Source organism: Lissotriton vulgaris, unplaced genomic scaffold (assembly GCF_964263255.1).
Source record: "Lissotriton vulgaris unplaced genomic scaffold, aLisVul1.2 SCAFFOLD_1066, whole genome shotgun sequence".
Classification (NCBI taxonomy): domain Eukaryota; kingdom Metazoa; phylum Chordata; class Amphibia; order Caudata; family Salamandridae; genus Lissotriton; species Lissotriton vulgaris.
Window position 1 is genome coordinate 180,925 of NW_028248228.1, and position 144,179 is coordinate 325,103.

Below are 144,179 nucleotides of genomic sequence, written 5' to 3' on the forward strand. Positions count from 1 at the left end.
TGTTTGCAAGGGAATGGGAGGAATCCGAGAGCTCAGCTAGGGAGGAGTGAGTGCGTAGAGACTTATGTGTTTCCGGCTAACTCTTCCCCTGCCTTTCTTACTGCTAGGGGTACCTACTTCATCTGTCGAGATAGAGCTTATACATGGTTGCCTGCCGACTTTTCAGGATCATGCTATATTGCTCGATTGTTGCCTCCGACATACACTGCTTCATCTGATTACCACAGAACCAGAGTAGCGAGAGGTGTCTTCAGCAAGGAAGATACTGCTGGTCAGGAAGCTGGAGACTTTTTCAAAGGCTTCCTTCCGTTCTGGGGGCCTATGGCCAATAGTAGAAACATACGTCAGCTAACACGGGTAGTTGAATCTACTATTACCGAAACTGCTGGTGCCCTTAGCAATTTGACAGCTGAGCTTCAGGCGGATAGACTCATGACGTTGCAGAACCGTATGGTTCTAGACGTTATACTTGCAGATCGAGGTGGGGTATGCAGAATGATCCAATCGAGCTGCTGTGTCTTTATTCCTAATAATGCTCCAACAGTCTATGAGGCGATCTCTAAGCTACACAAGATTTCCGACTCTATTCATGTAGACAAGGGAAACTGGTCCTTCATGGAGTGGTTTTGGACTCTGATCTCAGCGTGGGGATGGAAGGTTCTAATGGTCATTGGTGTCATCTTAGTATTCCTGTTCTCATGTTGCCTGATTATCCAGTGTGGTCCTGCTCTGTGTAGTCTTTGTGCTGCAACTTGTTTTAGGAAACCACCTGCGTTTGGAGAAAAGGCACGAGAAAGGATGATGATACAACAGCATGTCACTGACCTGATGAGCATAGAATTAGACTCTGACGTAGACTGAGTAATTGCCTATGTAAGGGCAAAAGGAGGGTCTGAGGTTCCGTGACGATTTGAACCCGTGTTTTCAATATTGTCGGAAATACATAATATTGGTATCAGCGAACCGCAAATGATCCATTTAGTATATCCTGGTGTTTTCGCTACGCTACGAGCAAGAGCACTCCTTTTATAAACACATTTCTGATCTACCCACGGCATCCATCTTAGATCATGGCCGCCATTTTGTGTTTCTTGCCCTCACATACGCAATAGCCTCTGATCACTTCATTTCGATTAAGGATACGTAGCCTTAGCCGGAGATTCACCTCTTACGTGACACGTGCACCTTAAACCAGATCACGCTGTAGCTGCATGACTCGACAAAGGCTGCCTCCTCTGCCCGAGGCCAGTCCTGCCAAACTGGTCTTCGTGTCCATTGTCCTGATCACGATTAGGCGGCCGAAGCCGGTAGCCTTGCCCATTTACAACCCACAAACATCCCTTATCCTGCTTTTCTATCTTCTGCACCTGGCTCTGCTCCTTTCCTTCTGGGCCTTTATTAGGGGGAAGTAACGAAATTTACGATGAGGCGGTCCGGCTCTTGAATGAAAAGTTGACATGGGATTATGATGGAAAAGTGGGAACCCCTCGTTCGTAATGTTTTGTCATCAGATATTGTCGATGATTCCTGTGTACGCCAAATATTTATTGTTCATGACACAAAGGTTTGGGAATGTACTAACATGTGAAGAATTCGCCTAAAGGCCAAAATTTAGTATATAAGGAGCAACCCTCTTTGTACAATTCGAACAGGCTCCTAGTTACTGCCCATGTGTAGTTTCTGTGACTTCTGTGTCCCTGCAGTAATAAACCTTTGGTCTTTGACGCCACCATCGAGAAGCCCGTGTTTCTGTTCATTTGTGCACCAAGGCAGGTGGAACTCCGGGGTCTTTGGGTGTTGTTCCCTGACACCTCTGGACGGAACCAAAAAGTCCAGAACTCCAACTCTCTAAGGCGAAACTCTTTAATACCCCCCTGCCTCCCATCTTACCTCGCTAGGTTGAACAGATTAGGCCATCAGGTGTCCTATCTCTAAAAACTCATTCGCCCTCAACAAACCAAGCTGACCGCACCACTTACACAGTTCTGGTCCGAACTGTCTTCTAGACCGATCTCAGAAGCGGATTGGACCAATACCTGGGAATCTTGCATGCAACACAAAATTAGCCCTACTCTATCCCAGACCAAATATTGGTTCCTCCACAAAGCCTATTGGTTTCCGGCGCGTCTCTACGCTCATAACATCAGCTCAGACGCCTTTTGCTGGAACTGTAAAAGGGCGGAAGGCGACTTATCACACATTATCCTACATTGCGACTGTGTACGCCCCTTCTGGGACAAGATATTTGACTTTATTAGTAACATTTTCCCCATTTCCCCGTCCAGAGAATTACCGTACCTGGCCTTTGGTTTCACCCAAGAACCCTCCCTCCACGCCGATGACAGAGCACTACTAGATCTCCTGCTCACAGCAGCTGTTAAAGTAGTCCTTAGGAATTGGAAAGACTCGAGCAAAGCTACCTTTGCATGCTGGCTCAATTGGGTGATTAGCCTCCGGGGAGCAGATAACATGGCTCTGCAACAGTCACCTTGGCGCCCTCCTATAAGAAGGATGTGGTCTACCCTCGACAGTTATTTTACCACCCATAAACCCCCTTAGGTATCCACTCCCCCCTTCGCATTGACCCGATCTGACAACACCACAAACCGGTTGTGTGAGTTTCACTACTAGATCTGTTCACTCAGGAATCCTGCAACCCAACCTCACATCTTTGCTGCTCTTTATTCTGTACCCCTTCAAATTCCATTGCTGAAAACTGTTGCGACTCCACTATAAATCACCATGAACACGGTCTACTGTAATGTATATTATTTTCCACCCCACTGTATGTTGCCTATTACCCCTTGGCTTTATTGTACTGTACTGTTTCTTTCGTAATATTGAATGTTTCCAATTTATGTATCGTTTGCATTTACTTGATACTGAAACACCCAATAAAAATTATTTGAATTAAAAAAAGAACCAAATTGTTAAAAACACAGAAGTGGAATGAGAGGATTGGCGAGTGGTAGAGGGGGCTACCTATTTAGGGGTAAAAATCATAGTTAAGGTAGAAAACAATTATACAGACAAATTTGGATCGATTAATAAAAAAGTACAAGGGTAGAATTTGGCAGAATAAACAACTTGCAAATGTCTTTAATAGGTAGAAGAATCAATTGGATCAAGATCCCTAAAATACTTTTTAGGGCCATCCCTCTTGAAGTAGGGAACCAATGGTTTACCGTTATTGAGGGCTTATACTAGGCCTATAATGGTGCTATTTTATTGGGGATAAAATGAGAGGCTCATCAAAGTTCTAATCCCGTACAAGCTTCTGATAGGGGATGCAGCATGGGGTGTATTTTGGAGGCAGCTTTAGTATGGATACTATAAAAGAGTTCGATTTAAGACCCTCCATTGTTTATTCAAAATATGGGCTGAGGTCCAGAAGAAAGTAGGCCTGGGTTGGCTGAACTTCTACACTGCATTACACATAGATTTTAAACTCCCGGTAATTTTTGGGGACTCTTATATGAATTGTTTGAGACCCTACGGCACAGGTTTAAACTAGAGCATCACAAGTTTTATAAAATATCTTCAGCTCTGTGATTTTTTTTACTGAAAAAGCAGGAGGGGCAAAGGTATTTATACGGTTGAACTGGTGGATAGAGTCGATTAGCAAATCCCCATTGGGAAGCTTTATCAGTTGTTGAATAAGCTCATGCCAGATGATATAGAATAGCAGATAATGTTGTGGGAAGAGAAGGTTTCAAGCAGGAACAGACGTCCTCGCGAATTCCAGAAATCTGCCACAGACAATCTTAAGTTTTGCCTTTCTCAAGTACAGCATTTTAAAACAGATTACAAGTTGTACTACACTCTGGGGGAAATAGCTAAATGGGGTGGAACAAGAAACGAGCATTGTACCCAATGCCATGCGCATTTGATACGCTGTTTGCAACCTCCCCAGCCCTAGGTGGCCTGATTGGGGACATTACTGAGTTCCTGGAGGGAAGCCTGGGACTAAGTATAGTACAGAGCCCGCAACTTATTAGTAATGAATCAATCCCTAGCCAGGCACAGGCATTTGTGTTTATTGTAATGATGGAAGGTCGGCTAAGCTTGGCTACGGCATGGCAAACCTCTCAGCACCATCGATTCAACAATGGCTCGCTCGTCTAATGGCTATTTATCATACGGAAGTGGCAGTGTATGCAAAAAAAGAAGAGGGGGCAAGGAGAAAAGGGTCAAGGGTGTGGGAACCTCTGATGGGTGGGTGGCTATACTAGAAGAGGGATAGTAGAGCACCTTTCTATGCAATATAAGATGTGGGAATGGGGGTCAATTGGATGAATGTTTCCGCAGGTGTCTTCTACGTGGGAAAGATAGCAATATATGTATACATGTTTGATCTGTGTATAAGACGTAACAGGAATTAATCTTAAGAATGGACTGTCCACTTGAAGGGGTGCGTTAAAACATAAGCTATAAAATGTGCAATAAAGATATGTTTAAAAGAAAAAAGGAAAACATCAAGTCATTCTAAAAGCTGTTGCGAAGGTAACCCAAATCTTAGAAGAGGGGCCTGTAAACTGTGCTTGGTAGAACCAAAGATCTATTTGAGGAATTATCAGCGTCAGCTTTTTGAGATTGGAAGTTAACCAGTTTTGCCCTTATTATAGATGGTTCACAACCACTGCAATGGGTGTGATAAGTGCTTCTGCCAAAGGGTATATGTTTAAGGTTTTTCACTCAGTGGGGGTTCTCTCCTTTCGACGGGCGTCCAATTTACAACTCTGAGATTCAGAACAGTGGTAAGCATTTGGCACAGGATGCATTCTTTCATGTTCATTGAAATTAATTTTCTAAATAAAGCTTTTCTGGTGTTCAAAACACTAATAAACACTTTTCCTTTATAACTTTGACCTTCCAACTGAATCTGTAGTGTAGTTCCTATATTCCCAATAGGCTCTGCGCATTGGAATAACAAAAACGGTAGTTTAGACGTGGGACTGAGGTCGACCAGGTCTCTACTGAATATGTTAGCCTTAATTATGAATGCCAGCTAGCTCAGAGATCACTAGAAACTTTCTCGAATAGACAGGAAGAGATTAATCTTCCTGAATAGACAAGAAGGGATTCATTTCTGACAACCGCATTAACATGACAACTTTGCTTCTCCAAGAATGAGGAGGAAAATCTCCAGAGTCGCGGAAACAATAGATGGCTATTTTACTCAGTCATTCGTGCATGCTTAGTTTCACCAGAACGTGCAGAGAAACAGAGAGACGGGCGTTTTCAATAAAAGATGTTATTTATTGAACAGTCCTCTTTCTCAAACATGAGAAGTGAATTGCTACAATCACAATACTTGTCATAAAGTAAAGTGTGTACAGTAAAAAGAGTATTATGAAATAATACTGTAAAAGCATGATATAGTTTCTAAGCCATAAGATGCATTAAAACGGATAAAATATATACAATAATAAAACAATGACTAAACGTACTCAACTGGTGCTTCTAAGTTACGCCTACCTGGGTGTACCTAACCTAAGCCTAGTACAGGGAAGAAGTGACTGAGAAGAAGTTTAAGTTGAAATAGTTTTTGCCAAGAGTCTATCCAAGAATTCTCTAAGGGTCTAATCAGCTCCGTACCTTGTGATAGAATATGGGAGGTCTTGTATCTCTCTCTCAGGACTCGATCTCCCAGTAACCCGCAAGGGTAGCCGGGAAACACTGGAGCTGAATTTCTCAGCAGGAGAAAATACAGCGTCTCTCTCAGTGCGTAAGGGTGGACATAAGACGTCATTAAGAACTCGTAGTTTTTTCAGGACTCTAGGAGTTCTAGGACAAATCAATACAGAAGCAGAGGCGGGGGAAAGTCCGGGCTGCTGGATGTTTTGGTTTCTCTAAGAACGTGTTGTACTTTCTAGGAGTCTGTGGAAGTAGCCTTGCCGTATTTGGACTACATTGGCTATGTCTTAATATGGGTATGATTATTATGCCTACATAAGGATATGGTTTAGTATAACTATATAAGGGCATACATCAGGAATATTAAATTAGGGTCCTAGATACGTTTACAACAAATCTTTACATGCCTTCATAACACTCATACATTATTTTAGCTAGGATGGACTTTTATATGTGGAGTGAGAATTATTATATAACTAAAGCTTCTCTGGAATTCAGAGCACCGAAAAGGTTCTTCCCCCATTGTTTGTTCTCTCATGAACAGTAAGATTACATTTCACACTAAAGGTTTTCTGGCATTCAGTGCACTAATGAGGTTTTTCCCCACAGTGAGTTCTTTGATGTAAAATAAGACTGGTTTGATAACTGAACTTTTTTAGGCATTCAGAGCACTGATAAGGTTTCTCCCCAGTGTGAGTTCTCTCATGGAATTTAAGACCACTTTTAAGCCAATATCTTTTCGGGCATTCAGAGCAGTGATATGGTTTTTCTCCGGTGTGGGTTCTCTCATGTTGAGTGAGAAGGTATTTACGACTAAAGTTTTTTGGGCATTCAGAGCACTGATGGGATTTCTGCCCAGAATGGGTTAACTCATGCCGGGTAAGAATGGTTTTCTGACTGAAGGTTTTCTGGCATTCATAGCACTTATGAGGTTTTTCCCCAGTATGCGTTCTCTCATGTCGAGTGAGATCTGATTTACATTGGTAACCTTTTGGGCATTCAGAGCACGGATACGGTTTCTGTCCAGTGTGAGTGTTCTCATGTTGACGGAGAACGGTTTTACAATTGAAGCTTCTCAGACATTCAGAGCAATGAAAAGGTTTTTCTCCAGTATGTATTCGCTCATGTTGAATACGGCTGAATTTACAACTGAAACCTTTGTGGCATTCAGAGCACTTATGAGGTTTTTCCCCAGTGTGAGTTCTCACATGTTGAGTCAGCTTTTGTTTGTGAGTGAAGCGTTTCTGGCATTCAGAGCACTGATGAGGTTTTTCCCCAGTGTGAATTTTCTCATGCTGACTGAGACTGGATTGACAACTAAAGCTCTTCTCACATTCAGAGCAGGTATGAGACTTCTTTTTGGTGCTAATATCTCCAAGTTCGGTTTTGTTTTGTATACATTCCATTATGAGATAAGATTTCTTTCTGAAGTTAATATCTCCAAGTTGGGATTTTTCTAGCAGACACACAATAAGACAATACTAAATCTTATTCAGCATTTCTTTAGCATCACCCACTCAAATGTGCTGCACTTGTTCAACTTAACAGTTGGACATTTATTTAGCCAAAGATCACTTCTCTGTGGTGTTCACAGTTTATAACCTCTGTAGGCAACCTAATTCACCCTACAACCTTAATATCAGCAGCCTCTGGTACTTATGGGGAAGCCTCACATGGAATGAGTGCCTCTACATTACATCCATGTGGATTCCCTAACCCTTTTCTCATACTTATTTATTTATGAGTTAATGAAACACTGATCAGGTCTTTGGTTGGTGTTCAGTATTTCAAAGCTAGGTACATATTCACATAATGTATTGGCTTGAGCATTCAGAATACTATTGTCATCAGTAGCAGCACATTGTTGCTGGTCATCTTTCTTACGGATGTCTTCTATGTCTGTATATAAGACTACAATGAGGATGTTAGGGATTTTGCAGGTCTTGCCCGGTAACAAGTACCCGAGGTCACATCTAATGGGCAAGAATGATAGTGGACATGTGGACTCGGACTACAAGCAAAAGGTGGTCATTGGTCACAGAGGTGCAATTTTTTCCTCATTCTCCTTCATTTTGTCCCAGATATACCCACATCGCTAGTTTGTAACTAACAGGTATCTTAGTTCTAAGCGGACTACTTGTCTTTTAAGCAGCTTCGTTTACACTGTATAAGTGACAAACAGATATTTGTTTTTGATATCAAGACAATTCACTGGATATGGTGCTCAAGTGTTCCATTGGCTGAGGTCTGTTAAAAACTCTTCAAGTTCCACGTGTCCTGTGTGTATTATCTTCTCTTGGACTGGATAGAACTTTAGACTGATGCTTGTCCTCTCTGGTTCAGACAGATGGTCTTCCTGCCCTGGGTTAGCATCTCCAGGGCATTCTTCATATACCATTAGAGCAGCAGGAAGTCTATTTGGGGAAACTGCTTTCACATTCTTTATTTTACTCTAATCCAAGTTTCTCACCACAACTTTTCATGGATACTTTCCTCTTGTTGGAGCTCTGAAGCAACTTTACTTCTTTAGCATCGGTCCTTTAATAGTTTTCAATTATTTGCTTATTACTGACTACCAAGTTGTCTTCCATGCCCACTCTTCAATCACCTGTGGATTTAAAACCAGAGATTGTTAACAAATGCAAACTGGAACAAAGGAATAACATTTATTAGCTAATACAGACATCCAGAGTCTGTTTCATTTTGAGAGAGGGATGAGAGGGCTCTAGGCATTTTCGAGATAGAAAGCTTGAGAACAATGGAACACTAGGTTGAGGAGGTCTACAGATGGAAATTCTGATGTACAGTTTTGTGAACACCAGTAAGCTATTCAAGTGTCTGATCAAAACTTCCTCCCACTCACTGTGCGGTATACCTCTTCGCACAAGTCCCCATCCAGGCAAGCAATATCTCAAAGAACAAGCATACCCTCATTAGAGTCTCCCCTTCCCAGCACCACAAACAATGCTACTTCTCCCGGGCAAGCAGGTGTTAACAACTTTGAGTCGACACTAGACAAGAATTATGGAATATCATGGCTAACCTTAATCTGGCAGTTGAAATAACTACGGCTCAGGAAATTAGGAGACCGCATAAATCTCCAACAACCAAAAACACACAGTATCAAGCACACCTAGACGGATCTCTATGCCTTTGCCAAACACAACTATACGCCTCAACAGGACAACAAACCAGATGTTAGAGGTGGACATGATGACCTTTGCCAATCTTACATGGAAAAAATAAAGTTCCAAAATATTTTCTTGGAGTACTATTTTTTGTCCTACTTTTGTAAATTCTTGGAAATTCACGAAAGCGGTATAGCTGCAATTAATGCAAGGACATATACCATGGGTGCACTTTTTAGATTTTCTTTAATAATTGGTTCCCTAATTTGGTCTGACGTTGACCATGACATTTATTAAAATGTTATTTCTGTCTCTCTGTATCGGCTGGCTTCACTGTGAGTGACAGCATTCTGCTCTTTCACAAGGAGCATATCGGCACGCAGTAGTTTTTCTCAATGCCAGTAACTACTGTGGCAGAATATGCTATTTGAGACCAAAAACAATTGTTAATTTTGCCAAGGTTTGTTATAATGGTGAGGGCCCGGCAGTTCTCACGCTAAAACAATTCGCACATTGATAAAACTAAAAAGCTGAACCACCAATTTCAGACCTACTGGCTTTGCCGATGCTTGTTTATTTTTGTTCCCCATAATCTTCCTGAAACTGGTTACACTGATTTTCCATAATGAATAGTTTTGGGAAATACAAGCGTGCATCAACACATGTTACTAAATGATGCTGCAGCTGCGAAGAAATGGTATCTGAAATGTTACAGTAATTTAGCAGATTTTTTATTTTTTTTTGCTTTAATTTATTTATGAACATTTTATTTGGAAAACAAAGACTCATCAATCTTGCTTTCGATTTTCTGCAAATATTTGCATCAAATAGGAGAGCATTCTGGGAGCATTATACATAGCCTCAAATTGCTAAACTTTGAAAACGTGTGTACATGTTTCTATAGTGGAACCACGGTCAGTAGTGCAGTCGGAGCTTACAACATTTACTCTCACCCTAATAATAAATTCTTTCAATTAATGAACCATAAATACAAGCTTGAACAGCATTAAAATATAGACAAAAATATTACCTTAACTGCAGACAGTGCCCCTTCCTGTTCCATAATGTGGTACTGTAAACTGGCAGCCAAAGGGTTTGTGCTGCGGGGGGTTGGGCCTACTTGTCCCAACGACAAAATACAAATGAAAACGTGTTGCCCTTGGCCTCAAACAATATATCCTGGGCGTCGGCCTATAGGAATTCCACATTCCTGCTAGACACAACCATCCTACCAGTGACCTGACTAAATAACTCTTCCACAACACTATTAGAAAACTTAGTTCCACGTAACTACAACATCATCGTGCGGGTTACGAGCATTCACTGATCAACTTTACAAATCAAACGATTCCAAATGGAGAAGATATCCTTCTGTGAATATATGGGAGTTGAAGTCCTCATGGGTTAGGGGTATTTATTCCGTGACCAAATGACATATTATCTACCACCCTCCTGGAGACAACCAGACCCTCATGAGCAATTAACAATCACAATACAGACCTTAAGGCACCCGAACATAATCTTTCTGGGTGACTTCAACCTAAATTGCAATTAAATTGAGGACCCACATGTGACTGCACTAAATCTTTCTTCAAAGACCATAATCTGGTGCAATTAGGGGAGAGGAGTTGGCCTAACGGCTACGGCGGTCGACCTTGAATCTGGGGAACTGGGTTCGAGTCTCGGCACGGAAGCTGAACATACTGTGATTCTGGGCAGATCACTTAATCTCTCTGTGCCTAATAAAAATGAAAAATAAAAAAATGTGTCCTCATGTAATGCAACTGGTGCTATGTAAAGCGCTCTGATACCTTATCCGGCTCAAGTTGTGATATATAAAACTCTGTAAAAAAACATGCACAGGTCGAACACACGGCAAAGGGACATCATTAACCCATATCGCCATGGCAGAAGCACTATGCATAGAGTCCATAAGGGCATGTGATTGGTCAGATCATCACAGCATCTCATTCCACATCTCAGCTCCTGAAGCAAAGGCAACGAGATAAGAGGTTAGACTTAGACGGTGGGTCAGGGATACTAAAAATAAGAATAGAGATGACCTGTATGATCTATGCAAAAGAAAATTTCAACCCCAGGAAAGCAATTCCGATGTTCACAAACTCATGGAACACTACAACAGAACTATGAATGACAAAATGGAGACGGTAGCCCCTCTCCCCCCCAACAACAAACAAGCATTTGCAATGCAATAGGTCTCGCATCAATTAAGTTTGAGCTATTGGCATTGCTAAATATTGCAACATGAATTACAACAAAAGTCTATAAATTGTAGGCCAATACATGATTATGTTTAAAAGTAAAGTGTGCCATATTGCGATTGCTACAATAGTTATTTGTGGATGCGTTAACAATTGATGTGTGCACTGGCGGCTGGTGGTGTGTGTGCCTGTAGAAATTGTGCACTGATGGCTGGTGGTGTGTGTGCCTGGTGGAAGTGTGCACTGCCGGCTGGTGGTGTGTGTGCCTGGTGGAAGCATGCACTGACGGCTGGTGGTGTGTGTCTCTGGTGAAAGCGTGCACTGACGGCTGGTGACGTGTGCCTGGTAAAAAAGCGTGCACTGATGGCTGGTGGTGATGGCTGGTGGGGTGTGTGTGCCTGGTGAAAACGTGCACTGACGGATGGTGGTGTTTGTGCCCGGTGACCGCGTGCACTAACAGCTGGTGGTGTTTGTGCCCATTGAAAGCATGCACTGACGACTGCTGGTGTCTGTGTCTGGTGAAAGTGTGCACTGACGGTGTGATTGTGTGTGTGTGGTTGTGTGTGTGGTTGTGTGTGGTTGTGTGTGTGGTTGTGTATGTGTGTGTGGTTGTGTGTGTGGTTGTATGTGTGCATGTGGTTGTGTGTGTGGTTGTGTGTGTGTGTGTGTGTGGTTGAGTGTGTGGTTGAGTGTGTGTGGTTGTGTGTGTGTGGGGTAGTGTGTGTGTGGGGTTGTGTGTGTGGTTGTGTGTTTGGTTGTGTGTGGTTGTGGGTGTGGTTGTGTGGGGTTGTGGTTGTGTGTGTGGTTGCTTGTGTGTGTGTGGTTGTGTATGTGTTTGTGGTTGTGTGTGTGGTGTGTGTGTGTGGTTGTGTGTGTGTGGTTGTGTGTGTGTGGGGTTGTGTGTGGTTGTGTGTGTGTGGTTGTGTGTGTGGTTGTGTGTGGTTGTATGTGTGGTTGTGTGTGTGGTTGTATGTGTGGTTTTGTGTGTGTGTCATTGTGTGTGTGGGAGTGTGTGTTGGTGTGTGTGTGTGTGCATGGTTGTGTGTGTGGTTGTGTGTTTGGTTGTGTGGTTTGGTGTGTGGTTGTGTGTATGTGTGGTTAGGTGTTGTGTGTGTGGTTGTGTGTGTGTGGTTGTGTGTGTGTGTGGTTGTATGTGTGGTTGTGTGTGGTTTTGTGTGTGGGCGTGGTTGTGTGTGTGGTTGTGTGTGTGGTTGTCTGTGGTTGTATGTGTGGTTGTGGTTGTGTGTGTGGTTGTGTGTGTGGTTGTGTTCCCTTCTTCAGCAGTGTTTGAAATGCCCTGTTTATGCCAGTGCCTGGAGGCAGAGGGCATCTAAATACAGCGCACAGGGTCTTTATAAACTGTAGTCTGTGCCATCCAGAGTACGAGGAAGGAAGCCTTCCCAAATATGTGGGAAAGGGTTTTTATGTGGTCATATAGGCACCGGTAGTCAGAGGCTCTACAGAGTTTGCGGGTGGCCTATGTAGCTATAAAAGTAGCTGTAAAGAGTGCAGCAGCACTTTGTCATCAGACCGGCGGACAAAGGAGGGGCAGTGGTCCTGTGGTCCAAAGATCTCTACAAAGCCGAAGGAAGGAAACATGTGTACAACACCAACTGGTATCGTCCTATTACACAAGACCCCACAGATGAGATCACCCATGAAATTTCCCGGATGGTGAAAGACGCTAGAGAAAATGGGATCATTGGCCCTAAAGAAGCATAATTCCTCGTCAAGCGCTTTCCTCGCACTCCTCATTTGTACTTCCTCCCCAAAGTACACAAAGATGTAATGTAATGTAATGTAATGTAAAATTTTATTTATATCGCACAGCAATCGCTCCAATGGAGCATCTAGGCGCTACCTCCGGCAAATTACCAGATGACAAAGTGACTCAGAGTTGGACCAAATACAAAGGCAAGCATCAAACTAGAGTTCTGGCCATGCTATCTTGCAGTTTAAATATCCAAGTTTTTAGTTCTTTACGGAACTCTGTTTCTTTATCTAGAGTTCTCAGGGCAGGAGGCAGAGTATTCCAAGCCTTTGCACCCAATACTGCCAGGGACTTTCCTCCACGGGTTTTTAAACGAAACCTAGGAACCACCAGAGTATTGGAATTTGATGATCGTAGGCTTCTGGTTGGGCAGTATCTCTTGAATTTTTTCTGTAGATATAGTGGTCCTGTTTTGTGCATTGCTCGAAATGTTATAATCAAAACCTTGAACAGGATCCTTTTTACAATAGGAAGCCAATGAAGAGTTTTTAATGCCCCTGAGGCTGACGATCTTTTTGGCCATTTTAGCACCAATCTGGCAGCAGCGCTTTGCACTAGCTGAAGCCTGTAAGTTACTTCTTTATTTGTGCCAGCATACAAACTGTTGCAATAATCTAAGCGCGACATTACCAACGCTACTGCAACAGTTTTCCTCGCCTCCAAAGGGAGTATATCAAAGAATTTCCTCAGGCTTTTGATTAAGCCAAAGCACATTCCTGCCACTTTTATTGCCTGCTGCTTGAAGGCAAGATTGTAATCAAACGTGACCCCCAGGTTCCTAGCAACTATGGTTGTATGAGGCGGTATTTCTGCCCTTTCTGGCCACCATTGCCTGGGAATAAAGTCATTATTTGGGCCTAGCGGAATGATCTCTGTTTTTCCTGTATTACATTTTAGGTGATTGTTCCGCATCCAATCGAAGGTGGCAGTTAAACATTCCTTGAATGTTTCTTCCCATGACTGGTTGTCCCTATCCGTAACCAGTATTAACTGCGTATCATCGGCATATGCTACTACCTCTATGCCAAAGGATGATATTAGTTTAATCAGAGGCGCAGTATAGACATTGAATAATGTCGGGCTAAGGCTGGACCCCTGGGGTACTCCCATCTTCTGATGTTTTTCCGTGGAGGTAAATTCCCCCAGGGTTACCACCTGTCTCCTGTCCCTTAGGTAGTTTTCCAACCACTCTAGAACCGTCCCCTTCACGCCCGATGTTTTTAGCGGATCTAATAGGATGGCATGGGAGACCGTGTCGAAGGCCGCCGACAGGTCTAATAAAATCAGGGCGGCCTTCTTTCCTTGGTCTAGGGCAGTACGAATGGTATCTGTCGTGTACAGTAGAGCCGATTCTGTTGAATGCTGGGCTCTAAACCCCGCCTGATTGGGATGCCATATCTCGTTGACTTCTAAGAACATGGTCAGCTGTTTGTTAACCAGTGATTCAGCGATCTTACATAGTGCTGGGAGAAGTGAGATAGGTCGCAGATTGAAAGAGTCGCAGGGTTAGGAAGGGGTTTTTTCTGTAAGGGTTTCACTGCCGCAAGTTTCCATTCCAGTGGCACATTGGCCGTGGAAAGTGAATGATTTACAATTTCGTTAATCATAGGGTTTACTTCATCTACCATGAGATGCAGGAGTCTTATGGGACAGGGGTCAAATGGGGACCCAGATTTTGTGGTTAAAATTGACTGCCTTGTTTCTTCCAGGCTAATTGGGTGGAAGGTTGCTAACTGGTTCATAATTTCATCAGCACTTCCACCTTCTCTACTGGGTTCCAGAGAGGGAATTTCAAAATCTTTGGTTAGACCCTGTACTTTGTCCTCAAAATAATCAGCTATATTTTCGCAGAGGTCTTTTGAGGGTGGAATTTCCTGTGTTAAAAATGTAGGTTTATTAAAATCATTTACAATGTTAAAAATACATTTTTGTTTGTTTTTTGCGGCGACTATGACAGATTCGTAAAATTTCCTTTTTGTAGATTTAATTCGCGCATGGTAGGTGCTTATAGCCCTTTTATATTTTCCCCGCTCTTCCGTGCTATAGTTTTTTCTCCATCTGCGTTCTGGTCTAAGGAGCTGCCCCTGTGCTATTTTTAATTCTTGATTGTACCATGGAGCTGATTTTTTCTTAGTATTCTGTTTTCGAGTCCTGTTAGGCCGCCCTGTCATATTTTTTAATTCAACCATCCATTCTCTGAAAGTGCTGGGGTCTGAGAATCCTGAGCCTGACCCGGTAGGCTTACAATCCCTAGCCATCTCAATCAGATTTGGATTTGCCATTAAGGCCCTCCATTCTTGTAGGTCAGCCTGGTCGTACTTAACCTTATTATTACATTCCTTAGGGCTCTGAATAGGGAACATGAATGGTACTAGAGCATGGTCTGTCCATGTTTGAGGTATTGGGCAGTTTGTCTTAAGCGATTGCAGATTGGTGGCTATGCAGTCAAGGGCATGACCTGCGTCATGGGTAGCTTGAACTGTCCCAATCTCTAGTCCGAGGACTTCCATTAATTCTTTAAAAGAGACAGCTGCGGTATCGGTGGTAGACTCCAAGTGTATATTCACATCTCCCAATAATGTAAAATTGGAGTATCTGAGCACCAGAGGACTCAGTGCCTCTCCTATATTTTCCAGGAAGTCTTTACATGTACCTGGTGGGCGGTAAATGAGGGCCCCCGCAAATGTCATGGTCTCGCTGATTTTAATGCAAAAACCCATCCCCTCCGCTTCCTTTAATTCAGGGAGTTCAATCACCGAACATATATATGCCTCCTTGTGAATTATAGCTATTCCTCCTCCTCGTTTATCTCCTCCTCTGTCTCTCGTTTGCATGCTAAAACCTGGTGGCAAGGAATGTACCATATCTGGGACACAGCACGGATTTAGCCAGGTCTCCGTAATAAATAAACAGTCCAAGTTGTCCTCAGCCAATAGATCGAAAACATGCTGGGCGTGTCTAGGTAGAGACCTAGCATTAAGAAGACCTCCTTTAAAAGTATCATTTAATGCAGGTCTGGGAATAATCTGTGACCAAAGGAAAGTATGGCCACAGTATAGGCAGGACTCTGGGCCAGTCCCTGAGGCGGGGTCTAACCTGTGACAACCATTGTAAGCTGGCCGTAGGGCGAGTAGTGCCTCTCTGCTATAATTTTCTATCCTGTCCTCACCTGCTGCGGTCCAGCCCGACGGCCCGTCCGAGGCGCGGACGGGCGCAGACGGGCTGGACTCAGGCGTGACTCCGGCGTAGGTCCGGCGCGTCCGCTGCACGCGTCCGCTGCGCGGAGACATGGTTGAACGTTTAAATAGAGCGACTAGAGCGCTCCACCAATGTCAGCCCTACTCAAGATGGCCGCCAAACTGCTACCATCCGGGACCGGTGAGCTTTGCCCTGCAATCGGCCAAGCACCACCTGGGGAGCGGGGAAAGAGTATTAAAGTGCAAGTCTGCAATGTTTTTTTAATTTAGCCCCTGTATTTGTGCAAATTCCAGCTCGGGGGGGTCGGACACAAGGGATGCAAAAACGATCTAAAAGCAATTTTTAAAGCTCTAAAATGAATGACTGCTCGTGATGCAGCCTCTGGAGTCTGTGGGAGGTAATCTCCTGTTTTCCCTGCAAGCCCTCCTTAAATAGAGCGACTAGAGCGCTCCACCAATGTCAGCCCTACTCAAGATGGCCTCAAGATGGAAGAAGATCCTAATGTACCACCGGGTCGCCCGATAGTGTCGGGATGTGATTCAGTGCTCGAGCCAATCTCGAAGTTTGTGGACGTTTTCTTGAAAGAGTTCACCATCAAAGTCCCTTCCTTTCTCCGGGACACCATGGATTTCTTAACCAAGGTAGAGGGAGTAGAATTTGATCCAAGTACCCAGCTTCTAGTGACAATGGACGTGTCGTCCCTTTATACTCAAATTCCGCAGCAAGATGGAGTAGATGTCATCGAAATGTATCTCGACTCCAGACCTCGCCCCCACAGAGTGCCGACTGAGCTGATCGTGAACTTTGCATCTCTCGCCCTCAAGAAGAACTTCTTTGTATTCGAGGATGAAATGTTCTTGCAAATAAAGGGGTCAGCGATGGGGTGTCCCTTCGCCCTGGAGATGGCTATACTTTATATGGCCCAATATGAAGAGAAATTTGTGTATAATAACAACCCGCACAGAGCCCACATAGGGCAGTGGCTCAGGTACATAGATGACGTGTGGTGTATCTGGAATGGTACACCACAGTCTCTTGAAGATTTCCATGAGTGGTTGAGCAACCGCAGTCCAGATATTAAATTCAGTCTGGCATATGACTGCAGAACCATGCCATTCTTAGATGTGGAGATCAAATCGACACCAGAAGGCCTGAAGTCTACACTCTTCCAGAAAAAAACTGACAAGAACAATTCCCTACATTACGCAAGTTTCCACCCCAAAAGCTTAAAGAACAATCTCCCCTATGGTCAATACCTTAGGGTGAGACGGAACTGCTCCAGAACAGAAGACTTCATCACCCACGGAGAAGCACTGTCCAACAAACTGAAGGCGCGAGGCTATCCGGCCAAACCCTTGAAACAGTCGATGAAGAGGGCAAGATGGACACCTCGGGAACATCTATTGCAAAATCGAGAAAAATCACAAGTGGAACGGATGGTCTGTGTATCCACCTTCGGACCCCACACCACCCCGGTACAGAAAATCATCCGGAGTAACTGGCACCTGGTGGAAGAAATTCTACCCGACATTGGCAAACCGTTGTTCGCACTCAAAAAAAAACGGAGCATTGGACAGCAGATTTCATCCACTCAAGGTACCACTAAAAGGGAAGTACAGGGAACCCTTTTCAACATGGGCCCAGTGAAGGGTCACCATAAGTGCGGCACATGTTCCGTGTGCAATCTGACAACGGAAGGAACCCTCTTCGCAGATGGCAAAAAACATTGGCGACATGACGACTTCACAAATTGTAAGACTAAATACGCAGTTTATGCCATCACATGCCCATGCGGAAAAGTCTACATAAGCAAAACAACTCAAGAAGTGGGTCATCGCATTATCCAGCACAGATACAGGATCAATAACAAAGTCTTGACAGCACCTCTGGTGTCCCATTTTTTGAAAAAGGAACACTCTGCCAATGATCTTAAATGGACTATCCTAGCAAGTATCAAGAACATTCCAGGGGCGGGCGGGGACCCCGACGCACGCCTAGCACAGAAAGAGGCCTACCTCATTTTAAGATTTAATACTGCCATGTCTGGACTCAATGATCTAAACGAATTTAGTGACCTGTAGATATCTTGTCCGCGGCGATTGTCTGTCTCCGCTTGCTGCTGCTCTTGTGTCCGCAATGCATTCAATTACTGACATCTCTTTAACGTATGTGTCCTTTTGACATTACAAGGGAACAGGTCTCCAACCGTGAACCCTGTTTTTTGAGCCTCCTGTTGCATTTCAGCAATGGACATTGCGCAATCACGCAATCTTAAACTACATCTCCCAAGATGCACCGAGGACTCGGCCCGTGGTAAATACAATCAGACACGCCCCCCCCAAGCTTCGACTTGTCGTTCAGTATCGCTTGGGTGCCGGTTGCAGCGCTTCACTCCATTGTCTCAGAAGTAAGTCTCTCAAAACAAATGTTGTTTTTGACGAGCGAGCACAATACTATACTCTTTCTAAAACGCCCATTCTCTGTCTCTGCAGTTGTTCAACTTTCGCGGCGGCTGCCTCCAGCGTACGCGCACAACAAAAACACATATGCCTACATATGAAGGTAGGATTCTAAATGTTATTACACCTTCATATAACGCTTAAACACCCAGGGCTGTATTAAGAAGTGCTTTTGCTTCTTTTAGGCGTTCCAAAATCGTATACCATCTACTTAAGGTGCGCCGGCACCCCAACCACTTCCCAGTGTCTACCACATCGAGGTATGTGCTATCCATTAATCCAGCAGGGTGGCTCAAAGGGACCCTCAAATACCGTTTGTAACTTAGGTTTTTTACACTATCTCATTCACAGGGAGTATCCTGACACCCCAAGCATAAGGTACTTGTACGTTTTTTTAAGTGTTTGAGTTTCAGTGAGGAGTAGTTGTCAGCTAGCTCACCATTGATACCATTTTTTAATTAATTCACAGTGACAACGACCCCCCAGTCCATGTCCTGAGGAGAACCCGTTAATCGTTGTTGGGTTCGAAACGCGTCGGCGTCCAGTTCCACCAAGATACCAAACTACTAGGGCGTAATAGGAATAGAATTTACACATCTCTACACTGTTGTATAGTTTGTGTGTTTTCCTATTTTCTGCACCATGTGACAAATTCACTGTGTATTCTGTGGTGGGTGAAACAAGTAGGCTAGTTCTTCATCTTGCCAGTCCACTTGTTCAGATTGCATCCAGGATTGGTGCCTCAATGACATAATTTGTTGAGGCATTGTATAGTTGTCTATATTGATTTTCATCACAATTGTTTATGTGTGTATCATTTGATTGAATGTATTGTTTTTGGTTTATTCAATGTATTTGTGAACCTTTGTAAATATCGTGGTGTATATTTTGATGCTGAAAAACTTGGTTCATAATCTCTTATAAAATATTAAGCGACTCAACACAAATGGTTGTCCAGCCTAGCAATTGATTATACTAGATGTTCATCTGTTTCGCAAAACGTTAACTGTCCGGCTCCTTTTTTTGTTTATTCTATAAGAGTGGTCCAGGCCGGTCAGGGACAGGACCCAAGCCTTTCCCATTTTTCCTGAAATTACCAGATGGCACAACATCAGCTGCATATGCAATCACAACACTTCTGACGGTAGTTAGAAGGATACGATAGCTCGTATCCAAAAGAAGTCAGCTCAGGCAGCTGAGCTAATAGCATTGACAAGAGTGTGTGAACTTAGTACTGACTTGTCTGTGAACATCTATACGGATAGCCGCTATGCTTTTAGAGTGGCTCACGATTTTGGGTTGCTCTGGAAGGAAAGAGGCTTTCTTACATCCCATGGGATGCAAATAATGCATGGAGAATTGGTTCACAATCTTCTGACTGCCTTGACATACATAAAGAAAATAGAGATTGTTAAGTGTAGCGCACACAAGAAAGTGACTGATAAAATCAGACAAGGTAATGCCTTCGCAGATCACACAGCCCGTGAGACTGAAATGCAGCGAAGCACCACATCTATGTACGTAGTGAGGTCACAGGCTGAACGTTGGCATGATGCCAGGCAGAAGGTGCTAGACATTCAGGGATCTGCTTCTGCAGAAGAACTTGAGCAATGGTCTAAGGAGGGAACATTGGATGATGAGGGCTGTCGGAGAAATAAAGACATGACCAAGTGGAAACTGCCCACAGCCTATGATTCATATGGCACATGGGCCGGCACATGTTGGAGCCTCCTCGATAGCAAAGTTGCTTACACAAGTTTGGGAGCATCCAGAAATTGCCGGCACAGCTAAAAAGATAGTGTAGTCCTGCTTGATTTGTCTCCAGTACAATCCTGGAAAAGGGACACAACCTCCTACAGGAGGGTTTGCCACACCAACTGCACCTCTTGAAGTTTTGAAAAGGAATACATCCAGCTTGAACGTTGCAACATTCTAAAATATGTTTTAGTAGTGATGTGTGCGTTCAGTAAGTGGATAGAGAAGTACCCTATGAAAGATAATACAGCTCTTACTACAGCAAAGGTACTTCTAAAGGAATACTTTCCCAGATTTGGTGTTTGCAAAGTTTTGTGGTGTGACAACGGACCCCATTTTATTGGGCAAGTTGTTAAGTATGTCCTGAAAGGATTAGGGATTAAGCAGAAGTTTCATACTGCCTTCCACCCACAATCAGCAGGGCTAGTGGAACGGTACAAAGCTACTCCCAAGCTTAAGCTAGCTAAGATCCAGGCTTCCACACCCTTGAAATGGACTGACGCAATACCCTTGACATTGTTGTCCATTAGATCAGTGCCACATTCACGATCTGGTTTTACACAATATGGAGGTGGTATTTGGAAGGCCTATGAATATTTGGGGGATTCCTAAGCCATGCCCCATACATGATGTACCTTGTGTCTTGATGAGTGACTACCTGTCACAGTTGACTGACAGTTTGATTTCTATTCATCAACAGGTTTGAGAAGCTCGTCCTGCTGACAAGTCGAAAGGTGAAGGCCACAAACTACGGCCCGGCAATCATTTCATAATCCGGTCCTTCCAGAGATAGAGCAGTTTGGAACCTAGGTGGCGCGGCCCAGAGCAAGTCCTCCTGCCGACGAGAACTGCAGTCCGAGTGACCAACAGGAGGAACTGGGTGCATTCTACCCACTGCAAGAAGGTGCCGTCTACCCTGGTGGAACCTGCTGCCCTAATCGACCATCAAGATATCCTGGACACAGAGAGAGGCCAAGCCATATCACCTGAAGACCCTGAGGAAGTCTTCCCGGACCATACGATTCCTGGTGCATCTCAATATCAACTGCGGCCCCGGAAAGAAACTTCATTGTTGAAAACGACTGGTTGAGCAACCATCCTGGATTAGTGAGATACTGAGCTGAAGAGGGGGGGTATCTTTTGCGTAGTGACACCCATCTCAACTCTCAGTGAAGAAAGCAACTGCTGCCCAGGACATTAGAGCTCCAACTGCTTTGTTATTTCAACAACAAGATGAATGTGCCTATGGAGAAGACATCAACCGCTGTGAGGATTTGCAACAAGAGGATTATGTGTATTGTTGGGTTCATTGTCACTGTGATCACTATGGCAGTGATAACTTGGGTTGTAGAGGAAGTGGTTCCTGCTCGACGAATGCTGACTGCCACTACTCCAGCACCCATTGAACACCACTATTTCACTCTCCTTTATAATGAGCAGAAGCATAGACAGTCTTATCTGAACAACACGTTCATCCAGATGTTGCACCACACGCACACTGCTACGAACATTACTAACTGCTTGGTGTATGGAATGATGCCAGCTCATCAGAAAAAGGGAGGACCACCTTTTATTCCTCTTCCATTTTCTCATAACGGTTCTTGTCAAGCCTGGTTTGCACTTTTATTGGCTTCTGAAGTGACTAATATTACTGATGATATGGGTGTAGGGAGATTAAACTATTATCTTAATAAAGGGTGTTCTCCTGATGAATAAGGTGATCCTTAAGCTAAAGGGATTAAATGGGAGCTGGAGGAGTACCGACGAGGAAATGCTTCAACACATTATGTTTACCTAAATACTCGAACTGCTAAGGGTAATGGACCATTTGTTATAGCTGTAACTGGAGCCCGAGCAGATTTATGTGTGAGTAGTGTTGGGAAAATTCCAGTGGGGAAAAGTGAATGTACTTTAGTTCTGAACATTGCTGGTAATGTTAATAGTAGCTTCACATCTTCACATAATAACTATTTTATATGTGGAAATAAGGGATACTACCATCTACCTGCTGTATGGTCTAGAGTTTGCTATGTGTCCTTTTTATTGCCACCTGTATTTTTGGCTCCTGCATCATATCACAAGGACTCAAAACTGTTTCGTGACATTTCCAATAATAGATTTAAGAGGACAGCAAATCACGACGAGGTGGATCAGACTGATACCACACTACATCAATATGTTGATTTTAATTTGAGGCTGTTCTTTGTTGGTGCTGCCTTGAACAGTAGGAAAATCACACGTTTGACGTGGGTCGTAGAGGCTGTGACCAACCAGATAGCTATGGCACTTGGAAACATCACAGAGGAACTACAGATTGTGAGGATTGTGGCGCTCCAAAACCAGATGGTCCTGGACGTAGTCCTGGCTGATCGAGGGGTTGCATGTCGCATCATCGGGAGTAGTTGCTGCGTGTACATTCCAGATCATGCCCCTTCAGTTTTTGATGCGATCTCTAAACTACATAAGATTGCTGCTGAGATTCACTCTGATACTGGAACATGAACTTTAAACGGTTGGCTATGGACATTGTTTGTCACCTGGGGCTGGAAACTGTTAACAGTTCTGTGTATATTGCTTGAAATTCTGCTGACATGCTGCCTATGTATACAATGTGGTCCAATACTTTGCTACATCTGTATCACTGCTTGTACAACTGCCAGACGTGTTGTTAAACAAATGAATGCCAAACGTGTACTAGACAAAGAAGTTGATGAAATGATGCAGATCGATGTACATGATGTATACTTAGACTCTCCTAGATTATAGATGTCTTCAGCTAATGCTAAAAGGGACACCTGTGGAAATTTGGCAGCGATCGCTGTTAGCATTGAGCTGAAGCCATCTTGTTTCCGGCAGCCACCTTGTCTGACCATGTGCTCACTATTATTATTATTATTATTGCATTTATTACGCGCAACAGCTACCCACAAAGGGTTTCCTGGCGTGAAATTTGTAAGGCTCTCTGAAGTCTGATGGTAGAGAAGGTCTAGATGTTAAATATCAGTTTTTTAGGCTTTTGCGGAATCTGCCATAATTGTCTTCCATGCGAACTGCAACAGGCATTGAATTCCACAGCATGGGGCCTTGATAGCGAAAAGATTTGCCTACCATGCGGGATAGCTTAAATTTAGGAATAACGAACTTCCTTTGTGTCTAGGAGCGCAGGGATCGAGATGGATGATAGGGAAGAACCAGTGACAAAAGGTATTTCGGGGCTTTGGCAGAGTTGATTTTATGCATGAAGCAAAGTGTCTTAAATCTGATACGATTTACCACCCTCAACCAGTGCAGGTCACGGAGATATTGGGTGGTGGAAGTATATCTTGGGATACTGCATATTAGCCTGGCCGCCGAGTTTAACTACCTGGAGCTTATGGACTGTTGCTTTATTTGAGCCTAAATACAGGACTTTCCCGTAGTCTATACGTGAGGTGATCAAGGCATTTACCGCGGTTTTCCTTGTTTGCTCCAGCGGCATCCAGCATATCTTTTTCAACCATTTTAAAATGGTAAAGCACGTGCCTGCAGTTTTTTCCACCTGTTTATGCATCTTGAGTGCATCATCTATGATGACCCTTAGATTACGTGCTTGCGATTCTGGAACCGGGAGCCTACCCATCTCAGTTGGGCAATGGTGGGGGCCCCACAGGTTTTTGTTTTTCCCTAGAATGATAACTTCCGTTTTATCCCCATTAAGTTGGAGAAAATTGTCCTGCATCCAACCTGCTATTTTCTATAAGCCATTTTTAAGGATAGACTCGTCATTCCTAGTCTCAGATGTCAAAGAAAAAATAAATTGAGAATCATCTGCGTATGAATACATTACTAGTCCTGTTTCTTCAACAATCTTAACCAAAGGGCTCATGTATAAATTAAATAGTAGGGGACTTAGGATAGAACCTTGGGGTACGCCATGTTCAAAAAAGACATGAACGTCGGAGCATGCTGTCTGGGAGAAAACCTGAAACGTCCTTCCCCTCAGGAAGGACGTAAGCCACTCCAATGCTGAACCACAGATGCCAAGCGATCGCAATGTGGAAATTAAAACTGTGTGATACAGAATCTAAGATGGCGCTTAGATCTAATAATACGAGAGCCACTGTCTCTCCCTTGTCCAAAAGGCCCCGGATATTTTCTGTGACTCCTAGTAGCGTGGTTTCCGTCAAGAAACCTTCTCTAAACCCAGATTGACAAAGGGGTAGTACATCATGAGCGGTGACAAATTCTGTAAGATTATGATTCACATGTTTTTCTAGAATCTTATAAAAAATGGGTAACAGGGAGATAGGCCGAATATTAAAGGGCTGATTTGGATCTGTTCCTGCCTTCTTCAATAAAGGGTGGATCATAGCATGCTTCCACTCTTGCAGGGAGGTATTAAGTAAATCTGTAACAGTGTCAAGTGAAAGTGAGGTGAGCTTTTTAAGTATTTTACACGGTAAAAGATCCTTTGGTGATCCCGATTTGATGGAGCTGAGCAGTTTGATTAAAGTTTGCGTGCTCAGTTTAGGCCAATTATCCAAGCTGTTTCCCTGATTCTGCGATGTCGCCACGTCCGATCTGCCCACTTGATCAGACAGACATGGATGCGTTCCCTCCGAATGTACCTCACCATTCTGGGCTACCGCTATTCCTTGATGGATTTTGTCCTCCTTCTGTATAAAGAAAGACGCTAAGGCTTCTCATTGCGATTTACTTAGTTCGGGAGGTGTGGCTGTAGTTTTTGACCCTGCAAGTTATTTCACCAACTTAAATAACATTTGGGAGCGGTTTAAGGCCTCTGATATCGTGGAGCAGACATAATCTGCTCGTGCTTTATCACAAAGGATCTGATATCTTTTAAACTTATTTTTGTATTCTTTTTTCACCTCTGAGAGGTAGTGCTTTCTCCATCTACGCTCCAGGGTTTTACATTCCGATTTTTCCTTTTTTAATGTCTCAATAAACAAGGGGGCAGGCGATCGAATACCCTTGCATTTCGCCCTGGATAATGGGAGACACGTATCTATAGTCGTCCGAAGCCAATTCTGGACTTCAGCCGACATTGACTGTACAGACCGTATGGAGCAAGGACGATGGGAGTCTAAGAAGGTGTTCAGAGTTTCCAGATCCAATTTTTTCCAGTTTCTAATCTGCCTTGGTTGACCCAAGGGGACGTTATATTCCTGTGAGACGACCTGCACTGAGAATCTAATCACATATTGATCTGACCAATTAAGTGGTAATGCCGGTAGAACATTAACTGCCTTGAGGTTGGAAATAATGGGGTCCAGTAAATGACCTGCGGCGTGGGTTGCTCCTGAATTTAATAACGTCCGATTCAGGGCAGCTAAGTCGGATATAAATTCAGATATAGTAGTACAAGCTGAATTCTCCAGATGTATATTAAAGTCTCCAATGAGAGAGAAATTAGCAGCTGTCAGAACTAAGGGGCTTATGATTTCTGGTAAGGCCGTCATCCAAGCCGTGGCTGAGCCCGGTAGACGATAGGCCAGCAAACCAGAGAACGTGAAGTTAGGGGTAATAGCCAGTTTAAAGACTGCTGCTTCCCCATTAATATTGGGAAGTCTCGTGAATTCACAGCTGTATTCTTTTTTAAAGAGAACCGCTATGTCGCCTCCTGTTTTATTAGGGCGATTGAGCCTTTCAATTGCATAATTATCCGGCACAGCCGCTGCAACGTCCGGTCCTGAACTCTCATGGAGCCATGTTTCGGTCAGAAACAGGGCATCCGGTTTTTCATCTAATAACAGGTTGAAAATTTTGTACTTATGTTTAGGTAGTGACCTGCAATTAAGGCTCAGAAAAGAAAACGTTTTATACTTAGATTGTGAATGATCTATCTATGTGCTCTTTCTTTCTTCGCTGTTGCTTGCCCTTGTACTTTGCTCAAGAAATGACTATACTTAGCCCTTGCTACTCTGCACATGCTCAGAAGAGTCTGTAGCTGCCCATGCACCTGCTTTAGTCTGTTACTGTCAGACTGTTTTAACCGAGATCAGCAACTTATCTCCCCTCCTTGTTTATTGACTGTGCATTCTCTGTATGACCACCTATGTATGAAACTCTTCCTATGTGAACTTGTACCGCCTCCTTTTGAGCTCCTGTGTGGGTATAAAAGGCCCATGGCTCTTCTACTCCTTGTGCTACTTCATACACTGCCGAAGGGTGTTGTATGAATGTAGTTCCACCTCATGAGGTTTAATAAATTGTTTTCTTGACATTTCAGTTTCTGTGCTAACTTCTAATTGCTGGTTTGAGGACTTGTGTGCAGAGAAGGGCAAACCCCTAGCACTGGTAGGCCTTGCTGAGGTCTACTTCTACAACCGCTTGTTTTAGGTCTTCGTATGGAAGGTAGTGTTTAAGTTTCTGCTGAATGCTCAGCTTCTAATTGGATCCTTTGGTGACTGCGCTAAAGTGATCCTGCATATTCAGATGTTTTTCTAATACCCAAGGATCTAGCAGAGTGTATGATGTGAGGAGAGCAGTTGAGGGCTACGAGAGGTTTTAACCAAAGATCGATCTTGGGAATGTTATTCAGCTGTGAGATGAGAAGGAATTCCGTTTTGGTAGAAGTGAGTTTGAGATGGTTATCCGTGAGCCAGTGATATGTATTTTGCAAGGTGGAATTGAGGAATATAATGTCCTCTGGGAAGGTGATTTTGAGATACAGCAGAGTGTCATCAGTGTACATATTATAGTGGATGGTAGCGGATTGTAAGGGATTTGCCAGTGGTTCCAGGAATAGATTGAAGGGAATGGGTGAGCGAGTAGATCCCTGTGGAAAGCCAAGAGTGATCGCATGGGGCTTGGACAGAGATAGATTCATTTGGATGCTCTGAGATCTGTTTTAGTGGAATGAGGAAAACCATTGCAAAACGACCCCTAATAAGCCCATCCTTTGTTCCAATAGTTTCAGTAGTCAATCAATGAATCAATCAAGAACATTTATAGAGCACGCTACTCACCCGTGAGGGTCTCAAGGTGCTAGTGGCGGGGGGCGCTGCTACTGCTCGAAGAGCCATGTCTTGAGGTGCTTCCTGAAGCTGAGATGGTCCTGGGTAAGTCGTAGGTGAGTGGGGAGGGAGTTCCAAGTCTTCGCTGCCAGGTAGGACAATGATCTTCCTCCGGAGGTGGTTCTGCGAATTTGTGGGATGATGGCGAGGGCGAAGCTGGTGGAGCGAAGCTGGCGGGTGGGGGTGTAGAACGAGAGTCTGCTGTTGAGGTAGTCGGGCCCATGTTGTGGAGTGCTTTGTGTGCGTGGGTGAGCAGTCTGAACGTGATCCTTTTGTTGACGGGGAGCCAGTGGAGGTGGGTGGATATGTGGCTGTGGCGAGGGATGTTGAGGATAAGTTGTGCGGCGGCGTTTTGTATGAGCTGGAGCCGAGCCTGAAGTTTGGCGGTGGTTCCTGCATATAGGGTGCTCCCGTAGTCCAGTCAGCTGGTGACGAGGGCCTGGGTGACTGTTCTACTGGTTTCTGTGGGGATCCATCGGAAGATCTTTCGGAGCATTTGCAGGGTGTTGAAGCATGAGTATGAGACAACGTTGACTTGTTTGGTCATCGTGATGGAGGAGTCCAGGATGAAACCCAGGTTGCGTGCGTGGTTCGTGGGTGTTGGTGCAGTGCCCAGCGCCGAGGGCCACCATGAGTCGTCCCAGGCAGATGGGGATTGTCCGAGGATGAGGACTTCCATCTTGTCTGAGTTGAGCTTGGGACGGCTGCGCTTCATCCAGTCTTCTACCTCATTCATTCCTTCCTGGAAGTTAGGTTTGGCGGTGGATGGGTCCTTGGTGAGGGAGAGTATCAACTGGGTGTTGTCAGCGTAGGAAATGATGTTGATGTTGTGTTTTCGTGCGAGGGTGGCGTGGGGGCTCATGTAGATATTGAAGAGTGTTGGACTGAGTGAAGATCCTTGAGGTATGCCGCAGATGATCTTGGTGGCTGCGGACCGGAAGGGGGGGAGGCGGAGTCTCTGGGTTCTCCCGAAGAGGAACAAGGTGATCCATTCCAGGGCCTTTCCTTGGATTCCAGTGTTGCTGAGGCGGTGTATTAGGGTGCAGCGGTATATGGTGTCAAAGGCTGCTAAGAGGTCCAGGAGGATGAGGGTGGTTGTTTCCCCGTTGTCTATCAGGGTTCTGATGTCGTCTGTGGCTGCGATGAGGGCGGTCTCGGTGCTATGGTTGGCTCGGAATCCGGACTGGGAAGGGTCGAGAGAGTTGTTGTCCTCAAGGAAAGCAGTCAGCTGTTTGTTGACGGTCTTCTCGATGACTTTAGCCGGGAAGGGGAGAAGAGAGATGGGTCGGAAGTTCTTGAGGTCCTTGGGGTCTGCTGTGGGTTTCTTCAGGAGGGCGTTGATCTATGCGTGTTTCCAGCTCCCAGGGAAGGTCGCTGACGTGAAGGAGCTGTTTATGACGTTCTGCAGGTGGGGTGCGATAGTGGTGAAGATGTGATGGGGGCATGGGTCGGAGGGGGAGCCGGAGTGGATGGTGCTCATGACATGGATGGTGTCTTCACTGCTGATGGTATCTTCACTGCTGATGGGGGTCCAGGAGTTGATGGTGATGCTGGGGGTCGCTAGTTTGGTGTCCTGAAGTGGAGTTTGGGTTCTGAAGCTGTAGTGTATGTCTGCAATTATGCGGTGGAAGAACGCGGCGAGGGAGTTGAAGAGGTCTTGCGAAGGGGTGATGTCGTTCTTGCTGGCGTTGGGGTTGGAGAGCTCTTTGACGATGCTGAAGAGTTCCTTGCTGTTACGGGTGTTGCTGTCCAGTCGCTCTTTGAACGATGTCCTCTTGGTGGTTCGGATGGTATTCGTGGGTGGCGGCTTTGAGGGCTGTCATGTTTTCAGTCGTCCGTTCTTGGCGCCAGGTCTTTTCGAGTGTTCGCAGGATCTCTTTGTGGCTTTGAAGGCGTCAGTGAACCATGAGGGTTTTCTGGTGGTGGTCTTGCTGTGGGGGGTTTTCAGTAGAGCGAGGTCGTCGGCGCAGTTGGTGATTCACTGTGCAAAGTTGAGGGCTGCGTTGTTGGTGTCGGGTATGTTTGTGTCAGCAGGTGGGTTCCGGCTCAGTGACGTGGTAAAGTTGGTCAGTGGTGACTTTGCTCCAGCATCTTCGGTGGATCCGATGCGTGTGGTGGTGAGATGTAGTCTTCTTAAATGTGAAATGTATGCAGCTGTGGTCGGTCCAGTGTAGTCCTGTGGAGTGGCTGAAGGCGACGTGGTTACTGGCAGAGAAGATGGCGTCGAGGGTGTGGCCAGCGAGGTGAGTGGGGGTATCCACCAGTTGCTTGAGTCCGAGGTTGTCGAGGAGGGTGGTGATGGTGTTGTCGTTGTTATTCTCCAGGTGAAAGTTCAGGTCTCCTAGGAGGATGTATTCTGGTGAGGCTAGGGCGTGCGGGCTGATGAGGTCAGCGATGGTTTCGCTGAATTGTGTGCGTGGGCCCGGGGGGGTCTGTAGACGAGTGTTCCTCTGAGGGGGGTGTGGAGGTCGGTGTAGATCTGGAAGTGTAGGTGTTCGGCGGAGGAGATGGTGTCTTCGGAGTTGGTCGTGACGCTAATGGTGTTCCTGTAGATGAAGGCGAACCCTCCTCCTGTTTTGTTGATGCGGTCCTTCCGGGTGATTTTGTAGCTGTCTGGGCTGGCTATGGCGATGTCGGGGGCTGAGGAGGCGTTCATCCAGGTTTCCGTGAGGAAGGCGCTGTCAGGTGCTGTTGTGTCAAGGAGGTTTCAGAGTTCGATGGCGTGCTTGTGAACGGAGCGGGAGTTGATGCACTTGGTAGTTGTTGTTGCTGTTTGCTTTGGCGGGCGGGGTACGGGGTCTGAGGCAGGTGAATTTGCAGGCTTGACAGGTGAAGGGTCCGTGGGTGCGTCTAGGGGTGGCTTGATAACAGGCGGGCGGTTGTTCGGTGTTGAGTGCGTTGAGGGCGACGCTGTTGTATATATCAGTTGGTTGGTCTGGGTCCGGCGAGGTCCAGGTGTTCTGGCGCTGGGCGCGGTCCAGGCGCGGAAGGGCGTAGACGGGCTTGCCTTTGGCGGGCCTTCGGTCGATAGTAGTCTATCGTGATTAACTGTCAAAGGCAGCCCTAAAGGTGAGCAGTATCATGGGGGATGATTCATTAAGATCCAGCATTAATATGTCATCCACAAAATGAGTAAGTGCAGATTCAGTGCTGTGACCTTGACGGAAAACTGATTGGTGTTGGTCAAGGAGCTAAAAGTTGTCTATGTGGTTGCAGAGTTGGATCTAGACACATTTTTCTAAGAGATTCGCAAGAGTAGGGATCTTGGAGATGGGCTGAAAGTTATTAGAATCAGAGCAGTCTGCGTTGTTTTTTTTTTAAAGTGGGGGTGTCCTGCTTTTAGGCAATGAGGGTTAGTGCCTTGATGTAGCGAGGCATTTACTATCTTAGACCATAGGGGAGAATGAAGGTTTTGATCTCTTTGAATATAGATGGAGGTAGAGGGTCAGTGAAGTGATTAGATGGGTTTAATGATGAAAGGATTTTGTAAATGTCACTTAAGTTGATTGAGGAGAAGGTGTGGCAAGAGGCATTGTTTTGGAAGGGTACCTAGATGGATCATTACCTTCAGTATACTGGGTGGTGAGTGAAAAACTGAGTGAGGGAGCCGGTAGTAGTTCATTTCACTAGTTGTAGCTCATTCTCCATCTTTTTGTTTTTTTCCATGAAGTAGGCAGCCAGTTCTTGACTATTTCAAATATTTTTTGGGTGCATTTCTGGCTTGGTCAAGCTGTGCTCTAAAGAAATTAGCATTCACTTGCCTTACTCTTCTGTTGTATGTGTTCCTCGTTGATCTTAAGCATTTTTGAAGTTCTAAGGATGGAGAGGATCTCCAGGCTCTTTCTGCTAATCTTAGATTACCTCTTTCGCTGTTCAAGTTGTGGATGAAATACAAAAACTGAATAGACAAAGAAATCCCCAGCACACCATCATAGGTGTAGCAACAATTTGTTAAGTGCGCAATGTAAGCACAAATTATACACGTTATTTAAAAAAAAAAGTATTCTTTTGGTCTTACTTCAGACAGCCAACACGTATTTCATTGCTTAGAAAGGGAAATCGTCCCGCGACTTTCTCAAGCATATGTCCTTTTTGATAAAGACCTTTCTTTTGTGGTGATCTATCCAACCCAAAAAGGGATTCAGTATCTTGCGCGATGTCAATAAGGCAGACCATGCATCTGAGGGATCCTATTTTGTCCCCAAATCTTGAGCTTGCGAGTCGGACGGTCTCGTCCCAAACATCGCTCTCTGTGTAGCTCGAGGACGAATTCCCATTGGAACGGTGGCTGCAGATTGAGCAGTTGCACATTCTTGACCCTGCTGGAGCATGGAACAGTTGTCGTTGAACCCCTGTGGCCCCCTGGACTGTGAGCGGAGAGGTGGGGCCTTGATTGCTGCTGAGCAAGGCCAAGGGGGAAATTTCCTGGAGTGCTGGGGCCCGAACATCTCCTTGAAGGTGCTATGCAGCGCATGGGATGCTGCACAATATCGGTATACACCTGTTACAACGCAACTTTTACAACTACCTACCATTACAACGCAACTTTTACAACGCATACCATTACAACGCATTGCGCTGGGGGGCGCTCTAGGATAGGGAATAAGTTTAATTTACTATCCAACACCTTCCCTAGTGTCCTTGGGGACTGGAGTTGGAATAGTAAATTATACTTACCACTATCCAGCCCCTCTAAGCGCTATGCGTTGTAATGGTATGCGTTGTAATGGTCACGTTGTAATGGTAGGTAGTTGTAATGGTATGCGTTGTAACGTCATACATCCCACAATATCACAGGCAATTACAACAAATTTTACACAAAGGGTTTTCTGTCGAGCTGCACGTGGCCTCCCCCACCACATTCCAGAGAGGATAATATAGTGACTACAGTGCCCAGATTGACGAAGACGCAGAAGCCTGTGGTGGCTGATGAACCGAGGTGGTTGATGCAACCCGGGTCTAGAGCACGGGGGCAACTGGTGTGCACACGATGGACAAGGACAAAACGGCCTGCTTTGCTAGGGCCAACACAATCACACAGTATACTTCCCCTCAACACCCCCCGCAAAGAATAACAAGACAAATCGGCACTGGTAATGAGGGGGAAGATGACGCAACTTGCAAACCATCATGGGCGGAGCTTCTGGTGGCCATCCAGGGTTCCAGGAAGCTCTGTGAAAGACAAATTTAGACTATGTCTATTGATGTGAACATATTGAGAGCCGATTTACGTAAAGTAGCAGATAAAGTATCAACGGCGGGGGGAACGGAGGTGCCTGGAGTGGCAAGAGGGGAAACGACAATCCAAATGTAACATGGAGAGTACTGCAACCTTTTTGGGGACCCCGCTGGACTACACTTCCCTTGACGGGCATTTTGTAGGTATAATGATGGGCGGGCTAGGTCGTGAGGCTGGTTAATTTGGGAAGTTCAGTGGCCCCTGTTGGGCTGCGAGGGAAGCAGCGCACATCCTGGAAAAAGCATGGGGAGGGCATTGTTGATAGGGCTGTTGCACGTTACCGGTCCTTGGGGGGTGCAGGGAGCATGGCACAGTTTGCTTTGTTTGTTAGTAGTTGTTATATGCAGCACATATGGACTGTGGGTGGAGTGCACAGTTGGGGACTGGGACAACACCAAGCTAGATATCGCTATGGCAATGGAGGTTAAGTTCCTTAGTTGAGATGTAAGGGGATTGGGTACAAAACGTAACAGAGTACTTGCGTTTTTTAAGCGACACCACGTCTGAGTGGCCTGCTTGCAAGAAACTCACCTGGATGACATGGGAGCCAATAGGTTGACAAAAAAAATAAATTAGGAGGCCTGATATTTCACTCATCCTATTTTACTTATGCAAGGGGTTTATTGATATGGGTGGCTCCTGGGACGCCGTTTGTCTTGCCGTACATGAAAGCCGACGTGAACAGCCGCTATGTCCTACTCAGGGTGATATTTGACATACTGGATATCACTATCCTAAACATCTATGCCCCAAACATAGGCGATCCGCGCTTTTATCAGTCCATACAAGACATAATGGCCCCGGACCTGCCTGGACACTCCGCTTCTCTGGATGGGGGATTTTATTGAGTGTTGAATCTAAACTTGGACAGGCACCCTTCTAGACAGGGAAATGAGCTGCAGATGACCAAGAGGCATCGGGAGGTAATGCAGGACTTGGGAATAAGGGACATTTGGAGAGATAGGCACCAAACGCAGAAATTGTATACCTGCTCATAACACACACAGCAGGTTGGACAGGGTCTTAGTGTCAGGGATGAAGGCCTTCCTAACGTGGAGGTGACCCATCTGGCTCGATTGCTATCTGATCATGCCTTGATCAGCTGTGTGGCACGCTGGGTCACCCCCACTCACCTACCCAGAACATGACAAATGCCGGCAGATATTCTAGGAGACCTGGTTGGGGAGGGGTACCACATCCCATGTGTTGACGTACTAAATGACAATCTACTGGGAGGGTGCGACCACCACTAGGGCAACGGAATGGGGGGCACTGTAAGTGGTAGTACGGGAGTACTGTATGAGACTGACATGCAGCGTTCACAGGCAGCTGCAACGAGTCCTCAGAGCAGAGGAGATGCCATTAGCGGAAGCACGTGCTGTCGATCTGACCAAACCAGCTGCTGCTGCTGCTCTAAAGTGGGTCGTACGTACACGCATCAGTGACATATGGGAAAGAGTAGATTAAATATACAATCCGTCAGTATCAGCAGCAGCTGCATGGAGAGGGGGACAGGTCCGGACGCCTTCTAGCTTGGATTCTCCAGAGGGAGCTGGCCCCTACCCTGACCACTGCTCATCGATAGGTGAGACCGTATACACCAAGGCCTCAATCCTGGAGGTGTTCCAACGACACCGACAGACAGTCTATGCAGCAGACCCGGCGGTCAGGGAGAACCGATACACACCATTCCTGCAACCACTGACCCTGATGCACCTCCCCTCATTGGCCTCTAAAGAGCTGGACGCACAGCTGTTCCTTGAGGAAGTACAGGAGGCACTACTGATGGATGTATGACGGAACAACAAGGGCCATTTCAACGCGGTCTGTTAGATTGCGGTTTTCACAACACAAGTTGTTACATCGACCCTAACCCCACTTCCATATCCCCTCTGCTGCCAGCTGCACGCTCCCAGCGGTTTGCCCCAGCTCTTACCTTCTCTTCAGTGTCTTCATAACAGGGTTGGCCTGACTCCGGTCCTGGCAACCTGATCGGCACCCCAGTTGTGTCCACGTCTTCACGGCGTCAGGCGTACCGCAACGAACTCTCGCACTGCAGTCTTCATTGGGTCTGCCTCACGGACCATTCCTCCTGTCAGGCTGCGTCATCTCCAGCGGCATCCTCCTCTTCACCGTGCTACAGAGGCTCCTCAATGGCGTCTGGCTCATGCACGGCCACTCAGGGCGGGAAACGCCGGGCTCCTCAGCGTCGCGCCAGGACAGTGAAGAGCGCGTCGGAGCCTGCGCAGTCGAACTCTTCCGCGCCGCCGCGTCTCTCGCGATATTTCGGGGGAAGCCTCCGGCGCCCCAGCCTCTTCTGGACCGCTTGCAGCCGCCTCCAGAGTTGTTCTTCGGAGATGCGCACTCCACAAGTGTGTCCATAACAGTGGCACGCACACCTACCTTACAATCACCACTATAATTGGGTATTCTGGAGATGCGCACTCCAAACGCGTGTCAGTAGCGGTGACGCGCACATCTGCCTTCCCATCCAATTAAAACAAACATATTGTGGGAAGAAGCGCTTCGAAGACGCGCCCTAACAAGCTTTTCTCGTATAAATGTAATTACATTACTAGCCCTGTCATTCCTTATGAAACACACACTTAATTTAAGGTGTTAATACAAAAGCATTTTCACGGAGACGCGCACTCCTATATACGAGCACTGCACCCCTTGGTTCGGCCCCCCACTCCCCACGGGGGGGAGGGGGGCAGAGGCTGGACCGGGGGTCTCAGTGGAGGCCTCCCCTGGGAAGCGGAGCCTGAGCACAGAGGATTGGCGGGAGATCAGGGAAGCAAAGGCAGGGAAAGAGAAAGAGCGCGAGGCGGGGGGGGTGAGGGTCTGGGGCGCTTTGCAGTGTAGTGGATACGAGAGGGAATGGGTGGTGGAGGGGCATGGGGCAGCAGAGGGGGGGTGGGGTCGCTGAGGCCAAGAGGACAGAGAGTGAGGGGTGAAGTGGGGGTGGGAGGGGGAGGGTCTGGGATGCTTTGCAGAGGGAATGGGTGGTGGAGGGGCATGGGGCAGCAGAGGGGGTGGGGTCGCGGAGGCCAAGAGGACAGAGAGTGAGGTGGGGTTGGGGGTGGGAGGGGGAGGGTCCGGGGTGCTTTGCAGAGGGAATGGGTGTTGGAAGGGCATGGGGCAGCAGAGGGGGTGGGGTCGCTGAGGCCAAGAGGACAGAGAGTGAGGGGTGAGGTGGGGGTGAGGGCGAGGGTCTGCGGTGCTTTGCAGAGGGAATGGGTGGTAGAGGGGCATGGGGCAGCAGAGGGGGTGGGGTCGCTGAGGCCAAGAGGACAGAGAGTGAGGGGTGAGGTGGGGGTGGGGAGGGGGGTGAGGGGTCTGGGGTGCTTTGCAGAGGGAATGGGTGTTGGAAGGGCATGGGGCAGCAGAGGGGGTGGGGTCGCTGAGGCCAAGAGGACAGAGAGTGAAGGGTGAGGTGGGGGTGGGGGGGAGAGGGTCTGGGGTGCTTTGCAGAGGGAATGGGTGGTGGAGGGGCATGGGGCAGTAGAGGGGGGTGGGGTCGCTGAGGCCAAGAGGACAGAGAGTGAAGGGTGAGGTGGGGGTGGGGGGGGGGAGGGTCTGGGTGCTTTGCAGAGGGAATGGGTGGTGGAGGGGCATGGGGCAGCAGAGGGGGGGTGGGGTCGCTGAGGCCAAGAGGACAGAGAGTGAGGGGTGAGGTGGGGGTGGGAGGGGGTGAGGGTCTGGGGTGCTTTGCAGAGGGAATGGGTGGTGGAGGAGCATGGGGCAGCAGAGGGGGGGTCTGGGGTGCTTTGCAGAGGGAATGGGTGGTAGAGGGGCATGGGGCAGCAGAGGGGGTGGGGTCGCTGAGGCCAAGAGAACAGAGAGTGAGGTGGGGGTGGGGGGTGAGGGTCTGGGGTGCTTTGCAGAGGGAATGGGTGGTGGAGGGGCATGGGGCAGCAGAGGTGGTGGGGTCGCTGAGGCCAAGAGGACAGAGAGTGAGGGGTGAGGTGGCGGTGGGGGGGTGAAGGTCTGCGGTGCTTTGCAGAGGGAATGGGTGGTGGAGGGGCATGGGGCAGCAGAGGGGGTGGGGTCGCTGAGGCCAAGAGGACAGAGAGTGAGGGGTGAGGTGGGGGTGGGAGGGTGAGGGCCTGGGGTGCTTTGCAGAGGGAATGGGTGGTGGAGGGGCATGGGGCAGTAGAGGGGGGTGGGGTCGCTGAGGCCAAGAGGACAGAGAGTGAGGGGTGAGGTGGGGGTGGGGAGGGGGGTGAGGGGTCTGGGGTGCTTTGCAGAGGGAATGGGTGGTGGAGGAGCATGGGGCAGCAGAGGGGGTGGGGTCGCTGAGGCCAAGAGGACGGAGAGTAAGGGGTGAGGTGGGGGTGGGAGGGGGAGGGTCTGGGGTGCTTTGCAGAGGGAATGGGTGGTGGAGGAGCATGGGGCAGCAGGGGGGGTGGGGTCGCTGAGGCCAAGAGGACAGAGAGTGAGGGGTGAGGTGGGGGTGGGGGGGTGAGGGTCTGGGGTGCTTTGCAGAGGGAATGGGTGGTAGAGGGGCATGGGGCAGCAGAGGGGGTGGGGTCGCTGAGGCCAAGAGGACAGAGAGTGAGGGGTGAGGTGGGGGTGGGGGGGGTGAGGGTCTGGGGTGCTTTGCAGAGGAGGAGGACTCGCCATCATTTTTAAAATTGAACTTAACATCTCGCTCATCTGCAAGAACATTCATCCTTTGAATACCTTTGCGCTGATCTCATTATGCCTGACTCCCCCACCACCCGGTTGCACACTATCTACCATCCCCCTGGAAATAACATCCCTTTTACTGAAGAGTTGACTGATCTTATTACACCGTCATCGCTCTAACATTCTAAAAATCTCTTCCTCGGTGAGTACAACATCCATTGGAACAAAAGTGTTGGACTTGGCCCTTCTGGCAGGTCCCTGGGGATGGTGATCCCCCCTCTGAGTGCGTGTGAAGAGAGAGCGACCTACCCTTCCATAGGAATACATGGGGAATGGATGAGTCCTCGGTAGTTCCTCGGGGGTCCCATTTCTTACACTGGTGGCTAGCGGTGGGATCCGGACTTGTGTTTGCGCAGTACCACAACGATAACTGGCCTCCCTACAAAACTCTGCATTGTAAATGGTCACAAAGAAAGGAGATTATTGTTTTTAAGAGGTTACTTAAATGTCCGTTCTGTGAAAAAATGTGTTCTGGTACACTATGAGTTAGGTGGCCCTAGCTCGGGAGGGTATATCAACTCCCTAGTGCAATGTGTTTTTCTGGATTCACCAGAAGGGTGGGATCCAGTGGTGGCAGCGTTATTGTGTTCAATGTGTATGGTCCCTGTCCCTTCCCTGGAGTAATGATACCTGTGCCACATGGGGTCAGGTCAGGTTGCTAAAGATGTCTGTTCTGTGGAAATGTTTAAAGATGAAGAGAAATACCTGTTCTGTGGAAAGTTTTAAAGGTTACTTAAATGTCTGTTCTGTGGGAAAAGTGTGCGTGTACACTGTGAGTTAGGTGTCCCTAGCTTGGGAGGGTAAATCATCTCCCTAGTACAATATGGTTTTCTGGATTCACCAGAAGGGTGGGATCCAGTGGTGACTGCGTAATTGTGTTCAAATGTGTATGGTCCTTGTCCCTTCCCTAGAGTAATGGTACCTGTGCCACAAGGGTCAGGTTGAGGAATCAGGGGTGGTAGAAAACTGTCTTACCAGTCATGGGGATGGTGTGTGGATGAATGTTGAGGTGTGCTGAGTAATAGAGTGTAAGTTCTCTGGGATGGGGAGCTTGCTGAATCAACGATAATCCTGTCCTTCCTTACCCCGCTGAATGTGTTTGATGCATCGTGTGTTCCGTACACCGCTGAATGTGTTTTATGCGTCAGGTGTCCCCCCTTTCCCCGCTAAATGTGTTTGACGCATCATGTGTTCCGTACACAGCTGAATGTGTTTTAGGCGTCAGGTGTCGCCCTGGCTGAATTTATGTTAAGTTGTATCCCGGACAAGGAAGACCTGCTGGCGCTGCCGCGGCTTGCCTTGGGGAGAGCTGAACACTGAGACCTGTTGGTGCTGCCGCGGCTCATCTTGTTGAATTTATGTTAAGTTGTATCCCGGACAAGGAAGACCTGCTGGCGCTGCCGCGGCTTGCCTTGGGGAGGCCTTGGGAAGAGCTGAACACTGAGACCTGCTGGCGCTGCCGCGGCTCATCTTGTTGAATTTATGTTAAGTTGTATCCCGGACAAGGAAGACCTGCTGGCGCTGCCGCGGCTTGCCATAGGGAGAGAGCTGAACACTGAGACCTGCTGGCGCTGCCGCGGCTCATCTTGTTGAATTTATGTTAAGTTGTATCCCGGACAAGGAAGACCTGCTGGCGCTGCCGCGGCTTGCCTTGGGGAGAGCTGAACACTGAGACCTGCTGGCGCTGCTGCGGCTCATCTTGTTGAATGTATGTTAAATTGTATCCCGGTCAAGGAAGACCTACTGGCTCAGCCGCGGCTTGCCTTAGGGGAGAGCTGAACACTTAGTTCCCAGGTGGAAGACCAGTGGAGGGAGGAAGTTCCAAGACTGGTAGGAGAGTGTGTTCTGAGGGTGTTTCTCCTGGGAGAGCGCGGAACCTCAGAAGTCGAGGTAGGGTGGGGCATTCTTGCCCGTGACCTCTGGCAAGCCTGAGGGTGCGGACCCTCGGTGGAAGGAACAGTGGTAGTCGTGGCTACACTGAGAAAGGGAGTGGAAAATGGCTATTGTGGGCCAGGGGTTACCACCCCCCACTTCGGATTAGCAGGGACCAGTGGTATCTGGGTGGATAGGGCCTGGTCCTAGTCATGGACAACTAAGGAGTACCAGGTGGGTAGCTTGGTTGGGCCTATGTCTTCATGATTTGTTTTAATTATTTTTAGTCTGTGTATGTCTATCGGTCCATGTGGCGTAGAACTGGAGCGTGTCCCGGCAGTGCGGGCCGCGTCCCTGTTTTATCGCCCTACAGCAGGGAAGTCCATCACGGTAGTGATTGGTCTACCCTGCGTTTGGGCTGGGAGGGGCATGTGTTGGACTTGGCCCTTCTGGCAGGTCTGCCCCTGAAGTTTTTATGGTATATGTAACCTGGGGATGGTGATTCCCCCTCTGAGTGCGTGTGAAGAGAGAGCGACCTACCCTTCCATAGGAATACATGGGGAATGGATGAGTCCTCGGTAGTTCCCGATGCGTAGGGTGTGCAGGGTCAAATCTGGTATGTATGAACTCGTGAGATTGAATGCTGCGCAACGGTATATGTGGCATGAGTGTGTCTAGTGTAGAAGTCCCCCTTTTAGAAGTTGGCATATTTGTGGAATGTGTGCCTGGCGTATGATTGGCTGAGGCTGGCTGGTGAACCTGGCTCCCAGGATCTGGGAGGGTCTGCCCCGGTGGTGAATGGAGTGTTTAGCATGCTGATGTGAGGGGAGGAGTGAGCCTGGGTCTGCTTGTGGATTGACTGTCTGGTTTGAGTGTCATGAATGAGGCTGGGTTTTCCCCCCACAATGCTGGCTCCACCCCCTGGGGTGCGGCTGATGTTCCTAGCCTGGCCAGTGTAAAGAATCCCCCCATAACCAGTTCCAGCTGGTTCTCTCCCTGCCTGCCCCTTCAGACCAAGAATGTGTGTATAAAAAGGGTGCTAATGAGGTAATATGAATTTTTATGGTCAATTGTGTCCCCTAACGTAGACCCCAACGGCTCCATGTACATGCTTCAAGTACATGTATGTTCCCTCCACAACCAGCTATGAAGACGCAAATACATTTGCGTCCAACGTTAACATGTCCTCTTTCAGATCCACCATGAATGGGTCGAATATTCAGTTCCTAAGTATGCCGTGCCACCGTCTTTACATGGTGCACTTTCACGTTTTTTTCTGGCTCTGGCGAGTTAGGCCCTGATTCCTGCCATCGAGCCCTTTCTGCCTTCTGCCTTTGAAAGTTGCAGCCTGGATCCGCATCCATGACCCTTACCCTACTCCCTGTGCGGCGAGCGGTGCCCGGCTCGGCCTGCTTGCCTGCCAAGACTGTATTTTACCTTCAAGTTATCTGCTCCGCTCCTCGAAAATACATTCCTGTCTAGTGATTTAGGAAAACATCTCCCCAGCTGCAGAGCAAAGGGCCCGGCCTTTCTGTCTCCGTGCAAGTAATTCATTGCTCCTGTTACCATGGTAGGCCCATGGCCCCCTCGCATTAACACGTAGACACGTAGTCACATATGCATGCACTAGCAGTCAGTATAGAATAGCCTCTGCCCGAGAGACCTTTTCCTTCTAGATAATACAGTTCCGCAAACACAAGATATTAGATATGATTTGGGTTTAGGTTGTTCTGACACGCCAGACTTCTGTCTCCACGTATGGTGCTAAATGTCAAGTCCCCTTCACCCTCCAGTTCCACGTCAATCACACGTCATGCTGCTGCGCGCGCATCTCTGCCATATATTTCTGCTGACACTGCAGGATTCGTCTATGGATCCACCCACCTGTGACACTTTCATGTGACGTTGTCTAGCACACACCTCTGTGTACGCCCTCGTGCACGCCTTCTGTTACGTACATGTGTTCTTATCTCTCTTCTCTCAGCTGTTACGCCTTCTGTATCCATCACCATTAAATGCATTTACTATATATATTGTACTCTGTTAATAAAGTATTGTCTATCCCTTCCTGAACCTTCGTGGTGATGGAACATGATACCTGGTTCGAACCAATTCCATTTTATGGAATAAAACCCTTATAAACTCAGATGCCACGGACTCTGCCTCTCATTTATTGATTGAGTTATTCTTTTTGAACTTTACCGCATAGAAATTCCGCATAGGTACATTTTATTTACCACACTGTGACACTCTGGACTTGTTCTTGTTCTCAACTTGAATCTACCAGGAACTGTTGCTGCTTGGGCTCAGGGTTGGCTTGCCCTTTCAGTGAGAGGGGGCGTCGGGACACATTGCCTGTGTCCGCCCCCTCCTGCCATACCTCATTGCTCCTCGAGCCCTGAGAGGCTCCGCCTGCACCCCCCCTTTCTCGAGCCCTGAGAGACTCCGCCTGCACTTTGCCCCCTGAGCCCGAGAGGCTCCATCTATATTTTAGCCCCCGAGCCCCGAGGAGGCTCCACCGTGTCCTTGCTTCATGAGCCCCGAGAGGCTCCACCATGTGTGTCCCTGGTCCTTCCGAGCCTGCGAGGCTCCGCCCCCCCCCCCTGTTCTCGAGCCCGAGTGGCTACACCGGTTGGCGCCTTTTTCCCCAGAGCCTGCGAGGCTCCCACGATGCCCCTCAGCTGCCCAGCACTTCGTGGGCAGCTGCCACGTTTAGGTTAGCCCCTGGCTACTTGCAGCCTGCCCTGAACATCGAGACTCTTGGGGCGCCTTTGCCCCAGGAAGGCCAGCTGGACTGTGGGATGCTACTGACTAATATCAATGTGATGCTGAGAATTATTATGTGTTGCCCTGCTGATGGGGGCCTCTGTTGTGTTATGTACCTTGTTCCTTCCCTCCTGAATACCCGAAGTCCCCTGTATGTGATTCCTGGTCAGAGTGAGTTCTACTGCTAGTTCTAGGAAGCTCCCAGTTGATATGTGTTCTAATGCCAGATCCATCATGTGCATGCCCCTGACAGGGGCCCCTTGGCCCTGTCCGGTACCCTTTTCCCTTGTAACCTCTGCCGTGCCCCTGGCACATTGTAAAGTGTATGTTCCTATGTGTCCTTCTTAATACAAAGACTATTTTCATATATACTTGGTGTGGAGTTCCTTTTGTGGGAGGCCCTGGACGTTGTTGTTGGTGGGTGCGTGCGCAAATGCTTCACACATGTCCTCCGAGATAGGCCTGACTGCTCGCGCCGCGTCACCTAGAGGGTGAGCAGGGGTTGACTTTACATAGGAGTGGCGGTCTCTGACTGGCTGTGGCGCAAGCCCTGGCCGGCCGGGGGTCCCATTTCTTACAAAAAGTGATGATCCTGCTGTCATCCTATTTAATGATACATTGGACATCACCAATATGACCCAACTCCGCCATTCTCCCACCCATAACAAAGGTGCCACCCTTGATGCTATTATGACCAACAACAACCTGGCCTCCCTCTCAAATATACTTCCAGTAGACTGGTCTGACCACTACCTTATCCTCTTCACCATGAATAGATCCACGACTCACCAGGCCCCCAACAGCTCTTTACCTAAGAAATCCACACGCAACCTTCACCTTATTCCTCCTGGCGAATTGGAAGCCACAATTAAGGCCCACTTACTTCTCCCCCCTCTCTCTGACAGCACCACCGACCTAACTAACCATTATAACGATTCTATTCTTGATGCACTCGACCAAATTGCTCCAATCAAACGCAAACACCAAAAAAGCAACCCTCCTAAGTCTTGGTTGAATTGTGAACTTAATAACGAAAGACGGACCCTTAGACATTCTGAATGGATTTGGAGGAATCATCCAACCCTTGACAATATGGCTCTCCTTAGAACTGCTAGAGCCCAGTACAAAAAACATATCTTTAATGAGAAAGCCTCCTTTCTACGATCACAAATTGATCAGGCCAGAAACCGCCCTAGAGAACTCTTTAACATTGTTAAGAAGCAAACCTCCACTGGCCCTCCTAAAATATTAGCCTCTATTGACAGATGCGAAGAAATTGCCAGTTTCTTTACGAACAAAATCATCAAGATCAAACTATCCTTCTCTTCCCTCCCACTCTCACTACAACCTACTCCCATCCTATACACCCTCCCCAACACGCCTAACTCTCCTCCGTCCACTTTTTCCACCCATCTCGATCCCTCTCATCCCCTCCCTGCTCTCCCCCAACAAGATACCTTTCCGAAAATAAGACCCCCTGCTAAAACAATGCCTCCTGGAGTGATTTTAGTCCAGTCTCAGAATCTAAGATCACTAATATCATTGCCAAACTAAAACCCCCCTCCCACTCCAAAGATCCTCTTTCCGCCCTTTTGGTTCAAGAACTTAAATTTATCATTGCCCCTATATGGACCAAAATCATCAACTCCTCTCTTTCCACTGGCTGTGTCCCAACCTCCCTTCAACTTGGTCAAATCTCACCCATTCTCAAAAACACCACTGCTGACCCCAATGACCTTAACAACCTTCACCCTATCTCTAACCTTCCATTCCTCTCTAAAGCCCTCGAAAAATGTGTCCTTTTGCAATTAGAGAAACATATCGCCTCCTTCAACCTCCTTGATGTTTTTCAATCCGGCTTTAGAAAGGGATGCAGTACACAAACTGCTATGCTAAATATCACTGACGACATTCATCGCTCCTCAGACAAAGGAGAATCCTCATTACTAATTCTCCTCGACCTATCAGCTGCATTTGATACCGTCCACCACCCCACCCTTCTCAACACTCTCAAAGACCGGTTCGGGTTAGATGGCAACGTATTCAAATGGTTCTCCTCATTCCTTTAAAACAGATCACAGCAAATCAGGCTCAGCCACTTTCTCTCTAAACCTTAACCTGTCTCACTCGGCGTCCCTCAAGGATTTATCCTCTCCCCAACCCTATTCAATCTGTTCATGGAACCACTCATCCTCATCCTCAAAGAAGCTAATATCAGTTACCACCTCTATGCTGATGACACCCAATTCTATTACAAGATCAATTCCCACAAAGATATTCTCCATCTCAATAAGACCTTGACCAGAATTCAAACCTGGTTCCATCTGAACCATCTCAAACTGAACCCAAATAAAACTGAAATCATACTTTTCTCCCTCAAAAACAACTCCCTTCCCATTCAACTCTGGATAAAGGACATCAAAGCTCTTAACTGCCCACTCTCCACCTCTAATTCTGTCAAATCCCTAGGCATCAGTATTGATCAGAATCTAAATCTCATCCCCCCACATTAAAATTGCATCCAAAAGTGCGCTTTTCACCCTTCTCCACCTCAAGAAACTTAAACCATTTATTCCAGCACACGATTTCAAACTTGTTGTCCAATCGCTTGTCCTTTCCAGGATTGACTAGGGCAACGCCACTTTGGCTGGCACTCCTAAAATCCATCTTGCACCGATTAAATCTGTCCTCAATCTAGCTGCGAGACTCATCTCTGATTGTAAAAAATGTGATCACATCTCCCCCGTCCTCAAAAATCTCAACTGGCTCCCAATAGAAGGAAGATCCACCTACAAGATTGCCTGCATCACTCACAAAGCTCTTCACCAAAACACCCTTTCATACCTTACAACGAAACTACACAAAGCTGGTTGCGCCAGGTCCCTGAGGAGCACAAACTCCCTTGTCTTGATCCCACCCAGACTCAAATGTCAAAAGACCCAATCCTGTGCGTTCTCTGGTAACGCTCCAACAATCTGGAACTCTCTCCCTAAGGATATTCGCTGCAACCCCTCTTACCCTCTCTTCAAAAAGGAACTCAAAGTACTTCTTCTCAACAAATACTGGGGTATCTAATGTTACTGACTCTGAAAACGTCCACTCCTTTCTCTACCCTTTCCACTCCTCTTCCCACCCCCTCTCAATCCCTTCATTCTCCCACTCCCCCTCTCTTCACCCCCTCTCTCTCCTAACTTTTAATATTCACTTTCCACTTAATTTGATCTCTCTGTTTATTTGCCCCCTTAGCCCTGTTGATTGCATTATCATACTGTAACTTTTTTTTTCTTTTTTTTCCCGCTTAATTGTTAATTTGATCTCATTATGTTCACCATCCTTGTAAAGCGCTCTGATACTCTTGGGTCCAGTAGCGGTATATAAAACCTTTGAAATAAATAAATAAATAAATTGTATCTGCCCAGGCCACAGTTTTTCAAAAAGGCAGCCCCGATTTTGATAGCAGCACTAACTGTCTTGAACCTGGTCCTTTTGTAGTATTCGAAGTCAGTACAATTTAGAAAACAGTTTTCTACCTTTACGCCAAAGACCGCTGCATAGACCTCTGTGGAATTACTAGTAGTCCTTTGGTCTAAGTCACCCCCTCCGATCAATCCCTGCATATATTGTAAGGACGCCTTGTTTCTGAAAATAACACTTCTGTGTGTCAATATTCAATTGACTACAAGATGCAGGAAACTATCTCACTCTGTGTGAAGAAGTAACTAAAAAGCTTGACAATACTGTACCCCTGAAAGTAATCAGGAAAAGAGGAAGACCCTCCGCGCCCTGGTACACGGATAACCTGAAGGCACTGAAAAGAGCCTGTAAAAATGCCGAAAGGATGTGGAGAAAAAATTACTCGGAGCCGGAGAAACTGATATGGAGACAAACTATTGTACGGTATAAAAAAGATATCATTGCAGCCAAAGCAAACTATTTCGCCGACTTAATACTCCTCAGCTCTAATAAGTCCCGCGACACTTTCAGGATAATCAGAGAGTTATCCAATCCGGATTGTGCGAACAGTCAAATTAAGCCCTCACAAGAACTATGCGATGACTTAGCATCCTTCTTTCAGGAAAAAATTACTAAAATCATTGAGGGAATGAAGGGTGTTTCCATCCCCTCTAAGCAGGATAATAGTAACCCCGAGAATAGGGAGAAGAGCGAAGGCAATGTAGGTCGACCTAACCCAAAGGCTACCTTAGAAAATGTTATAGTCCTTACAGAACAAGACTTCACAAAAACTGCTCTTAATACAACCTCAGGATCCCCTCTGGACCCTTTGCCTCACAAAATAGTAAAGGAGTTCAGGGATGACCTTTTCCCAGTATTGCAACAGCTTTGCAATCAATCCCTCATCTCTGGCACAGTACCAAAAGATTGGAAACTGGCGGTTGTTACCCCCCTACTAAAGAAACCCAATCTAGACCCGAACTGCAAAAAAAACTACAGTCCTATATCGCTCCTGCCAGACCCTGTAAAGATCATAGAGCGGTGGGTCAGCAGATCCTTTGCCCTCTTCCTAGAGACCAACAACATCCTGGAAGAGGAGCAATTCGGTTTCAGACCAGCTCACGGAACCGAGTCAGCTCTGCTGACAGTTCTGGATAACCTGCGTATGAGGGCGGACAGGGGGGAATCAGCAATCCTAATTCTGCTGGTCCTGTCCGCCGCATTCAATACGGTGAGCCACGACATCCTGCTGACAAGATTAAAAAACATTGGAATCGGCGGAGTGGCGCTCGATTGGTTTCACTCCTACCTAAAAGACAGATGGCAGGCAGTAGTCATCCCCCCATATCAGTCGGAATTTGTTAAAGTCCCACATGGAGTCCCACAAGGGTCCGCAATCAGTCCGATACTTTTTAATATATATATGCAACCCCTGTTGGGCATTATCAAGGCCCACGGTATTAGCGTGATCAACTATGCGGACGACACGCAGCTGATGATTTCCCTTGATGGTGCCCAGGCCAACTCACTCGAGACTTTCCATACCTGCATGGCAGAAATGACACTCTGGCTAAACCAGAATTCACTACAATTCAATAGTGATAAAACGGAAATAATGCACTGCGCAGTTGACAGAATCACCAGAAGTCTACCTACAGATTTCTGGCCCTTGGACTCAGGGGAGTCATTAACCCCAGTGAAATCAGTTAAGAATCTCGGAGTCAGCTTTAACGACTGTCTGAGTCTAGAGACCAATGTAAATAAGCAGGTGAGTAGCTGCTTTGCTTTAATGAGAGGACTGCGAAAGCTGCTACCCCTCTTACCAGCGCAGGTCAGAACCACCATAGTTAGGAGCACCATTCTTAGCCGCCTGGACTACTGTAATGCTCTGCTTCTGGAATCCCCGGCCTATTTGATCTCCAGACTGCAAAGCATCCAGGCGCCAGCAGCGAAGCTGGCACTCTCCCGAGAGCGAAGATCCTCTACCACCCTCGCTCTGGCCGACCTTCACTGGCTACCTGTACATCAAAGGATCTGCTTTAAATCCCTCTCCCGAGAGCGAAGATCCTCTACCACCCTCGCTCTGGCCGACCTTCACTGGTTACCTGTACATCAAAGGATCTTCTTTAAATCCCTCTGCATTGTCTTTAGGGCAGTACACGGAATGGGCCCCGACCACTTCAAAAGAAATTCAAATGGTATATACCCACATGGTCCCTCCGATCCTCATCCTCCAATCTCATAAGCATACCCAGGATCAAGAAAGCCACTTATGCTGGCAGAGCCTTCAGCATAGCCGCAGCCCATCTGTGGAATAAATTGCCTATCGACATCAGGAAAACAGACGAATTGATGGCCTTCCGAAAAAAGGTGAAAACATGGCTCTTCCCCAAAGCTTACTCTCACCAGAACTTTAATACTATCCTCCCCTCCTCTGATGCACAGTATTTACTCAGCAATATGTACACAGCGCCAGGATGCCCGTAGGGTTGCAGAAGCGCTTTACAAATGCTATAAATAAATAAAATAAAATAAAGTGTGCAGATGGACATCACTAAATAAAATGGTTCTGGGCCCTAATAGAATCATGTAACTTTTCAGGCATATTAAGGCGAACAGTCACATCAAATTAATATAAGAATATTGTAATTTGGTAATGTAATATATTAATGTACGTTGTAGCATTCATGTGTAACCAATTATCGGTATTAACTAAAGCAATTCCCGCTTGGTGCTGAACTCTTCAGATTTCCATTGTTCATGACGAGCTCAGCTCGTCATAAGCACACGACCAGTGTACTGCATGACGAGCTGAGCTCGTCATGAGCAGGGAAGGGGTTAAATGATGTGTAAACAATTATCGGTGTTAAAGAAACCAGTATGTCCAGTTATGCTTTCTCAATTCCTTCTTCCTAGTGGCCACCACTGCCAACTTGAGTCATTAGTAGCACCTTGGGAATTCTGCAGCTTGTCTGTGTATCTTTGATCTGCACCTCACAGACTCCTCACATTCCTCTCGAGAGAAGATCCTGCCTCCTACTCATTAGTGTTGTTTCAGTAACTGTTTCTATCACGTGTTCATGTTTCATTGACTTGTATTAGGAGAAAAGTGTATAAAAATACATTGTGTAGCATTAGCATTATAAACTCCAACTTGCTTTAGGGTGGATGCTCTCGTCCATTTTTTTTTTTTTTTAAGACGTTTATTAATGTTCAAAAGTGCAGTACATATAGCAAAGCCTACAACCCTGCGGGCCGGCTGCAAAAGAACTGTAAATCGTGAGTGTGCTGGTCTGCACAGGAGGGCGTGTTGTTGCGCTCCTCTTGTCTCTGGCATGTTAGAGCACAGGCAGTATGGTCACATTACCTTTAATCAGTAAAAGAATAGTTCCATAACTGACGTCTTGTTTTTCAGTTTTTCTAGAACTAAACCATGAATTCAGCAAACTAAACAGTACAGTTCGTATCAGCATATCCCAATGTTCCTTTCGCGGCTGCGCCGCGTCAAGGCTGTCCTGTTTGCACAGTGCTGGTAGGGGACCCCTCTGGTCAGTGTGGCGTATGTTGACGATGCTCCAGTACATTAGGAGGCCAGTGTTGTGCATGCGCGAGTGGTCTCGGACTTAAAGTGGGACAGCTCCTGAGGGCCGTGGTGCTTCGCCGGCCGCCGGCCTGGTTAGTGGCGCGTGTAGCAGTCAGGTGGATTAGCCTAGCTGTTGGTGTATCAGGCGACGTCTGCGCCTGTGTTCGCTGCCTGGGGCGCCTTTGGCGGCGTCCGTCCACTGTGTCGTGGGGGTTGGAGAGGCCACCGCCGGTGAACAGGGGGTCCGATACTACAAACGTGTGAACAGATATGGGGAAGGGGGGGGGGGTGGAGTGTACTTGCGGGAGCGGTGTTAACGACTCTGTGCTGGGGGCGTGTCGCTGGGCGATGACTGCTGGTGAGCGCCTGTGTGGGCAGCCGGCCGTGTCTGAGGTCTGCGCACTGGGTTATCTATGTCTGGGTTGGGGGGGGTGGGTGGCACGGTGTGTGGTGGTTCCGTCAACGGAGCTGTAGCCTCTGTGGCCTGCTCCCGGTGGCGCTTACTCTATGTGAGCCCTCTGACAGCGCCCTCCCCCTGCAGGGACCCCAGGATGCCATCCCAGAGTTGCGCGATCGGGAACTGCCTCAAACCTGCTATTTCTTCCCGGTGAAGTGCCGTGCCTTCTGCCCTGGCCCAGTTTGTGAAGGATGTGAACCAATGTGCCGGGGTGGGTGGTTCCCGCCGCTTCCAATGCCTAGTGAGCAGCCGTTTGGCCGTGATGAGGCCCAGATCCCAGAACCGTGCCTGCGTTTTGTTTAGTTTGGTTCTTTTATATAACCCGAGAATGCACGCCTCCCACGTGTCAGGCAGTCCCGGGCCCGTGCTGTGAATCAGGAGTGATATCACCTCCCCCCAATACGTGGCCAGGGTTGGGCAGTGCCAAAGCATGTGCAGGATGTCTGCACCCAGCAGGTCACATCTGGGACAAACGGCAGTGTCTATCGCAAAGTATCTATTAATTCTATCCGGTGTTAGGTACGCCGGGTGCAATATGTACAGCTGGATGATACGGAAGCGGGAGTTGCGGGAGACGTTCACAGGGATCAGGTTCCACTCCTTATCTGTCCAATCCCTCCCTCGGTGTGCTGCCCATTTAGCCCTGATCTGCTGCGTGGGCTGTTGCGTGTGGATGAGAAGCGCCTGCCCTAACCAATGCATGATGTGTGAGCCTCTGCCCATTACATGTAGATATTGGATCAGGTGGTGCATCGGTGGCTCGTCCTGGATGTCTCCCCATGAATCAGTGTATGCCCGCAGTACCGACGCGTGGAGTAGGAATTGCCCAGCCGGCAGTCCCGTGCTTGCCGATAGTTCCGCAAACGGGAGCAGGGCCCCGTCAGCATATAGGTCGCCCATGGTTTCTACTCCGGCTGTGGTCCAGTGCTTCAGGTTGCGCGACGTCACCATCCCGTTCCTCCTGGGGGTGCCTAACAGGGGGAGGGCAGGAGCATATGGTCTGACATTGTGTGTCAGTTTCAGGCTACGGATAAAGCATTTGCGGGCCACGGCCATATGCAAGGGTAGAGGACGGGGTCCCTTGGTCAACGGGTGAAACAGGGCACAAACCTGGGGGTGGGTCCATTGGTGGTCTGCGGAGGCCGTATCGTCTAGATGCGTACCGCTGAGCCAGTACGTTACCCATTGGAGCTGTGCAGCTAGGTAATACAGCTCCATGTTGGGGACAGCCAATCCTCCCTCCGCAGTCGGGGAGTACAGCTTTGCCAGCGCCACCCGTGGGCGACCCGCGTTCCAGATCAAGCCGCGAAGCATTGATTCCAGGTCGCGGAATATCCGTGTGGGGACATACGTAGGGATATTCGCGAAGTAATAGAGTAGCCTGGGGAGCGCTATCATTTTGGAAAGAGCTATCCAGCTGGGCACGTTCAGTGGCAGAGTTTTCCAGAAGGACACCTGGGCTCGCAAGGAGGAAATGGCACGCACCAGGTTGCCCTCCAGTATGTCCTGTGGGTCTCTGTAGATGTGTAGCCCAAGGTATTTAAACGTGGTTGGGTCCCAAGCGAGCCGGGCCCCTCCAAGGTGCACTTCGCACTCCTCCTGGTCCCGGCTGAACAAGTATATTCCGGACTTGGCCCAGTTGACCCTGAGTCCCGAGACCTCCGCGAAGGTCTGGAAGATGTCCGACAGCTCGGCTGGTACCGTGGTGAGGTCCCGCACATAAAGCAGCAGGTCGTCTGCATAGAGTGAGACTGCGTGCGTTCCATCGGCCAGCGGGATCCCCCATTCCGCTCCTCTGACTCGCAGTAGAGCCGCCAGGGGTTCAGTGGCTAAAGAGAAGAGGAGGGGCGACAGAGGGCAGCCTTGTCTGGTGCCTCTGCGTACCCTGACCCTCTCTGACAGCAGTCCGCCCGTCCTCACTCGGACACTGGGTCTCTGGTAGAGTAGTCCGACCATGTCAGCGAAGGCATCGCCCACCTCGAATCTGTCTAACACTGCCCCCAGGTACGGCCATTCTACAGAATCGAAGGCCTTCTCCAAGTCTAAGACCTTACACCCCGATCTAGGCCAATGTGTCAAGGCCGCTTCCTGAATCCGGAAGAGGCGGTGCAGGTTACGAGAGGTGCTCCGCGCCGGCATGAAGCCGTTTTGATCCTCATGCACCAGGGTTGGGACCTCTAGGGCCAGGCGGCGGGCCAGGAGGGAGGTGAAGACTTTATAGTCGGTATTCAGCATGGCTAACGGTCTATAGGATCCCATGTGTGTACCATCCCTGCCCGGCTTCAGTAGTGAGACTAGGTTCGCCTCATTGAGCGAGTCTGGGAGCGCTGATTCCTCCATAGCAGTATGGTACAATTTGAGCATTTCCGGGACCAGCGTGTCCGAACAGGCCTTAAAGAATTCGGCGGGTAGTCCATCTGGACCAGGGGACTTGCCGTTGGACAGTGCGAAAATGGCTTCGCGCATTTCTTCCGGGGAGAATGGTGCTCCTAGAGCGTCCTGCTGCGAGCCTGTGAGGGAGGGCAACGGGATGTCTACCAGGTAGTCTGCTATGTAGGCCGCGGAGACCCTCAGTTGTGATTTGTATAGGGCCTGGTAGTGTCCCACAAACGCTTGGTGTATCTTGCTTTGGGTGTACACTAGCTCTCCCTCAGCCGTGCGAATGGCGGATACTGGCTCCGTACGGTTCTCCTGCCTGACTAACCAGGCCAATAGCCTACCGGGCTTGTCACTGTACTGGTGCACCCGCGCCGAGTGGGCCGCGAAGTTAACATGCCGCAGCCGTTCCAATAATGTTTCATGCTCCGCTCGGGCCGCCTGCAGCCGGTCTCCTGTGCCACCCACCGCCTCCTGTTCCCTGCAGAGTAAGTCCGCTTCCACCCTGCGCAAGTCCGCCTCCAACTTCCTCTGTATGCTTCCCTGAGTGCTCATGCAGTGCCCCCTTACCACCACCTTGAATGCGTCCCATTCTATTCTCGGGGAGGACGCTGTGTCTGAGTTGTCAGCGAAGTATTGTGCTATGCAGGCCTGCAGGGAGTCCCTAAAGAGGGCGTCTAGCAGTAGAGCAGGTTGCAGTCGCCATGTGGAGATTGGTGGGTGCGGGCGTTCCCAAGCCATGTGTAGGGTGTGGGGGTTGTGGTCGGAGTGTGTCCGGCCCAGGTATTGGGAGTCAGTGATGTGTGGCAACATTTCCGTTGATACCATGTACCTGTCAAGGCGGACGTGCAACATGTGTGCCCCTGAGAAATAAGAGTACACCCTAGCGTCGGGATTGTGCGCGCGCCATGCATCTTTCAGGTCCCACTGTGTCGCCCACTGTGTGAGTGCCCTCGTAGCCCCCTGGGATGTTGCCTCTGGCCTTGGCGGGACCGAACGGTCCATCCCTGGGTCTAGTACCGTGTTGTAGTCACCTCCCAGTATCCATGGGACGCCGTGCCAGGGCGCCAATTTCTCTGATATGCGCGCCAGGAAGGTGCCCTGGTCCGTGTTTGGAGCGTAAATGGACGCCAGGACCACTGGTTGCCCGTCCATGCGACCCTTTACCAGGACATACCTCCCCTCCGTGTCTGTATGAACTTCTGACATTACGAAGGGAGTACCCGGCTTTACCCACAACAGTGCCCCGCGGGCATATGAGGAGTAATCAGTGGCATACAGTTGCCCCCTCCATCTTCGCCTCAGCGCTGTCACCTCCGCCCCACACAGATGTGTTTCCTGCAGTAGTGCGACCTGCACATTTTGCCTTTTCAAGTAGGAGTATATTTGATACCTGCGCGCGGGTGTGTGCATGTTCCAGGTACATAGCTTTATCGCAGACATTTCGGCAATACACAATCCCCCCCGACATTCCTAACAACAGCAGCTCCACCAAGAGCTCTTGCAGTGGTCCTCCCAGCTCTCCCGTCTCCACCCCCCGTAGTACACTCAGCAATGTTCGGGAAGACATTAGGGCAGGGAAAAACAATGAATAACAACAACCAACAGCGGGCTATCCCCACTAAAATACCAAAAGGGCAGTGGCGGAACAGGCCACCGTCCATTCTCTCAAGTGAGAGGAACATTCTTACTTGTCTAAGGGGCAGTGTGTGCTAAGCACAATCTCGGCAAGAAGGGTATACAGTCAGTTAGGGGAAGCAGGTCACTTCCCTGAGCCACTTGATACAGGGTGCTAGTGGCCACCAACTATGGTCCAGTGCTCCAAGTTACTCGTCTTACGTGTGGCCTCGCTTGCGTGAGTGTCTGCAGGTGAGGGGCAGAGTGCCATGTGGTGTGGGCTGCGCGCCCCCACCGGGAGGAGCCCCCTCATGCCCTGGCTCGCACATATAGACGGCTAGGTTCGGGTGTATGTTGAAAGACAACCCCGTCATTGCCCACCCCGCTGACCACCAGTGCCACAAGGGCATTACTCACTGTTCCAGGATTCCACTGTTCAATCAGCTGGCAGGGGGGGGGGAGGAGGAGAAGCCCCCAGCAGTGGCGGGCGCCGGTCGCGCACCATTGTCCAGTCGACCACTGCCAGCCCCCCCTCGTTACGGCAGGACCAATGCAAATATCGCCTATAGAATCAGTGGATCATGTCAGAGGTTTGTGGCATGACGATAGGCAGTTCCACCGAGATCTGTGAGTTCGGGATCCCATATATGGCCTCGTCGTCGTCGCTCGGTACCGGCTGTTGGCCGTCCTCCGGGGCTGTCTCTTGGGAGGGTGAGTTGCTCATTTGAGAAACCTTCCGTAGTGCGTCGCGTTGTTCTTGGAGCATCTGGTCCAGTGGGGGGGAGTGGCGTGCCCCCTCCTCCGCGTGTTGGGACTGCTGGGTTCTGTGTCTGCGGCGGCGTCGCGGTCCTCGCGGCCTGGTCCTCGGCTCGCCCCCTCGAGAGTGCTTGGGTGCAGTGTCCGTGCCCCCGTCCAGCCACTCACTGGCCTCCACAGGTGTGCTGAAGAAGTAGGTGTTGTCTCCCGCCACCACTCTCAGCTTGGCAGGGAATAGCAGGGAGTATTTGAGGCCCGCGGTGCGTAGCCTCCGCTTCACTTTCATGAAGTCGTGCCTCTGGCGTTGTACCTGGATGGTATAGTCAGGGAAGAACATGATCGACGCATTGTCTATGCGTATCTCGCCCAGTCGCCTTGTCTCCCGCAGCACCGTGTCCCTGTCTCTATAGTTCAGTATTCTGAAGAGCAGTGGCCTCGGGTTGGCGCCGGTGGTATAGGGCCTCGTCGGCACCCGGTGTGCGCGCTCCACAACGAAGTGGGGTGACAGCGAGCCCTCGGGCAACAGTGTCCGTAGCCATTCTTCCACATGTTGGGCCGGGCGGTTCCCCTCCCACTTTTCAGGAACCCCCACCAGTCTGATGTTATTGCGTCTTGCCCTCCCTTCCGCGTCCTCAGCCCTATCTTCCAGGAACTCCACTCTGTTCAGGAGGTCCTGCACCTGCCTGTCCGTCTGGGTGACCTTGGGCTCGATCTCCTTTACTGCGCCTTCCAGGGTCTTGGTTCGGTCGGATAATTTCCTGTGGTCGTCGCGCAGGAGGGTCAGGTCCACAGCGACTCCATCTATTTTGGACTCCAGGGAGGTTCTAGTTTGCTGAAGGGACTGTTCCATTCGTTCCACCGCTGCTAGCACGCTGTCAAGCCTCGAGGCCAGTTGTTCGGCGGCCATTTTGTGTAGCGATTTGCCTGTCTTCCCCTTCGGCGGGGCCCCACCAGTCCCGGTGCGGGTCCGCACTCCCCCGGACATGTGCGGGTGCCGTCTGTCCGGCAGGGTCGTCGCCAGTGGTGTCCCGGTGATAGTGTCCCCGGATGCGCTGCACTCCTGGGTGGGGAACTCAGCGGATGCCAGCGATCCCCTCAGTCGAGGTCGTCGTTGTTGCCCCCGGGGGGGGGAGGGGGTCTGCCAGGGGGTACCTCGCCCTATCGCCCCATGGCTGCGCCTCACCGGTCCGGGCGTTGCAGTGGCCGAGGAGGCGTGTGTTGTGCGTGTGCCCGTGTGGTCTGGGCAGGCCAGTCTGGGCCAGGTCCTCTCTTTGCACGTGCCCCACTGTCTCTCAGGCAGCCTTCACCTCTATGGGGGGGGGCCCGCAGGTGCGCCTCTCTGTACCTCTTCAGTGCAGGGGGGGGGATGGCCGTTCTATCCCCGGTAGCTGCGCAACTCCCCGGTCAGGGTTCCAGGCCCTTAGCGTCGGGCTTGGGGGCTGCTACCTCCTGCCGGCCTCACAGTGTCTGTTGTGGCATAGTGGGCTCCCCGGGCGGCGCCGGTTGCTGTGTGGTTCCTCGGGGGAGGGCTGTCTGCCGTTGGGCGTCCGCTGTCTCCCGCGTCCCCCCCGGGTCGATCTCTGCCTCGCCGTGCCTCACCTCAGTCCGGGGCGGCGAGTGCGTGGGGGCTGTGACGCAGGCGGGGGACGCCAGCTCTCCTCGTCGTCCGGGCCCGTCCTTGGTGTCCCGCAGCCGTTTGGGGCGTCCTCCGGACCACTGGTGGGCCCACCCGGCAAGGCAGTGGGCAGTTCGTGAGGCCCGGGCAGCCTGGTGCGGGTGGTCCGTCGGACCTGTCTTCTAGGCCCAGGCCGCGGTCTCTCCTGGATGCTCCGCCGGCCAGGGGGTGCCCGGTCCCGCCAGAGGGCTGTAGGCGAGGTCGGGGTCGGCCCCGTCGGTGCCCGGGAGTGAAAAGTTGCCTGGTGTGCCGTGGCGGGTTCCGGGGGGGTCCGCTCGAAGTTTCGGGCGGCCACGGTGAAAATTGCCGGATAATTGGCTCAGGGAAGGGGAGCCGGTAGCGGAGCTCTACCCAAGAGCGTCTGTCGCCATTGCGTGCTTAGCCACGCCCCCCGTGGATGCTCTCGTCCATTGCAAAGACAATTGTCACTTGTTAGTTTGCTTGGCCTTTTGCTATTTTTGCATTAAATGTATGATAGTTTTGTTGGCCTCCAGGTGTGTTGTGTATTATTTTACATAGCACAAGAGATGCTGAGGAAAATGACAGTCCAGTATACACATTCTTCATATAAATCAACTCACAGTATACTGTTCTGGAGGTTCAGTCCCACAGACATTATCTCTAACTGAACGCAGGCGCTCTAGGAAGCATGTGCTTTTCAAACCAGATGCCCTCTGATGCGGCGTCCTCGTTATTGGATGAGTCAATATATCCTGAATTTTAGGAGGGTTACCGAATCTAGTGCACTCTGTTAGACAGCGCTCACCTGTGGTAATAAGATGGTACTAGGCACCTTATCACCTATGCACAGTGCAGGGCTTTGAGTTACAGAGCTCCTCACGCTGTGGAGAAGATTAGGTCACATTTACCCATTTTCCCATATTGGGTCCTGATGAAATGCCAACAGATTGCTCCATGACTACACAAGGCATGAAAAACGTTGACCTGAAGTATAGACCCCAGCTTACCAGCAGGTCCATAGGTGATCGACACTTTCACACAGTGATAGGGGCCATTAGTTTCTCAATTTCTCTGCCACCGTTTTTAATCTCAACATGGACCAGGAAGATCACATTAACTATATTGTGGCAACTGGTCGATAGTTGATCTTATATTCAGACTTCACCAATCTCACATCTTATAACACAGCATCCTCTGTCCTACTATGCTCATCCGGCGTACTTAATAAAACATCAGGCATTGTAGCGCCGGCCTGGTGAGGAGTATAGCCCAATGATGAAGCATGTCACCTTCAGGTGAGTGAACGCAACTTGACTTAAAAGCACATGCTTCCTAGGGTGTCTGCTTTCAGCTACGGATAATGACTCTGGGACTGAACCTCCGGAACAGTATACTGTGATTTGACTGTTTTATTTTAACAAATATGCATAGCAGATATTGGCCCTTCCTTGTTTCACAAAAATGATCGGATACCTGCCTCAGAGCGCACTTCTTTCAGACGAGTATGGGGTTATCATGTTGCTGCTACAAGCTCCTTACCTGTGCGAGTTATCAGGAACGATGCAGGGGCAGACCCAAACCAGCCACACATGGAGATCAATGACAACTACTGAAGAATTAACAGAGCTTCCAATCTGGTGACCATTACTTAATTGACCTTGAAAATAAAAGACACGTTCTTAGTATTCTGGTGACTCATGACCATACAAAACAAAGGTTATAAATTCAATATTGTGTCAAATACTGCAAAAATTGAACTGGATGTGCTGAATCGGATGTTGTCTCAGGTCATGTGTGACACCTTCCACCACTATTGCTTTGGGGACTTGTAGTTTTGGTTTTCTCATTGAAAGGATGGGCTCTAAAGTCCCAGTGTTATAAGCGATGTAGGTCAAAATCAGAGGCCTGAGTGAGGATGATTCAGAAAAGGGGGTGGTGATGAACAGAGTGTCTGAATTAAGCAGACCACTCTTACCCAGTCCAAAGATCAGGGCTTGATCCATCACCGTTTTTTAGCTCACTGCACCATCCCAGCTCAGAATCTGGCTACATGCAAATTAGTCTGTTCCTGTCCCAGTGCATGATGGGAACAGGGCAAACCAAACTACCAAGCCAATTCTTATACTGGGAAGGAAACAAGCTTCCGGGGACCGGTTTGTGGCATTTCACCCGTCGTCTGCCCGGCTTGCTTGAATCCTGATGGTGCAATGAGCAAGGGACTCACATCTGAGTATACCCTTCCACACTTATGGTGGACAAAATGATTCAGAAAAGGGGGTGGTGATGAACAGAGTGTCTGAATTAAGCAGACCACTCTTACCCAGTCCAAAGATCAGGGCTTGATCCATCACCGTTTTTTAGCTCACTTCACCATCCCAGCTCAGAACCTGGCTACATGCAAATTAGTCTGTTCCTGTCCCAGTGCATGATGGGAACAGGGCAAACCAAACTACCAAGCCAATTCTTATACTGGGAAGGAAACAAGCTTCCGGGGACCGGTTTCTGGCATTTCAGCCGTCGTCGGCCCGGCTTGCTTGAATCCTGATGGTGCAATGAGCAAGGGACTCACATCTGAGTATACCCTTCCACGCTTATGGTGGACAAAATGATTCAGAAAAGGGGGTGGTGATGAACAGAGTGTCTGAATTAAGCAGACCACTCTTACCCAGTCCAAAGATCAGGGCTTGATCCATCACCGTTTTTTAGCTCACTGCACCATAACAAATGTACATAGCAAATATTGGCGCTTGCTTGTTTCACAAAAATGATCCGATGCCTGCCTCAGAGAGCACTTCTTACAGACAAAAATAGGGTTATCATGTTGCTGCTACAAGCTCCTTACCTGTGCGAGTTATCAGGAATGATGCAGGGGCAGACCAAAATCAGCCACACATGGAGATCAATGACAAATACTGAAGAATTAACGGAGCTTCCAAGCTGGTGACCATTACTTAATTGACCTTGAAAATAAAAGACACATTTTTAGTATTCTGGTGACTCATGACCATAAAAAACAAAGATTATAAATTCAGTATTGTGTCAAATACTTAAAAAATGGAACTGGATATGCTGAATCGGATGTTGTCCCAGGTCATGCGTCACACCTTCCACCACTATTGCTTATGGGACTTGTAGTTTTGTTTTTCTCATTAAAAGGATGGTCTCTAAAGTCCCAGTGTTCTACGCAATGTTGGTCAAAATCAGAGGCCTGGGTGAGGATGAAGCATGACACTGCTCTGCTTAGCAGTGAGATGACTGACAGTTCCCCAGCCCTTCCATTCTTTGACCTACAGAGGCTCGTCGGCCATTCATATTTTTTTGAAACGACAAACTTATATCGCAGCTTGTTTCAACTGAAGAGATAAAACCCCTGAGCGTGTTTCATTAACTACTGACAAACGTGAACAATCAAGAACATGAGTTTCTGGAAAACTATCAAGCACCCAATCAGAATCAGCCGACCTTCACACCCAGGAATTCTTGAGGCTTTGGAGAGGGTGAATTGCACGTGATATAAGAGGAACACTACATCGACTCAAAGCTCACTTCTCAGGGATGTACTGAACTGCCAGCCTCATGGCACACTTAGCCAGCTCTTCACCTCCTCCTCAAACTGTTGACCAGCTAACAGGGCAAATGAGCCTGCAGCAAAGCATCGCTGGCTTGGTTCCACTCCGGACCAGGCAAGGTGGTCAACTCCATACTCCTCCAAGTCAGCAAGCACTCTGGGCGAGCCAGTCCTAACCCCACATGAATGTTCCCCATCACAACTATGTTAATGGTACAAAGTTATGTTTCTGCCAAATGTATGAGTCAAAAAATGAAAGGTTTTACTATGAAGTGCTGAAAGAGAAATCATGAAGTTTTTCAATATTTCTGAGTCTGCCACAGTACACAGGAGCATTATTCCTCGACACCAACAAATCATGTATGTGCCCTGTAGAAAGCATGTTTGAATGAAACATGGAATGCATTGCAGCCAAAAGTCAATGCAACAACATAGAGTGCAAGATAACTTGTGTTATTATTCCAGCAGAACAAAATGCCATTCCTAATGTGTACGTCATTTTAAAGACAAACCCAGAAAAATGTATGGTCAGTGTTGTTCTTCTGCCAGTTAAAAGACAATCTCCGTTAATGTGCCAGGAAATAAAACACTATGAGAAATCCTACTCTATGGCAGGGTGCTGCCAGCCACTATATTGCAGGTTACTTCCAACATAATCTGATTTTTACATACATACTCCAGGGTGCTACCAGCTATCGGGTCTGCACACGGCAGTATGGAGCCACTCAGGAAGGAGGTAGTCTCTTCATTTCATCTTAAGTTCTTAGGTTATATTCATAGCCTGATGGGCCCGGAGAACTTTATCCGCGCTGTAACTACACCGAGCAGATAGACGTAGCCCATCATAGGCTGTGTTGTGTGCTGGGTGATGCCTGGCATCTTATTATCGTTGGCAGGAGGATGAAGCTCTGATAGGAGCTACTACAAGAAGAGCAGAGAAACAGGTCCACAGATCGCCACAGAGCAACAACTGCCCAGAAGCTGAAAAAAGAACTCTTGAACAGCAAACCTCCTACACCCTGGAGCTTCGCGGGAGCCGCTCGCGGAGGAGCCCTTGGATCCTTTGTTCTGCTGTTGCTGCCAGGAGCCCCGTAGGGCATTGCATAAGTGTGCCAGGAGCCCCGCTGGGCATTGGAGTTAACGAGGGGAGCTGCTTTCTAAGAGGACGGGACTGTGAGGGCCAGCAGGCTGTGCGTGTTCCAGCCAGCACACCTGCCGCCTCTTCCCGTGACTCCGCCCCCTCTATCCTCAGTCGGCTTAAGACGTGAAGACAATACGCGTCAGCGGGACGCGTGTGCGGGACATCACCCGGGACAAAGCCCGGACTAAGGGCGGACCCTCTGAGACCCTCCGAGAACCGAGGAGACCGGACTGGACCCAAATCCCTGGTATTTATTCTGTGACTCATTGTTATTATAACTGACACATTGCGTGCCTTTATAAACCATCGCTGTGGAACTTTACTTTTATTTACTATGGCCGAAAAACAGGGTGCACTGTTGAACAAAACCCTTAATGACTATTTTACTAAAGCTTCTCCGGACATGCCATTAGATATCGTTCTAGCAGAGCGCCGTGCTGAGCGCCGCCGCTCTGTTGAAAGCCTATCACGCCATTACCATCAAAAATAGTGCGTAGTAGAGTAAAGAAATCTACACTAGTTCCAAGGGTACATGGACCTCCGCCATGTAAAAAACGACAAAAAGGGGGGGTTCTATCGCAATCAAAATTAAGCCACTCTGATTTTGGAAAAAAGGTCAAGACCCCTGTAGCTAGCATTGTTACTACTCCTGCTGCTACTGAAGGGCCTATTATTATTACATGTCCGTCACCCCCTATTTTACCTATAGTCACGGAGGACATCATGGAAGTTTCCGAGCTGCCTAAAGCGCTCCCCACTGTTCGCGTTTCTGCTACTTTAGATTCTATAGAAAACCTAATCAACACCCACTCTGCATCAATCCTGGAGAGGCTGATTGAAATAGAGTCAAGATTAAGCTTACTTGAGCGTGCATTGGGAAACAAGGGCGAGGCGAATTCCAAATCATTGAATCTAGTAACACATAAAGCACCTTGCGTGACCAAGCCTAATCCAGCCGCTCTAGCCACAACAGCCAACTCCACCCTGTTGCCGATCCCTACTACCTCGGTGCCTAAAGGGAACACTATAATTACTTCTAAACCAATTCCACCCCCAACAAACTTACCAAATAAATTGGCTTCCAAGTCAGCTACTGTCAAAACTAAACCATCTAATGACGTAGCTAGCACCCCAAATGAAGACCAATCAATTGAAGTAAGGGGACAAAAACCAAGATGGGGAAGGCCTAAATCGGTCCCAAACCCAGAATTACCACCAGAGGCAGTGCCCTTTGTGGTAGTTCTAACAGGGGTTCCGGCGTTACCTACTAGCAAGAGGGAGGGCTTTGCACAATTAAAAAACAAGATCATGCATTGGTTAAGTTTATACAGACCAATAGCACCCCATATAAACGGTGAAATTGTCCATGTCCCACGCCTCCAATGGCTGGGAAGCAGACCAAAAAGCATTGAGGGAGACGTGGTGGTTGTAAATTTCAGGGATCCCAATGCAGTCCAATTTGTATTGAACTGGCCCCCGGGCACTACAAGCAACTGCATAATACCTAGACCATTGACCTTTTTCTATCCAAGGTCTGTGGTTTTTCCCTTTCAACAACAACCAGCCTCTAATATAACATCCCAAACTATGCCCTGCTCTTATCCACCAGTTATGCAGAGGGCTGGCAATATACACCAAATGATACCACCACTTACTAGACCTAATCTTATGGAGCCTTTCTTTCCCCCAAATCACGCACCTGCATCAGATGTTTTTGGTTGGAATTGTGTCCCATATAGGCAAATTAACCCTAACAATAGAAGAATGGACCACCTAAAACCCTTCACCCCTTTAGAAACTACTAATAGATTCGACATCTTCAGTGGTCTAGATGACTGTGATTGATGCCAAACGTCTAGGGGGGTTGATGGAAATGATCTGTTGGATGCCAACTTGTTGGGGGGAGGGAGCGAATCCTGTTTACAGACAGTTGGTGCTAATACTTATGAAACTAAAATTGAGGGGAATGTAAGCTTATTGCCCGTGTTAGTTCCAATAACTGGGGATAGTTCAATACCAATGGGAAGTGTTGTACCCCAAAATGAGTTAATGTCTTTAGAGCCTGATGCAACTAGTCCAGAATGCCATATTTCAGTGTCTGTAGAGGGGGGAAATGTTTTGACGCAAAAAATTTTGGAATCACGGCAATCCTTGAAGCTGGTCTCTTGGAATATAGCCGGGTTATCAAAAAATCTAATTGACCCGGAATGGGCAAGTTTCATTGACACTTTTGACTTTTGTATGTTGCAAGAGACCTGGTCGGTCGAAACTATACACAGGCTAGGATACAAATCTTATGGTGTCAGTGCGATTCCCTCTAGGAGTGGAAGACCCTCGGGAGGGTTGTTGACCTGGGTAAAGGTAGATCTAAAAGTGAACATAGAAGTGATGGACACCAACTCCCCTGATATTTTGATCCTGAAAATTAATGCTTGCAAAGGGAAAAAACTGTATCTAGTTAACGTTTACAACAGACCAACTCCCATCACTAGGGAATCTTCCACACTAACACTACTTGACCTTTTATTGGGTAACCTAGATACCAGAGCGAACTATGTCATTATATCAGGTGATTTTAATTGCAACTATGAGCCTATTGTGGGGCTTAGTGACATCTTCCTAGAAGAAGATGAGGCTAATGGGATCCCTGCTTTAGAAATTACAAAACCAGCTAAATGTTCTCCCCTGGCCCTTCAATTGACGAGATTATGTGCTGAATACTGCACTAGAGCGTGCAATGGACGGCTACCATCAGATATCATGAGGAAGCCCACGTTCTATAGAGGGAACTATAAAAGCAATATAGATTTCATTATCGCCTCAGTATCATCATGGGAATTCCTTCCTGACATGGAGGTAATAGAAAGATTAGAGAGTGACCATTTCCCTCTAGCCCTTCAGATCGAGGACTCCATATTTGGAGATACAGTGTCCCCATTGACTGGAGACGTAAATAATGGTGACCAAACTGAGATACACATCAGTAACAACAGACGTTCTCTCAAATGGCCACTAATATTGGGCAATGGTGAAATTATATTAGAAATCTATAAGCTCTTTGCTAGTATCTTTGGAGCATCCCCAAATGATACCTCAAAGGAAGGGTATGGCAGTCACTTTATGGAATTACACCATAAATTTTTCGATGCTTTAAAGCCCCTAGTCACTAAGATGCCGAAGAAAAGGCAGCAGAAGACACACAATTTGTCCCACAGCAAACCCTGGTACAACAAGGACTGCAGGGAGTCCAAGAGGGCACTCTTAACAGCAATTAAAGCGAAGATCCAAACGAATATTATGTTAGCCAGGAACAATTATAAAAAGGTCCAAAAGGCATGCAAGGTCGCATGGGAAGAAGCAAAATGGGCTGACCTGTTACAAGCAGCAAAAACACGAGATAATGTAGCCTTCTGGAGGTTGATAGCAAATGGGAATCACCAAGGTAGAGTGGTCAAGGACGTCTATTTAGATGAACGGACATGGGTAAATCATTTTTCTGAACTTTATAAGGAATATGAGGAACCCATTACTGATAGAACTCCAAGCCATGTCATTCCGGGGGAAACCCTGGATTTTACTCTAGGTGAGACAGAATTGGCAATAAACCAGATTAAATCTGGCAAAGCCCCTGGGTTAGACAAGATTCCGGGAGACTTGTACAAACACGAATTAAAAATTTGGGTTCCATATATCAATCATTTGTGTAACGAGTTATCCCGAAATCTAGACTTCCCAGAAAGTTGGAAGGGGGCTGAAAATGTTTTAATTTACAAGAAAGGTGACAGGATGGACCCCTCAAATTATCATCCGATAAGCCTTATGGATATATTACAAAAAATCTACACAAGACATATTTTATTCTGTGTCAATGACTGGCTGGACGATAAGGCAATTTTGTCTAAATACCAAGCGGGATTCAGATCCAAAGTTAGTACAATTGATCAAATTTTCCGCTTCTGTTGCCTTTATTGGAAATATATTAAGATCAAAAAGGGACAACTACATGTTGCGTTCGTCGACCTAAGGGCGGCGTTTGATTTAGTTCCACGCAATCTATTGTGGGAAACACTAAGTTCAGCAGGGATGCCACCCACCCTGATAGCGCAAATAAAAGAGCTACATAGAGGGAACTTTGCCAGAGTACGGTGGGGCCCAAAAGGCGAGTTAACCCCCAAAATACCAATCGAACGAGGTGTGCGCCAGGGGTGCGTACTGGCCCCTACACTGTTTTCGCTATTCGTGAATGACATTCCGTCATACTTGGAAGGATGTAACAACGACTCTCCCAAGTTGAATGGTGAAAAAGTTACTTCCCTGTTGTTTGCGGATGACACCATCCTAATTTCCCAGACAAAAAAAGGTCTCCAGTCTCTCTTAAATTCCTTTTATGATTATTGTAACAAGAAAGGACTGGAGATAAATGGGAAAAAGACAAAGTGTATGGTCCTAAATCCAATTAAAAGTGACAAGGGCTGTATAACTTTAAATGGAACAAAACTGGAATCAGTCCCGCATTTTGGATATTTGGGGGTAATATTAGACTCCAATTTTACATGGAAAGCCCAATTGGAAAAATGTAGGATGCTGTTTAGCCAGAACACTAAACCCATTCTCAGAGAGCAAGGTCTAAGCACTAGTAAGGCCGTGTCTCCAGCAGTTGAACTTTTTAAATACAAGGTTCAATCTGCTGTATTATACGGTTCGGAAATTTGGGGCCCAGGATCCAAAGATGCTTTTAGGGTCTTGGACAACAACTTCCTGAGAAGTCTGGTTAGAGTTCCTAGGAGTACTCCTCTGGTTCCACTCCAGCTTGATCTAAACTTTCGTAGAACGGACCATCACATTATTCTACGTCCTTTATTGTTATGGATTAGGCGGTGGCGTGTACCGGAGTTGCAAGCATATAAAAATGGGCTAACAGAAATCATGGAGCTTGACAGCTTCAATGTGATACCCTGGTTTAAACATGTTAAATTCTGGTTTACCTTAATAGGACTGTCACATTACTGGGAACAACCAGATCTAGTTCCACCACATTCAAAAACCGTGGTAAAAAAGTGCTTTTGGTCGTATATTACGGGTATGATCAAAAACGCTCCATCTAATGGGTCGCTTGCAACAAGATTCCTTAACTTTAAAGATGATCCATTCTTCGAGTTATTTCTGGACGAAATAGAACCACCGTTAGCAAAGACCTTATTTCTGAAATTCAGATATGGTAACCTTCAAATCGGTTCTACACTGGTTCGTTGGTCTGGTGGTGTAAACTCGGTGAATCATGCAGAGGGTGAATTATGTACCATGTGTGGAGGTAACCAACAAGAAAACGAGTTACATATCCTCTTCTTCTGCCCAACATATGCCCAGGCTAGAAGAAGATGGATTAAGCCCATATGTTTAACATTAGGTGTAAGATCATGCTCCCAGGCCCTAAGGATTCTCTTGACCAATACTAGCCAACCTATCGTATTTAGTGTCAGTAGATTCTTGCACAGTATCTTTTTTCAAAGAAAAAAATTGGGTCTTAAACTGTAAAATGTAATATACCAAAAGTGTTGTAGACATGCAAAAATTACTTTTTGTAACAATTGAGGGACAACTGATGAAATTCTATTCCTGTCGCCTGTACTTTGATGAAATGTATTCCTGTCACCCATAATTGTTCCTATTGAGTTAGAATAACTATTATGAATTTTAAGACATCCTACTTCTTGACTTTAGAATCGACATGAAAACTGAATGAATTTTATAGTATGCTATGCATTTTAAAAGAATGTTTTATTGTTGTAATGTATTGTTCTTTTATGGTATTCATGCCGAAATAAAGATAAATTGAAATGCAAACTACAGCATTAAGGTCACACACTACAACATCTTTCCCTTTAAACCAAAGGTAACAGCCTACAATAAAAAACTAACCAAAAAGCAACAAAACTAGAAAATGCATTTCCAAATACTGCAAAAGAGAAACAGTTAATACAAATGAACAATATTAAACTTTGTTGGTACCTTAGTAATGTGCTCACTTCTTGGCTTCACTCCATCTGCAGCGATAACGCTCTGAAAGGAGAAAATACTGCTGTGAGTCTCAGAGTCTTCAGTGTTACTGGTCTCAGTCACGAAGACTGTGGTATCGGAAGATAACTTTCTCTTATTTGGCTTTATAGTTCCACCAGTCACGCCATCGCTTTTAGCAGACACGCTACTGTCAGCGGCATCACAACTTCAGGCAGATCAGCAAAGCGGATATCACCACCACATTGGGTGAACAGACTCATCTCTGCTACATACATCCACTCTGTTCTCAAATTTGCTTGGAGCTGTCAAAATACAAAGAGCTGTAATATATTCTTCACACTTTCCTGACTACCTTGTTTTAAAAGGGTGTGACATTCATGCGTGATTCTTGGTTCATCTGCAAGCTGAATATTTTGTAGAGGTTCTATTGCCACACAATACTAGTCCCACATTCCAGTTTGTCCACAGGGTGTTTCAACCCTGGTAGGTTATCAACTGCCTGTTTTGCAGATAATTTCAGATAGTTTCTGTAAGAAACTGAATTATTATTTGTCGTAGATGAGGAACAACAATCACAACCGTTGTCAGAGTAAACTTTCAAAGCCATTCAATTGACCTAGGATCAACCCCGGGTACCTAAGCACTGAACAGGCAGGCTTAACTTAAGGTAATATGTAAAATATTTATACAGAAACCAAACAAGTAAAAGTAAAAATGCATAAAAAAAATAAAGAAAAACTGAAATAGAAAAATGTAAGTAAAATGTATTGAACAAAATGACACTAAAATGACAAAATCCATTAAGGGGAATGAGATATGAACTGTAACGCTGTAAGAATCACAAGGTGCCAATGGATGAGGGGCCCGGGCATGGATTAGTCACTCTGGAGCTGACTGCCAAGTCAGAGGAAACCGGAGGCCATGGCCTGCAAGCACATAGTGCAGGAATTAGACGCAGTGGTCCAAGAAGACATCTAGTGCTCCAGGCTCAGATAGGGCTGCTGGCCTACAGAGGGATTCACGTCAGGTTCCGGAGCAAAGTGCTTAGAGTATTGAGAACAAGCAGCAGATGCCCAGCAGGGCAATAGCAGACAGTCGAAGGCAGCAAGGCCCGGGCGAGACTGAAAGGGAGTGACACCTCTGGCCCTCACCATCATGCAACAGTGTAGCGGAGCTCAGCGGGAGGACAACCCGATGACAGCCACCCACTGGGGCTGGGACCCCCACGACAAGGCAGGCCGGTCTGATGGTGTGGTAAGAGATATAGCAGCCATGTCCTCAGCGAGAAGCAAGAAGGATCAGAATCTAAAAAAGATGCTGACCAAGCTCCTGATGACCGGCAGAGGAGAAGGGAGGCTCTCCCCAATGACACAAATCGCCAAGATGCAGACACCTCTGAAGCCCAGTTACCCACGCCTTTTTAGAGTCGCTATTTGGTGCATTACGAGGCGACTTCCATACGCTGAAAAGGGAAATAGTGGGGGAGATGAAGGAGATAACCGATGGAGGCCACACGTTCCCAAGCGGCATCAACGTCCCGCCTTATGATAAGGCGGGAAGTCGATGCCATTGGGGACCTTGTGGCCTCCATCGAGGATCAGGAGCAAGCCCGGGAAGAGGAGGTGGAGCATCTACAGCAAGAGGTACTCATAGCGATCTCAGGCACACACAGAAGTCCTGGAGAAACAGTCTTGGCGAAACAACATCCGCATTAAGGGAGTTCCCCCTAAAGAAGAAGGGCCAGACATCACAAAATACCTGCAGGGTCTCTTCATGAGCATACTGGGCGCCCGCCCGGGTATGTTGGCTTACATTCCAGACTTTCAACTAAAAGAGTGTATACTGCGTGCTGCCAGGGACAAGCAACCACTAAGATATTAGGCAGACTCCATAGCTTTGTACCAGGACCTGGCTCTAATACCCCTTCAAAAGTGTTGGGTGTTCCAAATGGCAACCACGTGTCTTCGGGATCAAGGAATACCGTATTCTCTGGGTCACCCTTTCCAGCTGATTTTCATATGGCAGGGCAAACTCCTCCAGCTCAGATCCATGGAGGACACTTGACAGGTGCTGGGCATGGAGAATCCAATCCAGGTGGAGAAAGAGGGCCCACACACCAAAACTCCTCGAGAAAGATGGCATAACCTCTGCAGGAGGCGTAGCACAGAGCGTGCGACGAGACCGTGCCCCAAGACCAAGGCACAAGAAAGACTGGCAGTGCTGGAGACATTGTTGAAGGAGACATTCCCCCATGATGACACCGTGAACGACAGAGGGACAGATAAGTGACATTTGGAAGGTTGGGTGGGTGGCGAAGAAGTCTGCGGGGAGCGTAGAGACACGGGTAGTGTGGAGACACGGGTAACTGGCCACACACATTCCAAACTATTCCGACTTCCAAGGACGCGCACGCATGAATGGCGGGCCCTGGACAATTTGAGGTTAATGGGTTTCTAAGTTGGGGTTAGGGAGAGAAGGGTGGAGAACGGGTATGCAGGTTAAAGGCATTGAAGAGAGGATCAAAGGGCAATGGAGGCTGGGCAGACGTTGGGAGCTCAGGGGGAAGAGGGATCACAGGGACCCAAATACAGGCCAAAGCTGGTGCACTCACTATGGCACGCTATTTCCCAGCCCACACTGAAAATTCTCACTCTCAATGCGAGAGGTCTCAACAATCCCAATAAAAGGAGGTCCATCCTTTCCTACCTGGATAACATGGAGGCAGATGTGTGCCTCCTCCAGGAGACACAGCTCCTCTCCAAAGATTGGCATAGAATGAGGTCACGACTCTTTCCCCAGCAGTTCTTTTCATCTACCCTGGATAAGAAGACAGGTGGCTATTTTAGTAGCCAAACGTTTTAAGGGGACAATGGGAGAAAAGGTGGCTGAAATTAAAGAGGTTGATGGGAGCAGGGCCATCGATAGCGTAGGTGTTGGTATGAGTATTTTAGATGCTGAAATTGTGTGGCAAACCGCCAGAGTTACTGCTGCCGGAATCACCCTTCACCCGATATACAATCAATCCAGGGGCTGCGTCAATTGCCTATAGATAGAAACGGGTCCCCCCCCCCTCACCCACCTATACCAATAACCATTTCAAATACCAACCCCACCAGGGATGGTGCTAATAGGTTAAACAGGCCCAGGGGCTCGAATCAGAACAGTTTGTCTAGTACCTCGTGCATTAATGTTCCTGTCGCCTCAAGTATCAATGGCTAATCAGGATGTCCTGAGTCTGCCGCCCGCTGCTTGCCCTTATGCGTTGGTACTGGCAGGAGTACCTACTTTTAAGAGGGATCAGCATGAGCCATGGGACCAGCTACACAATAAATGTGCGGACTGGCTATCAAGGCATAGAAGCTCCCATGTATCCGAAATAAAGGAAAATATTGATTCTGCTATTAGGTTACCTCTTGCCTGCCAGTAACTGAGTGTACTATTCCCAAAACCCACGTATCCCCCCTATGCAAACGAAGGCCTCAGCAAGTTCATACCTCCGTATCTTAAGCTGGAATGTTGCAAGGTTGTACTCTAAACTTCACCAGCCAGACTGGGTACAACTTATTAAAGACCAAGATATGCTTTTATTTCAGTTAACATGGGCCACAAAAGAATTGCATATTGAGTGGTTTGAATCATGACATAATATCCTAGCAACAACCCCCAAGCAGGGACGACCATTTGGGGGGTTTATCAATCAGGGTAAATATTAAGACAGAGGGATGCATAAAAACGGTACATACAGATAACAATAATGTTCAAGGCCTATTATTTATTAGGGGAATTTCCTTTTGGATAATTAATTTTTATAACAATGATTTTTATTCTGTTCCAAATATGCATTTTAGAAATTTGTGTAATTGTATCCCATCTATTGGAAAATCCAAAGACTCTTTCAAGTCAGTAGGAATCTGTCTGGGGGCGATTTTAATGCTAAGCTATCTTACTCATGGTCAAGTGAATATTCATACAGCAGCAGACAAACATGCAACAGGGTAGAGAGCTAATGGACCATTTGAACACCCTTAACTTAATTAACGTTATGGAAATTGATGCAACTACAAAAGATAATGCCCCCCCACCCCCGAACCGACATTCAGAGGGAGGGGTTGTTCATCTAAGATTGATAATGTTTTTTATCTCCCCCGCTTTAGAAGCAAGCTTGCTTAAAGCCAAAATTATGGCCACAATCTTTGGGGACCATAACCCAATACAAGTAACGTTACGGATGTCTGCAGTTCCAACGCCTCAGACTGAAGGTGATGCTAGGGATCTGTCACCATCCACAGATAACCTCAGACTGAGCTGGCGAGGCATTACTAACGCAGACCGATTCAGTTCTATGGTTGGTGATGCTGGAGATCTATCATTCATTCATTTAGTCTTTATTTCGACAATGTTGTCATAAAAGAGATCACATAGATTATGCAGTTAAAAATAATACAATACATTTAAATAAACAATAAAAGGAGAATTAAAACGTTTTCTAGCAATGTGTCATTACCTCACAGTGAGTGACAAAGAGCATTATAAATACATACATTCGGCCATTCCAACTTTCCCATCCATTCTATTAAAAAAATTAATTCTATTATTATTATTCTATTAAAATTATTTATTACGCGCACTATCACCAGCGGTTTCTTGGCGCTCAATTAAAAGTCAGCTTCCAGGATGTCTACAAGGGGGAAGTTGCTGGATCCTAGTTCAAACAATGTTCACATACTTCCTCCTCGTATTCCACATTGATGTCAAAAATGTCGTTACAACGAAGACAATTAGAGGGGAGACATCCGTTTTAAGTATTCTATAAATTTCCGAACATTGCTTAATCCCCATATTTTTACATAGGGGGATAATCCACCTCCTTCTACATTTTCGGTAGCCCGGGCAGAAGAAAACAACATGTATTTCATTTTCCAGCTCCGAGATACACCCTGGACAATTTTTGGGGGAGGATGGATACCACTTGCTCGTAAGAGCCCTAATGGGTAAAGAGCCATGTCTCCATTGGAGGTACAACTTCCTAGAAACAACAGGACTAACATCGTCGAGGACAGACTCGAATTGATAAAAATCTTTGCTCATTAAAAACCTACTAGACAGGGTGCCTAATTGAGACTTCGATATAAGGGCAGTTAATTTGCTGTCATGGTACAATTTGGCCAAATGCTTGCGTGAAATTTTAGAGCACGAATGTTCCGGGTCAGACCATAGTGGCGCCAAGCCTATTTTCTCTAGCTCGTCTCTTACATACTTGAGCCAGGGTAGTTTGCCCGCATTCGGCAGCCTTAGAACCTCAGCAAGCTCTTGCTTATAGTTCCTGAGCTCTGCCGTGACCCAGAGTCTCTGCCAGAAGGTTAGCGGTTTGAGACCCAGCTCCTCATCTATAGGTCTAAGTCCCAAATCCATCCTTAGCGGCAAAAGTGGTGTGCTAGGGGGCAGCGCTGCCAACTGTCTTAAAAATGTATTTTCTGTGGCAGCTATTGCAGATCCACATTTATAACCCCACAATTCACCTCCATAAATTAAAGCACCCCGGGCCTGCAGTATGTAAATTTCCAGGGGTGGGCCAATTGGTTTGACAGGGGATTTACTTAGGAGCTTTAGGATACCCCCCGTTTTCTGGGACAACTTGAGTTGTGATTTTATTTGATGTTGCACCCAAGTCATGCTTTCATTTAAGGTAAGACCCAGATACTCGAATGTCTGAACCCTTTCTAAGCGGACTCCATCTATCACCGGATTTGGACGTGTTATTACTGGGGGATTGAAAATCATGAATTTTGTTTTCATGGTGTTTATTTCCAATCCCCGGTCTCGGCAAAAAGACACAAAACCGTCCAGAACTTGCTGGATGCCCATAGAAGTCTTTGATAGAAGTAGCGTATCATCCGCAAACATAATCGCAGAAATCCAGCATCCATGAAGTTTTGGAACATCACCATCAGATACTCCGTTCAGGTGTGTGATTACCCCGTTGACATAAAGGCAAAAGAGGGTGGGCGCCAGACACCCCCTGTCTTACCCCCCTGCCAACGGGGAATCTAGCTGACAAGGATCCATTCTTCCCACACCTGACCTGGGCAAAGTTCTTAGTGTGGAGTCGGATTATCATGTTCAGAAGAGGAGGGGGAACACCCAATTCCGAAAGCACCGTCCAGAGTTTCTGGCGTGGAACTAAGTCGATCTATCACCATCCACAGATAACCGTAGACTGGTATGGCGGGGTATTAATAACGCGGTCTAATTCAGTTCTATGGTTAGGGGAAACATGAATCTTATTGACATCTGTTTAGAGGCCCTGTTCCACACCCAGGGGCTATCAGCGCCTTTACCGAACTCAGTGAAGCCATTAAATCCTTGCTGTCCAAACCCATTTCTACAGTACAGCGCGAACCCAGATGGTTCAATCAGGAGTGCTCAATTGCCAACAGGAAGCTCCACAAGGCCCTATCTCAAAACCCTAGGTGTAATGATTTCGTCAAGTCCTTAAGGTTGAAACATAAGCAGGCTATTGCTAATAGGAAGGAACAGTTATTAGGTGAGCACTGGGATGCGCTCATTAATGCTGCCAGCTTAAATAATGGGAATATATTTTGGACTACCCTTAAAGAGTTAAGATCCATGGGACAAACGTTCACTTCTATCAGATCCAACATAATGAGCACTACCTGGGAAAGTCACTTTCCCACTATTTACCAAGAGCCTGCTTTTGAATCCGACCCTTTTATGAAAAGGGTGGCACCTGGAGTCTCATTATCAATAAACGAGGTTGAGGAGGCTATATGTCAGAGTGCGGGCAATAAAACTCCAGGCCCTGATGGGTTGCCCATCGATCTTATTAAATTTAAACCAGATTTTTGGGCCCCACTGTTGTTAAATATTTTTAATAATCTAACCAATGCCCCACTGCCTAAGACATGGTGTACTAGCACGATCAATCCCATTTTTAAAAAGGGCGATTGCACACAACCTTGTTGCTGTAGACCGATCTCCCTCATAGATAACACCCTTAACATTTTAGGCAGAGTTTTATACACAAAAATGTTAACCTGGACAGAGGACAATCCGATTTTAGAACAATGCCAACTAGGTTTCAGGAGTAAAGTTGGCATGAACAAGCAATGTTTTAATCTTAATTTGATGATAGGGAAGTACACTTTTGCACAGCACTCGCCACTTTACTTAGCTTTTATAGACCAGTCCTCAGCTTTCGATTTTGTCAATAGGTCCCGTCTATGGTCCATCCTTTTAGAATATGGACTGGAAGGGACCCTTGTTCATTTTTTGGCCTATCTCCATACGGACCTGAAAGCGCGGGTCAGGATTGGTGGTGGGGGAGAAGTTTCGAATGACATCAGTGTAGACAGAGTGGTCACACAGGGGTGTGTTCTGGCCCCTTTTCTATTTATCATATATAAAAACAATTTACATAAATCACTGATCACACTAACTAATGATGTTCCCAGAATTCAAGGCAAACCTCTCCCCGTGCTTTTATATGCAGATGATGCAGTTTTAATTGGTCACACACCAAATGCACTATGCACTTTACTTTCAGGTTTCACAGATTTTATGTCCAGCTTAGATTTATGCACACATTTTAAGAAATCTTTTATAATACCTTGTGGGCCAAGGAAATGTCCTTTAAATTTTATCTATTTGGGCGACCAAAAATTAGCTTGCACTGCTACTTCCCCTTATCTGGGAATGGTCTTCGCTGCGAACGGCACCTGGTGGGAATACTTGGCATATTGTGAAAGTAAGTTCTCGAGGGCTTTTAACTCAATCCTCAGTCTCCCCGCCCTAAAAGATCGGGAACAATTGCAGCCATTTTAAAGATTTTTAAGAACCAGTGTGTACCAATAGCGAGCTAAGGGGCAGAGGTATGGGGTGTTGCCAAATGCTCTTGCGTCCAATCAAAGGAAAATAGATTTTGTAGAAAACTCTTGGGCGCTCCAATCTCCACCCCTCTTTACATATGTCATGGCAAACTGAAATTAGGATACATTGAAGACATCATAAGGGCCCGCCCTGCACTATTTTGGCTAGCCATAATAAAGAATCCCGAGGCTTCTCTAACAAAGGGACATAATAGATGATAGTCTTCGCTGTGAGAAAGGGATGGATATTCCATGGCTTCCTGGGGTAGTGAAGAGTCTGGAAAGCGTTAACCTTGGTAGATTCGTTGCCAACTCAAACACGGCTGTAACAATGGACAGAAACATTTTAAAGACAGCACTGTACGCACTTTATAGCGCAGAAAGACTAGAAAGGGAATTGAATAAAAAAACTGTTGCATATTTATATCCATTGAGTACCCTGAGCATTGCCTACCAAGTGATATCGCACTACCGATGTCCCAATGGGAGAGAGGCCTCCTATTCCGTCTAAGAGCTGGGACAGTAAGATATTTGCTTTGTTTTCCCTATAACTATAACGCAAAACTTGACTCCCTGCCATGTCCATGTGATGTTCACAGCGGTCAAACGCTTTTACACTTTTTAGTCTTTAGTAAATAATATATGAAATATGCACAATGGTTGTTAATTATGTATTTTAAAAAATTGTCATCTGATAATTTAACAGACGCTCTTGACTGCAAATTTAAATTGGACAATGTTGCATTGATCTTGCGCATTGGCACCATTTTGAGAGTAGCTACGGCTGCACGGAAATCTATGTGCGATCTATGAAGTCATTCGTATTGTACTATTCACAATATGCACCTTACCTAGGTTTACTGTATTTTGCTACATTATGGATTGGACATTGCTATCTTAGTTTAGTTTTCTAATGGTTTTTATCCTGTACATGTGTTACTTTTATGGATACGTTCCTATCCGAATAAAGTCTTTTGGATCGGGATTGGATTGGCTACTTTCAGTCCTCTCATTCCTGAATGGGATTAGAAGGGTTTCTTTAAGTTAGCTGCTGCTTATGGCTTTCCCTGACAGTGGTCTGTGGATAACTCATGTTCCTGCAGCTAGTAGATAATAAATTTCCAAGTTCGGGAGCTCTCTGAGAGGCACAGAGACAAGAGCTGACTCACAAAGTTTTGTGTATTACGCTTCTGTGCAGGTCAGTGGTGTAACAAAACTTGAGCCCTCCCCCCACTCCCACCTGCAAAAAACATGGACGCCCTCCTTCCCCTAGACTGTCAGGACCTCTCGGGCCAGAATTAATTAAATGAACGATGTCAAGAATTCATATTGTAACCTCAAACTGCATATTGTTTTGTATTATCATGTTTCACACTCTAATCATGGCAAAGTGTAATATTGTTTTAAACCTTCTTTGTCTAATCAATATAGCAATGTAACTTGCTTTTTATGCGCAGACTTTCATTCACTGCTCTGGGTAAAAGCAGCTTGTTCTGCTAATCCTTCCCTAACTTTCCAGAAGTGTCGGAGGCAGACAGGCTCGCTGAGTCATTCTTGGTTACTGAGTGAAATGGTTACATTTTTGCAACATTTCTTCCGTGAGTCTGTTTATTCCTAAATGCATTGTGACAAGAGGCTCGGATAAGATGTGTATGTATTTGTAAAGTGCATAGCTGCCCTTAGTTTTCCCAGCGCTAAGAGAAACATAACTACGGTGGACTAAGTCAAGTTGCCTGAGATCGGGAGTTTTTAGGGAAAGAGCAATGTTTTGAGTCTTTTCCTGAATGCTAATTCGTTGGTTATCATGCGCATGTCCCTGGGTAGTGTGTTCCACATTTTAGGAACCAAGTGCTTGAAGGGCCTTCCTCCCCATCGTGCTCTTTTTATTCTGCCCTGTTGCATAAGAAGATCCTCTGATGACCTTAGGGTCCTACTCGGAGTATAGTGTGTAACCAATTTTGGGATTAAGGCCGGTCCTCTGTCATTCATGGCTCTGTGGGCGATACCCAGTGCCTTGAACTTGATCCTAGCCTGGACTGGAAGCCAGTGAAGTGTCCTCAGGGCTGCCCTGGCTGACTGCTGTTTCGGGATTTGTAGCAGGGTTCTTGCTGCGGCATTCTGCACTACCTGCAACCGGTTAATTACGTATTTTGGTGCCCCCAGATACAGCGAGTTCCCGTAGGCCAGCTGTGACACGATTAATGCTTGGATGACAATTCTACGAGATTGTTCAGGTAGGATGGGGAGAATTTTATGAAGCATATGGAGTAAGCCAAAACAATTGCCTGAAAGTTTCTTTGCTTGGATCTCCATGCTTAAAAGTTTGTCTAGCCAGATTCCCAGGATTTTGATGGCAGTCTTGGGGGTTGGTCGTTCTTCACACTGAGTAGGCCAGCTTATAAGATTCCTGGGGACTGTTTTGTTTCCCAGGAACATAAGTTCAGTTTTATCCCCATTCAGTTTAAGGGACTATTTACACATCCATTCAGCTATTCGTGTCATGCACGGCCTAGGTTGTTGTGTAGGGAGTGGGGGCCGTTCGTCACTGATAATACAAGTTGCGTATCGTCCGCGTACAACACTAGATAGACCAAATTCTTGTGCAATCCCTGTAAGAGGATGCATGTAGATATTAAAAAGTGTGGTGCTCAGTGCAGAGCCCTGTAGGAGCAATCTTTGAGGAGATTTGTTAAAGCAAGTGCCATTTGAAGATGCAAGTAGTGCCTGCATGCACTTGTGGCACGTTAGAATGTCAGCGTGCGTGCGCTCGCAGTCAGCTCTTTTTGGAAGCACACACTCATGCTTGTGGCGTGCCCCTCCTTGCTCCCGCAAGGCGGATGCCGCCACAAGCACGAGTATGTGCCTACAAAAAAGAGCAGAACAACGGCTAAAGGTCCTCCTATGCAGCACATGTGCGCTGCTTATGCGAGACCTAAAAATGGCATCTTGTATGGTACCCTTTACATGGGTGCTTATGTTTATCAGTTGTTTCAGTTGCATGGCCTCCATGTCATGAATTAATCTAACTGCTGTGGTATTAGCTGGTTCATCCAGATGGAAGTTAAAGTTCCCCGATAATGTAATGGAGCTCTTGCTGGCCACCATGTCTGCTATTAGGCTGGGAAATTCCTCTAGGAATGTAGTGGGGGGTCCTGGGGGTCTATAGAGCAATATGCCTGAAAACGAGTTAGTAGCCGATGTTTTAGGCTGAATTGTACAGTTTCACTGTTGGAGGCGGTAATGGACGATATCATGCTTTCATAGTCGTTTTTGTAAATGATTGCTACCCCGCCTCCCGTTTTTCCCATCCTATCTCGTCTTTGGATAAGGAAATCTGGGGTTAGTCCTTGGATTATGTCAGGGGCGGACCAGTCTTTTAACCACGTTTCAGTAACGAAGAGAATGTCAAGTTCTTCATTCTCTATTAGCATTATGATTTCTGTGGTGTGTGCTGGCAAGGATCTACTGTTAATAAGTCCCATTTCCCATTGCTCATTCCTTGTGCGCCTATCTAGTTGTAGTGGCCCTTCAATCCTGCCTGAGTTAAACTTAGTCCGGCAGAGAGGGCATGACTTCTTCTTCCCTATCAAGCTTGTTGGCGCTAGAATCATCTCACAATGGGCTCTACCCGAGTATCTCAACGAGAGTAATACTGCTCCATCACATGTGATGAGCATACCGTTTTCTGGGACGAATCCGCATGGTTCCTTGCCCTTGATCATGTCCGGACACAGACGGGCTTGCCTAAGGTACGCCCGCAGCGTACCGCTGCGCGTCGGTGCTGCGGGCACCATAAGTAGGCTTTTGCTTAACTACTAGAGTGCTGACCTGTCCCTCGCTCCCCACGAGGGCGAGTCCTCTCAGCTGTGCTCACTGGTCCTGCCCCGCCTAACTCCCGTTCTACTGTTCGACGTAAGTAAGTCAGGCTTCGCCACAGTGAGTGAGCATTCAATTCAATTTCAGTTTAAAAAAAACATTTGTTTCAAAGAGCTTTACATTTAAAATGCGATTGTATTAGAAGCGCTCAGAGTAACTTTAAAAGCGTTACATTCAATCATTCAAAATACTCTGGCTTAAAAAGACTGTGCAAACAAGCAAGTTCTCAGTTAGTACTCTCTGGTACCCTGTGTCTGATCTGTGTCAGTTTCTCTGATTCTTCCTGTTTCTCTTGTTAAGCCATGGCAGCTTCTTGAGCCGTGCAGGGTGGGAGCCCCAGCTCTACCACTCCCACTCCCCCCAATGGACGCGCTATGGCTTAGCAAGGGAAACAGGAAGAATCTGATCTGAGCATCTTGTCACCATACATTAGGAATAAACAGACTCGCTGAAGAAATGTTGCAAAAATGTAACAGACTCACTCAGTAACCAAGAATGACTCAGCGAGCCTGTCTGCTCTGACACTTCTGGAAAGTTAGGGAAGGATTAGCAGAATGAGCAGCTTTTACTCCCATGGGACCACCGAGAGCAAAGGAGATACAGAGACCCCCGCTCAACGCCAACCCCTTTTTGAAGAACATGGAAAAACACATGTAGCTGGGACGGTCGCCGGGAGGATCTAGATCAGTGATACTCAAAGCACGGCCCGGGGGCCGCATAAGGCCCTCCAGGTCTTTACATGCGGACCCCTGGGCAGCAGCAGCACTGGGCTGCCGTTTACTTGACTCAGAACTAACATGAAAAAAAACGTACATATACAGCAAACACTTATTTAAAGGTTAATTGCAGTTAGGAAAAGGAAGTAACTAGGCCCTTAACTTTAGGAACACCTTCATTCTTGAAGGCAGCCACTAGATATACATGCTTTGTTTCCCTACCCCAGCTTTACACCCCTGCTGGCATCAGTGCGGCCCTCGGTCACACATTAGACCAAACTTTGTGGCCTCCGGGAAAATGTTTGTGAGTACCTGTGACCTAGATCAACAAAAGGCAAAAGTAGTTAGACTCGAGGACGAAACAGAAGCATGCATCTCTAAAAGGCACAAACAGGAACCAATGAAAACAAGCATTGGCATAGCCAATAGGCCTTGCCTTTGGGACCTTATAAGCGTTTAGCCATGCAACAGTTGATGCTGTTGCACCAAGGATATTGTGCTGCATAACTAAATACTTGTAAGGTCCCAAAAGCGAGACCTACTGGCTATGCCAATGCTTGTTGTTCATGTTTAGCTATATAATAATTAGGTATTCAATCTTTCTATCTCATGACCTCACCTGGGGTTTAATATGGGTGCTGTGGTCCCTGTTGTGGGTCTGGCATCCTTGGCTGGCCCTGCTGAGCTTTCAAAGGTCTTTTCGTAACACCAGGACGGAACTAAAGAGGGCCTGTGGATGACAACTGCGCATGCGCTGAGGACAGACACAGCCTACCAGGGCGGAGCGCGGGTTAAAGAGGGCCTGTGGATGAACAACTGTGCATGCGCTGAGGACCGACACAGCCTCCTGCCGCCGAGCGATGGTTCAGGAAGGTCTTGAATTAACACAGCCTACCGCGGATTAAAGAGGGCCTGTGGATCACAACTGCGGCGGAGCACGGGTTACAGAGGCCTTGGGTGAACAACTGCACATGCGCGGAGGACAGACACTACCTCCCGTCGCCGAGCGTTGATTCAGGAAGGTCTTGAATTAAGAATCTGGAACTCACTTCCTCCAAACATTAGAAAAATTCCAAACACGGCAACATTCAAGAGGGAAGCGAAGATCTTCCTAATGAACAAGTTCCTCCCTTAGGCAAGACTTTCCATCAGTACTACTCTGGAATCCTGATGTAGAACTTAATGGCAATACACATCGGGATCATTCGGAGAGGATTAGAAGTACACCTTTGTACACTAAACAGATCCTAAATGTGTTATTGTTGAAACTGCTAAGAAAGACATATACCGGACTCTAATATATATTAACACTACTATACCGTTGTACTCTAACTGTAACACATGCAACTGTGAAATGCTCTGATACCCTTGGGTCACGTTCGCGCTATACAAAACTCTATAAATAAAAATAAATGAATAAAATATGTTGTGTGTTTTGTTTCATTAATTTTCCAGACCATATATTGATCTGCATACCTTGGTGATGTATTCTAGAACTGTCTTTTCATTCAAGCAATTGCGACACCTAACTGAACAAATTGTAGCCAATATCATTAGATACCCAGGTTCTGATGGACATGGGGCAACCCCATTAATTTTTATCGCAACATTCTAAAAGTGTCATTTTCAGAATTGTAATTTAAAATTCAACTTCAACATGAGTTAGGATTTCAAATTAGGATTCCAGAGACACCAAACTTGAACCAAACATCTCGTCCCATTGGGAAATTACACTTCTAAAATGTAACACAGCAACTCCAATGTTATCCTAGGAGAGAGAGATAGGCTGCGCTGTAGTAAAAAACAAACGTAAGAGCTTTTCACTGCCAGGACATGTAAAACGTAAAATCACATGCCCAACTTTTTAAATACTGCACCCTGCTCTTAGGGCTACCCAGGGCCTACCATAGGGGTAACTTACATGTATTAACAAGCAATGGCATAGCCAATAGGTCTCACCTTTGGGACCTTATAAGTGTTTAATCAGAGCTTTTGATTTTGGCAATGTTTTTAAGCTATGTTACCCAAGTAGACAGATATGCCTAAGTAGAAAAGAGAGAGTTTGACATACCCAACAATTGAAGATCTTGTTAATGTGGATTAAAACGATACACAACCCCTAATGCACAAGCAGATGTTAAAAGAGCTTGTGCCTGAAGCAGAGGGACCGTGAAGTTTGCAAACTTAGTTTGGTGTGGGTGCAAATCCTGCATTGTCTATTTCTGACGAGTTGCCCTACCACTGCTGAAACAAGGCTAATGGAGGCACCAATGGGTGAGGTGGACTGGCCTCAAGGGTTATGTGACCTCAGTGCCAAAGTCACTGTCGCTATAGGGTGTGCTGCTTCATAGGCCTGCCTGCAAGACTGGAGGTGAACTTCGGTATGGATTGTGGTAACCTTTAAGGTTAACCCATACCTGCCACTGCTAGGGTCCACCTGCTGGTGCTAAGACAATAGGGCTTCTAAGGTCCAGTGGGGCCTTCTAAGGTCTAGCATGGGAATATGCTCCCTAAGGAGAATGGTCTGGTAATGAATGCTGAACCTGGTTCACCAGTTCCAAATTCGGCATCTCTGGCCATAGAGCCAAATTCTCACCCCCACTGAACACCATACTGCCCCACTGAGAAAAAGGAGTCCCATCACGTAGAATTTTGTGAATAAAGTAAAGCACCACCTGAATATCTTTTGAGGTGTTATTCCTATGGCGCAGTAGGGACTACTTTATAGTGTATTGCTCTGATTTAAGAGTATACAAGCTGTTTGTTTTGTTCTCAGTAGGGGAACCAATCATTGATTTATTGTTTTTTTTATTTTTGATATATGTATGTGTTTGATATATTTTGTATATGTTGTATATATTGTATATATGTAGTGTATCATATATATGAGTGTGATTTAATTGTTTGTGTAAAGATGTGTGTTGGACTTGGCCCAAAATTTTTCGCTTTCGACCCCCTTGTCTAGGATGTCTCCCCCATGGTAATAAACCTGTATAGGCCATGTGTGGTAGGAGTTGCCCTGTATTAAAATGTAATGTCATGTAATGGTGTGAGCCCTTGTAAATTTCCCCGATTTTAGAAATGCGCCTGAATGAAATGTTCTGTGTTTAAAATGGATGCCATGGCCATGGGTTTTGCTACTGGACTGTCATAGGTCAGCGGTCTAGATAATATTACCCAGCCACCCCTAGCTTTTGGAGGGAAAGCCTGGCACCCAGGGTGCTCAACCCCTGACCTTGAGCCTAATTAGGCCAGCTTTGCCAACATTCTAGAAGGTTCTGGCACTGCCTGGGAGGAGGGTATAAGTAAGGGGGATGTGCCACCAGAGAGTCACACAGAGCTGGGACAGGAAAGAGAGGGGACCTGTTGCGAGGTGTTACCGCCACATGGGCCTGTGAGCTGGGCCCTGCACCCCTAAACCCCCCCCCCCTGCTGTCCCCCGGGCCCCTGACGAAGAAGGGCCCCTACCCAGGTCCCTGACACTGTGGGGACAGTGAATTATGCCAGCGCTGCGTGGAAGAAGCGCCCAGGAGGTGAGTAGTGGGACTGTCTACCCCCTCTGTTGAAGCTGTGGCCCCCTTTGGAAGTGCTGGGCCTTTAAGAGCCGCCTGGGGAGGATTGTGCCCCCGAGGAACTTTGGCGTGCTAAAGCACTGTGTCCTGTGACTGGTGTGGCCCCCGGGGTGCTGGTGGCCCAGAGAGCTGTGTGGGCCGAGGGAGGAGCGGTGTGCTGTGAATAGCGCCGTTTGCTGAGGAGACTGTGAGGGGAATCGAGCTGGAGGAGCCTACCCTCGTTTTGGCGCGCTGTTCGCCATATAAATAATTAAATAAAGGGAGCCTACCCCTTGTGCCCCCGATCTCACCGCCGCGGCGCCGCCATGGAGGGACCCCCCCCCCACTGTGGTGGGTATCGTTGCGGCGGCCCCCAGTGCCAGGAGAGGGCCGCTGGAGTTGAGTGAGGGCCGCGATAGGCCTGAGGCCGGCCTGGCCAGCATCACGTGGCTGGGGCGCCGGTAACGTCACCTGCCACGCCCCCAGCCCGCCGCGTACGGATTGGCCTGCGCGGCCATGCCCCTGGAAGGTCACGCAGGGATTGCCAGAGAAGAGGAGCCGACCCGAAGCCCTGGGTCCCCGTGAGGTAGGAGGGGGACCCAGGTGAAGCGCCAGAGCGGGGACCCCGTGGTCGAGGGGGAGCCCCGATTGTGGCCGTGAACCGGAGCGGATGCCCACCCCGCCGGTGAGTGCCCCCGCAGGAGGAGGCCGACGAAAGCCCCGGGTCCCCGTGTGAAAGGGGAGGGACCCGGGTGAAGCTGAGGAGGCACCGGTGCGGGGCCCCATGTGCTCTGGAGAGAGTCCCGTTTGTGCCTGAAGCCTCACGGAGGCTGCCTTAAAGTCCCGGGCCCCCGTGAGGAAGGAGGGGCCCGGCTGTCGTTAGGGAGGAGGGGGCATCGCGTCACGTGGTCGGTGCCTGCCCCCCCCCCCTTCCACGGAAGAGAGCTCCGCATGCCCAAGCCGGCCACAAGACTGCCCTGCCTGTCTGTGCTACCGCGAGGAGGAGCAGCACCGGAGGAGAGCCTCGGCAGAGGGAAAGCCAGAGCCCCTAACGTCGGCAGAGCCTAGGAGCCCGGTGAGTGGGGCGGACGTGGGGAATCGCCAGAGGCCTTGGGAGAAGCTGCGGGTGGGAAGCATCGGGGCACGTATCGGTGCCCGCCCCCCCCGGACCAATCCTGCGGGAGCACGCTCGGCGGCATCGCAGTTGTAGGAGCTGCATCGTGGTCATTCAGGAGACTACCACTGGGCCACCTCAACCCCAATTAACCCCGTGAGGCCTACTGGCCCCCCTGAACTGGGTCAGGGCGAACGGGTCTTCAGGGTTTAAGTCCCAAGTGCCTAGACCATGGGCGAGGACCGCTAAAGGCTGCTGGGCCATGGAAGTTAGCCCCTGACTAGGGGTCTGTTACTGCCTGGTGATTCTTGCCCATAGAAGAGGGTTAATAAGTAAGGAATTGACTGTGGAGTACTCGGATGAGCTGTTTACCCTCCGATGGCAGGCTGTTCTTGCCGCCCTACTGAAATGTCGCCTAGATTCTTACAGGGATATACTTCTAGGGTTGCTTTACATAAAGAGAGGCTCATCCCTGCCTGGTGAAATGGCTAGTCATGCCCAACTGAAATGTTTATTCCTGCACAAGTGACCGGGTTAGAGGAAATGCTTGATTATCCCTGCCCATGAATGGTTGTGACCTGTTACTAATGTATATTGATGTTTCACGCCTGTTAGGTGATCCTACGCGGACTCCAGGCTGTTATACAAATAAGGTTGTGGGCCCCTGTGGATGTTATATACCTGCCTAAGTGAGCCTAATGCACGCACTGGTGAGGTGCGCAATGTGTTGGATGCCCAGGGTATTGCTCAGGAATAATGCGCCAGTGTTGAAATGCTTATGGTTAAATGCCTAATGTCACAGCGTACTACCCTGATGAGATGGTCATCTCCCTAGCCTAAGGTGATGAGACCGATATCTAATGTTGATGTGCCCTTTTACTGCAGGTGTCCTGCCCCGGTGCTGGCCTGACGTGTCATTCCAGGCCCCTGGTTCTATCCCATGTTAATAAGCAAGCATTGCTGATTTATTACAGGTGTTCCTGTCTGTTGGGATTTGCTGTGATGCCATGAAGTTTTCCTTTACAGGGGTCGGGTTGGAGTTATACTGTATGGGGTGTCCTGATGCTAAAGTTGTACTTTGTAGTTACAGACTACTGCTAAGGATGAGAGCCTGAGTTGGCCCCGCCATAGTGACCCCAGGTTTAATGACAATTTAAACATTCTTCTTTATTTCAGCCATGGACTTACCAATTCAGCCCTTACCTGCCATGTAAATAATCCCCCCTGATACACTTGGCTCTGGTGCCAGTTGGCGCCGTGTTGTGATACCACTGTTTATGCATTTATGCCTTGCAGGTTGGAGAGATACTAAACTACTTCTTTTTCCAACTCAAGCTGGTGTCCTGCCTCTTTTGTGGTGCGCCTGGTGTGTCGTCTGTGTGTACTGCGTGAGTGCTTCACATGTCCTCCGTAGTTTGGCCTGCTCGCTTGGTTCCATGCTACCCCCTTGGAGATTTGGTAACCCGTTTCTTACAATGTGTATATTGTGTATATATGAAAACTGTATATGTACGAGTTTGTTGTGACTATACTGTGTTTCTTTTCCCGTCACTTGAAACGTACACAAGCTGTAATAGCAGAAATTAATTTGTCCTTAATAAGAATAGAGATTAGCAAGGTAATTAATTGTACTCTACTGGAAATAAGTGTTTTTGCTTGATCCCTCCATACCATTCTTTTGTGATTTTACATCATTGATGTTATTGCCCTGGTATTTGAGAGTAATTTGGGCATGACCCCTATCATGTATATACTTGTCCACTGAGAAAAACTTGCACTACCTTTAGCTACAACCCAATTGTGCCCCGCAATAAACACCTGGATGCGACTCATTTCAAATTATGCACTCGACAAGAGCAATATGCTGCCTGAAAAAAAAAAGTAATAACCTCCTGGAAAAGAAAACACTTATTGGGGATTGCAAGATTAAGTAAAGCATGGGACGCCCTTGGGTAGCTACGCGCTTTATAAATCCGAATCCATCCAAATCCAAATCCCTGTGTAATATTAACTGGAACAACATGGTTACCTTAACACTTTTACACTCAATATTTAGAAATCAAAGAGTGTTTTTGCCTGAAAAGTAAAGGACATGACTACAGGAATAGGAAGGGACCCGTTTCAATTCCCATTGCTTATATCCTTACAAAACGTAAGCAGTATGATTTAAAAAGACCACATCCTTGAACACTGAGCCGTGGCACACATTTTATAAACTATAATAAGGAAAACAGCCGATAAGGATTGCATTAAACGTTTTCCACTCCACGCACCAACAGAAAGACGAGGAAACGAAAGTACTGTTTCACTGGCAAACTCCGTGAAGTGGCACTAATGTGTTTAGGTGTGAATAAAACCAATCTGGCCACTTTGCGACCCCTCTGTTTTGCTTTACTTTGTATTTTTCTTATTTTTAACCTTTTTTTCTCTTCATCCCTAGACTGCACTTTGGAATAGAAAAATTTGAGAAAAAGACGACATTTCCAGCAAAAGTGTTTCTTTCTCTTTTGGATCCATTTCACAGGGGAACAAATGAAGGAAACGAGAGGAAAGATAGGGTAATAGCCGTTTCTTGAAGTCACGCTTTCATTCAGCAAGTGAGGAAGAGCGAGACAGAGAGAGGGAAGAAGAGGAAGAAAGGAGGGGGCTGCTGACCGCGGCAGAGCAGGAGAAGTGGACACCCTCCTAGTCAGAGTAGAAGGCGGAAGTGCCTCTTTCTGGCCAGACACACCCAGGTGCAGCCTGCGCGTCGATGGGCGCGTGAGTCCAATCTCAGCAACAATGAGAATGTAAATTTCCCTCAAATGTGCAGGTAAAGAAGTGTGGTGGCAAAGATTTCTCACAGTGCAGTATAAAGTGGTGCAGCGATAATGCATCTCTCCTAGTGTAGTAAACATCAGTGCAGGGTACACATTTTCACTGTGCATGCCCCCCTGTAGTGCAGTACAAAGCAGTCCATTGTGAACATAGTCCTCATAGTGTAGTAAAAAGTAGTACAGGGTGCAAAGATTTCTCATAGTGTGGTAAAAAGCAGTACATTGCACAGAGATGTCTTATAGTGTGGTAAAAAGCAGTACATTGCACAGAGATGTCTTATAGTGTGGTAAAAGCAGTGCACTGTGCACAGATTACCTCTTTAAGCTGTAAATATCCTTTACAGTGCCATGAAAAGCAATGCAGTGTGCACAGAGTTCTTATAGTTAAGTAATAAACACGTACAATGTGCACAGATTTCACACAGTATTGTCAAAAGCAGTCCAGTGTGCAAAGATGTCTCATACAGTATTAAAAGTAATCCAGTGTGCACAAATGTAAAGATTAAGCTGTAAATACCTCCGTGTGCAGTGAAATCCAAAGCAACATGCAGGATTTCCCAGAGAGCAGTAAAAAGCAGCACAGTATGCACGGATTTTTATATAGAAGACTCTCTCCACCTCCTGGAGGGGAGGGGCTGGTTTGGAGTCTGAGGGGGTGGGGGGCAGATCTGGGGGCGTCGGTGAGGGTCTGAAGATAGCTGCACAGACACCCGGAGAGGGGGTCCTTCCGCCTCCGCAGTCAGCTGAACAGAAAAAGAAGCCGGAAGGTATCAGCATCTAATGCTTGTGCTGACTCTGTGGCCCCTGACCCGGAACACAAGTTTCCCCATGATTGGGCCGTACTCATCAATTGGCAGGAAGTGAAGTCGGGATCTGCTCCTGCTGACTCTGCCGTTGATGACCCTGAGTCCTTCTTCTCACACTGTAACTTGACTTAGCGCGGTCAGACACTGCTCCTCCGCACATGCGCAGACTGCCAAGACACCAGAAGTGGCTGGACACCGCTCCTTCTCACATGCGCAGACTGCCGAGACAGAGGCCGTGACTGGACACCGCTTCTGCGCACACGCGCAGACTGCCGAGACACCGGAAGTGGCTGGACACCACTCCTCCGCACATGCGCAGACTGCCACAGTCACCGGACAATAACACTGAGTATTTTCACATAAATGAGCCTAAAACACTCAAAAGGTAAATAGACTTTCTCAATTAGGAATGTTGTTATTCACCAGAAATCCACATCCTGCACTTCACGTGTGAGAGACACAAACCCAAAACGATGTGGCGTAGCGGCCAGAGCTGCAGTCTTTGGGTCGAATCCCGGCGTCGGCTCACAGACCTGTGATTCTGGGCAAATCACTCCATCGCCCGGGTCTGGAACAAGTGAAGGTGACCGTGTGTAAAGTGAGTGGGCCTCATGTAAAGCGCCCCAATACCTCCTGCTCGACTTTGACCACAAAATTACAACAACCGCCACCCCCAACCCAGGAAACGAGGCAGAGCACGGATCCAAACAGAAACAAACAAAGCAACAACCTCGAGTTTAATACTCCCTGCACTGTCACTCATTCCCTGCACTATCACTCCCTCCCTGCACTGACACTAACTCCCTGCACTGTCACTCACTCCCTGCACTGACACTCACTCCCTTCCTGCACTGACACTCACTCCCTGCACTGTCAGTCACTCCCTGCACTGACACTCACTCCCTGCACTGATACTCACCCCCTGCAAGGTGGTAGATTCAGGGTTCACTGACATCTGAGCCAACAGTGATTGAGCAGAGTCTCTCCAGCAAAGCAAAAATGCACAGAAGAGGTGAAGAAAGTTTAGGAGTAAGCCTCCAACAACTATAGCACTGATGTCAGTAGGAGCAGGGGAAACACAAGGTTTGGCTGGGGGAAGAAGTGTGGGACAGGGACATCACAGCAAGAGGCGAGGTGCATGGGCTGACATGGCAGTGTCACACACAGTAAGGTCATAGACAGCAGGGTTAGAGTTTTCATGATCAGAGGTTGCAGAGGCTGGAGGAAAACAGGGTTGAGACACACTGTCACTCTCTCACTCCTCTCCTTTACTGCCAGTCACTCACTTTTGGCACTTCACACACTCCCTTCCTGCACTTTCACTCACTCCCTGCACTGTCACTCACTCCCTGCACTGTCACTCACTCCCTGCACTGTCAGTCACTCCCTGCACTGACACTCACTCCCTGCACTGACACTCCCCCTTCCTGCACTGTCTATCACTGCCTTTGTGTGCTGTTAACACTGGACCTTTTGAACACCCTGATAAGCCATGAGTATTCAGTGATCACAGATTTAACCTCTGAAGATTGCCCGAGGTCCCTGCAAGGGACCCCCATGGGAGGGCAAACCCCGTAGTAGGGCGCAGGGAACCGAGGCCAGCCCTTGGGTTGGAGGGGGCGGGGAGGCGGGTCCACGCTAGGTCAGGCCACCCCCCCCCTTTCCTGGGAGGTTATAGGTGAGCTCCTCCCTCCCGGCGTCCTCTTTGCTGCTACCCCTCTACCTCTGCGGTCGCAAGGCTGTCCCTCGCCAGCCTTAGGCCCTCAGAACAGCATGGGCACAAGGACGGAGGGATCGAAAGTGAAAACAAGCATGAATTTGCGACGCTGTATGTCTGGAGTTAATGTTACAAGGGCTGGAGCTCAAATGCTGTTTGCCATATTAAGGTCTGCTCCATTGGCTTTGCCGGGCGGGGGAAAAGTAGCAACATCGATAGCTTTCGGGGTAGAATGCATATGCGATTTAAATGAACGAATTTGACAATCCGAGTGATGAGTGAACGCACTTTACTGATGTAAATAGTTCTCATGCAATAGAACGAAAGTACCTTTGGGAAGGTGGAATGATACACATGGTAGCCAATGACACGAGGTGAGTGTTTTACTGCCCTGGGTTCAGCCAAACCCGCAGGAAAGAATTGATAATACCGTGGAGTCAGAATAATAGAAGACTCGTCAACATTCTTAAAGAGTGTATTTCTAAAAGGCAATGTTTCCGCTTAGTACATCATATTATTTAACTGCATTGAGACACTAAAGGTGGCAGTTTTTAACGTGAACTTCAACATATGCAGGACCCTCACCCCACCATGACCGCAATCCGGTTTATGAATTAAAAGGCAAGCATTTGTCGTGTGCACCCTGCATGTGGCCTAGATTCTTATATGGGACAAAACATCCATAAGAGTCGTGCTGGGAATGCGCACACCCAGCACTCACGTACTTCAAAGTGCTCTCAAATACAACATTGAAAAGGAAAGGATAGTGACGTATCACACAGCTGGCCGATCAGGGAAAATGCAGAGTTTTTCTGAAGTTCGTAGTACCATTCAGCCACTAGGCACTAGAAGGGGATCCTTTCCCCTTCTCTGTTTACATTAAAGGTTACCGGGTCTGCTTTAATTCTTGGCCCATTAGGTTAGGCTAAATAGTTCCAATCGCATACTAGTCCTTATGCTGGGAATATCCACACAATCCCGTTCAATGGTGGACCCATAATTTATACTCCATACTCACATATTTTGGGGCTTTGCTTTCGGAGTCAATATTTCGTGATTCCTTTTGTCATAGTACGGAAACATGGCTCAGTCCTCTCTAGTCTCTCGATGTCTAATTAATTCCAACGGTTCTGTTTTACTTTGACATTCCCTGAAGTGGCAGGCAACAAGAGAGGTAGAGTTCTGCTTTATGACACCCATCTTCAATAGCAACAGCACTGCCAACATAATATTGTTCTCAAGGGCACACTAAACATAAACAACAGGGTCAGTGTCCACAAGTTAGGCAACTTATGAGGAATACCCTCTCCAGGGAATGTCACGTTGGGCCACCAGTGTGGCCACGCAATGAATGTACATGCGGCCCTTGGGCCACCAAGATCGTCCAGGAGGCTCGGTAGAGTGCCCTGGGAGTGATACACAGGGAATTGGTGAGAACCCGGGAGAGTTCTCCAGCAATGTTCCACCAGCAGCAGGCTATAACTGGACAGTCCCACAACATGGGGTATAAAGCAGCGGGTGGCTCTGGGCTCCAGACGCAGGTGTCCTAAGAACTACCTCCTCATTGTTTGAGATGCTGAGGGTTAAATGTGGGTGGTTTAGGGAGTGCACTGAATCAGCAGGAAGGGATTTGAGATTTGCTACTCCCAGCCTTTCGAGCATCTCTTCCCTCTGCATCCAATTATGTCTCAGCATATAAAAGTAGTTAGGTCATTGAGGATTAAGGCTCAGTACTACATTTGAGAGATGGAACTTGAGGTCAGCTTACCCATGAGTAGTTATATCTTCTGGTAGAAAACCCCCTCTCAGTTCAGGCCTCTGGACACCTGGTCCTGTCATCTTGATAAAGGTAGTGGCATTGTTGAACATTCTCTGTACATGAAGGGCCAGATGTTTGAATTACTTGCCACAATATCCAGCGGGAATGGGTGAACAGGACTTTGCTGCAAGTATAGATTTGAATAAATGATCCAAGGTACCAAAAGGGCAGTGTAAAAAGTGAGTACAGCCCCATACATATACGATGCCAGTGCAAGGGATTTCTTCCTGTATGCCAGAGAACAAAATGCCCACGCCGGGGAGGGCAGATAGGATGGCATGTGCTGTCTCCACAGCTGGCATTCATTCCAATGACCAGTAGTCCTCTCAATTTTAACGCTCACACATGCTAAACATATTCAGAACTTCAGGCATGATACCACCCCTAAGCTGGTAACCCATAGTTAAGGAACCTGGTACAGCAGGTCCCTCTTATCCAACAAGACAGACAGGCACATGGGGAATTTATATGCTGCAAAAAGAAAATTGGTCGGTATAAAATAAAAGCATTAAACCCTTCAAGTACGTTGACAACTCTTTGGATTATATCAAAACATGTCTCCACCTGGTGTATTTAGTGTATTTACACCCACCTTATCAATATGGTGACACCAGCGGGAAACTGTACAGAAGAAGTAGTTTTAGATTAGATAGGATTAATTTATTAATTTCTGGTCCACAATGGTTGTCCGGAGGCAGTATATTAGTGAGGGTTAGTCTGGTTAGTCTGTCTCTAGTAGGAGAGCCTAGACCACATTGTCAGGCAGTTAAGGACGCAGGAAAAACAGCAGTGTCCCACAGCAGCCCAACTTGGTACAGGCTCGTTGAGGTCGCTGCGTGGATTATTGTAGGAACACAGGCAAAAGCCAAACATCCTGGTGATGCACCTTGGGGGGAACGACCTGGTGGCGTTAAGCAAGAGGCGTTTATTAAACACAATGAGGAGGGATTTGAGCAGCTTGAGCGGCTGATTAGGACAGTGCAACAGATACTGGTCAGAAATTTCCCCTGAACCATCTGGCATGGAGCAATATCACAGGAGGCATTAGAAGCACTCGCAGGCGCGTCAACGCAGCGATGCGCAAAATCAGCGAACAAAGAGGGGTAGGTTTCATCAGGCATGGCTTGCTGCACGCCAAATCCATTGGTTGCTGGGAATCTGATGGAGTACATTTGTCCAGAGTGGGCATGGCGAATTTCTTATTAGACCTGGGGGAAGCGCTAGAAACAGCGGGGTGTAAATAAAGTAGGACTAAGGCTAGGTAGTGGGGGCCCTGGGCGCAGCGGGTGCCACGCCCAAGGCTGTGGAAAAAGTGGCAAGGCGACCCCCATGCAGGACAGGCGCAGGAACAGGACCTGAAGCCCCAGTGCAAATGCACAGCGCTGAGTCATATATAAGCCGAGGGGCCCTTCTCGGGGACTTGGTTCAACGGCACCCCGTTAGTCCTTAGGGCGGTTGTAAGCCTGAACAACTGGGGGTTTGCTAATAACGCCCCGCCTGGATGGGCAAGGTGTGAGTTGACTCTCCCTTGTCTGGAGGGTGGGGCAGGTGGACGATAGGTCCACCGGTGGGAGGCTGGTGCCTCCCAGGATCGACACCTGGCCAGGGCCATTGTGTCCGCATCATTGGCTCAACTTCAGGCGCCCTGCCACGAGGGGTGGCGGGGCTTAAGGGGGGTCGCCTGTCAGTTAACCCGCTCTGTTATTTGTATCACAAATAAACCTGCAACTTCTTATTCCCAACTTACTTGTCTGTGTGTCATTTGGGCGGTGAAGGTTGTGGGGGGCGAGGTGTACCGATGCAACTACTATGAAGATTGCCCGAGGTCCCTGCAAGGGACCCCCATGGGAGGGCAAACCCCGTAGTAGGGCGCAGGGAACCGAGGCCAGCCCTTGGGTTGGAGGGGGCGGGGAGGCGGGTCCACGCTAGGTCAGGCCACCCCCCCCCTTTCCTGGGAGGTTATAGGTGAGCTCCTCCCTCCCGGCGTCCTCTTTGCTGCTGCCCCTCTACCACTGCGGTCGCAAGGCTGTCCCTCGCCAGCCTTAGGCCCGTTAGCCCCTCCTAGGCCCTCTCCCTCACCCCACGACCCCGGACGCGAGGCCCGCAATTTCAGCTCCCCTCCCTACCGCTCACCCGCTGAAAGGGGGGGAAGTGGTGAGGGGGGTTTATTAATGATGTTTATGTTTCTTTTAGGTTGCAGGAGGTGTTACAGGGCGATCCCCCATGCAGGACAGGCGCAGGAACAGGACCTGAAGCCCCAGTGCAAATGCACAGCGCTGAGTCATATATAAGCCGAGGGGCCCTTCTCGGGGACTTGGTTCAACGGCACCCCGTTAGTCCTTAGGGCGGTTGTAAGCCTGAACAACCGGGGGTTTGCTAATAACGCCCCGCCTGGATGGGCAAGGTGTGAGTTGACTCTCCCTTGTCTGGAGGGTGGGGCAGGTGGACGATAGGTCCACCGGTGGGAGGCTGGTGCCTCCCAGGATCGACACCTGGCCAGGGCCATTGTGTCCGCATCATTGGCTCAACTTCAGGCGCCCTGCCACGAGGGGTGGCGGGGCTTAAGGGGGGTCGCCTGTCAGTTAACCCGCTCTGTTATTTGTATCACAAATAAACCTGCAACTTCTTATTCCCAACTTACTTGTCTGTGTGTCATTTGGGCGGTGAAGGTTGTGGGGGGCGAGGTGTACCGATGCAACTACTATTTATTTGCAGGCAAGAAGGGAAAATAGCTGCAGCACAAATGATGGACGGAATGCTGAATGAATCAAACATTCACCCCCAGTCAAGAGATCTATTCTGTTGCTCACCATGCCAGCCCATGTTGAACCCAGCCATATGCAAATCAGTCTTGACCCTGTGCCTCATGGGAACAGTGCAGCCCGAAATGCCAAGCCAGGTTCCTCCCTGGACTTAGAACAATCATCTTGGGATCAGTTTCGGAGTAACACCCCTTATCAGCCAGGCTAGCTTGAGTCCAGTGGCACAGCGAGCAAGAGACCCCCGTCTGGGCATACCCATCCCACTTAGGATGAAAAGTGCTGCAGCAACAAATGATGGACGGAATGCTGAATGAATCAAACATTCACCCCCAGTCAAGAGATTTGGGTTAAATCCATTGTTGTTTTGCTCACTTCACCACCCCAGTTTGGACTCAGCCATATGCAAATCAGTCTTGACCCTGTGCCTCATGGGAACAGTCCAGCCCGAACTGCAAAGCCACGTCCTCCCTGGACCGGAAACAAGCATCCTGGGGCCGGTTTCAGGGTAATACAATCATCAAGGAGCTGTCTAAACTCCAATGGACAATCGACATGCGGTCCTCAAGAGATTGTATAGAGTTTCATATATCCCGTTCAATATCAAAATTACATGCAACTCCTCAGTCCACTCTTCCCAAGAAACTCCTTGACTGACTCTGTGAATTCAGCTTAAGAATCTCCCTTGAAACCTGCAACTTGAAAGAAAGCTTCTCCAATAGTGCTCTTCTTGAATCGTGTGCGGCAAGAACTAAAACTAAAGTCCTGGTGGTGGTGACGAGATGGAAAAAAAGGGCCCTGGATTTTTCTCCATGCTGTCACCAGAGACACAGTACCACAGTCCGTCATTGCGTCAGCAGCCCATATAAGATCCACAGAACCACGTCACTCGTATCCCTGCACCTCCTAATAGGGATGGGCGATGTTTCAATGACCTGGGCAGAAGGACCAGTTCTGCGGGAGCCACTTCTGTAAAGGCAGGAAATGCTCTGCTAGTCCAGTGTGTAAAGATAGTTCACCTATTACCGACCTCATCCACAAGCGCAGGCGCTGTGACAGGAAGGCAATAATAATGGGAGGAGCCAGCCTCAGCATCCATAGTCTGCACTCGAACGATGGTTTCTAATGCTGGTTTGGCTCCCATTACCAGGAAGACTTAGCTAACTGGATACCACTGATCTTCACCTCCTACTGTCCAAGATCCAGCCTCTTGCGGTCTGGTAAAGATGACAGTGCTGTCCTTTTGGGTGACTCTGTCTCCCAGCTCTTTGCATCACCCCTGGGGAGGGAACAGGAAGTGCCCAGGCATCCGCAGGTCTCATCTGATCCTGCAGGATGGGAATTCAAGGACAACGCTACCACTTCCAGGTCCCTGCCAGGAGGTACCCTGCTGCAGCCAAAACCAGCTCTTGCCCTGAGCCTTGGTAAGTTGCCTCAGGTCATGCAGAACTTTAAAATTCAACCACTGGAGTTTAAAATCCATAGATAAGAGCCCATTATGCTTGACACATTGTTCTGTAAATAAGAAAATAAACCTTGTTGTAGTTCAACTTCATGTAGTGCAGAAAATATCCTGGAACGCCTTGAAGCAGGTTATTTCCCATCGTTGCATGTTTGCAGGATGAAAGTCCATCTGCTAAGCACCAGCTTAGAGGAAGAGCATGTTACAAAGACTCCCCTGATGCCTGGAGCTCCGCCCTCTCACTAGGGATCTTCAACTTTTAAGTGGAAACACTGTGGGTACCAACAGCCAAACACGACATCTCCATACACAGATAGGCCGATGAGGCACAACTCCATCACAGGGTCGGTGGCAGCATTCAACAGCTGAGGGCATGCTGCCTCAACATCCTCCTGTGAGATTCTCTGACAATCCCTGAAACATTCAACCCACTGAGGAGCCCTGTGTCTGCCTTGGACATGGGTATCATTTAAGTTTCAGACATAAATGAATCCACCCATTCCTTCTCTGATGCTGCTTGCCCATAATTTAAAAACTGTGCTACACAACAAATGACCAGCACTTGAACACAATTTGTGCCTGCTGCCTGCGTGATCGCCACTGAGCTAACTTGCATTTAATTAATTATTTATTTATTTGACTGACTCGGGCCTGTTTGCGCGTTGTGCCGCTTTGCTCCCACAACTGCATAATATTGGTGCCTGCTGCCTGCCTGATCGCCGCTGAGCTTACCTGCATTTCATTTAACTATTTGAAGTTTATTTTCACTCGGTTTGCGCGTTGGCTGTGCTCCCCCCTCCACCTCCATTTTGTTTGTTGTTGTGCTCATCTTTAGCCCACCCCGCCTCCCAGCTGAGACGCCCTCCCACTTACTAGAACAGCGCTTCTCCACCTGAAGTCGCCGTGACTCGCTCCTCTCCCTAGAGCTGAGTGGTCGCTCCCCAGTGTCCCTCTGAGATATCTGGTATCGTTTTGGCGCTTTATTTCACATAACTGCAACTTTATTTGTGCCTGCTGCCTGCGTGATCGCCACTGAGCTAACTTGCATTTAATTATTTATTTATTTATTTGACTGACTCGAGCCTGTTTGCGCGTTGTGCCGCTTTGCTCCCACAACTGCACAATATTGGTGCCTGCTGCTTGCCTGATCGCCGCTGAGCTTACCTGCATTTCATTTAACTATTTGAAGTTTATTTTCACTCGGTTTGCGCGTTGGCTGCGCTCCCCCCTCCGCCTCCATTTTGTTTGTTGTTGTGCTCATCTTTAGCCCGCCCCGCCTCCCAGCTGAGACGCCCTCGCCCCTCCCCCTCCACTATCCATAAATGACAGCTCCTCCCGCGCGCAGCGTTCACGCGCAGCGACCGCGCCCAATTCGCGCCGAAGGTGCGCCAAAGGTAAGCCCGTCTACGCCCGTCCACGCCTGGACCGCGCCCAGCGCCAGACCCCCTGCCCCTCGCGCTGCCCAGCCCCCCGCATTACCTACGATGCCACCACCCTCCTAGCCCTCAACCCCGGTCGCGCCCCCAACTGCGTCCAAGCCGCTCCTGGACACACCCATGGACCTTTCTCTTGCTACTCCTGCAAATTCATCGGCACTGACAACATCCCCGCTACGACCACACCACAGACTCCCGACCCCAATCACCTACAATGCATCCTTCTCAACACCCGATCGGTCAACAGACACGCCATTGACCTATGGAATCTACTAGACACCATCTCTCCAGACGTCGCTTTCCTAACAGAAACATGGATGAACGCTTCCTCCGCCCCAGACATCACCATTGCCATCCCTGAAGATTATAAGGTCACACGCAAGGACCGTACCGGACACACAGGAGGAGGAATCGCTATCGTCCATAAGAAATCAATCCGCATCTCAACAAGCTCTGACGCCAACCTCGCCAACTCCGAACACCTTCACTTCCAGATACACATCGACCCCAAGACCACACTCAGAGGCACCCTCCTCTACAGACCACCAGGACCCCGCGCAAAATTCAGTGAAGACATCACGGACTTCATCACTCCACACGCGCTCCCCTCCAAAGAATACATCCTTCTGGGAGACCTCAACTTTCACCTTGAAAAGATCAACGACCGCAACACCACCACCCTCTTGGACAACCTCGCCAACCTCGGACTTAAACAACTGGTCACTTCCCCCACCCACATCGCAGGTCACACACTCAACCCCATCTTCACCTCCAGCAATCATGTCTCCTTCAGCCACACTACGGATCTCCTCTGGAGTGACCACAGCTGCGTTCACTTCACCTACAACAAGCCAAAACCCAACAACCACCCCCAACCAACTCTGCAAAGAAACTGGAACAAAATCACCATCGACCAGATCTCCTCATCGCTCCTTCTTAACACCCCAGCCCACTCCTCTAACCCAGACCAAGCCGCCGCTAACTTCACCCTATGGTTATCCAACACCGCCGACACCTTAGCACCACTGAAAAAACGCCAAAGCAAACCTGGCAACAAGAAGGCCTCATGGTTCAACGATGATCTTAAGAAGTCCAAGAAACTCTGCCGCTCCCTTGAAAAGGCCTGGAAAAAAGACCCAACCACCAGCACCAAGGACGCCTTCAAAAACGCCACTCGCACTCACCACCAACTACTCCGAAAGGCCAAGAAAACAGCATTCAAGGATCGACTTGACAACAACGCCCACAACAGCAAGGAACTTTTCAACATCGTCAAGGAATTTTCCAATCCCTCGGCCAACTCCAACGACATCACCCCCTCTCAAGCCCTCTGCGACTCCCTAGCCTCATTCTTCCACAACAAGATTGCAGACATCCACAACAGCTTCGACAACCAACCCGGAGACCAACCCTCCCAACCATATGCTGAACACTCTCCCCCCGCGAACACCCTTAACGACTGGAAGCCAATCTCCACTGAGGATACCATCCGCCTGATGAACTCCATCCACTCAGGATCCCCCACAGACCCATGTCCTCACCACATCTTCAACAAAGCAGACTCCGTCATAGCACCCCACCTCCGAGACGTCATCAACTGCTCCTTCAACTCCGCCACCTTCCTGGAAAACTAGAAACACGCTGAACTCACGGCCCTTCTGAAAAAACCCACAGCGGACCCCACCGAACTCAAAAATTACCGCCCCATTTCACTCCTTCCATTCCCGGCCAAAGTAATCGAGAAAGCTGTCAACAACCAGCTCGCCGCTTTCCTCGAAGCCAACAAATCCCTCGACTCCTCACAATCTGGCTTCCGAGCAAAACACAGCACCGAAACCGCCCTCATCGCAGCAACAGACGACATTCGAACTCTACTGGACAATGGAGACACAGTCGCCCTCATCCTCCTCGACCTCTCTGCAGCATTCGACACAGTCCGCCACAGCACCCTTTTACAACGCCTCAGTAACATCGGAATACAAGGAAAAGCACTTGAATGGATCACCTCGTTCCTCACCGGAAGAACCCAGAGAGTCCGCCTCCCACCATTCAAGTCCGAGGCTACTGAAGTCATCTGCGGCGTACCACAAGGATCTTCACTCAGCCCCACCCTCTTCAACGTATACATGAGCCCCCTCGCGGCCATCGCCCGCCAACACAACCTCAACATTATCTCTTACGCGGATGACACTCAACTAATCCTTTCTCTCACCAAGGACCCCAACACCGCCAAAACTAACCTACACGAAGGAATGAAAGAAGTTGCTGAATGGATGAAACACAGCCGTCTGAAACTGAACTCAGATAAAACAGAAGTCCTCATCCTAGGTACATCCCCCTCTGCATGGGACGACTCTTGGTGGCCGGAAGCCCTTGGAAAAGCACCCATCCCGACAGACCACGCACGGAACCTAGGCGTTATCCTGGATTCCTCACTTTCAATAAACAGACAAGTCAGCGCCGTATCCTCATCCTGCTTCAACATTCTTCGCATGCTCAAAAAAACATTTCGCTGGATCCCCACCGAAACCAGGAAAACAGTCACCCATGCCCTGGTCACGAGCCGACTGGACTACGGAAACACCCTCTACGCAGGTACTACCGCTAAACTCCAGAAGAAACTCCAACGAATCCAAAACGCCTCAGCCAGGATCATATTAGACATCCCGCGCAACGAACACATCTCTGGTCACCTGAAAGACCTCCACTGGCTACCCGTCAATAAGAGAATCACTTTCCGTCTGCTAACCCACGCACACAAATCACTCTACGACATCGGACCAGAATGCCTCAACTCAAGACTGTCCTTCTACACCCCCTCCCGCCAACTACGTTCTTCCAGCCAAGCCCTCGCCACTGTACCTCGCATCAACAAGACCACCATGGGAGGCAGATCCTTCTCATACCTGGCTGCTAAAACATGGAACTCACTCCCCACTTACCTTCGCCTTACCCAGAACCACCTAGCATTCAGAAAGCAACTTAAAACGTGGATATTTGACAAGTAATCCTCCTCCCCTTCCTAAGCGCCCTGAGACCCTCTGGGTATGTGGTGCGCTATATAAATTTTCTGACTTGACTTGACTTGACCAGAAATCCACATCCTGCACTTCACGTGTGAGAGACACAAACCCAAAACGATGTGGCGTAGCGGCCAGAGCTGCAGTCTTTGGGTCGAATCCCGGCGTCGGCTCACAGACCTGTGATTCTGGGCAAATCACTCCATCGCCCGGGTCTGGAACAAGTGAAGGTGACCGTGTGTAAAGTGAGTGGGCCTCATGTAAAGCGCCCCAATACCTCCTGCTCGACTTTGACCACAAAATTACAACAACCGCCCCCCACCCCCACCCCCAACTCAGGAAACGAGGCAGAGCACGGATCCAAACAGAAACAAACAAAGCAACAACCTCGAGTTTAATACTCCCTGCACTGTCACTCATTCCCTGCACTATCACTCCCTCCCTGCACTGACACTAACTCCCTGCACTGTCACTCACTCCCTGCACTGACACTCACTCCCTTCCTGCACTGACACTCACTCCCTGCACTGTCAATCACTCCCTGCACTGACACTTACTCCCTGCACTGATACTCACTCCCTGCACTGATACTCACCCCCTGCAATGTGGTAGATTCAGGGTTCACTGACATCTGAGCCAACAGTGATTGAGCAGAGTCTCTCCAGCAAAGCAAAAATGCACAGAAGAGGTGAAGAAAGTTTAGGAGTAAGCCCCCAACAACTATAGCACTGATGTCAGTAGGAGCAGGGGAAACACAAGGTTTGGCTGGGGGAAGAAGTGTGGGACAGGGACATCACAGCAAGAGGCGAGGTGCATGGGCAGACATGGCAGTGTCACACGCAGTAAGGTCATAGACAGCAGGGTTAGAGTTTTCATGATCAGAGGTTGTAGAGGCTGGAGGAAAACAGGGTTGAGACACACTGTCACTCTCTCACTCCTCTCCTTTACTGCCAGTCACTCACTTTTGGCACTTCACACACTCCCTTCCTGCACTTTCACTCACTCCCTGCACTGTCACTCACTCCCTGCACTGTCACTCACTCCCTGCACTGTCAGTCACTCCGTGCACTGACACTCACTCCCTGCACTGACACTCCCCCTTCCTGCACTGTCTCTCACTGCCTTTGTGTGCTGTTAACACTGGATCTTTTGAACACCCTGATAAGCCATGAGTATTCAGTGATCACAGATTTAACCTCTTTATTTGCAGGCAAGAAGGGAAAATAGCTGCAGCACAAATGATGGACGGAATGCTGAATGAATCAAACATTCACCCCCAGTCAAGAGATCTATTCTGTTGCTCACCATGCCACCCCATGTTGAACCCAGCCATATGTAAATCAGTCTTGACCCTGTGCCTCCTGGGAACAGTCCAGCCCGAACTGCAAAGCCAGGTTCCTCCCTGGACTTAGAACAATCATCTTGGGATCAGTTTCGGAGTAACACCCCTTATCAGCCAGGCTAGCTTGAGTCCAGTGGCACAGCGAGCAAGAGACCCCCGTCTGGGCATACCCATCCCACTTAGGATGAAAAGTGCTGCAGCAACAAATGATGGACGGAATGCTGAATGAATCAAACATTCACCCCCAGTCAAGAGATTTGGGTTAAATCCATTGTTGTTTTGCTCACTTCACCACCCCAGTTTGGACCCAGCCATATGCAAATCAGTCTTGACCCCGTGCCTCATGGGAACAGTCCAGCCCGAACTGCAAAGCCACGTCCTCCCTGGACCGGAAACAAGCATCCTGGGGCCGGTTTCAGGGTAATACAATCATCAAGGAGCTGTCTAAACTCCAATGGACACTCGACATGCGGTCCTCAAGAGATTGTATAGAGTTTCATATATCCTGTTCAATATCAAAATTACATGCAACTCCTCAGTCCACTCTTCCCAAGAAACTCCTTGACTGACTCTGTGAATTCAGCTTAAGAATCTCCCTTGAAACCTGCAACTTGAAAGAAAGCTTCTCCAATAGTGCTCTTCTTGAATCGTGTGCGGCAAGAACTAAAGCTAAAGTCCTGGTGGTGGTGACGAGATGGAAAAAAAGGGCCCTGGATTTTGCTCCATGCTGTCACCAGCGACCACAGTGCGTCATTGCATCAGCAGCCCATATAAGATCCACAGAACCACGTCACTCGTATCCCTGCACCTCCTGATAGGGATGGGCGATGTTTCAATGACCTGGGCAGAAGGACCAGTTCTGCGGTAGCCACTTTTGTAAAGGCAGGAAATGCTCTGCTAGTGCAGTGTGTAAAGATAGTTCACCTATTACCGACCTCATCCACAAGCGCAGGCGCTGTGACAGGAAGGCAATAATAATGGGAGGAGCCAGCCTCAGCATCCATAGTCTGCACTCGAACGATGGTTTCTAATGCTGGTTTGGCTCCCATTACCAGGAAGACTTAGCTAACTGGATACCACTGATCTTCACCTCCTACTGTCCAAGATCCAGCCTCTTGCGGTCTGGTAAAGATGACAGTGCTGTCCTTCTGGGTGACTCTGTCTCCCAGCTCTCTGCGTCACCCCTGGGGAAGGAACAGGAAGTGCCCAGGCATCCGCAGGTCTCATCTGATCCTGCAGGATGGGAATTCAAGGACAACGCTACCACTTCCGGGTCCCTGCCAGGAGGTACCCTGCTGCAGCCAAAACCAGCTCTTGCCCTGAGCCTTGGTAAGTTGCCTCAGGTCATGCAGAACTTTAAAATTCAACCACTGGAGTTTAAAATCCATAGATAAGAGCCCATTATGCTTGACACATTGTTCTGTAAATAAGAAAATAAACCTTGTTGTAGTTTAACTTCATGTAGTGCAGAAAATATCCTGGAACGCCTTGAAGCAGGTTATTTCCCATCGTTGCATGTTTGCAGGATGAAAGTCCATCTGCTAAGCACCAGCTTAGAGGAAGAGCATGTTACAAAGACTCCCCTGATGCCTGGAGCTCCGCCCTCCCACTAGGGATCCTCAACCTTTAAGTGGAAACACTGTGGGTACCAACAGCCAAACACGACATCTCCATGCACAGATAGGCCGATGAGGCACAACTCCATCACAGGGTCGGTGGCAGCATTCAACAGCTGAGGGCATGCTGCCTCAACATCCTCCTGTGAGATTCACTGACAATCCCTGAAACATTCAACCCACTGAGGAGCCCTGTGTCTGCCTTGGACATGGGTATCATTTAAGCTTCAGACATAAATGAATCCACCCATTCCTTCTCTGATGCTGCTTGCCCATAATTTAAAAACTGTGCTACACAACAAATGACCAGCACTTGAACCCAATGACTCTAGCCTTCACCAGTGCAGGAACACTGACAATATGAAAAAGAGTAATGTGGATGTATACAAAGATAACGACAAGCCAAGCCTAACTACTTCAGGCCTACCTGCTTCATTCATCATAGCGGCAGAAGCGTTCTCCGAAATGGATTCATGACAGACAGTCCAGCAATAAGTGGAGATAATAGAGGGGACAAAAGCAGCAAAACTGAATGCAAACAAATTCAAGAAGCTGGGCCACGAACCAAAGTGCAAGGGCAGAGTGCAAAACTATCATGGAAAATACACAGGACTTTGAGAAAGTCAATGTTTACCAAGAGTGAAGATGAAGGGTGAGCTCCCTCTACGGCTCCACTGTCAGCAGTAGAATGCTGTGGTTACTGTTGTGCCATTCTCCATTGTCAGTGACGGAACACTGCACGAGGCAGGATCAGTGGTTACCAACCTTCCCTGCTGCTCTGTCAGTGATGGAACACTGCGCGAGGCAGGATCAGTGGTTACCGCCCTCCCCTGCTGCTCTGTCAGTGACTGAACACTGCACGAGGCGGGATCAGTGGTTATCGCCCTCCACTGCTGCTATGTCAGTGACTGAACACTGCACGAGGCGGGATCAGCGGTTACCACCCTCCCCTGCTGCCCCATCAGTGATGGACTCCTGCACGAGGCAGGATCAGTGGTTACCACCCTCCCCTGCTGCTCCGTCAGTGACTGAACACTGCACGAGGTGGGATCAGTGGTTACCACCCTCCCCTGCTGCTCCGTCAGTGACTGAACAGTGCACGAGGCGGGATCAGTGGTTACCTCCCTCCCCTGCTGTTCCGTCAGTGATGGACTCCTGCACGAGCGGGATCAGTGGTTACCTCCCTCCCCTGCTGCTCCGTCAGTGATGGACTCCTGCACGAGCGAGATCAGTGGTTACCACCCTCCCCTGCTGCTCCGTCAGTGACTGAACACTGCACGAGGCGGGATCAGTGGTTACCACCCTCCCCTGCTTCTCTGTCAGTGATGGAACACTGCACGAGGTAGGATCAGTGGTTACCGCCCTCCCCTGCTTCTCTGTCAGTGATGGACTCCTGCAAAAGGCAGGGTCAGTGGTTACGACCCTCCCTTGCTGCTCTGTCAGCAATGGACTCCTGCATGAGGCAGGATCAGTGGTTACCGCCCTCCCCTGCTGCTCCGTCAGTGATGGAACACTGCACGCGGCGGGATCAGTGGTTACCGCCCTCCCCTGCTGCTCCGTCAGTGATGGAACACTGCACGAGGTGGGATCAGTGGTTACCGCCCTTCCCTGCTGCTCTGTCAGTGATGGACTCCTGCATGAGGCAGGATTAGTGGTTACCACCCTACCCTGCTGCTCTGTCAGTGATGGCTCCTGCATGAGACAGGATCAGTGGTTACCGCCCTCCCCTGCTGCTCTGTCAGTGATGGACTCCTGCATGAGGTAGGGTCAGTGGTTACCGCCCTCCCCTGCTGCTCTGTCAGTGATGGAACACTGCACGAGGCGGGATCAGTGGTTACCGCCCTCCCCTGCTGCTCTGTCAGTGATGGAACACTGCACGAGGCAGGATCAGTGGTTACCGCCCTCCCTTGCTGCTCTGTCGTTGATGGACTCCTGCATGAGACAGGATCGGTGGCTACGACCCTACCCTGCTGCTCCGTCCGTGATGGACTGGAGCAAGAGGAGGGGTCAGTGGTTACCGCCCTCTCCTGGTGCTCTGTCAGTGACTGAACACTGCACGAGGCAGGGTCAGTGGTTACCACCCTCCCCTGCTGCTCTGTCAGTGACTGAACACTGCACAAGGCAGGGTCAGTGGTTACCACCCTGCCCTGCTTCTCTATCAGTGATGGACTCCTGCATGAGACAGGATCAGTGGTACCACCCTCCCCTGCTGCTCTGTCAGTGATGGACTCCTGCATAAGGCAGGATCAGGGGTTACCACCCCTCCCTGCTTCTCTATCAGTGAAGGACTCCTGCATAAGGCAGGATCGGGGGTTACCACCCTCCCCTGCTGCTCTGTCAGTGACTGAACACTGCGCGGGACAGGGTCAGTGGTTACCACCCTCCCCTGCTGCTCCGTCAGTGATGGACTCCTGCATGAGGCAGGATCAGTGGTTACCGCCCTCCCCTGCTGCTCCGTCAGTGATGGAACACTGCACACGGCGGGATCAGTGGTTACCGCCCTCCCCTGCTGCTCCGTCAGTGATCGACTCCTGCATGAGGCAGGATCAGTGGCTACCGCCCTCCCATGCTGCTCTGTCAGTGATCGACTCCTGCATGAGGCAGGGTCAGTGGTTACCACCCTCCCCTGCTGCTCCGTCAGTGATAAACTCCTGCATGAGGCGGGATCAGTGGTTACCGCCCTCCCATGCTGCTCTGTCAGTGATCGACTCCTGCATGAGGCAGGATCAGTGGTTACCACCCTCCCCTGCTTCTCCATCAGTGATGGACTCCTGCACGAGGCTGGCGTCAGTGGTTACGACCTTCTCCGGCTGCTCTGTCAGTGATAAACTCCTGCACGAGGCAGGGTCAATGGTTACGACACTCCCCTGCTGCTCCGTCAGTGATGGACTCCTGCTTGAGACAGGATCAGTGGTTAAGGCCCTCCCCTGCTGCTCCGCCAGCGATGGACTTCTACATGAGACAGGGTCAGTGGTTAATGCCCTCCTCTGCTGCTCCGTCAGCGATGGACTCCTGCATGAGACAGGGTCAGTGGTTACCGCCCTCCCCTGCTGCTCTGTCAGCGATGGATTCCTGCATGAGACAGGGTCAGTGGTTACCACCCTCCCCTGCTGCTCTGTCAGTGATGGACTTCTGCACGAGGCAGGATCAGTGATTACCACCCTCCCCTGCTGCTCCGTCAGTGATGGACTCCTGCACGAGGCAGGGTCAGTGGTAACCACCCTCCCCTGCTTCTCTGTCTGTGATGGACTTCTGCACGAGGCAGGATCAGTGATTACCACCCTCCCCTGTTGCTCTGTCAGTGATGGACTCCTGCATGAGGCAGGATCAGTGGTTACCACCCTCCCCTGCTGCTCTGTCAGTGATGGACTCCTGCATGAGACAGGATCAGTGGTTACCACCCTCCCCTGCTGCTCTGTCAGTGATGGCTCCTGCATGAGGCGGGATCAGTGGTTACCGCCCTCCCATGCTGCTCTGTCAGTGATCGACTCCTGCATGAGGCAGGATCAGTGGTTACCACCCTCCCCTGCTTCTCCATCAGTGATGGACTCCTGCACGAGGCTGGCGTCAGTGGTTACGACCTTCTCCGGCTGCTCTGTCAGTGATAAACTCCTGCACGAGGCAGGGTCAATGGTTATGACACTCCCCTGCTGCTCCGCCAGTGATGGACTCCTGCATGAGACAGGATCAGTGGTTACCGCCCTCCCCTGCTGCTCTGTCAGCGATGGACTTCTACATGAGACAGGGTCAGTGGTTAATGCCCTCCCCTGCTGCTCTGTCAGCGATGGATTCCTGCATGAGACAGGGTCAGTGGTTACCGCCCTCCCCTGCTGCTCTGTCAGCGATGGATTCCTGCATGAGACAGGGTCAGTGGTTACCACCCTCCCCTGCTGCTCTGTCAGTGATGGACTTCTGCACGAGGCAGGATCAGTGGTTACCGCCCTCCCCTGCTGCTCTGTCAGCGATGGACTTCAACATGAGACAGGGTCAGTGGTTACCGCCCTCCCCTGCTGCTCTGTCAGCGATGGATTCCTGCACGAGGCAGGATCAGTGATTACCACCCTCCCCTGCTGCTCTGTCAGTGATGGACTCCTGCAGGAGGCAGGATCAGTGGTTACCACCCTCCCCTGCTGCTCTGTCAGTGATGGACTCCTGCATGAGACAGGATCAGTGGTTACCACCCTCCCCTGCTGCTCTGTCAGTGATGGACTCCTGCAGGAGGTAGGATCAGAGGTTACCACCCTCCCCTGCTGCTCTGTCAGTGATGGACTCCTGCATAAGGCAGGATCAGGGGTTACCACCCCTCCCTGCTTCTCTGTCAGTGATGTACTCCTGCACGAGGCAGGGTCAGTGGTTACCAACCTCCCCTGCTGCTCTGTCAGTGATGGACTCCTGCATGAGACAGGGTCAGTGGTTACCACCCCTCCCTGCTTCTCTGTCAGCGATGTACTCCTGCACGAGGCATGGTCAGTGGTTACCACCCTCCCTGCTGCTCTGTCAGTGATGAAATCCTGCATAAGGCACGATCAGTGGTTACCGTCCTCCCCTGCTGCTCCCTCAGTGATGGACTCCTGCACGAGGCAGAATCAGTGTTTACCACCTTCCCCTGCTGCTCTGTCAGTGATCGACTCTTGCATGAGGCAGGATCAGTGGTTACCACCCTCCCCTGCTTCTCTGTCAGTGATGGACTCCTGCACGAGGCAGGGTCAGTGGTTACCACCCTCCCCTGCTTCTCTGTCAGTGATGGACTCCTGCACAAGGCAGGGTCAGTGGTTACCACCCTCCCCTGCTTCTCTGTCAGTGATGGACTCCTGCATGATGCAGGATCAGTGGTTACCACCCTCCCCTGCTTCTCTGTCAGTGATGGACTCCTGCACGAGGCAGGGTCATTGGTTACCACCCTCCCCTGCTGCTCTGTCAGCAATGGATTCCTGCACGAGGCAGGGTCAGTGGTTACCACCCTCCCCTGCTTCTCTGTCAGAGATGGACTCCTGCACGAGACAGGGTCAGTGGTTACCACCATCCCCTGCTTCTCTGTCAGTGATGGACTCCTGCACGAGGCACGATCAGTGGTTACCACCCTCTCCCGCTGATCTGTCAGTGATGGACTCCTGCATGAGGCAGGGTCAGTGGTTACCACCCTCCCCTGCTTCTCTGTCTGTGATGGACTCCTGCACGTGCCACGATCAGTGGTTACCACCCTCTCCCGCTGATCTGTCAGTGATGGACTCCTGCATGAGACACGATCAGTGCTTATCATCCTCCCCTGCTGCTCCTTCAGTGATGGACTCCTGCATGAGGCGGGATCAGTGGTTACCGCCCTCCCCTGCTGCTCTGTCAGTAATGGACTCCTGCACGAGGCAGGGTCAGTGGTTAACGCCCTCCCCTGCTGCTCCATCAGTGATAGACTCCTGCACGAGACAGGGTCAGTGGTTACCGCCCTCCCCTGCTGCTCTGTCAGTAATGGACTCCTGCACGAGGCAGGGTCAGTGGTTAACGCCCTCCCCTGCTGCTCTGTCAGTGATGGACTTCTGCATAGGGCAGGGTCAGTGGTTACCACCCTGCTCTGCTTCTCTGTCAGTGATGGACTCCTGCACGTGGTAGGATCAGTGGTTACCGCCCTCCCCTGCTGCTCTGTTAGTGATGGACTCCTGCACGAGGCAGGGTCAGTGGTTACCGCCCTCCCCTGCTGCTCTGCCAGTGATGGACTTCTGCATAAGGCAGGGTCAGTGGTTACCACCCTCCCCTGCTGCTCCGTCAGTGACTGAACAGTGCACGAGGCGGGATCAGTGGTTACCACCCTCCCCTGCTGCTCCATCAGTGATGGACTCCTGCACGAGGCAGGGTCAGTGGTTACCGCCCTCCCCTGCTGCTCCGTCAGTGATAAACTCCTGCATGAGGCAGGGTCAGTGGTTACGACCCTCCCCTGCTGCTCCGTCAGTGATAAACTCCTGCATGAGGCAGGATCAGTGGTTACCGCCCTCCCCTGCTTCTCCATCAGTGATGGACTCCTGCACAAGGAAGGCGTCAGTGGTTATGACCTTCCCCGGCTGCTCTGTCAGTGATAAACTCCTGCACGAAGCAGGGTCGGTGGTTATGACCCTCCCCTGCTGCTCCCCCAGCGATGGACTCCTGCACGAGGCAGGATCAGTGGTTACCGCCCTCCCCTGCTGCTCCGTCAGTGATGGACTCCTGCACGAGGTAGGATCAGTGGTTACCACCCTCCCCTGCTCCTCCGTAAGTGGTGGACTCCTACATGAGGCAGGGTCAGCGGTTACCACCCTCCCCTGCTGCTCCACCAGCGATGGACTCCTGCAGGGGGCAGGGTCAGTGGTTACCACCCTCCCCTGCTGCTCCGTCAGTGATGGACTCCTGCAGGAGGCAGGGTCAGTGATTACCACCCTCCCTGCTGCTCCGTCAGTGATGGACTCCTGCATGAGGCAGGATCAGTGGTTACCGCCCTCCCCTGCTGATCCGTCAGCGATGGACTCCTGCACACGGCAGGGTCAGTGGTTACCACCCTCCCCTGCTGCTCCGTCAGTGATGGACTCCTGCATGAGGCAGGATCAGTGGTTACCGCCCTCCCCTGCTGATCCGTCAGCGATGGACTCCTGCACACGGCAGGATCAGTGGTTACCACCCTCCCCTGCTGCTCCGTCAGTGATGGACTCCTGCACGAGGCAGGGTCAGTGGTAACCACCCTCCCCTGCTGCTCTGTCAGCGATGGACTCCTGCACGAGGCAGGATCAGTGATTACCACCCCTCCCTACTGCTCTGTCTGTGATGGACTCCTGCACAAGGCAGGATCAGTGGTTACCACCCTCCCCTGCTGCTCTGTGATGGACTCCTGCATGAGGCAGGATCAGTGGTTACCACCCTACCCTGCTGATTCGTCAGCGATGGACTCCTGCACGAGGCACGGTCAGTGGTTTCCACCCTCCCCTGCTGCTCTGTGATGGACTCCTGCATGAGGCAGGATCAGTGGTTACCACCCTACCCTGCTGATCCGTCAGCGATGGACTCCTGCACGAGGCACGGTCAGTGGTTACCACCCTCCCCTGCTGCTCTGTGATGGACTCCTGCATGCGGCATGATCAGTGGTTACCACCCCTCCCTGCTGCTCTGTCAGCGATGGACTCCTGTACGAGGCGGGATAAGTGGTTACCACCCCTCCCTGCTGCTCCGTTAGTGATGGACTCCTGCATAAGGCACGATCAGTGGTTACCACCCCTCCCTGCTGCTCTGTCTGTGATGGACTCCTGCATGAGACAGGGTCAGTGGTTATGACCCTCCCCTGCTGCTCCGTCAGTGATGGACTCCGGCACGAGGCAGGGTCAGTGGTTACCACCCTCCCCTGCTGCTTTGTCAGTGATGGACTCCTGCATAAGGCAGGATCAGGGGTTACCACCCCTCCCTGCTTCTCCATCAGCGATGGACTCCTGCACGAGGCAGGATCAGTGGGCACAACCCTCCCCTGCTGCTCTCTGATGGACTCCTGCATGAGACAGGGTCAGTGGTTACCACCCTCCCCTGCTGCTCTGTCAGTGATGGACTCTGGCACGAGGCAGGGTCAGTGGTTACCGCCCTCCCCTGCTGCTCTGTCAGTGATGGACTCCTGCATGAGACAGGGTCAGTGGTTACTGCCCTCCCCTGATGCTCCGTCAGTGATGGACTCCTGCAGGAGGCAGGATCAGTGGTTACCACCCTCCCCTGCTGCTCTGTCAGTGACTGAACACTGCACGAGGCGGGATCAGTGGTTACCACCCTCCCCTGCTGCTCTGTCAGTGATGGACTCCGGCACGAGGCACGGTCAGTGGTTACCACCCCTCCCTGCTGCTCAGTCAGTGATGGACTCCTGCATAAGGCACGATCAGTGGTTACCAACCTCCCCTGCTGCTCTGTCAGTGATGGACTTCTGCATAAGGCAGGGTCAGTGGTTACCACCCTGCCCTGCTTCTCTGTCAGTGATGGACTCCTGCACGAGGCAGGACCAGTGGTTACCGCCCTCCCCTGCTGCTCCGTCAGTGAAGGACTCCTGCACGAGGCAGGGTCAGTGGTTACCACCCTTCCCTGCTGCTCCGTCAGTGATGGACTCCTGCACGAGGCAGGATCAGTGGTTACCACCCTCCCCTGCTGCTCCGTCAGCGATGGACTCCTGCACGAGGCAGGATCAGTGGTTACCACCCTCCCCTGCTTCTCTGTCAGTGATGGACTCCTGCACGAGGCAGGGTCATTGGTTACCACCCTCCCCTGCTGCTCTGTCAGCGATGGATTCCTGCACGAGGCAGGGTCAGTGGTTACCACCCTCCCCTGCTTCTCTGTCAGAGATGGACTCCTGCACGAGGCAGGGTCAGTGGTTACCACCCTCCCCTGCTTCTCTGTCAGTGATGGACTCCTGCACGAGGCACGATCAGTGGTTACCACCCTCTCCCGCTGATCTGTCAGTGATGGACTCCTGCACGAGGCAGGGTCAGTGGTTACCACCCTTCCCTGCTTCTCTGTCAGTGATGGACTCCTGCATGAGGCAGGATCAGTGGTTAACACCCTCCCCTGCTTCTCTGTCAGTGATGGACTCCTGCACGAGGCAGGGTCATTGGTTACCACCCTCCCCTGCTGCTCTGTCAGCGATGGATTCCTGCACGAGGCAGGGTCAGTGGTTACCACCCTCCCCTGCTTCTCTGTCAGAGATGGACTCCTGCACGAGGCAGGGTCAGTGGTTACCACCCTCCCCTGCTTCTCTGTCAGTGATGGACTCCTGCACGAGGCACGATCAGTGGTTACCACCCTCTCCCGCTGATCTGTCAGTGATGGACTCCTGCATGAGGCAGGGTCAGTGGTTACCACCCTCCCCTGCTTCTCTGTCTGTGATGGACTCCTGCACGTGGCACGATCAGTGGTTACCACCCTCTCCCGCTGATCTGTCAGTGATGGACTCCTGCATGAGACACGATCAGTGGTTATCATCCTCCCCTGCTGCTCCGTCAGTGATGGACTCCTGCATGAGGCGGGATCAGTGGTTACCGCCCTACCCTGCTGCTCTGTCAGTAATGGACTCCTGCACGAGGCAGGGTCAGTGGTTAACGCCCTCCCCTGCTGCTCCGTCAGTGATGGACTCCTGCACGAGGCAGGGTCAGTGGTTAACGCCCTCCCCTGCTGCTCTGTCAGTAATGGACTCCTGCACGAGGCAGGGTCAGTGGTTAACGCCCTCCCCTGCTGCTCCATCAGTGATGGACTCCTGCACAAGGCAGGGTCAGTGGTTACCGCCCTCCCCTGCTGCTCCGTCAGTGATAAACTCCTGCATGAGGTAGGGTCAGTGGTTACGACCCTCCCCTGCTGCTCCGTCAGTGATAAACTCCTGCATGAGGCAGGATCAGTGGTTACCGCCCTCCCCTGCTTCTCCATCAGTGATGGACTCCTGCACAAGGAAGGCGTCAGTGGTTATGATCTTCCCCGGCTGCTCTGTCAGTGATAAACTCCTGCACGAGGCAGGGTCGGTGGTTATGACCCTCCCCTGCTGCTCCCCCAGCGATGGACTCCTGCACGAGGCAGGATCAGTGGTTACCGCCCTCCCCTGCTGCTCCATCAGTGATGGACTCCTGCACGAGGTAGGATCAGTGGTTACCACCCTCCCCTGCTCCTCCGTCAGTGGTGGACTCCTACATGAGGCAGGGTCAGCGGTTACCACCCTCCCCTGCTGCTCCACCAGCGATGGACTCCTGCAGGAGGCAGGGTCAGTGGTTACCACCCTCCCCTGCTGCTCCGTCAGTGATGGACTCCTGCAGGAGGCAGGGTCAGTGATTACCACCCTCCCTGCTGCTCCGTCAGTGATGGACTCCTGCATGAGGCAGGATCAGTGGTTACCGCCCTCCCCTGCTGATCCGTCAGCGATGGACTCCTGCACACGGCAGGGTCAGTGGTTACCACCCTCCCCTGCTGCTCCGTCAGTGATGGACTCCTGCATGAGGCAGGATCAGTGGTTACCGCCCTCCCCTGCTGATCCGTCAGCGATGGACTCCTGCACACGGCAGGATCAGTGGTTACCACCCTCCCCTGCTGCTCCGTCAGTGATGGACTCCTGCACGAGGCAGGGTCAGTGGTAACCACCCTCCCCTGCTGCTCTGTCAGCGATGGACTCCTGCACGAGGCAGGATCAGTGATTACCACCCCTCCCTACTGCTCTGTCTGTGATGGACTCCTGCACAAGGCAGGATCAGTGGTTACCACCCTCCCCTGCTGCTCTGTGATGGACTCCTGCATGAGGCAGGATCAGTGGTTACCACCCTACCCTGCTGATCCGTCAGCGATGGACTCCTGATTGAGGCACGGTCAGTGGTTTCCACCCTCCCCTGCTGCTCTGTGATGGACTCCTGCATGAGGCAGGATCAGTGGTTACCACCCTACCCTGCTGATCCGTCAGCGATGGACTCCTGCACGAGGCACGGTCAGTGGTTACCACCCTCCCCTGCTGCTCTGTGATGGACTCCTGCATGAGGCATGATCAGTGGTTACCACCCCTCCCTGCTGCTCTGTCAGCGATGAACTCCTGCACGAGGCAGGATCAGTGGTTACCACCCCTCCCTGCTGCTCCGTCAGTGATGGACTCCTGCATAAGGCACGATCAGTGGTTACCACCCCTCCCTGCTGCTCTGTCTGTGATGGACTCCTGCATGAGACAGGGTCAGTGGTTATGACCCTCCCCTGCTGCTCCGTCAGTGATGGACTCCGGCACGAGGCAGGGTCAGTGGTTACCACCCTCCCCTGCTGCTTTGTCAGTGATGGACTCCTGCATAAGGCAGGATCAGGGGTTACCACCCCTCCCTGCTTCTCCATCAGCGATGGACTCCTGCACGAGGCAGGATCAGTGGGCACAACCCTCCCCTGCTGCTCTCTGATGGACTCCTGCATGAGACAGGGTCAGTGGTTACCACCCTCCCCTGCTGCTCTGTCAGTGATGGACTCTGGCACGAGGCAGGGTCAGTGGTTACCGCCCTCCCCTGCTGCTCTGTCAGTGATGGACTCCTGCATGAGACAGGGTCAGTGGTTACTGCCCTCCCCTGATGCTCCGTCAGTGATGGACTCCTGCAGGAGGCAGGATCAGTGGTTACCACCCTCCCCTGCTGCTCTGTCAGTGACTGAACACTGCACGAGGCGGGATCAGTGGTTACCACCCTCCCCTGCTGCTCTGTCAGTGATGGACTCCGGCACGAGGCAGGGTCAGTGGTGACCACCCCTCCCTGCTGCTCCGTCAGTGATGGACTCCTGCATAAGGCACGATCAGTGGTTACCAACCTCCCCTGCTGCTCTGTCAGTGATGGACTTCTGCATAAGGCAGGGTCAGTGGTTACCACCCTGCCCTGCTTCTCTGTCAGTGATGGACTCCTGCACGAGGCAGGACCAGTGGTTACCGCCCTCCCCTGCTGCTCCGTCAGTGAAGGACTCCTGCACGAGGCAGGGTCAGTGGTTACCACCCTTCCCTGCTGCTCCGTCAGTGATGGACTCCTGCACGAGGCAGGATCAGTGGTTACCACCCTCCCCTGCTGCTCCGTCAGCGATGGACTCCTGCACGAGGCAGGATCAGTGGTTACCACCCTCCCCTGCTTCTCTGTCAGTGATGGACTCCTGCATAAAGCAGGATCAGGGGTTACCATCCCTCCCTGCTAGTCTGTCAGTGATGGACTCTGGCACGAGGCAGGGTCAGTGGTTACCGCCCTCCCCTGATGCTCTGTCAGTGGTGGACTGGAGCAAGAGGAGGGGTCAGTGGTTACCACCCTCCCCTGCTGCTCTGTCAGTGATGGACTCCTGCATAAGGCAGGATCAGGGGTTACCACCCCTCCCTGCTTTTCTATCAGTGATGGACTCCTGCTTGAGGCAGGATCAGTGGTCACCCCCCTCCCTGCTGCTCCGTCAGTGATGAACTCCTGCATAAGGCACGATCAGTGGTTACCGCCCTCCCCTGCTGCTCCGTCAGTGACTGAACACTGCACGAGGCAGGATCAGTGGTTACCGCCCTCCCCTGCTGCTCTGTGAGAGATGGACTCCTGCACGAGGCAGGATCAGTGGTTACCACCCTCCCCTGGTGCTCTGTCAGTGACGGACTCCTGCACGAGACAGGTTCAGTGATTACCACCCCTCCCTGCTGCTCTGTCAGTGATGGACTCCTGCACGAGGCAGGATCAGTGGTTACCGCCCTCCCCTGCTACTCTGTCAGTGATGGACTCCTGCACGAGGTAGGATCAGTGGTTACCGCCCTCCCCTGCTGCTCTGTCAGTGATGGACTCCTGCAGGAGGCAGGATCAGTGGTTACCTCCCTCCCCTGCTGCCCTGTCAATTATGGACTCCTGCACGAGACAGGTTCAGTGATTACCACCCCTCCCTGCTGCTCTGTCAGTGATGGACTCCTGCACGAGGCAGGATCAGTGGTTACCGCCCTCCCCTGCTACTCTGTCAGTGATGGACTCCTGCACGAGGTAGGATCAGTGGTTACCACCCTCCCCTGCTGCTCTGTCAGTGATGGACTTCTGCATAAGGCAGGGTCAGTGGTTACCACCCTGCTCTGCTTCTCTGTCAGTGACTGAACACTGCACGAGGCAGGACCAGTGGTTACCGCCCTCCCCTGCTGCTCCGTCAGTGAAGGACACCTGCATGAGACAGGATCAGTGGTTACCACCCTCCCTGCTGCTCCGTCAGTGATGGACTCCTGCACGAGGCAGGATCAGTGGTTACCACCCTCCCCTGGTGCTCTGTCAGTGATGGACTCCTGCACGAGACAGGTTCAGTGATTACCACCCCTCCCTGCTGCTCTGTCAGTGATGGACTCCTGCACGAGGCAGGATCAGTGGTTACCACCCTCCCCTGGTGCTCTGTCAGTGATGGACTCCTGCACGAGGCAGGATCAGTGGTTACCGCCCTCCCCTGCTGCTCCGTCAGTGATGGACTCCTGCACGAGGCAGGATCAGTGGTTACCACCCTCCCCTGGTGCTCTGTCAGTGATGGACTCCTGCACGAGACAGGTTCAGTGATTACCACCCCTCCCTGCTGCTCTGTCAGTGATGGACTCCTGCACGAGGCAGGATCAGTGGTTACCGCCCTCCCCTGCTGCTCTGTCAGTGATGGACTCCTGCATGAGGCAGGATCAGTGGTTACCGCCCTCCCCTGCTGCTCTGTCAGTGATGGACTCCTGCACGAGGTAGGATCAGTTGTTACCGCCCTCCCCTGCTGCTCTGTCAGTGATGGACTTCTGCATAGGGCAGGGTCAGTGGTTACCACCCTCCCCTGCTGCTCTGTCAGTGATGGACTTCTGCATAAGGCAGGGTCAGTGGTTACCACCCTGCTCTGCTTCTCTGTCAGTGATGGACTCCTGCATGAGGTAGGATCAGTTGTTACCGCCCTCCCCTGCTGCTCTGTCAGTGATGGACGTCTGCATAAGGCAGGGTCAGTGGTTACCACCCTCCCCTGCTTCTCTGTCAGTGATGGACTCCTGCACGAGGCAGGGTCATTGGTTACCACCCTCCCCTGCTGCTCCGTCAGTGGTGGACTCCTGCACGAGGCAGGGTCAGTGGTTCCCGCCCTCTCCTGCTGCTCTGTCAGTGATGGACTCCTGCACGAGGCAGGGTCAGTGGTTACCGCCCTCCCCTGCTGCTCTGTCAGTGATGGACTCCTGCACAAGGCAGGATCAGTGGTTACCACCCTCTCCTGCTGCTCTGTCAGTGACTGAACACTGCATGAGGCAGGATCAGTGGTTACCACCCTCCCCTGCTGCTCTGTCAGTGATGGACTCCTGCAAGAGGCAGGATCAGTGGTTACCACCCTCCCCTGCTGCTCTGTCAGTGATGGACTCCTGCACAAGGCAGGATCAGTGGTTACCTCCCTCCCCTGCTGCTCTGTCAGTGATGGACTCCTGCATGAGGCAGGGTCAGTGGTTACCACCCTCCCCTGCTGCTCCGTCAGTGATAAACTCCTGCACGAGGCAGGATCAGTGGTTACCACCCTCCCCTGCTGCTCCGTCAGTGATAAACTCCTGCACGAGGCAGGATCAGTGGTTACCACCCTCCCCTGCTGCTCCGTCAGTGATGGACTCCTGCACAAGGCAGGATCAGTGGTTACCTCCCTCCCCTGCTGCTCCGTCAGGGATAAACTCCTGCATGAGACAGGATCAGTGGAGCAAAGGAAGGGACTCAAGCAATGCTAGGGGTCCAGGCATTGTCAGGGGGAAGGAGGTGTCGATAGAATGGAAGGCTGAGTAAATATTTGCCACCTTTGTGGCGAAGAAATTGGCCAGTTCATCACAGCCTTTCTGGGGGTCCAAGAAATCATTCGAAGGACAGGGGGGAAGCACATATAAGTCACACCTATGGTAGTCCTCGACAATCCTGGGGGCAGAGTGCTTGGTTTTATGTGAGAGGGTGCCCTGGCATGAGGGATGATATTGCCATACCATATGCTCCAAAGTGCATTATAATCCTCGCGGTTAATGCTAACTTTTGTTTGGCTTTATCAAAACATGTCGTGTAAGGTGTCAAACACTTTGAAATTAATACAACCCCCCCCCCCCCCCCAGTTCTGGTGGCGGGGGTAGCATTCCACCTTTCTGGAGGGAGAAGACATTTTGGTTACTGCTTTACCCGGTTACAGTTAAACAGAGCCTCAGCATCACAAAATGGATGCTGCTGCCACAGATACGAGTCTGACCTCCTGCTGCTAGATGAAACTCCGGCAGAGGAGGCCTGGACAATAGGTTTACTGCCTTGGAAGGTGCTAGCACCTCCCCAGACAGGCTTTTCGTGTATTGGGGCAGGGAGGGCTGCAAAACGAGACACTGTCTGGGGCACACAAGGTGCTCCATGCATAGCCCTGTTCAAACCAGTTGCTGGGGACCTCCAGCCCCGCTCTGGCATGAAACTGGACAAAGGGAAAGGGGTGTAACCACCACCTTCCCAGGTCCACCCATAGGAGGGACCTAGTAGGTAATCCAGCCCCTTAGATTAGTATAAAGGTAGGAGCTGTGTAATGGGACTTTAGATTATCCGGGAAAGAAAGTCTGAAATGAACTCTTGGACCTTCGACGTTCTATACCGACTAGAAGACTGAAGACATCTCCCTTGTGGTTAAGGAATGACCACCCTGTGCAAACAGGCACCACCAGTAACTTGCCAGTCTGCTTTGTCAACGCTCCTGATGGATCCCGAAGACTCAGTGACGCAGGACCTGGACTTACAGACTTCTCTGACTCCGATCCACATCCACAGCAAAGCTGAGACCCGTGGCAGACACGAGAGACGTGGGACCGGACTCCCTGGACATCCTGCATTTTGCTAACATCTCAACTACCGAGGTACCCTCCCAGTTGTGCATTGGGGTATGAGAAGTCCAACACCCGAGCACCATTTGCACTGAAGCTCAGCCCCCCTCACTCCACGAGTGCTGCGTGGGGCCCGCTCTTACATTTCAGCTCAACGCATCTTCCCAGTTGCTAGCCCATTGGCTAGTGAGCCCCCTGAAGATGAACCTTTGAAATCATATTGCTTTCCTGGTTGCTCAAGGATTGCTACAGCTTCCCTGCAAAGGAAAAGCTCCCCAGACCTTGCTGATCTGACCTGAAGCCCATCTTCACTTCCTGCGTGGATTGCTTTTGCCAAGGCTTGTTGGGTCCAGTCCGGATACCAACACCGCAGTCAACTAGATCCTTTGTGGAACAGCTCGAATCCAGCTCCTGGTCATCGTCGACACCTCCTGGTCCTCGTGGCTGCAGATACAAGCTTCACCTCTTCACCTGAGATGATTGCGACATCGCCTAGTTCCTTCCTGGTTGCTTCCTGGTCACTGGCTAGTGACTCAGACTCTGTCCCCTCTGCTTTCAGGTTCTTCAGTTCTTCGAATCACCCTTGGATCCACCCGGACACTCTTCCTCTGGCCGCCTGCAGCACTTCTTTGCAGATCTAAATTGAAAGCATAGACGAAACCTGACACCAAAAGGCACCTATGCATCCGGCTTCCCTGGGTGAGGTAACACGAGTACTCCAATGTTTCCATGGGCTTGACTCTTGAAGTGTCCTAGTCTAAAGGGGTTTTGTCGAAGTCCATCTGGAAGTACCCATAAACAGTAACTTTGTAACTTCTTCGTACTCCATTATAAGTCAAAGGGGAACCCGCGCCTGTGTTTAGACACTGCAGGCATCTAATTGAGCAACTTGTGATGTACTTCAATCTCTGACCTCATAAAGAGTGCAGAGGGGTTGTGTTAGCAATAAATACATATATATTTTATATATACTTTTGTGGTGTCCTTTCATTTGGTGTTCAAGGGATTATTATTGGTAAAACAGCTTGCTTTACATGCTCTCTGAAGTTTTAGCCTAAGACTGCTGGTCCATGCTCCCACTAGGATAGCTTGTCTATAAGGTTGACTTTACAACCATCATCAATAAGGGTCGTTTAGACTGGTTCAAGGTGCCCACTAGAATAGTGGACATCATATGCCAGGATAACTTCTCACAACCACCCTCCCCTGCTGCTCTGTCAGTGAATGAACACTGCACGAGGCAGGGTCAGTGGTCACCACCCTTCCCTGCTGCTCTGTCAGTGACTGAACACTGCACGAGGCAGGGTCAGTGGTTACCACCCTCCCCTGCTGCTCTGTCAGTGATGGACTGGTGCGAGAAGAGGGATCAGTGGTTACCACCCTCCCCTGCTGCTCTGTCAGTGATGGACTCCTGCACGAGGCAGGGTCAGTGGTAACCACCCCCCGTTCTGCTCTGTCAATGATTGACTCCTGCATGAGGCCGTATCAGTGGTTACCGCCCTCCCTGCTGCTCCATCAGTGATGGACTCCTGCACGAGGCAGGGTCCGTGGTTACCACCCTCCCCTGCTGCTCCATCAGTGATGGACTCCTGCACGAGGCAGGGTCAGTGGTTAACATCCTTCCCTGCTGCTCTGTCAGTGATGGACTCCTGCATGAGACAGGATCAGTGGTTACCACCCTCCCCTGCTGCTCTGTCAGTGATGGACTCCTGCATAAGGCATGATCAGTGGTTACCACCCCCCCCTGCTGCTCTGTTATGTTATGTTATGTTAGGGATTACTTGTATAGCGCCTATCACCGCCGGTCTCTAAGCGCTTACCAGAAAGAACATAACACACTAATGACCCTAGAACCTCAGTTGTTTCACCTCCTATGATGTCATAAAGGCCTTTCTGAAAAGATAAGTTTTTAGTTTCTTTCTGAAAGGTAGAAGCTGCGATTCCTCTTTCAAGGTAGGTGGAAGCTCGTTCCACAGTTGTGGAAGGAGCACAGACAGTGATGGACTCCTGCTTGAGGCAGGATCAGTGATTACCACCCTCCCCTGCTGCTCTGTCAGTAACTGAACACTGCACAGAGAAAGACATATCAAAATTTTTTTACAAAAAAGTGTAATTCAGGGCAGTGAGCTGCATTCTATGTAAATCTGGTATTGCTGCTCTAGTCGACGCAGGCATTGAGCCTACAGCAACCTTTAATATCCAATGTATTGAGGTGCACGCATCCGGGTAACACAACAAGGTCTTATTGTTCTTTTGAAGTCTTTGCACTGTGTAACTTTCTTAAATGATCCCTCACTATTCCGGTGCTCAGCCTGGCTATCAGTGTTCAAAGATGCATGAAGGATGTGGCCACCTGGATGAGCAACAACTGTGTCAAACTCCACACAGACAAGACAGAAGCTCTCATCTTTAACCCCTTCGGTGCTCATGACGAGCTCAGCTCGTAATGGCATATACCTCTCAGGTGCTCATGACGAGCTGAGCTCGTCATGACCACACCCGTTTTTATTATGGCCCAGCACTGCAGGGGAATCGCTCCAGCAGTCATGAGGTTAAGAATGACAAGGATACCCTCTGGAACAACGGATGGTAGCCAGCTGAGCTGAGTCCTAACCCCTAACCCACCGAACACACATGCAACCTCGGCCTCATCCTCGAGAGGCAGCTATCCATGAAGCAGCAGGTCAGGTCAGTCTCTTCCATTTGATTCCTCACCCTCCCAATGCTCAGGAAGGTCTTCAGATGGCTCCCATCTAATACCAGGCGAACTGTCACACACGCCCTCGTCAACAGCAGACTCGAGTACAGCAACTCCCTCTGCTTTGGAACCACCACCCAACACTTGAGGAAACTCTAGCCCATCCAGAACACAGCAGCCAGACTCATCCTTGACCTCCTCAGACAGATGCACATCACCCCTCACCTCGGGAAACTCCATTGGCTATCAGTCTAGAAGAGATGCAAGCTCAAGCGGCTCACACACTGAAGAACCTGAATAACCCACTTACTGGGTCTCGGTAGCGGGGGAACCGCCGAAGCCTTCCATACCCTTCATACGTAGAAAGAGGAGACACAGGAGCCTTCATCTGCAGGAGGAAAACAGATTTATTCAAATAGCCCGGACTATGGAACAGAGTCCCAAGCTCGTCAGAAACAAGACAGAGGAGGCTGCTGCTTTACTCCGCAGCTTACAAGCCTTTTATACTGTTTCATTCCAGTCTTTTGGCTGTTAGTTCATTGTTCAATCAGGGCAGTGTTTGCAGTTGATAACCAGATCCGGACGATGTTTGTAGATGGTGACCTGGTCAAGGCTTGGTACACAAATCATTGTTCACTCGGCTTGATCAAGGCTCAGTTTTTCAGGTAATTGTTCAATCACCCTGATCAAGGCCCAGCAGTCAGACCATTGTCCAGATAACCTGATCACGGTGTCCAGGATGTTTACCAGGCTGGGAGCAGGAGATGGAAAACAAATCATTTATACAGGGTGTGAGTGTCTCGTGGCTTTCTGGTGAACTGTAAAGAACAGGGGGGGTTGGGTGTGCAACAGTTCCTGGGCAGAAATGCAGGCTGCAAGATGGTTTTTGTAGTGTCAGTTAGCATTTCCTCAGGCATCAGCAGAACTGACCAGGTGGGTCGTGTGGAAGTGTTTGACACGAGATGGCAATGAAAAAGCAATGAATGGGTCCTCAGACCCTCCTTTTGCCATTGAGTGGCAAATACTTTAAGAAATGTCAATGTTCATAAGGCCATCGGTTTCTTGTAGGAGCATCATCATCATATTGGTGTTGTGGATGTTAGAGGGTGGAGACTTGATGGTCTGGACACACATTGTACAGAGCACTGGCAGACACTGAAAGCACAAACAGCAGGAGACCAGGACAGTTACTCCCAAGGCAAGTAAGATGAGGATCTTCCCCCCCCACCCTGGGAAAGGAGGCCCCAGATCCAGCCTGTGAGGGACCAGTTGCCTTCATCCAGATGAATTTCGGAAGAAAGGTGATGCAGACGTTGGATGGCATCGTACACTGTAGGTGCTTTGTCTAGGATGTACACGCAGCAGCTGGAGCCGATCAATTTACACACACCACCATGATCAGCAAGGATGATATCTAAGACCATTCTGTTCTGAAGCGTTATGAGGCGGTTCGCCTGTAGCTCTGCAGTGATGTTGGAGAGGGCACCAGCTGTTACTGTGATGGTGGCTTCAAGGACCCTGGTCAGTTCTAGTACAGCCTGACTGTTGGCCATGGGGCCCCAGAAAGGAAGGAAACCTTTAAAGAAGTCGCCGGTTTCCTGGCCTGCTGTATCCTCGGCAGATAAGAAGCCCCTACGTGAGCGGCGCAGAGCGCCCTTCATTGACAGGTGGTAACCTCCTTGAGTGGAATGCGTTGGTGGAAGGAGGAAGGCCAGAAAGCAGGTACCATACCAGTTACGGGGGAGCCAAGTGTAGGCGGCAGTGCCACAGATGAAATAGGTGTTGGGGGATTCCACCAGCTTCGGTGGAGATGTAGAGTTTAACGTTTTTGTGATATCATACGTACTGGTACCAACTTTCTTAGTACCTAGGCCATGTAGGCAGACACAGCCTTGCACATTTATGACATTAACAGTGTCTCGTTCATCAGGCAGTATCCTTCTTGTGCGTAATCTGGAAAATGTTTGTCGATTCGTTGAGTTGAATACTACCATCTCACCAAGTTCATCTGGTGATGGTAGCATTGTGGATGAGCTGGTTGGGCAAAAAGGAGCATTGGAATGGCCGGATCTGTTCTGCCCGAAGTTATCCCGAAATGTTCCAAGGGCAGAATTGGCAGTACCATTGACAGTGTAGGCCTCCTGCATCAACATCCACCATGCAAGAAAGACCCAGATATGGAAAAGGGGTAGGGGAAGAATGGGACAGGATGTATCATGGAATGCGGCATCAGTCCACACACCCAGCAGTTGGAAGTGTTCATGATCAGCTGGTGATGATGCAACATTTAGATGAAGGTGTTGTTGAAGAATTCTGCACGGCGGGGTAATTCGTGGGCTGGTAACGTGTAATACTGGTGTTCTGCAGGAGTCGGGTTGGAGTTGGTGAGGTAACAGGATGGTAGATTAGTAACAGCCAACCAAGGATAGATAGGATGAGGGAGACAAACAGCGTCACAACGGTGACCATGAAGCATTTACTATGTTGGAGGCTGACATCTTGTTTCTGGATTTGGGTGTTTTGGACGGCGGCCATTGTGCTAAGCCAGGGACCTCTAGTGGCTGTCTGTGATTGGTGGTTGCTTCACTGGGCGCAGATGCCAAGGGCCCTTATGACTTACCTTAGTCTGACACACTAGCACCACTCTCAGCCTGGGAGGATCACAGCATTACAGGCTATAGGTACTTGGCGAAGTCAAGGGCAAGCCTTCCCTCGGGGGAGCAAGTTGTATCGGTCGGAAGTAGGGACAGTATGGTCGGGAAACAATTGTTCTTGGTGTTGAGCAGAGTTAAGGCAGGGTTCCGCCCTTCCTTTCAGTATGCTGTCACTTTCTGCTTCCGGAGATATAAATGCAGTCTGGCATCGCTGAATGGGACAAACGCTGGGACTGTTTCTGTTTCTGACTTTCCTAGTCCTTTCCTCACCCACTGATCATAGGGGAGGGGCAGAGGCACATGCCGGCAATGAGACGAATGCACCCAATTCTTCCGACCTTCTACTTTAACAGCGGTGCGGGTGGCCAGTAATACCTAAAGGGGTTGTGTCCAGCGGGGCTTGAGGCTCTTAGTCCATTGAAAATTTTTCACCAAGACCCATTACCCAGGTTGGATGACTTGTCCTGGGCCCTTGCTTTTGTCAGGTATGGCCTCATGCACCTGGTGATAAAAAGTACGAAAGGTATTAGTCAGACTGTGCAGATAATCATTTAATACAGGGTATTCAACGTCAGACAGTTTCTCAGGCCGCAGGATGCCCCATATATTGGCAGGCCTCCCGAACACAATCTTTGGGGAGATAGCCCTAACCTGGTGTGGGCCGTTGTTCTTGTGGACGGTAGGGCTAAGGGAAGAGCATCAACACAACTAACACCTGTCTCGGCTACTATTTTGGCCATTTTAGTTTTTAGGATGCCATTGTACACCTCCACTAGACCTGCTGACTGGGGGTGGTTAGCTGCATGAAATTTCTGTTTTATAACCAATGCTGTACAGACATATTCCCTAATTTGGCCGTAAAGTGTGTCCCATTGTCACTTCAGACCAAGCGGGGCAAACCGAATCGTGGGAGGTACTCTTTTAATAGTACTTTGGCGGTAGTGATAGCGGTGCAGTCGTTGACGGGGTAGGCCTCCACCCATCGGCTGCATGTACAGACCACCACTAGGACATATTTCAAATTGTTACATCGGTCCATCTGTATGTAATCCATTTGGAGGACTTCAAAAGGGAAGGTGGGAGGAGGGAATCCTTCCTTAGGAGTAACCGTGCCTTTTCCTGGGTTATACATTAGGCAAATCATGCATGTTTTAACCAGTTTGTCAGCATATGATGGTTTCTTAAAGTTTTACCATGTAGGTTCCAACAGTTTTACATATCCCTTTTGCACTGACGTGAGCAGGAGCATGGGCCATCGTAACTACTGGTAGAATGTGACTGTCAGGTAACATCCATTGTCTTTCCATAGTCATACGGACCCAGCAACCATCAATTCCCTCCTTTGCTACTTGCTCCTTCCACACCCATAGTTCCTCAGGAGTAGTATGGGACTGACTATCAATCACACTCTGTACTGTGTTTTCAACCATGCCCTCGTCTGCCACCCACCTAGCGGGACCTCCTACATACATTCCTCCCCTTTTTCTAAGAGCTGTTTTTCTGGCCGTCTGGTCAGCCAGGGCATTGCCTTTCCCAACATCATCTGTCACTTTCTTATGGGACTTACATTTTATAATGGCCACCTTTCTGGGGAGTGTCAAGGAGTCTAACAGTAGGTGAATTAGGGGGCCATGTTGAATTTTGGTCCCATGGGAAGTAAGGAAATTCCTTTCTTTCCACAACCTCCCCAAGTTGTGGGCCACCCCGAAGTAATATTGGCTGTCAGTATAAATATTTACCGTCATCCCTTTGCCTAACTCACAAGCTCTAGTGAGGGCCACTAATTCTGCTGCTTGAGCAGAGCACTGCGGAATCTGAGCTGTTTCTACTACTCGCCCTATTGTCGTAAGGGCGTAGGCGGCTGAGGTGTTACCATCTGACCCTCTGAGACATGATCCGTCCACATGCAGCGTACCTTCTGGTTCTGCTATCGGGGTATCCTATAAATCAACCCATCCCTTTGTCTCCCCCTCTGTCCTTAATATGCAGTCATGTGGGTCTAAGCGGGCATCCTGAGTATCCAGTGAGAGTAATGTGGCGGGGTTTAGTACAGTGCATCTTTTGATGTTAACGTGGCTGGCAAAGAGTGTCAGTTCATATCCTATGACTCGTGCGCTAGTGAGGAACTGTGTCTTGGTGTTATTAAGGACGGTATCTACAGAATGGGGGACCATCAGAGTCAGGGGGGAGTTCATGATGATCCCCGCTCTCTGACGGACCATGAGGGCGGCCGCAGCGGTCACCCATTGGCATCCTGGAAGAGCCCTTGCAACAGGATCTAAGGTGGCTGAAAAATAGGCACATGGCCGATGGTGACCTACGAACATCTGGGTCAAGACAGCGCATGCACAGCCGTCTGTCTCATGTACAAAAAGAAACAATTGTTTGTTATAATCAGGAGTACCGAGGACTGGAGCAGTACACAGAGCCTTTTTTAAATCCTGGAAGGCCTGTGCATGCTCTCTAGTCCATGGAAAGGAACTGGCTGATATTTCTTTGGTGGTGAGGGCAAGAAGAGGTTTGACTATGGCCGAAAAATTGGAAATCCACTGTCTACAGTATGAGGTTAGGGCTATGAAGGCCCGCACCTGCTTTTCTGTTCGTGGGTCCGTCATAGCATTGATAATGGCTACACGATCAGCAGTGAGCTTCCTTCCCTCCTTTGAGAGGAGATGACCTAAATAGGTCACCTTCTCTTGACAAAACTGAAGCTTTTTCAGAGAGACTTTGTGATTATGGAGGGCAAGGTGGCATAACAAACAGAGAGTAGCTTCTTTACATGCTGGGGCAGAATTTGCAGCAATGAGGAGGTCATCTACATATTGTAATAGTGTGGAATTATCAGGGAATCTAGATGACTTTTTAGGGCTTGACTATAGATACTGGGGCTACGGTGAAACCTTGAAGGGTGCGGCAGAATCTAAAGCTCCGCCCACCAAGGGAGAAACCAAAAAAATGTCTGCTGTCAGGATGTATAGGAATGCTGAAAAAAGCATTCTTCAGGTCTATGACAGAGAAGTGCGTTGCATCAGAAGGGACCATCGTTAAGAGGGCTGTAATGTCGGGGACAACAGGATATTGGGAGATTGTTATTTTGTTAAGGGCTCTCAGGTCAATCACTAATCTGTATATTTTAGAGGAGAGAGCATCTCCATTGGTCTTTTTAAGAACGGGAAAAATGGGACTGTTACAAATATTGCCACGTGTTTCCTCCACTACGCCCTTGTCCATTAATTCAGATATTATTGTTAAAAGGGACATTTCACCTTCCGTGGGCAGTCAATACTGCCGGAGGCGGGGGAGAAGTGCACCTGGCTGGAGTGGTACCACATGAGGGGATATGTTGAGACACCCTACATCAGTGTCTGATGATGCCCAGAGGGAGGAAGGTAAAGACTGCAATTCTGGTGGGATGGGACCCGACAGGTACATATAGGAAGCTGAGGTGGGAGAAATTGTTAGGGATACACCTTGGGGTCTACATGATATGGTCGCACACAGAGCTTTCAGTAAATCCATTCCTAACAAGTTTTCACTGCAACCTGTAATAAGGACCAAGGGAGCGTCAACATTTGCAGGGCCAATATCGAGAGGAAGGGGTTCAGAGACAGGGCTAGTCACAGGTGTTCCTGCAAAACCCACGGAGACATTCATATTGCCAGAAAGGGGTGCCTCCGGGACTGATAGATGTGCAATAAAAGACCTGGTGGCCCCAGTATCCAAAAGAAAATTCTGATCGTTCGCTACAACTGACATTTGAACATACTGGCCCCTTTGATCCATTGGAATTTGCATTCTGGTAATACCCCTCTCCTGGCTGTCCTGTGCTTGGTAGGACCCTGTCTCATCAACTTCATCATAATCATCATTGTAATAAGTGCATGTTGCTTCATACCCATCAAACCTATTGGCCAGGCGCTGCTGGACGGGAGTGTCATCCCTGGGTCTACGTTCTTTATCCTGTGGATGGGGCGGGCCATGGTCCCTAGTTGGCCTCCCCTTCCTGGGAGCGCGAGGTCGAGTCTTCCCTGTTCGGATGTTTTCAGCTAACACAGGACACTCATCTATCCAATGGCCGTACCCCTTACAATAAGCGCACTGATCTGTTTGGAGGGCTCCCGTACTTTGAGGGCTAGAGGGGGTAGACTGGCGAGCCCTCGGAGGGGGTTGAGGTCTGAAATTTCCGTGGGCATCGGGATCTTGGGGAGGGTAAGCCTGCTGCAGAAGTGCCTTAGTCTTAAGATCCCTAACCTTCTTACTTTTCTTGTCTCTATCCTCATTCTCGTTATTCTCATGATTTTGTGCCATAGCCAAGATACCAGTCATAGTTTGGGCAGACCACGTACTTTCAACTTTCTTAAGCCTGGCGGAGATCTCAGGAAGCAAGTTGCTGACAAACGTATCAGCAAACACTGGGCCAGAACCTGGGGTCTGGGGATCTAAACAACTATGTCCCTTGTATTATGTCTCAAAGCGGGTAAAGAAGTCAGCCACATTCTCATCTTTTCGCTGCCTACAGGTGTTTATTTTATCCCAGTAATTGACAGTTTCCGGAAAAAGTGTTTTCATAAACGTCATTATTTTACCGGCCAAAGTCAGGATGGCAGCTTGTGGTTTAGTCCCTCCTACCCTTGCTTAATCCATAGCCTCTAGGTCAGCCCATTTACCTCCCAATGCCACTTCATGGTCAGTATGTCGAATTTTGTCCAAAGTTTCAGTGGGGACAACTGTACCAAAAAGTAAATCTATATCCTCAAGAACGAGAGAACCTGCAGAGATAATCTGATCTAATTCTCTGTAAAAGGCAGCCAGATTCTTCCGGGGATCTGGTAATTGTCCTTTTAACTGCATTACTTCTGACCTTTTCCAAGGAACATGACCAAAGCCTGCGCCAGTGTGCCTCAACAGCCCCTCGGCCATTATTTTGGGCATCGGTCATTGGCATAGCTGTTTCTAGAGGGGTGTTGGGAAAAGCGGTCATATCACGGTAAGCCATTAAAGCAGACATAGCGCCAAACATCCCCTCTCCCTGAACATCGCCTCTTTTTATTTGCGACCTAAGGTTCATTAATCCGGTGGGTATCGGCATAAGCGCATTCTCAAATCTTTCCATTACCAGGGTACACATGTATTCAGCCCAGGTGGTCTGTTCCATATTCGTCCACTGGGAAAAGGTGGACCATATTTCTTTATAAGGCATAAATATTCCTGTTATTTATCCAACATTCACACTGTTGCTTCTGTAGGTCATTTTCCTGAGGGGACGAAAAGCTGACTGCAGAGCGCAAGGCCAGTTGGGGGGAATTCAACAATTTATATAAATCTTGCTTAACTGTAGACCACGGGCAAGTAGGAAAAGGGAGTGTAGGGGTAAAGTCGGAGGGGTTGGGCGGATGTAGACTTGTTGTCATTCCCGCAGCAAGGACAGGGTTAACGGGCGTGGTCTGTATCATAGGAAAAATTTTGAGGGTGGGTGCAACAGGGAGAACAGTAAAAGGGGCAGTGGGGGCAGGAGTGGGCTGTTGCGGCGGGATATGCAGGGTGTGAGGCGTCAGGGCAGGGTATATTGGGGCATACACAGGAGGGCTTTCTAGCATGGTATCAAGCAAGGAATCACCTTCTTCTCCCCCTTCTATATGGCCCTTTCTGAGCTGGATAAAAATGTTGTACCCGGGCCCCATGCACCCTATCGGCTATTTCTACTGACTTTGTCATTTGATTTTGTAAATTTTCTCTGGCGTGGTCGGCCATTGACATACGTTCCTGTTTTCTTTCTTGAGCCTTCTGCTTTCTAGTTCTCTGTCTATCTCTTTCCTCCAAAATCGGACAGATTCAAACATAGACGGCGCGTTTTTCTCTTCATTAATTGTTCCTCTAAGTTGACGAGAACTTGGGAATTAAAGGAGCCATAAAATGGTCACTGTAATTCCGCATTACTTTGGTTTGTATATTTTACCCAGAATGAGGAAAACATTATGGCAGAAGGGCCATGTTTAACATACATCGTATGGCCAGGGGTCCCTTCTGGAGGAAGCGGACAAGCAGCCTCCAGCTGGGAGTCCTGCGTGCACATACAACAACATAATCTCTTGAATTTACTACTGACTGGCATGCTTGAAAACAGATGACAGACACCAGCGGGTTTTAAAACTCACCTCACTTGCTTGGCTTTTACAAAAGTCAATAACAGCAGAATCATACAGAACAGACACCAGCAGGTGTTAAAAACTCACCTCGCTTGCTTGGCTTTGGCAAAAGTCAATAACAGCTTGGCTTTTGCGAAAGTCAATACCAGAATCATACAGACTTGGTGGGTGATCAGTCCACCCTTACCTTATAGGGGTAGTTCTCTTCTGCGGACGTTGGGCTGTGTTCTGCTCCAGATATTATTTGCTAGGGGACTCCAGCTAGAACGCGGTCATGTGGCGCAGACCGGGTGGGGAGGTACAACAGGCGAGTCGTTCGGTTTACCGGATTGCAAGAATCCCTCGGGTAGGGTACCTCCGTCGGAGTCTCTCCGTGCACCTCCTCACATCCACCGGGCCTGACCTTCTTGCTCGTGGAGTCCCTGTTTGGGCGCCTTTTGAAGAACTGGAATAACCCACTTACTGGGTCTCGGCTGCGGGGGAACCGCCCAAGCCTTCCATACCCTTCATACGTAGTAAAAAGAGACACAGGAGCCTTCGTCTGCAGGAGGAATACAGATTTATTCAAATAGCCCGGGCTATAGAACAGAGCCCCAAGCTCGTCAGAAACAAGACAGAGAACGCTGCTGCTTTACTCCGCAGCTTACAAGCCTTTTATACTTTTTCATTCCAGTCTTTTGGCTGATAGTTTATTGTTCAATCAGGAAAGTGTTTGCAGTTGATAACCAGATCCGGACGATGTTTGTAGATGGGGACCTGGTCAAGGCTTGGTACACAAATCATTGTTCACTCGGCTTGATCAAGGCTAAGTCTTTCAGGTCATTGTTCAATCACCCTGATCAAGGCCCAGCAGTCAGACCATTGTCCAGATAACCTGATCACGGGGTCAAGGATGTTTACCAGGCTGGGAGCAGGAGATGGAAAACAAATCATTTACACAGGGTGCGAGTGTCTCGTGGCTTTCTGGTGAACTGCAAAGAACAGGGGGGGTTTGGTGTGCAACAGTTCCTGGGCAGAAATGCAGGCTGCAAGATGGTTTTTGTCGTGTCAGTTAGAATTTCCTCAGGCATCAGCAGAAACGACCAGGCGGGTCGTGTGGAAGTGTTTGACACGAGATGGCAATGAAAAAGCAATGGAGTCCCGGTACAAATGATGCCGATCAGAAGAACACTTTTCTTCACCACGCTTACAAGGCGCTAAGCGACGAGGGACCAGCTGAACTAAAAAAACAATTGAAATTTCCACCAATCTACTAGGGAACTCTGTTCCGGATCCCTCCCCCCAGCAGCTGCCCAGCGCATCGGCCAAGATAACAGCAGAGGCCACTCCTTCACCACCTTGCGGCTAAGACCTAGAACATCCTCCCCCTGCACCTCAGAGCAGCACCATCTCTCCAACAGTTATGTTATGTTATGTTATGTTATGTTACGGTTATTAATTGTGCGCACAGATACTCCAGCCAAGGAGCGTCCTGGCGCAGAGACAAGGTAGAACGTAACACAACAGGAGAGTAAAAACAAAACAGCTAAAACAAGAAGGTTTTTATAGCCCTCCGAAAGGTCAAAAGGTCCTCCATCAGACGGATTTCAACCGGCAGGGAGTTCCATGCTGACGCGGCCATTACCCTAAACGAGCGGCCTCCCATGCGACTGAGCCTGAATCTGGAAGGACCTCAAGACCTGGAGGCTCAACCAATAGGAACAGGCAACGTCTTCCCGCAGCAGGACCCCACAGCTCCTTGAGACGATCACGGGTGAAGCAGCCGTGAGAAACAAATCCTGACTTATCAGTTGATGACTTACATTAATGATCCCCTCACTCTTCTGAAACAAAGCATTGTGCTAGGCCTGGCTATCTTTCCACTTCATCTCTTTGCCGTTCATCACCCCTACGTCCCTTGTCCTCATCATTACATTTGTAGGTGAACCCACTCCAAGACAGGCAACAGAACACAGGACAATTTTGAGATGAAGCCCCACCCATCCTCCTGGGTGCCATAAATAGGAAGGCATTCCCAGAATCCTCATGTTTTCTTTTCCCTGGCTCCTGATGAGATGAGAGCAGATGTTGGAGGCATAATCCTTGTGTCTTTCAAGAGAGGTGATCCCTCACCTGCAGGGCTCGCAGGGGATTCCTCCTGCACTACAGGATGCCTGAACTTCCTGTGTAGAGGGGGCAGTGTCAGGTCCTGCATGCTTTGGGATCCTTCTCTTCCGGTTGTTGTGGACACGGAGGAAAGAGGCCCGGGTACACCGATTGGGTGCTTCCAGAATGTTGCAGTAATGGAAGGGTGCCCGATTCCTGCACATGCGCAGGAGGAGAGGAGTCCACACATGGGCAGGCTTTCACCTTCGGAGGGTGAGGATGAGCATCCCTGTATACCCGCCTTTCCGTTTAAAGGCCAGAGTGCAGGTATATCAGTCTCTTTCCTGGATGATCTTGTTTTGAGGATTTGTGCTGCAGCATTCCTGACTTGGTAAATTGCTGATTATTGTTGGAGCCATCATGGGGAAGCAGTCTTTTAAAAGGATGAATGTTTCTCCATCATCAGCTTCTTCTTCTCATAAAAGAATGCAGGGGGGACAGATATTTCCGTTCACATGGTTAGATCTAGAGCATTGGCAAGGTGCACTTCCATAGCTTCTAGGCACAATCTGTATCTTAAAGACTGGAACACGGATGCAGCTCACAGAGCCATTTGAAGGGGAGAGGTTCTTTGCTGCGTATTGAGAAGACAAGCTGCATCATGTGTTCATAGAGTGAAAATATTCCACTACTTTTTTAAAGGATTCCTCAAGGGATATTTAGTGATTAAGCAAAATATATTATTGTTTAGGTCAATTGCTTTATGGTGTAATATTAAATATGAATGGAAATGTATTTAGCAGACATAAATAGGGTGACATAACTTTTAGTATCATATTTTACTAAAAGAATAATGAAAGAAATGTGGACAGGTTTTAAAAAATCTCTTATTAGTAAGCAATATAATCAGGTGACAATATATTGCAAATTTATACTCTATAAATTAGATGCCATTATAAGATATTTTTTTATAATTGTTTTTATATTCTAAATGGTTTTTGTGTTCTTATTGGGTGATAATTTACACTATTTTGTTTATAAAATGTTTTCTTTGTGTCTTTATTATGGTCTTGAAAACACGGTCTTACATAAAGCACAGTGAAAGATAGGATGCTGTTTATCTAGCTGCCTCTTTTTGGATTAAAGATATTGTTTGTGATACCCCAATAAACTAAGGCTCTGGCCTAACTCTAGAGGGTTTGACCTTCCCACCCACTGGTGCCTTGACTGAGTTCAGTGCTCCATTGCTTAAACAGAATTCCAGGTTATTGTATCCCCACCAGGCATAAGTGCTAGTGGGTTGTCCATGCCTTTTGGGATACTAACAGTTCTGTAATGGGTCAGAGAAGCAGTAGTACTTTTGCTCTTTAGAATAGCACGCACAACTACAGTAAAAAGAAAAGACTATATTAATGTTTGAAATTGTTTATTTCAACTCTCATCCTGTTGCTTAGTACATGAGCAATAACCACACATATAAAATTAGAACAGCACTAATGTATGTTAAGAGAAGCAAGAATAATATAAACATTTATAACAAGATTGGAATGTTCCCAGGAGCTTAGCACTCGGAAGACTACTTCTGTGTGCTACATTAAGAAAGTATGGCATAACTAACTTGCCTCTGGAGATTCTGGGAGTCCGCACACTGCATACCTGTTCACGTTGGAGAAGCTGTGACTGTCAGACTTCAGTCGAGAAAGAGTGTCTCCTTGAAAGGAAAACATACATCATCCGGGTTCAGCTCTGCTCCTCTCTGTATTGGCTCTCAGCAGAAGAATGGATGCTGCGGCAGTCTGGCAGTAGCTCTTGCGATGACCTGTGGCGAAGACCTCTCTAATGGAATGGACAATTCATGGGGTGTATATATAGTGTTGCCCAACTTTCACCCTATATTGGTGGACTTTCCATCACTTTGAGACATAACTGGTATGAACCAGCATGATGAAAATATGTCAACTGGGTTTACTTTGCACATTCACTCTAAGACCTTGAAAGGCAGCTATCAGAGACAGTAGCATGTATGTTAGTAAAGTTGTTGTTTTGATGAATTGGCACTTTCCCAAGTTTTCAGAAGGATAACGCCATGCTGTATATGGGCCAGAGGTAGAGAGGCGAATGTGTTGTGATCTCTCAACAGCTGTGTGCCTAGTTATCTTTTTGGGAAAATAATATTGTCTGTGATAACCATATAACCATACAACGGGAGAACAATCCCACGTCACTGGAAGGCGGAAGAGAAGAACCCGGAACAGTGGAGTATCGGTGCACGCGGAAGTGCCGAAGGTCAGCTGTGTACAATTTTCAGGTAAAAAAACGTATTTGTATTTTTGTGATTGAAGATTTCCTGATGAGTTTTCTCTTTAAATTGAACCTTACATTGTAAAGTACATAAAGCAAACAAACTGTATCCCCCCAAAACACCTTAGAATCCTTTTTAAGTCTCTAACAGTAGATGTAATAAATACTGTTTGAAGCAAGATGATAGGGTTATACCGGCTGGGTTGGTTGAAGTACATGCAGGGCCACTGACTCAGGCTCTCCCAACTGCTTCCATTTTCCTAAATAGCACTTTTTCTGAGGAAAATGTTAAAGATGCAACACATTAGAGCAGTGGTTCTAGAACTTTTGAGGCCCCCCACTGAATCATTACTCGAATCCAGGGTGCCCACTGAGTTATTATTGAAAGCCAGGGATTTCCCTGGCTTAAGACATTTCTATGATTTGGACCTCAAAACAATACTAAAAAATATTGGAACAAGCAATCACCAAATTCCCAACTATTCAAGTCTTTTCTTTAATTCACAATCAAATATTGAAAAAGTTTTCAAATTGTCAGTTTTCCTTCTTTATTTGAACATACTTTATTAATTTGAATGTATTCAGTCTTATATTCTTTAATTTTGTAAAAACAGTCACTGACCCACTGAGCAGGCGCAGCAAACTCCAAGGGCTCCTCGGACCACAAGTTAAGCATCACTGCATAAAAGAACTAAATTAGGAGGGACAATATATATATAACGGAGACACAAACCACTATCAACAAAATTAAAGCTTGTTGTCTAAGTTTCTTTCATGAAATAACAACGTCCCATCATTAAACCTTGGGAAATCTGGATCTTATCGGAAGACTGGAGAACCCAATCATGTTATTTTAAAGCTGCTTCATTGCAGAATCATGCACAATTGGTTTGCAATAGAGAGTTTTTAAAATGGAGGCCAACAACTAAGCATGAGCGAATTTTGCGGATCTCGCGTTCGCGAATTTTGCGGATTTGCGGATTCGCAATCCGCAAAATCCGCGAATTCCCGCGAATTTGCGGATTTTTTTTTTTTGTGTTCGCCCTTGTTTCTGCCAGTTCGCGAGGGTTTTTACAATTTCGCAATTTGCGAACTTACCTGTCGGGTCGCAAGTTTTGCGAACTTGTTGTTTCTACGTGTCCAGCCTGTTTGGGGCACTCTTCTTCATCACTGCCACTCTCTGTCACCACTGCCACTCTCTGACTACTCATGCCACCCTCTGGCCCACCCATGCCACCCTCTGTTTCATCACCACACCCTCTGGTTGTCCAGTGTACATTATTTTCGGCAAAGCAAAGCACACCTTCCCTGCCTCAAGTGACCTGAATTAATTTGGGGCTGATTAATGTGTCACAGAATATTTTTTTAGCTGGCACCTGCTTCCTTAGTGCGCCCTGATTAGTGATCTTTTGCACTTGCTAAGTGCTTTCATTGTTGCAAAATTAGTTACAACACCTGCCCTGCCCCAACTGACAATAATGAATTAGGGGCTGATTAATGGATTTTAACTTCCAGCCTGGCTCCTGCTTGTCTCCCTTAGCTGTAATTCAGGACCTTTGTGGCATATGTGTAACTATTCTGAGGTTCAGAGCAGGGTCACATAATAGTTTCAACTGGCAACTGAACTCTGGAGGGGCCCCTCAGGAAGCACTACAGGAAATGGCTACTAATGATGAGCCTGAACTTTTGAACCTGGTAAGTAGTTACTTTCAGTTTTGCTAAGATCGTATTTCTGCAATTTTGCACTTATTCGCGGGGCGCGAACTTACGCGAACAGTGCGAGCAGTGCGAGCAAAATACGCTGCTCGCGGATTTGCGGATTTTGCGGGAGATTCGCGAATCTCGCGGATTGCGAATTTCCCGAAAATCCGCAAAATCCGCGAGCGGAACGGATTTTCCGCCCATGCCTACCAACAACTAATTAGCTGCTTTGAGAATGTTCTCTTATTGCAAAATCTTAGAAAGCCATGTCCCGCCCTAAAAGAATGACCCCTGAAATTCCAGGTTGTTGAAAGGACCACATAACGCATCTGGAAACAGTAGCAGATGATACAGGACAATGACTTTTCCTAAAGTAAATAAGGATTTGCGATTCAAGTGTCCAGAGACCCGATGCTCAAGCTTTCTACTCTTTAAGACATCTAGCTACACAGAGATTTGGATGCTTGGGAAAGGCAGGATAATCCACAGGTGTTAAAAATGTTTTTCACAGCTAGAAAGTGAGAAAAGAACTCCAGGAGAACATTGTCTAGCGAGAAAGATCCAAAGAATTGCTATCTGAAACGCAAAAGAATGGTAAATTTTGCCGATCGACCCATCAGAGAGAAATCAGGATTCTCAGCCAAGCATTTAACACAATAAAGATTACATTACCATATCATAACATTAGATATTTTGCTAAAGGAGTTCTACTTATCTTTATTCTTTTCATAATAGTCAAATGAATGGATACTTCCCTACGGGCTTCCCATCGATAAAGCCTGATGTACACAATGGTCGATCTATGTGTGATCACCATTCTGTAAGACTCTAGGCAGCTTAAGATATTTACAATAGTGACAGAGGTACAGCATTTAAAAGAGATGGTCAGTTTGACTGAATTGCAACTCGTCATTGTAATCTGTAACATTTTAATACCAACATGTGATGGTGTTAAGCGAATTCGCTCCTAGCTTCGATGAGATATAGACTTGCTTTTAGGCTACACTGTGTCCCATAAATAGGTTTTATATTCTAATACTCATGATGTAATACATCTTAGTGCACTGCAAAACATCCACAAGTTACAAAAGCCAACCATTGTTCATTTTCACCTAGGGAATTCAACTGAACAATTAGTGCGAGCAATGTTTATAAGCTTCCCCTTAGCGGCCATTAAATGTGCCCGGTCACTACATGAGACAACACACTGCCTTTGTCAGAAGGTGAAATGTGCTCTGCTGTGTTGAAATGTGTAATGAACAAAGGGATTGCCAGTACTGTGCAATTCTTTAGGATAATTTAATGGACGGTTGAGCAAAGCAATTAATCAACCCAAAAGACCACTGTTTCAGTCAAAACTCTTTTTGGAAAAAAGATTTATTTCATTAATTTTTTCTGCTTTTTCTTTTTCTTTCTATTTATTTATTTTTTCGTTCTCAAAAGACAGTAATTAACCAGTAAAATTAAACTAGTGTTCACAATAAATTGACATATCAAAAAAACACTGGTTAGAAGGTTCAATTAAATGCAGTAACCAAAGAACCAATGACAGTGGGGGTATAAAAAACCCAAAACATAAATCACCAATACAACATATAAGATGACGCTTTTAGACAACAATTAGACAATAGACAACATATAAGCTTGATAAAAATAATCAAGCGTCTATTTACATGCTGATTGTTCAAAATAGGGCCTATTGCAGAATATCTGCACTATTCAAGACCAGGCCTCTATCTCTAAGTGAAAACGTGCCAATTTTGACGTATCTTTATCACAAACGACCACACGCTGTGTTATTATTTTACAGTTTTTTGAACAGGAATGTTGGTCGCAAAAACAGCAAAAATCAAGGTTAATGAGGAGGGTGGGGGGGGTCGACGCGTTTCGAACCTCTGCTTAAGTTCAGAGATTCTCTTCAGGACCGACAGAAATAATCTGCAAAACACAAATAAACAAACACTCAGTCGAAACCATACATGAGAGACCTTCAACTCTCGTCCAGACCAACACTCTTTAACATCATACCTGTGTATACTTGTCACACTGGTTAGTTGTCGTAGTCTGAAAAAAACAAATAAAGCTGTTCTAAGTGTTTTGCGATGGGTTTTAAGAGAGTCGGGACAAAGAGAGCGCGCAAAGGAAGGGCGTGAGACTTACAATTTGAATGGCCGTGTGGGTCCATTAGTTAGTCGATGGGCAAGTCGGGGCTCTGTTCAGCTAGCGCTGTCATCTGATCTGTCGTGGCAGCTCCTAAGGCGAAAAAAGTGTGCCGTTAGTGCGGCGTCTGTTAAATGAAATGTGATGAATGCCGACAGTTCCAGGTAGTGTTTAGGCGGGGGGCGGGTGCGGCCGGGCGAAAGTGCGGGGTAATCCAGCAAAGTTGCTAGTGAAATGAGGAACTCAGGCATGCGGGGGGCGCGAGCATGAAGCTTGAAATACCTGTGGTGGTTATTCTTTAAGCCATTAATCACTCCTCACTCGAACGGAAAGTGCCGTCTGCTTGGGCATGTTCATTTCCGCATTAGTCCGGTGACGATTAAAAAGCCGGCTTGTCAATTGGTTAGGCGTAATCAGTTCCGTGTTAATCCGGAAGTGGTTGTCGGGCTGGCTTGGGTGTTCATGGGATTTATAGTTTTGTTCGTTTGAGGTAAAAAACGGGCTTCGTGATTTTACGTAAGGAATATTTTTGGAAATTAGATGCGTTTAACCCCAGGCGTCCAAAATTGATTGGATGTAAGGTTTGAGTCCTGATTAATTACAAAAAGCGTATTTTCTTGGATTGGTGTGTACATGGGAAACACCTGACTTAATGGAACACAAGCAATCACACACAAGCCCCAAATTTTGGATAGCTATTTTTTCACAAACAAATTTCAAATGTGCATATTGGATGAGGTCGCTAGAGTGTCAGATGATTTTTGAAGGGATAATATGTAACTTGAGGACGCGGCTCAGTTGATCAGGTCGGACTTAGTGACTTAATGTAGTTTGCACAGAATGTGTCACAGATGGTACAATTCGGACATCTCATTCAAGCCTGTAATGGTGGTGTTGAATTTTAAGATTAACATTGCTTCTCTCTGTTTTAGCTTGGCCTCTAAATCTCCACCTCGTGGATCTGGTTCTAATTTGGATATAATTGTCCATTTGAAATCCTCATCTCCATGGGATTCATCAATCCAGTGCTGGACAAGTGGCGCTGTTAGTACTTTCTTTTTTATACGAGATTTGTGTTGTGACATCCTTTGCCTAGCTTCTTGATTCGTTTTTCCAATGTATATCTTGTTGCAAGGGCAAGTGATCGCATATACTATGTTCCGCGTCTTGCAGTTGGTAAATTGATCGTGTTTCCATGACACACCATCATGTTGGAAAAGGACGCCTTCAACAGTGGAAATGCAACATAGACAAGTGCCACATTTGTGGTGGCCTGTAATAGGAGGGAGGCTAACATAGTCACGTAAGGTCATTGTTTTGGATTTTGGTACGGCCGCTCTCACAATCTGATTGGCTATACTTGTGTCTTTTTTGAAGGCAAAAAGGGGCACTTCGTTTAACTGTTCATCGATTTGTTTGACTAGATGCCAGTTTTGATGGATTATTTTTTTCAAAAAATTGGATGCAGGACAAAATGTTGACACACAAACCGTCCGGTTTAGTGGTTTCTTCTCTTTCTTTTGAAGAAGTTCTTCGCGCGGTGTCCACCATGCGCGTTTTATTGCTTGTTTAAGCAGTTTGGCTGGGTATCCACGATCTAATAATCTCTCCTTCAGAACCTCGGCATGTAACAAATATTCATCTTTGAAAGTACAATTTCTCCGTATGCGGAGGAATTGCCCTATTGGCAGGTTTTGTTTAAGGTTTCTCGGATGGTTGCTGGAGTAGTCCAAAGCCTTGTTGCGGTCTGATTTCTTCCGATAGAGGGTGGTTACCAGTTGGCCATTTGAGCAATAAATTTCAACATCTAAGAAAGAGAGGCGTGTTCTGGATGACTCAAGACTAAATTTGATGTCTCTTGTTCTCTCATTTAGCCATGTGTGAAATTGGTCCAGTTGTTCCTTATTCCCAGTCCATGTGAAAAAAACATCGTCGATGAATCGGACCCAACCACCAATCCACTCGAGAAAGGGGTTGTTGTTGTAGATAAACGTTTCTTCATACTGACTCATATATAGTATAGCCAGCTCAGGGGCAAAAGGGCACCCCATAGCTACTCCTTGGGTTTGGAAGTAGAAGTCCTCTTTGAATTTGAAATAATTCTTAGTAAGGGCCAATTTAGCTAAGTCTAAGAGGAATTCTGTTGGGATTTTAGATGGCATGTCCCGTTTGTTCAGAACAATCTCTAAAACTTCTAGGGCCTGATCTTGGGGAATTTGGGTATACAATGAAACGATGTCCATACTAACTAGGAGATCATGTTCTGGATTGAAAGGTAGTTCTTGTAATCTATTCAAAAAGTCAGTTGTATCTTGGAGGAAAGACTTAACCTTGGTGCAAAAAGGTTTAAGGAAGAAATCGATGAACTTGGAAACAGGTTCGAAAAGTGAACCACAACCTGAAATGATCGGTCTTCCCGGTGGTTTTTGTTCGTTCTTGTGTACTTTGGGAAGTACATAGAATAAAGGGATCCGTGGGTGTTTGTTAGAAAGGTAGTTATACTCTTGTTTCCCTAGGAATCCTTGTGCCAGTCCTTTGTTTAAAATGACAGATAATGTGTTTTGGAGTTCTTTTGTTGGGTCGTAGTTGATTTTACGATAACAATGCTCATCTGTCAACTGTCTTGTGGCCTCCGCCACGTATTCTGTTGTACCCCAGATGACGATAGCTCCGCCTTTATCGGCTTGTTTTACTATGATGTTAGTATCATTTTTGATTGAAAGCAATGCTTGTTTTTCTTCACGGGATAAATTAGGTGAAACAAATCCCTTATTCCTTTTTTCATGAGAGGCAATCGCGGATAGTACGGTTTTTTCAAAATATAACATCTCCTTGGGTAATTTGTAGATGGGTGGAGTAAAATTTGATTTGTTCCTTAGGCCAGTAGTTTCTATTTGTGGACTCATTTCTTTACCTGCAAAGAAGGCTATTAAACGTAACTTGCGACAAAATTCAATAAACTCCAATTTGAGCCTTACGAAGTCAGTAGCTTTGGATGGGACAAAAGTGAGTCCTTTTTGTAGTGCACTTATTTCGCTTACAGTAAGTAGTTTATTTGAAAGATTGTAAATTGACGTTTTGTTCAATTCTTGTAGTTTTGTCGCCTTGTGGACATTTCCCAGGGTTGTTGGTATCTCGTTTTGCCTCTGGTTTTCTGTTGGTCTTGTTCTAAAAAAGGTTGTTGTTGTTGTTGTAAATTCGCTTGTTGGTAATTGGGACGGAAACGCTGTTGATATTGATTTTGGTTTTGATACCCGCCTCTCCGTATAAATTGGGGGCGCGAGCTACCTTGTTCTGACTCACTACCTGCTGATGACGACGAGGTGTCCGAAAAAGTCAGATATTTTGTGCGCGATCGTCCCTGATTATCCGTGAGAAAACGACGTGACTCAGGGCGCGAATAGAAATCTTGTTGAAGATAAGGGTACGTTTTTTCGTAGCTGAAATTCCGTTTATCTCGGTCAAAATTGCTTTCCTTTTGTTGTACTGTAAAATCTTTAAATTCAAGAATCTCTTTTTCAACTTTGTCTAGTAGGCTTTTCGAATCCTGGATCAAAGGATTGGCTTTTATTTCGGTTTCAAGAGCTTCTATTTCTTCTAGTTGGAGTTTTGATAATCTCTGTGCTGTTTCTATGGTTAGCACCATAAGGTCTCTACTACATTTCGTCTCGATGTAGCTAAAGCCTTTCTTGTAGATAACGTCCTCTGTGAAAATGACCGGTATGTTTTTGACAATAAGACCAGATGGTATTGTGCCAGATCTGAGGTGTTGAAGAAGATAATGGCCGTGTAAATCTGTACGAATTTGTTTTTTCTTTATCCGTATCAACTTGTCTGATTCATTGTTTGTTTGGGCACTACTACTTAAGGTAGCTGATCCGAACAGGGGAGGGTCTCTCAGTGAGTTCTTTATGTGATCTTCACTATAAGCAAATGTTTGTTCCTCTGACATTATAAGGATGTACTCAAGTCAGTGGTGGTGTGTTAACCAGGTCATGTAACACGTCTTTCAGATGTTGCAATACATTCAAACATACACTCATACAAATAAACAAGTACTAAACAAACATAATACAAAAGTATGAATCGGAATAGAATGGGAGTGGGCCAACTATAGGTCACCGTGGTGGGGAAACTTCTTGTTTTTCTCCACTGGTTGGAGGTAGAAAACCTCGCGAGCCAGCGCCCGCTAACGTACTATGTAACAAAGAGGGTTTTGGCAAAAGCACAGTAAGGCTGTGCCGAATACGCAATGAACAAAGGGATTGCCAGTACTGTGCAATTCTTTAGGATAATTTAATGGACGGTTGAGCAAAGCAATTAATCAACCCAAAAGACCACTGTTTCAGTCAAAACTCTTTTTGGAAAAAAGATTTATTTCATTAATTTTTTCTGCTTTTTCTTTTTCTTTCTATTTATTTATTTTTTCGTTCTCAAAAGACAGTAATTAACCAGTAAAATTAAACTAGTGTTCACAATAAATTGACATATCAAAAAAACACTGGTTAGAAGGTTCAATTAAATGCAGTAACCAAAGAACCAATGACAGTGGGGGTATAAAAAACCCAAAACATAAATCACCAATACAACATATAAGATGACGCTTTTAGACAACAATTAGACAATAGACAACATATAAGCTTGATAAAAATAATCAAGCGTCTATTTACATGCTGATTGTTCAAAATAGGGCCTATTGCAGAATATCTGCACTATTCAAGACCAGGCCTCTATCTCTAAGTGAAAACGTGCCAATTTTGACGTATCTTTATCACAAACGACCACACGCTGTGTTATTATTTTACAGTTTTTTGAACAGGAATGTTGGTCGCAAAAACAGCAAAAATCAAGGTTAATGAGGAGGGTGGGGGGGGTCGACGCGTTTCGAACCTCTGCTTAAGTTCAGAGATTCTCTTCAGGACCGACAGAAATAATCTGCAAAACACAAATAAACAAACACTCAGTCGAAACCATACATGAGAGACCTTCAACTCTCGTCCAGACCAACACTCTTTAACATCATACCTGTGTATACTTGTCACACTGGTTAGTTGTCGTAGTCTGAAAAAAACAAATAAAGCTGTTCTAAGTGTTTTGCGATGGGTTTTAAGAGAGTCGGGACAAAGAGAGCGCGCAAAGGAAGGGCGTGAGACTTACAATTTGAATGGCCGTGTGGGTCCATTAGTTAGTCGATGGGCAAGTCGGGGCTCTGTTCAGCTAGCGCTGTCATCTGATCTGTCGTGGCAGCTCCTAAGGCGAAAAAAGTGTGCCGTTAGTGCGGCGTCTGTTAAATGAAATGTGATGAATGCCGACAGTTCCAGGTAGTGTTTAGGCGGGGGGCGGGTGCGGCCGGGCGAAAGTGCGGGGTAATCCAGCAAAGTTGCTAGTGAAATGAGGAACTCAGGCATGCGGGGGGCGCGCGCATGAAGCTTGAAATACCTGTGGTGGTTATTCTTTAAGCCATTAATCACTCCTCACTCGAACGGAAAGTGCCGTCTGCTTGGGCATGTTCATTTCCGCATTAGTCCGGTGACGATTAAAAAGCCGGCTTGTCAATTGGTTAGGCGTAATCAGTTCCGTGTTAATCCGGAAGTGGTTGTCGGGCTGGCTTGGGTGTTCATGGGATTTATAGTTTTGTTCGTTTGAGGTAAAAAACGGGCTTCGTGATTTTACGTAAGGAATATTTTTGGAAATTAGATGCGTTTAACCCCAGGCGTCCAAAATTGATTGGATGTAAGGTTTGAGTCCTGATTAATTACAAAAAGCGTATTTTCTTGGATTGGTGTGTACATGGGAAACACCTGACTTAATGGAACACAAGCAATCACACACAAGCCCCAAATTTTGGATAGCTATTTTTTCACAAACAAATTTCAAATGTGCATATTGGATGAGGTCGCTAGAGTGTCAGATGATTTTTGAAGGGATAATATGTAACTTGAGGACGCGGCTCAGTTGATCAGGTCGGACTTAGTGACTTAATGTAGTTTGCACAGAATGTGTCACAGATGGTACAATTCGGACATCTCATTCAAGCCTGTAATGGTGGTGTTGAATTTTAAGATTAACATTGCTTCTCTCTGTTTTAGCTTGGCCTCTAAATCTCCACCTCGTGGATCTGGTTCTAATTTGGATATAATTGTCCATTTGAAATCCTCATCTCCATGGGATTCATCAATCCAGTGCTGGACAAGTGGCGCTGTTAGTACTTTCTTTTTTATACGAGATTTGTGTTGTGACATCCTTTGCCTAGCTTCTTGATTCGTTTTTCCAATGTATATCTTGTTGCAAGGGCAAGTGATCGCATATACTATGTTCCGCGTCTTGCAGTTGGTAAATTGATCGTGTTTCCATGACACACCATCATGTTGGAAAAGGACGCCTTCAACAGTGGAAATGCAACATAGACAAGTGCCACATTTGTGGTGGCCTGTAATAGGAGGGAGGCTAACATAGTCACGTAAGGTCATTGTTTTGGATTTTGGTACGGCCGCTCTCACAATCTGATTGGCTATACTTGTGTCTTTTTTGAAGGCAAAAAGGGGCACTTCGTTTAACTGTTCATCGATTTGTTTGACTAGATGCCAGTTTTGATGGATTATTTTTTTCAAAAAATTGGATGCAGGACAAAATGTTGACACACAAACCGTCCGGTTTAGTGGTTTCTTCTCTTTCTTTTGAAGAAGTTCTTCGCGCGGTGTCCACCATGCGCGTTTTATTGCTTGTTTAAGCAGTTTGGCTGGGTATCCACGATCTAATAATCTCTCCTTCAGAACCTCGGCATGTAACAAATATTCATCTTTGAAAGTACAATTTCTCCGTATGCGGAGGAATTGCCCT

The 144,179-nt window shown here is 48.4% G+C and overlaps 1 protein-coding gene across 1 annotated transcript; it reads right to left on the reverse strand.

Moving 5' to 3' along the window:
* Positions 1 to 5,238: 5,238 nt before the first annotated feature.
* LOC147664193 (uncharacterized) lies at positions 5,239 to 86,957 on the reverse strand. Its single transcript, XM_086949942.1, has 5 exons — positions 86,837 to 86,957; positions 66,352 to 66,402; positions 58,476 to 58,593; positions 57,173 to 57,290; positions 5,239 to 8,245 (listed from the first exon to the last, which is right to left on the reverse strand). Exon 5 carries the CDS (start codon positions 7,041 to 7,043, stop codon positions 6,225 to 6,227), a length of 819 nt encoding a protein of 272 aa, XP_086806068.1. The 5' UTR covers positions 7,044 to 8,245; positions 57,173 to 57,290; positions 58,476 to 58,593; positions 66,352 to 66,402; positions 86,837 to 86,957; the 3' UTR covers positions 5,239 to 6,224.
* Positions 86,958 to 144,179: the final 57,222 nt, after the last annotated feature.

Bases quoted from the DNA above. Each gene is read 5' to 3' on its own strand.
- LOC147664193 (XM_086949942.1), bottom strand. From the start codon at position 7,043: ATGGAATGTATACAAAACAAAACCGAACTTGGAGATATTAGCACCAAA.